Source organism: Coregonus lavaretus (assembly GCF_964263955.1).
Source record: "Coregonus lavaretus genome assembly, chromosome: 16".
Lineage (NCBI taxonomy): Eukaryota > Metazoa > Chordata > Actinopteri > Salmoniformes > Salmonidae > Coregonus > Coregonus lavaretus.
The window spans coordinates 238655-382833 of NC_140003.1; the positions used below are offsets into that span (position 1 = coordinate 238655).

The window sequence follows — 144179 nt, forward strand, 5'->3', positions numbered from 1 at the left end:
CTAGTGTCAAAATGGACTGCAAAGTGTAAATAGGAGAATTTTGGTCAGTCTTGTCTAAAATGGAGTTTGGAACCTGAGTGTGTCACAATTAGTAATTTAAGGTTGGGTTTGGAATATAATAATGTAAACAATTCATGCCCTCTTTTGCCAAGCTCCACGTGCAAATAGCCCCTGCCCACTTCTCTTCCCTTTACTGAATGGGGCTCGGTTGTTTCATCACCCCTAACGTGTTCAAAGGATCACAGCCATTTGAGACTGAAAAGCCAGTATCTGGTGTAGCCACCAGCTGCATTAAGTACTGCAGTGTCACGAATGTCTGTGGAATGCGGTAGGCCAGAGTCAAGCGCAGGACACAGAATGAGATGAAGAAACACTTTACTGAGTAGTAAAGAAATACAAGCAAAAAAACTCCACAACCAGGGAGGAGCAAACCCGCTCACAAAATGACACTCGTACAAGCAAATAAACACGCACACCACACAGTGGACGTGAACAGGTTAAATAGGGAAGACAAACTAACATAATAGGGAACAGGTGTGCAACAACAGACAACAATCAAATTAACATAGAAACACATAACATAGAGCGGCAGCAGCTAGTACTGCGGTGACGACGAACGCCGAAGCCTGCCCGAGCCAGAAGGAAGGGCAGTCTCGGCAGAATACGTGACACGCAGTGCATCTCCACCTCATGGACTGCACCAGATTTGCCAGATCTTCCACCAAGGCACCTGCAAGTTCCCGGACATTTCTGGGGGGAATGGCACTAGCCCTCACCCTCCAAACCAACAGGTCCCAGATGTGCTCAATGGGATTGAGATCCGGGCTCTTCGCTGGCCATGGCAGAACACTGACATTCCTGTCTTGCAGGAAATCACGCACAGAACGAGCAGTATGGCTGGTGGCATTGTCATGCTGGAGGGTCATGTCAGGATGAGCCTGCAGGAAGGGTACCACATGAGGGACGAGGATGTCTTCCCTGTAACGCACAGCGTTGAGATTGGCTGCAGCTCAACACTCAGCTCAACGCTCAGCTCAAGCTCAGTCCGATGATGCTGTGACACACCGCCCCAGGCCATGACGGACCCTCCACCTCCAAACCGATCCCACTCCAGAGTACAGGCCTCGGTGTAATGCTCATTCCTTTGAAGATAAACGTGAATCCGACCATCACCGCTGGTGAGACAAAACCGCAACTCATCAGTGAAGAGCACTTTTTGCCAGTCCTGTCTGGTCCAGTGAAGGTGAGTTTGTGCCCATAGGCAACGTTGTTGCCGGTGATGTCTGGTGAGGACCTGCCTTACAACAGGCCTACAGGCCCTCAGTCCAGCCTCTCTCAGCCTATTGCGGACAGTCTGAGCACTGATGGAGGGATTGTGCATTCCTGGTGTAACTCAGGCAGTTGTTGTTGCCATCCTGTACCTGTCCCGCAGGTGTGATGTTCGGATGTACCGATCCTGTGCAGGTGTTGTTACACATGGTCTGCCACTGCAAGGACGATCAGCTGTCCATCCTGTCTCCCTGTAGCGCTGTCTTAGGTGTCTCACAGTACGGACATTGCAATTTATTGTCCTCATGCCTCCTTGCAGCATGCCTAAGGCACGTTCACGCAGATGAGCAGGGACCCTGGGCATCTTTCTTTTGGTGTTTTTCAGAGTCAGTAGAAAGGCCTCTTTAGTGTCCTAAGTTTTCATAACTGTGACCTTAATTGCCTACCATCTGTAAGATGTTAGTGTCTTAACGACCGTTCCACAGGTGCATGTTCATTAATTATTTATGGTTTATTGAACAAGCATGGGAAACAGTGTAGTTCTTTGGATTTTTACAAATTATCATTGAAAGACAGGGTCCTGAAAAAGGGACATTTCTTTTTTTGCTGAGTTTAGCTAACTCATGTCTGACTACAACAGTGTACTAACTAGTACCAACAAACCCAAATCAACCCAGGGCCATAGTAAACATGTCACAGTTGGTTACATAGTTGGTTACATAGGTTAATGGCATCACCGGCCTGTATCCAATCGTTGTCTCTCGAGCTATGTTAAAACAAATGGAGGGATGATGAAAATGAAACCTGTTTTTCTGTTAGACAAAGTGCACAGTTGGGTGCCAGACTGATCCCCTGGTCATGAACGGACGCTGGGACCTACCAGGAGCAAAGGTTGGTATCATAACATGTCCAGCAATGTGATTGCAATGATTTAGCGACCTCAAAAAAGAATTTCATTCACTGTTCACTTGATATTTTTACAGCTTGTCAGGCAAGACCGCATGACCCGAGTCATGCGCCACAAGTACCAGCTATGTAACCAACTGTGACATGTTCATTATGGCCCTGGGTTGGTTTGGGTTTGTTGCTGCTATTTAGTACACTGTTGTGACACCTCCTCCGTTGTTGCCAGTCTCCCTCAACTCCTATGAAAAGGACACGCCATCATGAGGCTTCTGATAGTGACCCGAGTTACTGCCCTGATGACACAGATGGCTTCATCAACAATGACAGATAATGTGTGTTGTGTGAAATGTGAAATCGTTTTATTCAAAGAAAATACCCGGCTTGATAAACAATTGGCTAATTCCCCAGCCAAGCAGATACAACCAGTAGAGTCATTTTGGTTGTGAAGTGCATTAGCAAAAAGTTTGGTCCTTTCTTTAGAACAAAATGCAATTTACCACTTGGCCCTCTGTTATATCACCCTGTCACAGGCCCTACTAGTCAACACCACCTCATAAGATTGCCTGCTGCAGTTGTTCGAGAGATGTCCAGTTTGCAGCCGAACATGCAGCATAGAGAAGATCAGCAAGGGGGCCCTCATCAGCATCATGCAGACATGCCCTTACTGTTGCCGTCCTTTGAATGGAACAGTCAGCCACACGTTGGCAAGTATCCTGCCAGCAATCTTCACCTGTCAGTGTCAAAAGCTTTCACAGGCTCATCATTTGTACAAATACAGAACCCAATTGTGAAACAAAATGTATCTAAATTGACATTATGTGTTGCTTATATTCTACTTATTAGATGCATATAATGTCCAGGGCATAACCTAGCCTAGTGGAACCAGCTTGATTGCTGTGTTCACCATTCTATTTCACTTCACATTTTATGATATCTGAAGTGAAATAGAAAGGTGAACACAGCGATCAGGCTGGTTCCACTAGGCTAGGTTAGAAGCAGTGCACTCCAACCTGCCCTCACCAAACTGGACAAAAGGAATACCTATGCTGTTCATTGACTGCAGCTCAGCATTCAACACCATAGTCCCCTCGAAGCTCATCACCAAGCTCAGGACCCTGGGACTGAACACCTCCCTCTGCAATTGGATCATGGACTTCCTGACGGGCCACCCCCAGGCGGTGAGGGGAGGCAACAACACATCCGCCAAGCTGGACCATCAACACAGGGGCCCCTCTGGGGGTGTGCTTAGTCCCATCCGTGGATGAAGAGGCGCTGTCCTCTTCACCCACGACTGCGTTCCTCTGTGTCCACATCACTAACATGGTCCATACACACCCACAGAGTTGTGATGAGGACAGTGCCTCTTCCCCCTCAGGAGACACCCCCACCAGGTGTCGCCCATCTTCCCCATTATCCCCTGTGCATTTATACCTGTGTTCTCTGTTCGTCTGTTGCCAGTTCGTCTTGTCTTGTCAGGTCTTACCAGCATGCTTTCCCGTCTTCCTGTTTTCTCAAGTTTCTGTTTCCTAGTTTCCCCTGGTTCTGACCATTCTGCCTGCCCTGACCCCGAGCCTGCCTGCCGTTCTGTACCTGCCTGACTCTGCCCTGGATTACGGACCTCTGCCGGGGGGGCGGATGGGATACCATACAGGAAAGTATGACGACTGACATGTTTGGCAAGGTAGCCCCAGCACCACCAGACAAAATGTTGATAGGTACAGTATCTGTATCGTCTGTGAATGACTATAAAGGATGAAAGACAAGTGTAATATTTGCACATTGTTATATTAGCAGAACACTGCTTCTACAATATTATGTGAAGGATGGTTTATTCTACATGGAACTGTTACACTTGAAAGTTATCAAAACACTTTGTTTAGAATATCTACATAAGTTCTGCAATTGTATTCTTCTAATTTTACTCTGTAGGCTACTCACTACGAGAAGAGGGCCATCCTCCTGCATCTCACATCTGCCTGTAGTTATTGAACTCAGCCTGCTGGACCCATGAGGCAAACTCTTTCATATCCAGGATGGAGTGCCGTACACTCCACCCCTCCTGCCACCGGACTGCAAATGTCCGTAACCTGTAATACATGACATAGATGGAAGGGACTTCATCACCCACTGGAGACTTGAAGACAGAACCTTACCCAGAGAGCTGTGCATGTCCGTGTGACAGCCAAATCCTCAGATTTGGTCAAATAGATCACAGAAATAGAAGTGCCATTCTACTTCTGTTTAGACAGCTGAAGTTACACACTATTGATTTTGATTTGTTAGGTAAAGTGTAGGTATTGTGTCTTTATACAGATGAAGTCAGACATTTACATACGCCTTAGCCAAATGCATTTAAACTCAGTTTTTCACAATTCCTGACATTTAATACTAGTAAAAATGATGTGTCTTAGGTCAGTTAGGATCACCACTTTATTTTAAGTAGAGAGAATGATTTATTTCAGCTTTTATTTCTTTCATCACATTCCAAGTGGGTCAGAAGTTTACCTACACTCAATTAGTATTTGGTAGCATTGCCTTTAAATTGTTTAACTTGGGTCAAACGTTTCAGGTAGCCTTCCACAAGCTTCCCACAATAAGTTGGGTGAATTTTGGTTGATTCCTCCTGACAGAGCTGGTGTAACTGAGTCAGGTTTGTAGGCCTCCTTGCTCGCAAACGCTTTTTCAGTTCTGCCCACTAATTTTCTATAGGATTGAGGTCAGGGTTTTGTGATGGCCACTCCAATACCTTGACTTTGTTGTCCTTAAGCCATTTTGCCACAACTTTGGAAATATGCTTGGGGTCATTGTCCATTTGGAAGACCCATTTGCGACCAAGCTTTAACTTCCTGACTGATGTCTTGAGATGTTGCTTCAATATATCTGCATAATTTTCCTTCCTCATGATGCCATCTAGTTTGTAAAGTGCACCAGTCCCTCCTGCAGCAAAGCACACCCACAGCATGATGCTGCCATCCCCGTGCTTCACGGTTGGGATGGTGTTCTTCGGCTTGCAAGCAACACCCTTTTTCCTCCAAACATAACTATGGTCATTATGGCCAAACAGTTCTATTTTTGTTTCATCAGACCAGAGGACATTTCTCCAAAAAGTACGATCTTTGTCCCGATGTGCAGTTGCAAACCCTAGTCTGGCTATTTTTGTTGGTTTTGGAGCAGTGGCTTCTTCCTTGCTGAGTGGCCTTTCAGGTTATGTCGATATAGGACTCGTTTTACTGTGGATATAGATACTTTTGTACCTGTTTCCTCCAGCATCTTCACAAGGTCCTTTGCTGTTGTTCTGGGATTGATTTGCACTTTTCGCTCCAAAGTACGTTCATCTCTAGGAGACAGAACGCGTCTCCTTCCTGAGCGGTATGATGGCTGCGTGGTCCCATGGTGTTTATACTTCTGTACTATTGTTTGTACAGATGAATGTGGTACCTTCAGGCATTTGGAAATTTCTCCCAAGGATGAACCAGACTTGTGGAGGTCTACAATTATTTTTCTGAGGTCTTGGCTGATTTCTTTTGATTTTCCCATGATGTCAAGCAAAGAGGCACTGAGTTTGAAGGTAGGCCTTGAAATACATCCACAGGTACACCTCCAATTGACTCAAATGATGTCAATTAGCCTATCAGAAGCTTCTAAAGCCATGACATCATTTTCTGGAATTTTCCAAGCTGTTTAAAGGCACAGTGAACTTAGTGTATGTAAGCTTCTGACCCACTGGAATTGTGATACGGTAAATTATACGTGAAATAATTTGTCTGTAAACAATTTTTGGTAAAATGACTTGTGTCATGCACAAAGTAGATGTCCTAACCGACTTGCCAAAACTATAGTTTGTTAAAAAGACATTTGTGGAGTGGTTGAAAAACGAGTTTTAATGACTGCAACCTAAGTGTATGTAAACTTCCGACTTCAACTGTATGCACATCAATATATGATATTTACAGCAGAAAATGTTTTGTCTTGGTAAAAGGAACATATCCATCAATTTTTATTTGGCCAATGTTTGTTTTATTGAACTGAATTAGCTGACCATTTTGACATGGCGAGTCAGTCAAAACTTTGTTCTCTCCATAGCAAAGCTTGCTAAGCTTACCTAGCTGTATTCACTACCGGACTTGTTTGTTGTGATTGAATGGCAAAGAAAAACCCACATCAAACCACACCCCCAAGACAACATTGATGAAAAACAAGGCCAAATCAGGATATGCAGCTGACCTTTTAAGGAGCAGTAAATCGGTGGCCAGTAATGGTTGCAATTGAGATCAGCTGTGCGGGTGATTATAGCACGCATTATTGGTTTAACAAGATATTACCTTGTTTATTGCAATAGGCCCATAATTGTATTACCAGTTTATAGAACAAAGACAATGCTCCTCTAACGTGTAGAATAAAGAGTCATGTCAGTTCTTTGCAAGACACTACTTCCACATTACATTAAGAAATAGTTTCATGACAGTGGCCCTGTTCGAACACTCCAAAAATGCATCCACTTGGCTTTTCCTTTCATAGTCACTGATCTGTATGTGATGTGGACCGGTAAAAGCAACCAATCCAGTCATCTTAGATCTGTGATTATATCAAGGATGGGAGGAAGGAAGGATGCATTGGAAAGGTATTCAAACAGGGCCATTCACACACCAGCACTCCTACTCCATGTTCCTGGCCTGGACCCTCTTCTCTCTGGACTTGATGTGGAACTGACAGACCTCGGTCCTGGAGAAGCTCAGCTCGTAGGCCAGAACAGTCCACTCAAACCCCAGCACCATGCAGATATCCTGGACAAACATCAGGTTTATCACAGCATCCTAGAAAAAACACCAGAGTTGTGTTTTTCAATAGGCTTGAAACGGACGGAAGCGGACCAAAATTGAGTGACCAAAATCTATTCTATTGTCCAATAAGAAACAGTTGTTTTTCGTTGCAAAAGGTTTTGCTATGGTGTGCCAGAAGACAAAAACTCATTATAGGCTACATTTGTAATTAGGTAGTGACCTGGAGGAAAAAAAACACATTTTCAACAATAATATTAAAGGGTTAAGGTTAGGGTTAGTGGAGTGGTTAACTAACATGCTAAGTAGTTGCAAAGTACCAAGTACAATTTGCTAAAATGCTCAAGTTGTCCGTGATAAGATTCGAACACCCTACCTTTGGGTTGCTAGACGTTTGCGTTGCATGCCCACCCATTCACCCTGACCAAGCACCCTCCACTCATTTTTGCCTCAAGTAACCTTCTGTCTTATGTAACCATTCCAAACATAATATACACTAATTTGAGTGTCCCGGATTTATGTTTACTATGTTACGTCTAGTCTATGAGACCCGGCTGCAGGAATACGGGCTTTCAAAAATGAGGGAAACATAAATGTAACAGACATGATGGAACACATTACATGTATTTAAATGTCTGGAGAAATGTGTAGGCCAATGGGTATTATTTTGGAAAGCTTTTATTTACATTGTATAATGCACTCATTCCTTTTCAATACCATGTGTTTTAGAAAAAGAGTCACAACTCCCCTACAGTGGCTTGCGAAAGTTTTCACCCACCTTTGCATTTTTCCTATTTTGTTGCCTTTCAACCTGGAATTAAAATAGATTTTTGGGGGGTTTGTATCATTTGATTTACACAACATGCCTACCATTTTGAAGATGCTAAATCTTTTTTCTTGTGAAACAAACAAGAAATAAGACAAAAAAAACAGAAAACCTGAGCGTGCATAACTATTCACCCCCCCCCCAAAGTCAATACTTTGTAGAACCACCTTTTGCAGCAATTACAAGTCTCTTGGGGTATGTCTCTATAAGCTTGGCACATCTAGCCACTGGGATTTTTGCCCATTCTTCAAGGCAAAACTGCTCCAGCTCCTTCAAATTGGATGGGTTCCGCTGGTGTACAGCAATCTTTAAGTCATACCACAGATTCCCAATTGGATTGAGGTCTGGGCTTTGACTAGGCCATTCCAAGACATTTAAATGTTTCCCCTTAAACCACTCAAGTATTGCTTTAGCAGTATGCTTAGGGTCATTGTGCTGCTGGAAGGTGAACCTCCGTCCCAGTCTCAAATCTCTGGAAGACTGAAACAGGTTTCCCTCAAGAATTTCCCTGTATTTAGCGCCCTCCATCATTCCTTCAATTCTGACCAGTTTCCCAGTCCCTGCAGATGAAAAACATCCCCACAGCATGATGCTGCCACCTCCATCCTTCACTGTGGGGATGGTGTTCTCGGGGTGATAGCGTTTTCCTTGATGGCCAAAAAGCTAGATTTTAGTCTCATCTGACCAGAGTACCTTCTTCCATATGTTTGCGGAGTCTCCCACATGCCTTTTGGCAAACACCAAACGTGTTTGCTTATTTTTTTCTTCAGGCAATGGCTTTTTTCTGGCCACTCTTCCGTAAAGCCCAGCTCTGTGGAGTGTATGGCTTAATGTGGTCCTATGGACAGATACTCCAATCTCCGCTGTGGAGCTTTGCAGCTCCTTCAGGGTTATCTTTGGTCTCTTTTTTGCCTCTCTGATTAATGCCCTCCTTTTCCTGGTCCGTGAATTTTGGTGGGCAGCCCTCTCTTGGCAGGTTTGTTGTGGTGCCATATTCTTTCAATTTTTTAATAGATTTAATGGTGCTCCGTGGGATGTTCAAAGTTTTGGATATTTTTTTATAACCCAACCCTTTGTCCCTGACCTGTTTGGAGAGCTCCTTGGTCTTCATGGTTCTGCTTGCTTGGTGGTGCCCCTTGCTTAGTGGTGTTGCAGACTCTGGGGCCTTTCAGAAGAGGTGTATATATATTGAGATCATGTGACAGATCATGTGACACTTAGATTGCACACAGGTGGACTTTATTTAACTAATTATGTGACTTTTGAAGGTAATTGGTTGCACCAGATCTTATTTAGGGGGTTCATAGCAAAGGGGGTGAATACATATGCACGCACCACTTTTCCGTTATTTATGTCTTAGAATTTTTTTTACAGGTTATTTACAGGTTGTAATGCAACAAAATAGGAAAAATGCCAAGGGGGATGAATACTTTTGCAAGGAACTGTATATGTGCAATTGTGTTTTACAGTACAATTGTTTCTCAGAATGAACATTCAAAATAGCAACTGTCCTGTAAACTGTAATGATAAGAAAGAGAAACAGAGCTACATTTGAGCTTTTATGATTGCAATATTTTCCGAAAGAATTCTGAGCATTTGTCTGAATCAACAACAGTACTCGTAAAAAGTGCCATTAGTTCTGAAAATAACAAATAAAGTTAATAAAATCAATTCCAAAACTTCTATAACAGGCACAAAATACTTTAAAACAATTGTTAAATTCATCTAAATCCATACTTAGACACTTGTTTCACAGTCCTCGATATTAAACAGGAAGGGACAGTTCGAAATGCCAACTCGAGGGGTCATAAAAAAAAGCACACCCTCCCCCTTCATAAAATTACCAAAATAATAATGATCACCACAAATAATAACTGTAGCAACCCTGTGTTTATAAATGTGGATATCGACTTTACCACTTCAGCATGGTTTTGTGGCACAGTTGATGCCAAGTAGGGCTACGGGCCAGAAGGTTGATGGTTCACCGACCACTATGGATGAGCTCACTCTTCCTGCCTGGCTCATTACACTACAATGAGAGCCAGCTGCAGACAATGATCAGCTAGGAGGAAAATAGATTTTCAACATTTTGATGCTATATTTATAATTATATAAAATATATGCAATACATTTTCTACCAACAGGTTTCTGTGCCATGCACCACACACATACGGGGACTCGTCGGAAGTCGGTACAGCCGATCTGCCAACTTCTGTCTGTAGCATCCGAACATTTTGGGCTACACACTAATATGGCCCCTCTGTGGAAAGGTGAGACTCTCACGAACACGTACATGTCAGTTGCTGTAGAACTCCCACAGGCCTCACAATATGGTCTGAAGGTACCCGGTACCAGTTGAACAAATTAATGGAAGTATATATGGAGACTGTTTAGTGCCAAATATAATGGGTTAAATAAATACATGTAAAATAAAAAAATGTTTACTGATTTTTTTATATATATTTTTTGATACTTCAACGGGTCTTAAAATTATAAATCAAATAGCAAAATGAGCCTTGCTATGGCCTTCTTAAAACAATTCCATATAGCTTATTAGAATGGGGCGGCAGATAGCTTAGTGGTTAAGAGCATTGTGCCAGTAACTGAAAGGTCATTGGTTCAAATCCCCGAGCTGACTAGGTGAAAAATCTGTCGATGTGCCCTTGAGCAAGGCACTTAACCCTAACTGCTCCTGTAAGTCGCTCTGGATGAGTGTCTGCTTAAATGTAGAATCCCTATTTTGTTAGCTATTTATCAGTCTTATTGCTTGGGTACAAAAGCTGTTCATGAACCTGTTGATGTCAGACTTGATGCACCGGTACCACTTGCCGTGCGGAAGCAGAGAGACTAGTCTATGGCTTGGGTGGTTGGAGTCTTTAACGATTTTCCGGGCCTTCCTTCCACACCGCCTGATATAGATGTCCTGGATGGCAGGGAGCTCGGCCCCAGTGACGGACTGTCCGCACCACCCTCTGTAGCGCCATGCGATCGAGGGCGGTGCTATTGCCATACTAGGCAGTGATGCAGCCTATCAAGATGCTCTCAATGGTACAACTGTAGAACTTTTTTAGGATTTGAGGGCCCATGCCAAACTTTTTCAACTTCCTGAGGGGGAAGAGGCGCTGTCGCGCCTTCTTCACGACTGTGCCTATGATTCCACCTTATTCCTATATTGTCATTTGGCTCGTTCGATGACTCTGCGGAGGTCATAGCGGGACTTCTTGTACTTATTCCTGTCCTCGGCCGTAGCCTCAGGGTTGTCTACGATAGCTCTGTGTGTGGTAGCTCTGTCCTTTAGTTTAGCTTCAACCTCAGTGTTAAGCCAGGGCTTTGATTTAGGAATCCTCACCGTGGGGACAACGTCGGCGGTGCATTTTCTAATGAAGCCGGTGACGGAGGTGGTTATCTCGTCAATGTTATCGGCGAAGTCTGGAAACATATTCCAATCAGCGCTAGCAAAGCAGTCCTGTAGCATAATCTCAACGAAGTGAGTCACGGGTACTTCCTGTTTGACATTCTGCTTGTAAACAGGAAGCAGGCGTACAAAGTCATGATTTGCTGAATGGCGGACGAGGGAGGGCCTTGTATGCTTGCTTGTGGGTAGAATAACAATGGTTTAGGACTTTATCGCCCCTAGTGGTGTTGGAGACGTGTTGATGGAAGTTGGGCATCACGTGTCTTAGTGATGCGGAATATAAAGAAGCAGCCTCTGGATGTAGTTTTTTTTGGGACCGACTCGCCAATGCAATCTACTTCTTTTTAAGTGCGCAGGGGCGTGTCTAGCGTGGTTTTCCTAACTTATTTTGCGCACGCCCAGTGCACAAACCACGCAGTGGTTTGAAATTTTTGAAAGCCAGCTAGTCAGGCAGCAGATAATGGAGAAGACTTTCCGCAGGAGAGGGATTTTTGAAATCGTTGAGAAACAAACAAACTTTACTCGGTGTGGTGGAGGTTCGGCACGGCCGTGCTATGAATGGGTCAGAGATGGTAGGATATAGTGATGGAGAGGAAAGGGAAGCAAGTATGGAACATAGTGGTACAAATAAAGGAGGGAGTAAGAAAGAGAAAAAGAAAGCGGGAGAGAAAGGGAGTAGGGGTATGAAGGGGAGCGAGAGTTCTATGGAGGTAGAGAGGAGGCAGAAAAGGAAGTTTGAGGAGAGCAACCTAGATTCCAACGATAGTGGAAGTTCGCAGAAAGTGCAGAGGAAGGGCAAGATAAGACACGAGAGGAACATGGAGGTGAGGAGGAGCATAAAGTGATTATGAAGTTTAGGGAGGAAGGGGGAGTTGGGGCGATGAGTTGATTGGGGAAGTTGTAATGCTAAAGTGTTAAGAGATGGGAGCTTGTTGGTGTTCTGTAAGGACATGGCGCAGGTGGAAAAAGCTATCGGAGTGAAGCAAATAGGGAAGTGTAAGGTGGTGTCGAGCAGCTGGTCTGACCAAGCAGGGAAGCAGTGGAGTAAAGGGGTGATAACAGGAGTGCCTGTGAGTGTTAGCACTAAAGAGATAAGGGAACATTTGAAAGGCGGCGTTCTAGTGAATGCACAAAGATTGCAAGCAACAAGGGGTGGAGATAGGGTAGATAGCACGTCTATTCTGTTAAATTTTAAGGTCCGGGTACTGCCAAATAAGGTAACAATAGGATATATGAGTTACTATGTGATGCCAGAGGTTTGGGCATGTGGCAACAGTCTGTACAGAGAAAAAGAGGTGTGCCAGGTGTGGAGGAGAGCATGAGTATGGGAAGTGTGGAGATGGTGTACAACCAAATTGTTGCAACTCTGGGCGTGCTCATAGTGTGGCATATAGTGGGTGTGAGGCTATGAAGAAGGCAGTGGAGGTGCAACAAGTGAGAGTGGAGAGAAGGGTGTCATATGCTGAGGCAGTGAGGGTGGTCCAGGAGAGAAGGTTGTAATATGCTGAGGCAGTGAGGGTGGTCCAGGTCCAGGGAGATACAGGTTCAAGGGAGAGAAGGGTAGGAGCATCTAGACCGGGGATTACGGGGCAGGTGGGCAGCGATATGGTATACATAGAAAAGAGAAAGCTGGTGACGTTCATAGCAGGAGCTATCAATAGCACTGCTAAAGTAGAGTCTAAAATGGAGAGGATTAAACTAATAGTGAAAGCTGCTGGGAGACATTTGAGTGACAGGGTTGACATGGGAAGAGGTTCGAGATGACCTCAATCAGCCAATGGTGGAGTCATGTATTACTGGATCTTAGTTATGGTGGTAGTACTACAATGGAATGCTCGAAGCCTGTTGGCTAATGGGCAGGAATTCAAGCAGTTCATTGTTGCTATGCTAGCTAAGCCGGATGTGATTTGTGTGCAGGAAACATGGCTCAAACCGAATGTGGAGTTTATTATACAGGGATATATAGTGGTTCGTAGGGACCGAGATATAAGGGAAGGGGTGGATGTGCCACCTTCATAAAGCAAGGAATTCCCTACAAGATGATAGGCAAAGGTATTGAACAGGAGTATGTGGTGTTGGAGGTGTGGCTGAGAGGAGGGGTGCTAGTGGTAGTGAATTACTATAATCCGTGTCAGATATTGGATGTGGAAGTGCTGGAGAGGCTGGAGGGCCAGGAAAGAAGTAAGGTAATGTGGTGTGGGGATTTTAATGCCTACAACATGCTTTTGGGGGTGGGGGGGAACGGATGGATGGAAATGGACAAGTGATGAAAATTTGATAGAAAAGAAAGATCTGGTGTGCCTGAATGATGGCCGAGGGACCAGGATTGATGTAGCCACAGGGAAAGAGTCTGCCTTGGACCTCACTCTGGTATCTAGTGCGATGGCAGGAATATGTGAGTGGGAGGTATGGAAGGAGTCGACAGTAGGGAGTGATCATTACCCCATTCTATGCACAGTAGGCCGAAGGGAGGAGGAGGTGTTAGTGGAGGGAGTAGGCAGGTGGGTGTTTGGAAGGGCAAAGTGGGATCAATTTCAGAAGCTGAGTGAGCAGGTGATGGCTCGGGTGGATATGAGAGGGGATGTAGATAGTATGAATAACTGGGTGAGAACAGCGTTAGTGAGGGCAGCTACTGAGGCTACACCTAAGAGTTCAGGGAGGAGGAGGAGGAGGAAAGCAGTTCCATGGTGGACGGAGGAATGTGGGGCAATGGTGAGGATTAGGAACAGGGCATTTAGAGTACTGAAAAGGACTCATAATGTCCAACATCTGATTCAATATAAGCAGGTCCAGGCCATGGTGAGGAGAACTATCCGTCAGGCAAAGAGGTCATGTTGGCATCGGTTCTGTGACACCATTGGAAGGGCGACACCTGTGGGAGAAGTGTGGAAGATGATTAAGAGGATGAGTGGGAACAGGAGGGAGTGGGATTATCCAGTGTTGACGAGTGGGGAGGATGTGGCAGTAACAGATGAGGAGAAAGCAGAGATGATGGCCAAAGCATTTGTCGAAGTGCATAGCTACGCAAATTTGTCAGAGGAGGGGCAGAGGGGGAGAGAGAGAACGAGAGAGGAGCATCCTGGAGTGCTGGAAAGGAGGGAGGATGTAAATGATGCGTTGAGTGCACCATTTACCAGGGCATAGGTGAAAAGAGCAATAGGTAAGGGAGGGTTAACTTCACCTGGGAAAGATGAGGTGTGCTATGTTATGTTGGCCCATCTTAGTGATGGACTGGATAAGGTATTGGTGTTGTACAACAGAGTGTGGGAGGAGGGGAAACTACCAGGCAGTTGGAAGGAGGCAGTAGTGGTACCAATCCGGAAGCCCGGGAAGGATCCAACGAAGCCAACAAGCTATCGGCCAATAGCTTTAACATCACATGTATGTAAGATTATGGAACATATGATCACGGAGAGGCTAACTTACTTCCTGGAGAAGAGAGGGCTAGTAACGCCACATCAGAGTGTGTTCAGGAAGGGTAGGGGAACTATGGATCCAGTGCTCTGCTTAGAAGCAGAGGTTAGGAAGGCTCAGGTGAACAAGGAGACTGTTGTAGCTGTCTTTTTTGATGTGGAGAAGGCGTATGATATGATGTGGAAGGAGGGGTTGTTAATCAAGCTAGATATAATGGGGGTAGGAGGAAGAATGTACAACTGGATAAAGGATTTCCTGTTTGGAAGGTCTATCCAGGTGAGGGTGGGGAAATCAGGCAGCTACTTCGTGGATAATGGTACATTACATTTACATTTACGTCATTTAGCAGACGCTCTTATCCAGAGCGACTTACAAATTGGTGCATTCACCCTATAGCCAGTGGGATAACCACTTGACACATTTTTTTATTTTTTTTTATTTTTTATTTTTTTTTACACCGCAGGGGAGCGTGATTAGTCCTCTGTTGTTCTCAATCATGATCAATGATGTTTACTCTCAGGTACAGCCGGATATAGGGAGGTCATTATTTGCAGATGATGGTGCCTTATGGAAGAGGGGAAGAAATGTGCCATACATAGTCAGGAAGGTGCAGGAAGCAATTGATGAAGTAGAGCGGTGGGCACTAATGTGGGGATTCAGGTTCTCTGTAGAGAAAACTCAAACAGTGTTCTTTACCAGGAGGAAGGTGGAAGATGAGGTATGCTTGAGGTTATATGGGAGAAACCTGGAGAGGGTGGGGGCCTTCAGGTTCCTTGGGGTATACTTTGATACTAGACTGACCTGGGCAGAACACAATGAGAGAGTGGTGGGAAAGTGTAAGAAGGTGCTAAATGTGATGCGCTGTCTGACGGGGAAGGAGTGGGGGGCTGGGCATTCCTCATTGATGACCATGTATGTTGCATTGATCCGATCTGTAATAGACTATGGAAGTATAGCATATGGTTCAGCAACCCGGACCTCATTGGAAAGGCTAGATGTCATACAGGGACAAGGACTCAGAATATGTAGTGGGGCATTTCGAACGTCCCCAGTGGCTGCATTTCAGGTGGAGATGGGGGATATGCCATTACAGATTAGGAGACAGCAGCTGGCAATGAATTATTGGGTCAACCTACAGGGACATGGGGTGTCTCATCCTGCGAAAGGGATTTTACAGGCATGCAGGGAACATGAGCGAAGACAGAACACGAGCTTTGGGTGGATGGGTAATACCCAGGCAAAGGAGATGGGGCTGTATGGAAGGGAGTTTAGTCCAATGGTAGTTATTCCTGTAAATCCACCATGGCTACTCCCACCTCCAGTAGTTGATCTAGAAGTGTTGGAGAGACTACAGAAAGATAAGGAGGCTGTTGATCCAGCTGATTTCTTTAAGAGACATCTGGAAACTGTGTATCAGGATTTTGTGGACATTTACACAGATGGTTCAAAAGATCCAAGGACAGGACGTACTGGGTCAGCATTTGTAGTGCAGGAATGTGGGGTGGAAGTCAGGAAACGTATTACAGATAATCTGGCTGTATATACGGCGGAGCTGATGGCCATACTATTGGCCTTGCAGTGGGTGGAGGAAGCTAAGCCAGACAGAGTAGTTATTTGCTCTGACTCATGCGCAGTGTAAATGAGTCTCCAGTCCTTTAGCTTACGTAGCAGACAAGACCTGCTTTATGAGGTGCTACAAATCCATGGCAGGATTAAACAGATGGGTATTCAGATAAGATTTACTTGAGTTCCAGCCCATGTGGGGGTGGAGGGGAACGAGGCAGTAGATGCACAGGCTAAACAAGCACTTAGTAGTGGGGATGTTGATGTTGAAATGTCAATGAGCAAGGCAGAGGCAAAAAGACTGATATATACAGTGATGGTGCAGAGATGGCAGGAGCAGTGGAATATAAATAATAAGGGAAGGCATTTATTTCAAGTACAGAGGAAAGTCGGGGAGGGGAGGACGGCAGGAAGGGACAGAAGAGAGGAGGCTATATTTACAAGATTAAGGGTGGGACACAGCCAGTTGAATAAGACACTAAGCGTGATAGGAAAGCATCCATCAGGAAAATTTGATTATTGTCAGGAAATAGAGATGGTGGAGCATGTATTGCTACAGTGTGGGCAGTATCAGAGGGAAAGAGAGAGGATGAGATTAAGTATGAAGGAGAAGGGGATACAGGAAATTAATTTAAAAGTATATTGAGTAGAACGTCATTAGATATAGTATCACATATTTTGTTGTCTTTTTTAAGAGAAACTGGGTTGGCAGATAGGATTTAGTTTATCCCTGTCTCTGGCCCACACTCCAGTACGGTAGGTGGCGGTAATGCACCATAATGTTGGATGCCAACCGCCGATAAACCCCACTGAAGAAGAAGAAGAAGAAGAAGAAGAAGAAGAAGGAGAAGGTTTTCTTGCTTTTTTTTAGCTTTGTACAGTTCATTAAGTTCCAGCTTGTTATTTTTCTTGTCCTGAGATGGAACGTATACAACAGTCACGATAACAGCTCAAAACTCGCTTGGGAGGGTTTTGACTATCAGGTATTCCAAGACGGGTGAACAGGGGTTTGCCTCTACACCAGTTGGTGTAGAGGCAAACCCCTCCCCCACTCGATTTCCCCGACTCTACTGTCTTGTTCACCCGGTGAATGGAGAATCCTTCATGTTGGATATCCATAGGTGGCATCTTGTCCGAGAGCCATGTTTCAGAAAAGCAAAGAATATTGCAGTTTCGAGAGTCCCGTTGGTAGCAAATCCGCGATCGGAGGTCATTCATCTTATTATCAAGTGGCCAGTAGAATGGAGGGAAGATGTGGCCGGTTTTCCCTTTGCCTTAATCTCATCAGGATTCCCCCCCTCTTGCTTCTGTAACGCCGGCATTTCCTCTTGGGTAGGCCGAAAATTGGCTCGGAATTACAGAGAGTCAAAGTTGAAGCCGGATTTGGGGTAAGGAGCTGCCAATCTGACGTTCAATAGTTCTTGTCGGTTGTAAAAAACAATAGCAGATACATTTGTGAAAATAAATCATCACAAAATAGCTAAATTGGGCCATTCAGTATGGCGCCCTTTTTAGAATTAACCCAACAACAGAAGGTAACAAGTGGTTCCCTAAAAGCTACCTGGGTTTAAACATCTCTTTTCAGAAAGTGAATAGCTGATCGAGACATAATAGTCAATTTTTGTCTCCCCGAGTATAGAAGGCCATGGCTCAGCCTCAGAATGTCATAGAGATGAAGCAAAGATATCCCCATATGCTTCAGAGTTGCATCTTTCACAGGTATTTTAAATCTTGTTTCTAGCTGAGCATTGTTACAGAACGCTTTATGTAACTAGGATCCTTTTTATTTATTTATTTTCAAAATATAAAGCTAACAATAGGTAGGCTATACCTTTTGCCCAGTTTTGTTTAACAAAGGGTATGGCATACCATCACCAGAGTCATAAAGATGGCTCTGACCGTCACATACCACCTCAATTCGAGCCCTGGTTTTAACCAAACCCTTCACAGACACAGAGATATTTAAGGAGTGCATGGTGACAGTAGGCCTATTGGAGGATTTGGCTACCGGCAAATCTATGGATAGCATAATTACATTTGCCTATCTCTTTTTTCTTTTCTTAAATAGGAAGAAATAGTCTCCAACAAAGCCCTCTTGTTGTTAATGAAGTCAGTTATTGAAATGAATTAGGCCTACTTTTTCCCAGTCTGCCCTGTACACAGATTGTGAGCGACCGGTATCCAAACATGCATGGCTTGAGAAATGCGGTCACCTGTCATGTGGTTTTATTCCTATAACTACTTAGTTTCAATATGAACAGTACTGCCACAGCAGCATTACATTTTATTAACACTTGATAACACTTGATTTAGCCTACATCATCATCAATATTCAGTTTGGTTGGCAGATATGCTCAGCAGAGAGAGGCAGAAAGACATAGAAAGGTAAATCACAATCAGTATAAGAAATCGAGCTAGCTAACTATCATCAACATAAATTATCAGCTGATAGCCCACCCTCTTTTCCCTATGTCAATGTCTTTAGGAGGCACTGTAGCTACACTACATTACCAAAAGTATGTGGACACCTGCTCGTCGAACATCTCATTTCAAAATCATGGGCATTAATATGGAGTTGGTCCCCCCTTTGCTACTACAGCCTCCACTCTTCCACTAGATGTTGGAACATTGCTTCCATTCAGCCACAAGAGCTTTAGTGAGGTCGGGCACTGGTGTTAGGCCTGGCTCGCAATCAGCGTTCCAATTCATCCCAAAGGTGTTCGATGGGGTTGAGGTCAGGGCTTTGTGCAGGCCAGTCAAGTTCTTCCACACAGATCTCGACAAACCATTTCTGTATGGGCCTCGCTTTGTGCACGGGGGCATTGTCATGCTGAACAGGAAAGGGCCTTCCCCAAACTGTTGCCACAAAGTTGGAAGCACAGAATCGTCTAGAATGTCATTGTATGAGTTGTTGGAAAGGTGGGATCCTATGACGGTGCCACGTTGAAAGTCACTGACCTCTTAGGTAAGGCCATTCTACTGCCAATGTTTGTCTATGGAGATTGCATGGCTGTGTGCTCGATTTTATACCTGTCAGCAACGGGTGTGGCTGAAATAGCCGAATCCACTCATTTGAAGGGATGTCCACATACTTTTGTATATATAGTGTAGCTTGCTTACAATTTGTGATGATGAGTGAATGTGTTTTTGCAGAAATCCATAGGCCTATGTTAAAAAAGTATAAAATTAGCTACAGAGACATTTGGGGTTATGAATTTTTATATATTAATGATGAAACTGCATTTCTTTCCCCAAGGGGATAGAGTTGCTCTTTGTTTCATTTTGAGCACCTGCCCCCTAAAAGGTCTATGCACGGCCCTGATGTGCAATGACGCACCTGGCCTTTCGACTGCCTATCTATGTTCTTGTGGATTGATATTTAAAATTGGTGCAGATTTAAATGATTGCTAGTTAACCTATTGCAGATCTGGACAAACCACTATTGTCACTATGGATAGAGGGTAGGTAGACTATATTGACCTGTGGTATAGTAAGCGTCCAGAAAGCATAGTGCATAAGGGAAGTATCAAAACACCTTGATAGGGGAGGCGCATGCAAGCAGATGAGGAAATGTACCTATATGGAAGAAGTAAAACCTGCAAAATGGGGAATGTAAAACAGGGAAAAAACGTACTACCCTCCCCTGTGCACAATAAAAAAAACACACAACCCTCCCCAAAGCGAAAACAGCCCTTCCCCAATACAACACAATGATTTCATAAAAGTTGTCCTGGGCCTTAGCGTCCAAAAATCGTTACGTATTGGATACAAGTGTCTAAATTTGGTAGAGATGCTCTTTGGGATGTGTAAATTTATATTAGAAGGGGTGTGTAAGGTTTTGTATTTATTTTCTTAGTCATCCGTGTGTTCTTGAACGTAGCCCTGTTTCTTTGTGTTCTTGAACGTAGCCCTGTCTTTCATTTTTGTTCATTGATTTCACCTGTGTTAGTTACTCATCTGGTCTCATCAGCTCCTTATTTAGTTCAGTTCATTCTGTTTGCGCCTTGTGAGGTATTGTTATTTTTGACTCTACTAAGCCTTTTCCTAGTGTAACAGTGTTGCTTCCGTCCCTCTCCTCGCCCCTACCTGGGCTTGAACCAGGGACCCTCTGCACACATCGACAACAGTCACCCTCGAAGCACCGTTACCCGTCACTCCACAAAAGCCGCAGCCCTTGCAGAGCAAGGGAATCAACTACTTCAAGGTCTCAGAGCGAGTGACGTCACCGATTTGAAATGCTACTAGCGCGCACCGCTAACTAGCTAGCCATTTCACACCGGTTACACTAGCTCGTTTGTGTGAACCAGTTATAGCCTTCAGTCCTAGTTTTTGATTCTCCTGCCTGTTTGCCTACCCGTGTATGACCATTGCCTGCCTGTGACCACGATTCCTGCCTTCTGTGAAGGCGAAATAAACACCTGCTGCGCTCTGCGCGTGAATCTACACCTTTTTCTCATTACAGGGTATTCAAAAATATATATTACGTATTTGTTAGTGGACCAATCTTCAATAATATACCATTATAATTCATTAGTAACCTGCCTAAAGTGGCAGAAATTACCTGGAAACACCAGAAATCAACCTGTAAACCACTCAGATTTTGGTGAACTACTACATTAATCACCTTAGAGATGTCTTTAAAGGGCAATGTTATTTCACATCTCAGTCATTTAGCAGACACTCTTTTCCAGAGTGACTTACAGTTAGTGAGTGCATACATTTTTTTTTCTACTTTTGCAATTATGCATTTAGGCTACCCGGGATTTTGCCCCAAATCCAATATTACTGTGAATCCAATATGGCAGCCATAATGATATGGCCGCCATTATGAAGCAGCAAGTTTCACCATGGTAAAACATGGCATGGAAATGCAAAAGTAGATCACACAAGATCTCACTTCTGGCCAAATACCTGTGATGGCCTTTGATTATTTTTTTTGTTGCTCTTGCAAAGTTTGTTCAAAAGGCTTATGAAGAGCAATGTTCGTGGTTATGTTTGGTGGACTGCACATAAAGATCACCCTATGGCACATAATAGGTAAACCTTTTGGCACCCCTTCTAAGATTTTCTCATATCACCTGAGGAATGTTTGTTCCAAATTTCTTGCTTGTATCCGCCCGTACTAAAAACCAATATAAGAATCCTGGCCTTGCTGACATTTTTGCTGGAGATGGATTCAATCACATGAATGAGAGTTTTGTGGCTCTATCTACTGTAACTTACACTGCCAATTCAGACCAGCAAATACCATTTGTCATCACCATATTGCCTTCTTGTAATAGTTTCTCCCACTTGTATCCTCTTGAACAGCTACATTAGATACTGCTGTTTCGATCTCTCCTCAGTCCCCAAGAATAGTCTCAGTTTTCTAGAACAATGATTCCAAGCACATTGACTTTTAAAGGTCATTTATGTGTACACTCTTAGAAAAAAGGCTTCCAAAAGGGTTCTTCGGCTGTCCCCATAGCAGAAACCTTTTTGGTTCCAGGTAGAACCCATTTGGGTTCCATGTAGAACCCTCTGTGGAAAGGGTTCTAAATGGAACCCAAGAAGGTTCTACCTGGAACAAAAAAGGGTTCTTCAAAGGGTTATTCTATGGGGACAGGTTCTAGATACAGTGGGGAAAAAAGTATTTAGTCAGCCACCAATTGTGCAAGTTCTCCCACTTAAAAAGATGAGAGAGGCCTGTAATTTTCATCATAGGTACACGTCAACTATGACAGACAAATTGAGAAAAAAAATCCAGAAAATCACATTGTAGGATTTTGTATGAATTTATTTGCAAATGATGGTGGAAAATAAGTATTTGGTCACCTACAAACAAGCAAGATTTCTGGCTCTCACAGACCTGTAACTTCTTCTTTAAGAGGCTCCTCTGTCCTCCACTCGTTACCTGTATTAATGGCACCTGTTTGAACTTGTTATCAGTATAAAAGACACCTGTCCACAACCTCAAACAGTCACACTCCAAACTCCACTATGGCCAAGACCAAAGAGCTGTCAAAGGACACCAGAAACAAAATTGTAGACCTGCACCAGGCTGGGAAGACTGAATCTGCAATAGGTAAGCAGCTTGGTTTGACGAAATCAACTGTGGGAGCAATTATTAGGAAATGGAAGACATACAAGACCACTAATAATCTCCCTCGATCTGGGGCTCCACGCAAGATCTCACCCCGTGGGGTCAAAATGATCACAAGAACGGTGAGCAAAAATCCCAGAACCACACGGGGGGACCTAGTGAATGACCTGCAGAGAGCTGGGACCAAAGTAACAAAGCCTACCATCAGTAACACACTACGCCGCCAGGGACTCAAATCCTGCAGTGCCAGACGTGTCCCCCTGCTTAAGCCAGTCCATGTCCAGGCCCGTCTGAAGTTTGCTAGAGTGCATTTGGATGATCCAGAAGAGGATTGGGAGAATGTCATATGGTCAGATGAAACCAAAATATAACTTTTTGGTAAAAACTCAACTCGTCGTGTTTGGAGGACAATGAATGCTGAGTTGCATCCAAAGAACACCATACCTACTGTGAAGCATGGGGGTGGAAACATCATGCTTTGGGGCTGTTTTTCTGTAAAGGGACCAGGACGACTGATCCGTGTATAGGAAAGAATGAATGGGGCCATGTATCGTGAGATTTTGAGTGAAAACCTCCTTCCATCAGCAAGGGCATTGAAGATGAAATGTGGCTGGGTCTTTCAGCATGACAATGATCCCAAACACACCGCCCGGGCAACAAAGGAATGGCTTCATAAGAAGCATTTCAAGGTCCTGGAGTGGCCTAGCCAGTCTCCAGATCTCAACCCCATAGAAAATCTTTGGAGGGAGTTGAAAGTCCGTGTTGCCAAGCGACAGCCCCAAAACATCACTGCTCTAGAGGAGATCTGCATGGAGGAATGGGCCAAAATACCAGCAACAGTGTGTGAAAACCTTGTGAAGACTTACAGAAAACGTTTGACCTGTGTCATTGCCAACAAAGGGTATATAACAAAGTATTGAGAAACTTTTGTTATTGACCAAATACTTATTTTCCACCATAATTTGCAAATAAATTCATAAAAAATCCTACAATGTGATTTTCTGGATTTTTTTTCCTCATTTTGTCTGTCATAGTTGACGTGTACCTATGATGAAAATTACAGGCCTCTCTCATCTTTTTAAGTGGGAGAACTTGCACAATTGGTGGCTGACTAAATACTTTTTTTCCCCCACTGTAGATAGGATTATTTTTTTACTAAGAGTGTACTGTGAATGCAATCAGTGCCTTCAGAAAGTATTCATATTTTATCCTCACCCCTCTACACACAATACCCCATAATGACAAAGTGAAAACATGTTTTTGGACATTTTTGCAAATGTATTGAAAATGAAATACAAAAATATCTCATTTACACCCCTGAGTCAACACTTTGTAGAAGCACCTTTGGCAGCGATTACAGCTGTGAGTCTTTCTGGGTAAGTCTTTAAGCGCTTTCCACACCTGGATTGTGCAACATTTGCACATTATTCTTTTCATAATTCTTCAAGCTTTGTCAAATTGGTTGTTGATCATTGTTAGACAACCATTTTCAGGTCTTGCCATAGATTTTCAGGTAGATTTAAGTCAAAACTGTAACTCGGCCACTCAGGAACATTCACTGTCTTCTTCGTAAGCAACTCCAGTGTAGAGTTGGCCTTGTGTTTTAGGTTATTTTCCTGCTGAAAGGTGAATTCATCTCCCAGTGTCTGATGGAAAGCAGACTGAAACAGGGTTTCCTCCAGGATTTTGCCTGTGCTTAGCTCCATTCCGTTTCTTTTTTATCCTGAAAAACTCCCCAGTCCTTAACGATTACAAGCATACCCATAACATGATGCAGCCACCAATATGCTTGAAAATATGGAGAGTGGTACTCAGTAATGTGTTGTATTGGATATGACACAAACATTACATTTTGTATTCAGGACAAAAAGTTAATTGCTTTGCCAAATTATTTGCAGTATTACTTTAGTGCCTTGTTGCATACAGGATGCAGGTTTTGGAATAGTTTTTATTCTGTACAGGCTTCCTTCTTTTCACTCTGTCAATTAGGTTAGTATTGTGGAGAAACTACAATGTTGTTGTTCCATCCTCAGTTTTCTCCTATCACAGCCATTAAACTCGGTAACTCTTTTAAAGTCACCATTGATTGGCCTCATGGTTAGGAAGGACGCCTGTATCTTTGTAGTGACTGGGTGTATTGATAGACCATCCAAAGCTTAATTAATAACTTCACCATACTCAAAGGGATATTTAATGTGTGCTTCTATTATTTTTTTAACTCATCTACTATAGGTGCCCTTCTTTGCAAGGCATTGGAAAACATCCCTGGTCTTTGTGGTTGAATCTGTGTTTGAAATTCACTGCTCGACTGAGGGACCTTACAGATAATTATATATGTGGGGTACAGAGATGAGGTTGTCATTCAAAACTCATGTTAAACACTATTATTGCACACAGTCCATGCAACTTATTATGTGACTTGTTAAACAATTTTTTTTACTCCCGAACTCATTTAGTCTTGCCATAACAAAGTGGTTGAATACTTATTGACTCAAGACATTTCAGCTTTTCATTTTTAATTAGTTAAAAAAACACACAAAAAAACATAATTACACTTTGACATTATGGGCCAGTGACCAAAAAATCTATTTTTAATCCATTTTAAATTCAGGCTGTAACACAACAAAATGTGGAGAAAGTCAAGGGGTGTGAATACTTTCTGAAGGCACTGTATCCCTTTAAGCTGCGACCCATATGGCCCATATTCCATGGCCTCAGGCCTTGGTTCAGAACATAGAGATCGTACAGTAACCCAATGATGATGAGGTGTTATACAACATCACGGGTTCAGTAGCAGCCATCCTTCCAGCTGCCATCTCTCAGGGCGCTTAGCGCAGCCAGGCTCTTTGGGGGGGTCAGTAGACTGCAAGAAAGTGAGAGGGGTTGAGAGAGAGAGAGTAATAGATAGAGAGATAGGGAGGGATATATATTTATATATATATATATAGAGAGAGAGATTCAGAGATACAGTCACTCAGGATGAAATGGGAGAGTTGAGACATAAAAATGACGTTTAGACCCATGAAAAGACAATCGTAACTATTGACATTAGCGTTTATGAGGTTATATTGCACTGCATATGAAGTTCTTATGTATGTACCCTTCCAATAAAGTGTAACAACAACATATTATAGAAATATTGCTTCTTATCATACTTTTATCTTTAACATTAGCCTCGATAAAGTACCCACATTCCTGAGGCTACAATAATCAACTACAGGTAATATTATATAATATCATAAATAACATACAGTAGATAATCTATAATCATATAATTTTTTATTGTACGATAATGTTAATTTGGCAAGTATAATAGACAGGCATGTATCCACCCTTAATCTGAATGACCCTATTTACCTGTGTGTCGACTGGGCGATCTTGCTGGGGCGGGGGGTGCCACCAGTCCCTATGAAGGAGGCGGGTCGTGGTAGAGCACTACGGGGGATGGAGGAGGGCTGGGGGACACCACTGGGGATGGTGCCTTTGAGGGGCTGGGGTGCACTGCTGGGGATGTTGTGAAGAATGACAGAGGTAGAGAGGGTGTTGGAGGAGGAGGAGGGACCCTGTTGGACCGTGGGGCTGACATAGGCTGTGGCCTTGACGGGGTGTCGGGGGGTCGTTTGGAAGTTTCCCACACTCTGGAACCGTTGGCTGAGATGGCCGGCGGAGGGAACTGAAGACGGGGGCAAAGGAAAGACGGGTTAGTCAGTCATCAAACTATTCTAACCCAAGAATGTGGGGTGCAATGAGCTTAAATTAAATAGACTTAAATAAACAGGTGATTCTGGCAAGCACAGTGTGCAGAATGTTCCTTCACTGTTAAGTCATTGTGTAAAGAATCAACATATATTATACATAACACGTATCAAAAATATAAAAACTCTATAAGAGAAGGTGGAAAACAATATATAAACATAAAGGGCAAAACAGTGTGCAGGATTCCTGTACTGATACAACTGACGGTAGACCAAGATGGGAGGGGTCTTACTGGAGGACTGAAGTCGGGCGAGCCCATTGGACGAGTCGAAGCTCTGGCTGTTCCGCATGGTTATTGGCAGGGAGGAGGGGCCAGACGATTGATTGACAGAAGACACCAGGCTTGGAACAACACTGGGATCGCAATGCATGCTGGGAGCTCGGATCAGGTTGGGCATGCTTCTCCGCAGCTTGTCTACGTAACGAGGGAAGTTAAAAATCCATTGCAATCAAACCGGGAAGACATGCATGAAACGTATTCCTCTTCCTTTAGGCCAATGGTGTTCAGTCCTGGTCCTGGAGATCAACAGTGTGTGCAGGCTTTTGTTGCAGCTCAGTACCAACACAATTCAACTACTCAAGGCCTGATGATCAGCTGATCAGTTGAATCAGATGTGTTAGCATTGGGCAGGAACAAAAGCCTGCACACCCTGTGGGTCTACCAGGATGGAACACCCCAGCTCTAGACTGACCTGTGCTGGACCTGTATCCATATGTGTCCACGATGAGGCTGGAGGGTCCGGAGAATTGCTGCTGGTACTGGGACAGCCCACTGGGGGAGTACTGAGGGGTGGAGGTGCTGCGTCTGCTGCACTCCCTGATACTGGAGATACTGGAGAAGGTGTGGGAGTGAGACAGGCTGCCCCACTGCATGGACCCGGTCCGGAGCAGCCGAGGCTGGGGCGGAGGGAGATGGTTGTAGCCCTCCTCATCCTCCTCTTCCTCCTCCAGGTCCATCTTGCTGCACCGGAGGGAGAAGCTGGAGCTGCGACGGCTGGCCGTGGCTGAAGTAGAGCTAGTGGCATACTCCTGACGCAGGCCTGGTGAAGGGAGACATACATGTATTCGTGGGTTGCATGTTTCATCACAATATTCTTTTGAATGTTAGTTTTGGACTGATGCCCGACTGAGCATTCTACTCGTCAATGAGCGTTGATGAAGATATCATAAAAAATGCATTATATAGGAGGCAAATAATAGGAGGCAAATAATTAGTAGGAAAACCTTTTGACAACATTTTGATGTCGCCAGATTGACTTTAGATGCAGTATAACGTTAGTTAGTTAGCTAAGATTGAGGGGAGGATACTAGGTTTTCGCTAGCTAACGTTAGCATCACTAGCTGTTTTTGACCAACTTTGCTAGCTAATGACAACATTGCTATCTGTCTTAAGTAAATTTGATGACATGATAATATTGGTAAAGTTGTTTCCTACTAAATATTTGACTACTTTAGCAATGTCATCGTATTTCCAGGCACTACAGTGTAATTTTTATTAAACGTCGTTAGCATCTGTCCAGAATGACAGGGCTTATCACGACTTTAGGGCACCACTATTGCTCCGCCGTTAGAGGGAGGTGCAGCCTATGATTAGGCATAAACACACCCAAAAACAACAGGATACACATGCACACACGGACGCACTGGCGCACGCAAGCACGCACGTACACACCCCATCTTGGCTGTCCATTGTGGATAGGGGGTAGTGGGAGGTTAGCGCTTTTGGTGCTGGTGCCACTTCATGTGGCTGTGGAGACCGATGCGGGAGCCATACACTCTGCTGCAGGTGGGACACGTACAGTATGCTGTGAGTCCAATGGCGTAATTACAGCTGCGCGTTGGTGTCTCTGGGTGAGTTTCTCGCTTCTCCTCTGTAAGTTGGTATCTTCGAGGTGCTGAACCCCTTTGGCACAGGAGGACTGTCAAATGGACCTGTTGAGTGCAAGAGTTTGTAGGCTTAAGGGGTTGATGTTGCAGCACTTCAGGATGTCCTTGCTGTGGTCTTTTAAGCGCTTTTTCTGACCATCAGCAGAGCGTTTGGCTGCACTTAGTTGGCCGTAGAGAACTCGGTGGAGGACGCGGTGCTCAGGCATGTGGATCACGTGGCAAAACAAATGGAAGAGTTGTTTAACCATGCTTGCCTCAAAGGTCGACTTGGTCGACTTGGTGTTGGCGAGGATATCATTGTGCGGTACTCTGTCCTTCCAGCTTAGCACTAAGATGCGTTGGAGGCCTCTGATGTGGAAGGCTTTCAAGATGTTTATGTGTCCCCTGTATGCGGACCAGGTCTCTGAACTGTAAAGCAGGGTGGAGACACAAACAGCATTGTATACTGCGACCTTGGTGTGGGTCTTGAGGTTACGATTATCGAAGACCCTGGCCCGGAGGCATCCAAAGGAAGCTGAGGATCTATAGACACGTGTGTGGATTTTGTTGTCTCAGTTGATCCGAGGGAGTTGTGTGACAGGGTTTTGATGGCACACGTACACGCACACAAGATAATGGTGTCTTAAAATAGTTTAGTATAGTAATAGAAGTTTGACCTTGGCCACTAAAACACAGCTTCATACATCAGTGTCATGCTGTTGAATGTAGGGAGAGGCCAACTTTCCAAATATAGTTTGACAATTATTTTCTTATCATGTTGGTTTAAATTTCACAGGCCTTGAGTTCAATAAACAGTGTGAGCAGATTTGTGACTCGTTTCGGGAAACAAGGCATATGTCACGCGTCACTAGGAGAGGCATTTGAACGTAAACATTTATTTTTATCAAAATGCATTTTTGGGCAGAAATGCATTTTGGAACATGTGAACTTTCATGTGCCTTAATAACAAACTTGTATGCCATCTGTAAATACGAATAAAATTGTTAAATTATGAGCCTAGTTGGTTTAGCAATGGAAAAAGAAAGGAACCTTCCCACTAGCCACGATTCGCTGAGATAATGGATGGGCCAGACATGCCGAGAGATGAGTTCGGATTGGTCTACCATGTAACACGCTTCTGTCTATAACATGAACTGGTCAGTATGTGTAGTTAATCCTTTCTAACGCTGCTTTTTTTAAAGATATCACAAAGAACTGCAAAAGTGTTGCTAATACTCTCCACTTTCTGGAGGAGCGAGTTTTGAAATCAGTGGAATGCCCAGTGGAAGCATTGATAGCTAAGGTGCTTGATTGCAAATATGCGGAGGATTACATCTTAAACTAAGGGCAACCATGACATCCGTGACAGAGAGGGAGAAGTGTTCATCAATGTATACGGGTAAGAGAGTCTAGCTAGCTACATTTTCTGATATTATACGTTTTTAATTTAGTCAGAAAGTCATTTTCATTGCAAGTTAAAGCGTACTGTAAGCTAGCTAGCTAACATTAGCTGGCTGGCTGGCTCTCTAGCTAATGTTATGTGTATGATCTGTGTAGTAATATTATTTGTAACTCCGATCCATTTGCATTGCTAGTTATAGCCTAATGTTAGCTAGCTAGTTAACATTGAACCTAGTTGGTTAGCTTTAGCTACCTGTAGATTCATGCAGGATAGTAACAGGTAGCTTAGTGGTTAAGAGCGTTGTGCCAGTAACCGAAAGGTCGCTGGTTCTAATCCCTGAGCCGACTAGGTGAAAAATCTGTCGATGTGCCCTTGAGCAAGGCACTTAACCCTGATTGCTCCTGTAAATCGCTCTGTATAAGAGCGTCTGCTAAATGACTAAAATTTTAATGTAACATTATGAGTTGGGATTATGGTTAATTGTTTATCTAGCTACATGTCTAAACAAAATACTTCACTATGCAAGTAACCATTTCACTGTGCCGTTTACACATTCTGTATCCTGTGACGAATAAACTTTGATTTTATTTGATATAGTGTGTTTACCATACACTGTAATGTGAAGAACAACATGACCTGCACCAAAGTCAAATTAGGATAACGTTAGACCAACGAGACAGTGTCCAAATTCTAAAATTCTCTGGTAGAATGCCCTGATTTTTTCTCGTCACACTCACAACCTTAAGCTATTTTCTGTAATTGGCTCACCATTAACTTGTAAAAAATGATCTTGTTGTGAGTTATTTTCCTGTAATAATGATTACAAATTAGATAAAGGTAAGACGTTGTCAGCTACAGTGCATTCGGAAAGTAGTCAGACCCCTTGACTTTTTCCACAATTTGTTACGTTACAGCGTTATTCTAAAGTTGATTTAAAAAATAATAATCTCATCAATCTACACATAATACCCCATAATGACAAAGTGAAAACAGGTTTTTAGAAATGTTTGCAAATGTATTTAAAATAAAAAACAGAAATACCTTATTTACATAAGTATTCAGACCGTTTCCTATGAGACTCGAAATTGAGCTCAGGTGCATCCTGTTTCCATTGATCATCCTTGAGATGTTTCTACAACTTGATTGGAGTCTACCTGTGGTAAATTCAATTGATTGGACATGATTTGGAAAGGCACACACCTGTCTAGATAAGGTCCCACAGTTGACAGTGCATGTCAGAGCCAAAACCAAGCCATGAGGTCGAAGGAATTGCTGTAGAGCTCCGAGACTGGATTGTGTCGAGGCACAGATCTGGGGATGGATACCAAAAAATGTCTGCAGCATTGAAGGTCCCCAAGAACACAGTGGCCTCCATCATTCTTAAATGGAAGAAGTTTGGAAGCACCAAGACACTTCCTAGAGCTGGCCACCCGGCCAAACTGAGGAATCGGGGGAGAAGGGCCTTGTTCAGGGAGGTGACCAAGAACCTGATAGTCACTCTGAAAGAGCTCCAGAGTTCCTCTGTGGAGATGGGAGTACCTTCCAGAAGGACAACCATCTCTGCAGCACTCCACCAATCAGGCCTTTATGGTAGAGTGGCCAGACGGAAGCCACTCCTCAGTAAAAGGCACATGACAGCCCACTTGGAGTTTATCAAAAGGCACCTAAAGGACTCTCAGACTATGAGAAACAAGATTCTTTGGTCTGATGAAACCAAGATTGAATGCCAAGCGTCACGTCTGGAGGAAACCTGACACCATCCCTACGGTGAAGCATGATGGTGGCAGCATCATGCTGTGGGGATGTTTTTCAACGGCAGGGACTGGGAGACTAGTCAGGATCGACAGAAAGATGAACGGAGTAAAGTACAGAGAGATCCTTGATGAAAACCTGCACCAGAGCGCTCAGGACCTCAGACTGAGGCGAAGGTTTACCTTCCAACAGGACAACAACCCTAAGCACACAGCCAAGACAACGCAGGAGTGGCTTTGGGACAAGTCTCTGAATGTCCTTGAGTGGCCCAGCCAGGGCCCGGACTTGAATGCGATCGAACATCTCTGGAGAGACCTGAAAATAGCTGTGCAGTGACGCTCCCCAATCCAACCTGACAGAGCTTGACAGGATCTGCAGAGAAAAATGGGAGAAACTCCCCAGATACAGGTGTGCCAAGCTTGTAGCGTCATACCCAAGAAGACTCGAGGCTGTAATCGCTGCCAAAGGTGCTTCAACAGAGTACTGAGTAAAGGGTCTGAATACTTATGTAAATGTGATATCAGTTTTTTATTTTTAATACATTTGCAAAACTTTATAGAAACCTGTTTTTTCTTTGTCATTATGGGGTACTGTGTGTAGATTGATGAGGGGGGAAAAAACTATTAAATACATTTTAGAATAATGTAACGTAACAAAATGTGGAAAAGTCGAGGGGTCTGAATACTTTCCGAATGCACTGTTTATGATATGGTCATTATTGGAACTGGCTAGCCAGCTAACTTAACGTTAGCTAGCTAACAAGCTAGAAACTAACCAAAACATTGTTTAGAAAGTTGCTTTTAGTTGCATGGTTTGCATGGGTTTATTGTTGTTAAAATACACCAGTTATGCTATTTTGGACCACCAGGCTGCTGTCATGCAGCCTGTCGTTTTTGTGTTTATACTTTTTCATAACGACAACGACAAATTTGATGTCGGACGACAATAGAATGTTCATGATGTCACTGCGACAACTGTATACAAACATACACTACCATACTCACTCTGTTTAGCACATGGCCTCATGTGAATCCTTAAAGAGATGGGTGGGGCTAAGGCTTAAGAGGGTGTGAACAATGCTGAATGGGTGTAGACAAAGAAGAGCTCTCCAATAGGTGTACCAAAACATTCAAGGGCCATTTCTTCAAATGTGGGGTTACAAGTTTATCAACTTTCAAAGCAGAATTACTTTCCCATTGTTCCTCAACTGTAGTGTATGATATACTTTTTTCTACTTTTATCCAATGTAAAAAACATAATTTCAAATGTTGCTACATAAGACCGAATCGAGCCGGTCGGTCACATTTATGCTTCATGGTTGAACAAAATATATTGTTAGCATTACAGCTACATATGTTCCTTCCACATCATCTAGCGTGTTCATAAGGTGTATCCAATACAAAGTGTTATTGAGTTTATTGTTCATTTCTACATGTACAATTTCCAACTGATGAAGATATTTATCATAACAAAAACAGTAGAGCGTACTCTACTCACTCTCCTCCTGCAGTCGAGCCATGACCTGTACGTCCGTCATGTCCTGTAGTTTATAGCCCATAGATATAGTGCCATCCTCCAGCTCTGAGGTGCCCACCTCACTGTCCATGGAAGACTGGGGGCTGACCGCAGCATGCTGCCGACTCACACCTGCAACTACAGAGGACACAGTAATGTATGCTAATGTACGTTAATGAATAATAATAATTTTACATTTACATTTAAGTCATTTAGCAGACGCTCTTATCCAGAGCGACTTACAGTTAGTGAGTGCATACATTTTTCATACTGGCCCCCCGTGGGAAACGAACCCACAACCCTGGCGTTGCAAGCGCCATGCTCTACCAACTGAGCTACACGGGAAAACATTTTTATTTTCTATTTTCATTCAAATGAGATTCTCAAAGACGCTTTAAAAAACAAACAATCAAAACCGATATAGGGTTCTGGAAGTTGGACGATGGTCTTCCACAGCTTCAGATAATAATGAGACGGTAATGTATGGTACAGTAATGTGTTGTTAAAGCTAATCTATGAATTCACTGCAGCTCCGTTACTGTTTCTGTAGTGTACTGAACACAATAGTTCAGTGGAAGTAAAATATGAGGTAAATACAAATGTTTTGGGAATAGTGTGATATATTTCAGTTGATGATATTGCTGTGGAGTGAGCATGCTGCAGTACTGTTGGTGAATGAACATATTTCAGTGTGAGTTATTACTTGCAAGGACAACATGATCACTCATGGAATTATGGGTCTTCACGTCTTTTAACTCAGCAATAGTACATCATGCTTCATAACAGTGATGAGTCTTACTGTGGTAAGCCGAGTTAAGGCTGCAGGAGCCCCTCCCTGGGAGAGTCTGTTGCTGGCGCAGAGGGTGGCTGGATGCAGAGAATGGAGCTGGAAAAAAGAAAGAGAGGAAATGGGTTCAAAATAGAGAGGGAGAGCCATAGAAAGCCTTCACACTATCCCAAATCAACCCCTAGCCCATACTCCTTAGGCACTTGTACAGATTTGAAAGAAATATATAATTGAAATAATGCAAAAAAAAAGTCTACCTAGCGAGCATCAAAGGTCAAGATGGAACTATTACCATTTTGCTGTCAGCAATCTAACCCTTTCAAAAATACGGTGCCTTCAGAAAGTATTCTCACCCCTTGACTTTTTCCACATTTTGTTGTGTTACAGCCTGAATTCAACATGTATTAAATTGAAATTTTGTGTAACTGATCTACACACAATATCCCATAATGTCAAAGTGTTTACAAATTAATAAAAAATGAAAAGCTGAAATGGTTTGAGTCAATAAGTATTCAACCCCTTTGTTATGGCAAGTCTAAATAATTTCAGCAGTAAAAATGTGCTTAACAAGTCACATAATAAGTTGCATGGACACACTGTGCAATAACAGTGTTTAACATGATTTTTAAATGACTACCCCCATCTCTGTACCCCACACATACAATTATCTGTAAGGTCCCTCAGTTGAGCAGTGAATTTAAAGCACAGATTCAACCACAAAGACCATGGAGGATTTCCAATGGTTCACAAAGGGCACGTACTGGTAGATGGGTAAAACAAAACAAAAACTGACATTGAATATCCCATTGAGCATGGAGCAGTTATTAATTACACTTTGAGTTGTGTATCAATACACCCAGTCACTACAAAGATACAGGCACCCTTCCTAACTCAGTTGCCAGAGAAGAAGGAAACCGCTCAGGGATTTCACCATGAGGCCAATGGTGATTTAAAACAGTTACAGAGTTTAATGACTGTGATAGGAGATAACTGAGGATGGATCAACAACATTGTAGTTACTCCACAATACTAACATAAATGACAGAGTGAAAAGAAGGAAGCCTGTACAGAATAAAAATAATACTGCAAAAAAAAATGGTATTGAATGTTCCTGAGTGGCCTAGTTACAGTTTTGACTTAAATCGGCTTGAAAATCAATGGCAAGACTTGAAAGAGGCTGTCTAGCAATGATCAACAACCAACTTGACAGATATGAATAATTGTTTTAATATTAATGGGCAAATATTGTACAATCCAGGTGTGCAAGGCTCTTACGACTTACCCAGAAAGACTCACAGCTGTAATCGCTGCCAAAGGTAATTCTAACTTGTATTGACTCACAGGGTTGAATACTTAACTAATCAAGCTATATTAGTGTTTAATTTTCCATTAATAAAAAATAAATGTTAGAATTTTTCTTCCACTTCCAAAATGACAATTACATCCACTTTTATCCCATTCTGTAACACAACAAAATGTGGAAAAAGTCAAGTGGTGTGAATACTTTCTGAAGTTACTGTACATGAAGTGCCTAAGGGTAGGGGCAAGGGGTCGAATTGGAATTGGCACCTAGAGTGACTGATATCCTAGAATAGACCATCAACACTCTATAACGATAAAACCTCCATTGTGGATTCCAAATCAGCACAACTAAAACCAATTGCATGCGATGTACATCATATTCCTGTACCCTTTTATATTGATTTATATATGGAGGCGTCTTGAGCCAATGAACGTTCATAAGACTGGCTGCCTGGCTGGTGCCACAGATAGACACCATCAAGGCTCTAGATAAAATATTCTGACGCAGCCTACTACGTTGAGATAAAGTAAGATACATTCTGGATTCCTATTGGGAGATGAAGATATTTACAGTCTTGTTTTGCTTGAGCTCGTCCATCTTTTTTTACGAACCCATAAGCTCCTCATTACACTCTTGTGTTCTCATTCTGTGAGCCTAGATGCATTTCTTCAAGCCAGGGATCATAATTTATAAGTCATAAATGTAATGTGCTTGAAATTATGTTATGATAATTTCCAGACTTGTAAGATGAAATATGTATGATTAATCAAATCATACAAATCCAATTGTATTGGTAAGATTTAGCAGATGTTATTGCGGGTGTAGCGAAATGCTTGTGTTCCTAGCTCAAACAGTGCAGTAGTATCTAACAATTCACAAAAATGCACTCAAATCTAAAAGTAAAAGAATGGAATTAAGAAATATATAAATATTAGGCCGAGCAATGTCGGAGTGGCATTGACTAAAATACAGTAGAATAGAATATAGTACATACATATGAAATGAGTAAAGGAGTATGTAAACATTATTAAAGTGACTAGTGTTCCATTCTTAACGTGACCAGTAATTCCATGTCTATGAACATACGGCAGCAGCCTCTAAGGTACAGGGTTGAGTAACCGGGTGGTAGTGATGGCTATTTAACAGTCGGATGGCCTTGAGATAGAAGCTGTTTTTCAGTCTCTCGGTCCCAGCTTTGATGCACCTGTACTGACCTCGCCTTCTGGATGGTAGCGGGGTGAACAGGCCGTGGCTCGGGTGGTTGATGTCCTTGATGATCTTGTTGGCCTTCCTGTGACATCAGGTGCTGTAGGTGGCCTGGAGGACAGGCAGCGTGCCCCCGGTGATGCATTGGGCAGACCGCACCACCCTCTGGAGAGCCCTGCGGTTGTGGGCGGTGCAGTTGCCGTACCAGGCGGTGATACAGCCCGACAGGATGCTCTCAATTGTGCATCTGTAAAAGTTTGTGAGGGTCTTAGGGGCCAAGCCAAATTTCTTCAGCCTCCTGAGGTTGAAGAGGCGCCGTTTCGCCTTCTTCACCACACTGTCTGTGTGGGTGGACCATTTCAGATTGTCAGTGATGTGTACGCTGAGGAACTTGAAGCTTTTCACCTTCTCCACTGCGGTCCCATCGATGTGGATAGGGGCGTGCTCCTTCTGCTGTTTCCTGAAGTCCACGATCAGCTCCTTCATTATTTTCCTGGCACCACTCCTCCAGGGCCCTCACCTCCTCCCTGTAGGATGTCTCATCATTGTTGGTAATCAGGCCTACCACTGTTGTCGTCTGCAAACTTGATGATTGAGTTGGAGGTGTGAATGGCCACGCAGTCATGGGTGAACAGGGAGTACAGGAGGGGGCTGAGCACACACCCTTGTGGGGCCCCTGTGTTGAGGATCAGCGAAGTGGAGGTGTTGTTTCCTACCTTCACCACCTGGGGGCGGCCCATCAGGAAGTCCAGGACCCAGTTGCACAGGGCGGGGTTCAGACCCAGGGCCCTGAGCTTACTGATGAGCTTGGAGGGTACTATGGTGTTGAATGCTGAGCTATAGTCAATGAACAGCATTGTTACATAGGTATTCCTCTTGTCCAGATGGGATAAGGTAGTGTGCAGTGCAATGGCGATTGAATCGTCTGTGGATCTATTGGGGCATTATGCAAATTTGTGGGACTAGGTTGTCAGGTAAGGTAGAGGTGATATGATCCTTAACTAGCGTCTCAAACACTTCATGATGACAGAAGTGAGTGCTACGGGGCGATAGTCATTTATTTCAGTTACGTTTGCTTTCTTGGGTACAGGAACAATGGGGGACATCTTGAAGCAAGTGGGGACAGCAGACTGGGATAGGGAGAGATTTAATATGTCCGTAAACACTCCAGCCAGCTGGTCTGCGCATGCTCTGAGGATGCGGCTAGGGATGCCAGCTAGGCCTTGCGATGGTTAACACGCTTAAATGTCTTACTCATGTCGGCCACAGAGAACGAGAGCCCACAGTCCTTGGGAGCGGGCCGCGTCAATGGCACTGTGTTATCCTCAAAGCGGACGAAGGTGTTTAGCTTGTCCAGGAGCAAAACGTTTGTGTCCGCGACGTGGCTGGTTTTCCCTTTGTAATCCGTGATTGTCTGTAGACCCTGCCACATATGTCTCATGTCTGAGCTGTTGAATTGCGACTCCACTTTGTCTCTGTACTGACGTTTTGCCTGTTTGATTGCCTTACGGAGGGAATAACTACACTGTTTATATTCAACCATATTCCCAGTCACCTTGCCATGGTTAAATGCGGTGGTTCGCGCTTTCAGTTTTGCGCGAATGCTGCCATCTATCCGCGGTTTCTGGTTTGGGTAGGTTTTAATAATCACAGTGGGAACAACATTCCCTATACACTTCCTGATGAACTCAGTCACTGTGACCGTATAAACGTCAATGTTATTCTCAGAGGCTACCCAGAATACATCCCAGTCCACGTGATCAAAACAATCTTGAAGCATGGATTCTGATTGGTTAGACCAGCGTTGAATAGACCTTAGCACAGGTCATTCCTGTTTGAGTTTCTGCCTATAGGAAGGGAGGAGCAAAATGGAGTCGTGATCTGATTTGCCGAAGGGGGGGGGGGCGGGGGAGGGCCTTGTAGGCATCCCAGAATGGGCAGTAGCAGTGGTCGAGCGTTTTAGCAGCGCAAGTTTTACAGTCAATGTGTTGATAGAACTTCGGTAGCGTTTTCCTCCAATTTGCTTTGTTAAAATCCCCAGCTACAATAAATGCGGCCTTAGGATATGTGGTTTCCAGTTTGCACAAAGTCCAGTGTAGTTCCTTGAGGACCGTCATGGTATCGGCTTGAGGGGGAATATACACGGCTGAGACTATAACCGAAGCTAGTTCTCTTGGGAGGTAATACAGTCGGCATTTGATTGTGAGGTATTCTAGGTCGGGTGAACAAAAGGAATTTAGTTTCTGTACGTTATCACAATCACACCATGAGTAGTTAATCATTAAACATACGCCACCGCCTTTCTTCTTCCCGGAGAGTTCTTTATTACTGAGAACCCAGCTGGCTGTATGAAAGGGAACAGTATATCAGGAGAGAGCCATGATTCCGTGAAACAGAGTATGTTACAGTCCCTGATGTCTCTCTGGAAGGAGATCCCCGCCCTGAGCTCGTCTTATTTATTGTCCAGAGACTGAACATTAGCGAGTAATATACTCGGAAGTGGTGGATGGTGAGCACGCCTCCTGAGTCGGACTAGAAGTCCACTCCGAATACCTCTTCTCTACCGGCGGCGTCTTGGTTCAGCCTCCAATTCCAATTCGGGAAAGTCATATTCCTGGTGAGTTCCCGCTGCTCTGATATCCAAAAGTTCTCACTGTTAGTCAGCACCTCTACACTAAGTAATTTTCTCTGGGTGTGTGCCAGCTTATGCTTTTTATAGCAGGGTGTTTGAGTAGGCTTAACTAGCTAGCTGCATTTGCTAGCTAAGTAAGTGAAACTGAGAGTGAAAAAATTTTTGAAATCTCTTTATCTCTCTCTCTCTTGCTTCTCCTTCATTTTGGAAGAAATTAATTTGTTCAAAACTGTTCAACTATTGTCTTTCTCTTTGAGTTAACTACTCACCACATTGTATGCACTGCAGTGCTAGCTAGCTGTAGCTTTCAGTACTAGATTCATTATCTGATCCTTTGATTGGGTGGACAACATGTCAGTTCACGCTGCAAGAGCTCTGATAGGTTGGTGGACGTCCTCAGGAACCATGAGCCTCCTAAGTTTTGTATTGAAGTCAATGTACCCAGAGGAGGACGGAAGCTAGCTGTCCTCCGGCTACACCATGGTTCTGCCCTACAGAGTGCTGTTGAGGCTACTGTAGACCTTCATTGCAAATAAAGTGTGTTTAAATCAATTATTTGGTAACATGTGAATATATTTAGTATAGTTGTATCTAAAAAGGATAACTTTTAAAAAGTTGTACACATTTTTTATTTTTACTGAGGAGGATGGTCCTCCCCTTCCTTCTCTGAGGAGCCTCCACTGACATAAGATCACCAAAGATCAAAATTAGGGTTTTCTGAGGTGATTTTCTCTCTACAACTTTCACTCTAAAATGTGAAGTTAGCTGACTTGCTCTCAATGCAGTTCTATAAAGCTGGAGGATAAAATGTCTTCCTTTAGTCTCTAATGCTTAGTACTGCATTATCTTACCTAAAATACAAGCCTGGCATTTTCAAACGCGCAAGAAATGCTAAAATAAACACAATTTGCTCTTGTCTAATTATGATAAAGTGTTAGTTGTCTCATGTTACTTTGTACAGAAAATTCATCTCAGAAATCGGATACACTGCATGATGGCTGGTTTTAAGGTCATTGGAAGCCATAAACAAGTTGGTGAGTGAGTGAGTGAATAATGCACGAGCGAGTGACTTACTGTAAGGTGTGAGTAAGGGAATAAGAACTATATGAGATAAATAAAATACACGTTTATGGACAAATGATCAATCAATAAAATGTTCACCACTCTGTCTATGCTGGTTGGATAGTGGCGAGAAAAGTGTGTCAGTTCCAGTTGTAGGCTTTTATAGTGCTGGCCATGCAGTGCAGGATATGTTACCTGTGGACTCTGTGGTTAGTGCAGCAGGTTTAGTGTAAGGCAGGATGGGGAAGCTGAGGGGAGATATCCCCTCTGTGATGGAGCTGTAAGGACGGACAGAGGAGACCAGACCCGAGCTGCTGATGCTTCTCCTCCACTTGGCTGGGGAGAAGAGCATGAGGAAGGGGAGGTTAGATTGAAATACTCAGACTGACAAATAAGCACACACACACACAGATATACTCTGAGCACATTTTCAATTGACTCACAACAAACAAATTCACAAAGTCACTTGTTCACTGCACCAAATCACCCTTTTCAAGTATTCTGCAAAATGCAATATTCACAATACTTTTGACATGTTTTAATTTGATAGTGTCTAGTTTTTTATGGCCTAGTTTGATAACTACTGAACACTGTAAAATTATAGATTTTTACATCATAAATGTATCAATTGACATCAATTTATGTTGGACGGTCAAATCATACAGTGAGGGAAAAAAGTATTTGATCCCCTGCTAATTTTGTACGCTTGCCCACTGACAAAGAAATGATCAGTCTATAATTTTAATGGTAGGTTTATTTGAACAGTGAAAGACAGAATAACAACAACAAAATCCAGAAAAACGCATGTAAACATTTTTATACATTGATTTGCATTTTAATGAGGGAAATAAGTATTTGACCCCCTCTCAATCAGAAAGATTTCTGGCTCCCAGGTGTCTTTTATACAGGTAACGAGCTGAGATTAGGAGCACACTCTTAAAGGGAGTGCTCCTAATCTCAGTTTGTTACCTGTATAAAAGACACCTGTCCACAGAAGCAATTAATCAATCAGATTCCAAACTCTCCACCATGGCCAAGACCAAAGAGCTCTCCAAGGATGTCAGGGACAAGATTGTAGACCTACATAAGGCTGGAATGGGCTACAAGACCATCGCCAAGCAGCTTGGTGAGAAGGTGACAACAGTTGGTGTGATTATTCGCAAATCAAATCAAATCAAATTTTATTGGCCACATGCGCCGAATACAACAGGTGCAGACATTACAGTGAAATGCTTACTTACAGCCCTTAACCAACAGTGGATTTATTTTTAATAAAAAAGTAAAATAAAACAACAAAAAAAGTGTTGAGAAAAAAAGAGCAGAAGTAAAATAAAATAACAGTAGGGAGGCTATATATACAGGGGGGTACCGGTGCAGAGTCAATGTGCGGGGGCACCGGCTAGTTGAGGTAGTTGAAGTAATATGTACATGTGGGTAGAGTTAAAGTGACTATGCATAAATAATTAACAGAGTAGCAGCAGCGTAAAAAGATGGGGTGGGGGGGCAGTGCAAATAGTCCGGGTAGCCATGATTAGCTGTTCAGGAGTTTTATGGCTTGGGGGTAGAAGCTGTTGAGAAGTCTTTTGGACCTAGACTTGGCACTCCGGTACCGCTTGCAGTGCGGTAGCAGAGAGAACAGTCTATGACTAGGGTGGCTGGAGTCGTTGACAATTTTGAGGGCCTTCCTCTGACACCACCTGGTATAGAGGTCCTGGATGGCAGGAAGCTTGGCCCCAGTGATGTACTGGGCCGTACGCACTACCCTCTGTAGTGCCTTGTGGTCGGAGGCCAAGCAGTTGCCATACCAGGCGGTGATGCAACCAGTCAGGATGCTCTCGATGGTGCAGCTGTAGAATTTTTTGAGGATCTGAGGACCCATGCCGAATCTCCTGAGGGGGAATAGGCTTTGTCGTGCCCTCTTCACGACTGTCTTGGTGTGTTTGGACCATGATAGTTCGTTGGTGATGTGGACACCAAGGAACTTGAAGCTCTCAACCTGTTCCACTTTGACAGCTCTTTGGTCTTGGCCATAGTGGAGTTTGGAGTGTGACTGTTTGAGGTTGTGGACAGGTGTCTTTTATACTGATAACATATTCAAACAGGTGCCATTAATACAGGTAACGAGTGGAGGACAGAGGAGCCTCTTAAAGAAGAAGTTACAGGTCTGTGAGAGCCAGAAATCTTGCTTGTTTGTAGGTGACCAAATACTTATTTTCCACCATAATTTGCAAATAAATTCATTAAAAATCCTACAATGTGATTTTCTGGATTTTTTCTCTCAATTTGTCTGTCATAGTTGACGTGTACCTATGATGAAAATTACAGGCCTCTCTCATCTTTTTAAGTGGGAGAACTTGCACAATTGGTGGCTGACTAAATACTTTTTTTCCCCACTGTATATATATATATATATATATATATATATATATATATATATATATATATATATATATATATATATACAGTGGGGAAAAAAAGTATTTAGTCAGCCACCAATTGTGCAAGTTCTCCCACTTAAAAAGATGAGAGAGGCCTGTAATTTTCATCATAGGTACACGTCAACTATGACAGACAAATTGAGAAAAAAAATTCCAGAAAATCCCATTGTAGGATTTTTAATGAATTTATTTGCAAATTATGGTGGAAAATAAGTATTTGGTCACCTACAAACAAGCAAGATTTCTGGCTCTCACAGACCTGTAACTTCTTCTTTAAGAGGCTCCTCTGTCCTCCACTCGTTACCTGTATTAATGGCACCTGTTTGAACTTGTTATCAGTATATAAGACACCTGTCCACAACCTCAAACAGTCACACTCCAAACTCCACAATGGCCAAGACCAAAGAGCTGTCAAAGGACACCAAAAACAAAATTGTAGACCTGCACCAGGCTGGGAAGACTGAATCTGCAATAGGTAAGCAGCTTGGTTTGAAGAAATCAACTGTGGGAGCAATTATTAGGAAATGGAAGACATACAAGACCACTGATAATCTATCTCGATCTGGGGCTCCACGCAAGATCTCACCCCGTGGGGTCAAAATGATCACAAGAACGGTGAGCAAAAATCCCAGAACCACACGGGGGGACCTAGTGAATGACCTGCAGAGAGCTGGGACCAAAGTAACAAAGCCTACCATCAGTAACACACTACGCCGCCAGGGACTCAAATCCTGCAGTGCGAGACGTGTCCCCCTGCTTAAGCCAGTACATGTCCAGGCCCGTCTGAAGTGCATTTGGATGATCCAGAAGAGGATTGGGAGAATGTCATACGGTCAGATGAAACCAAAATATAACTTTTAGGTAAAAACTCAACTCGTCATGTTTGGAGGACAAAGAATGCTGAGTTGCATCCAAAGAACACCATACCTACTGTGAAGCATGGGGTTGGAAACATCATGCTTTGGGGCTGTTTTTCTGCAAAGGGACCAGGACGACTAATCCGTGTAAAGGAAAGAATGAATGGGGCCATGTATCGTGAGATTTTGAGTGAAATCCTCCTTCCATCAGCAAGGGCATTGAAGATGAAACGTGGCTGGGTCTTTCAGCATGACAATGATCCCAAACACACCGCCCGGGCAACGAAGGAGTGGCTTCGTAAGAAGCATTTCAAGGTCCTGGAGTGGCCTAGCCAGTCTCCAGATCTCAACCCCATAGAAAATCTTTGGAGGGAGTTGAAAGTCTGTGTTGCCCAGCGACAGCCCCAAAACATCACTGCTCTAGAGGAGATCTGCATGGAGGAATGGGCCAAAATACCAGCAACAGTGTGTGAAAACCTTGTGAAGACTTACAGAAAACGTTTGACCTGTGTCATTGCCAACAAAGGGTATAAAACAAAGTTTTGAGAAACTTTTGTTATTGACCAAATACTTATTTTCCACCATCATATGCCAATAAATTCATAAAAAATCCTACAATGTGATTTTCTGGATTTTTTTTTCTCATTTTGTCTGTCATAGTTGACGTGTATCTATGATGAAAATTACAGGCCTCTCTCATCTTTTTAAGTGGGAGAACTTGCACAATTGGTGGCTGACTAAATACTTTTTTTCCCCACTGTATATATATATATGGAAGAAACACAAAATAACTGTCAATCTCCCTCGGCCTGGGGCTCCATGCAAGATCTCACCTCGTGGAGTTGCAATCATCATGAGAACGGTGAGGAATCAGCCCAGAACTACACGGGAGGATCTTTTTAATGATCTCAAGGCAGCTGGGAACGTAGTCACCAAGAAAACAATTGGTAACACACTACGCCGTGAAGGACTGAAATCCTGCAGCGCCCGCAAGGTCCCCCTGTTCAATAAAGCACATATACAGGCCCATCTGAAGTTTGCCAATGAACGTCTGAATGATTCAGAGGAGAACTGGGTGAAAGTGTTGTGGTCAGATGAGACCAAAATCGAGCTCTTTGGCATCAACTCAACTCGCCGTGTTTGGAGGAGGAATGCTGCCTATGACCCCAAGAACACCATCCCCACCGTCAAACATGGAGGTGGAAACATTATGCTTTGGGGGTGTTTTTCTGCTAAGGGGACAGGACAACTTCACCGCATCAAAGGGACGATGGACGGGGCCATGTACCGTCAAATCTTGGGTGAGAACCTCCTTCCCTCAGCCAGGACATTGAAAATGGGTCGTGGATGGGTATTCCAGCATGACAATGACCCAAAACACACGGCCAAGGCAACAAAGGAGTGGCTCAAGAAGAAGGACATTAAGGTCCTGGAGTGGCCTAGCCAGTCTCCAGAACTTAATCCCATAGAAAATCTGTGGAGGGAGCTGAAGGTTCGAGTTGCCAAATGTCAGCCTCGAAACCTTAGTGACTTGGAGAAGATCTGCAAAGAGGAGTGGGACAAAATCCCTCCTGAGATGTGTGCAAACCTGGTGGCCAACTACAAGAAACGTCTGACCTCTGTGATTGCCAACAAGGGTTTTGCCACCAAGTACTAAGTCATGTTTTGCAGAGGGGTCAAATACTTATTTCCCTAATTAAAATGCAAATCAATTTATTACTTTTTTGACATGCGTTTTTCTTGATTTTTATTGTTGGTTGTCTGTCTCTCACTGTTCAAATAAACCTACCATTAAAATGATAGACGGATCATGTCATTGGGCAAACGTACAAAATCAGCAGGGGAACTCTAAGACTGACATATTTAATAAAACAATAAAAATAATCTAGTTATAGCCAAATACTGTATGGAAAATGATATTTGCCATCTAATATTCCACTTCACTTTCAAAAACAATATATAGCATTTTTTACTATTGGATTAAATGTTATTTAAGTAAACGGTCAGCTTATCATTATCTGATGTATTGGTGGCTAAACAAAATGTTGTCATGGTACTGTATTTTACAGAAAAGTGTTGTTCAAATCAAAGATGATGAACATAAATGCAAGACAGGGGTCATTAAAAGTGTTATTGGTTTTGTGTTTTGTACAAAGAGATTTGAAAATATAACACAATACATCTGAATATTGTGCCAAAGATATTGAAAAACACTGTAATATTTCAGATTGTAAAAACTATTGTGTAAAACCTTTGCAGCTTCAGCTTGTTGGTTCATGGATATTTAGGGGGAATAATTAGGGATTAAACCATGTAAAATCCACTCCCAAAAAATGAAATGTGCTCCCTTCAACATCCCTAGTGTACTGGCTGGAACACACAGTGCATAGTGATTACCAGATATGAACATGTGTGGAGGCTGTGTGTGCATTTACAGCAAACTGAGTTTATTCCCAGCTGCGTTTGAAATGACACCATATTCCCTATATAGCACACAGAATGAAGTACACTGTATAGGGAATAGGGTGCCATTTCCTACGCAACCCCAGTTATTGGTAGGCAGCAAGGCACATGACAGAGAGAGAGATCAGTGCTTTAGTATTTAGCGTACTTCACACACAATTAGCCTTACCACTGCTGGGTAAAATTAGCAATTAGCATTTGTCTTCCTGGGGTCCAAACCAGATTAAGGCAATTACATCACAATTTTTTTTATAAAACAGTACATCACACAACATATTTTTACACCACGACCCTACAACTACATATCTACAATTCAAAATGTATTATACCACAATACAACAATGTTCCAACATTACAATGTACGTGTGTGTACAGTGCGTGTCATGACTTCCTCCGAAGCTGCCTCCCCTCCTTGTCCGGGCAGGCTTCGGCGTTCGTCGTCACAGGCCTACTAGCCACTGCCGCTCCATATCTCATCATTCCATTTGTCTTGTCTTGTCAATTACACACACCTGGTTCATATCCCCTCATTAGTACATGTATAAGTGTTCCCTCTGCCCCCCTTGTCCTTTTGGGAGATTGTTTATTGTGAGTTGAGTGTAGCTCGGTTGAGCTACCTGTACCTTGTATTTCCGGGGATATTGTTTCCCCGTGTGCCTGTATTTTGTTGACGCTATCCAGCGGAACTGTGTCCTACGGAATAAACTCTGTATTCGGTGATTTACCCTCCTGCGCCTGACTCCTTCAAATCACATTCTCACAGTGCGTGGTGTGTTAGTGTGTGTTGCGAATGTGTGTGTGTGTCTCTTCACGATCCGCGTTGTTCCATAAGGTGTCGATTTATTCGTTTTTTAAATCTGATTTAACTGCTCGCTTGAGTTAATTGATGTGGAATAGAGTTCCATGTAGTCATGGCTCGATGTAGTACTGTGCGTTTCCCAGAGTCTGTTCTGAACTTGGGGACTGTGAAGAGACCCCTGGTGGCATATCTTGTGGGGTATGCATGGGTGTCTGAGCTGTGTGCTAGTTGTCTGAACAGACAGCTCCTTGCTTTCAACATGTTAATACCTTTCACAAAGACAAGTAGTGATGCAATCAATCTCTCCTCTACTTTGAGCCAGGAGAGATTGACATGCATGTTATTGATGTTAGGTGTTCGTGTACACTTAAGGGCCAGCCGTGGTGCTCTGTTCTGGGCCACCTGTAATTTGCCTATGTCACTCTTTGTGGCACCATATGACTAGGCAGTAGTCCAGGTGAGATAAAACTAGGGCCTGTAAGACTTGTTTTGTTGATAGCGATGTCAATAAAGCAGAGTAACACTTTATTATGGACAGACCTCTCTGCCATTTTAGCTACCGTTGCATCAATATGTTTTGACCATGACAGTTTACAATCCAGGGTTACACCAAGCAGTTTAGTCTCCTCAACTTGCTCAATTTCCACATTATTAATTAAAATATGTATTTGAGGTTTACTGTTTAGTGAATGATTTGTCCCAAATACAATGTTTTTAGTTATTTAAATATTTAGGAAAAGTGTATTACTTGCCACCCATTGTAAAACTGACTGCAGCTCATTGTTAAGTGATGCAGTGATTTCACTTGCTGTGGTAGCTGACGTGTATAATGTTGAGTCATCATACATGGACAAAAAGGCTTTACTCAGTGCCAGTGGCAGGTCATTAGTGAAAATATAAAAAAGTAAGGGGCCTAGACAGCTGACCTGGGGTATGCCCTACCTGGTCTATGTTGGGGAGGCTTCAATTAAAGAACACCCTCTGTGTTCAGTTAGACAGGTTACTCTCAATCCATAATATAGCAGAGGATATAAAGCCATTCCATAGGTTTTTTTCAGCAGCAGACTATCGACAATGTCAAAAGTTGAACTTAAGTCTAACAACTCACAGCTACCTAGATAAACAACAGTTAACTGAGACCAGAGGAACAAAGCTGTATTCATGACATAGGGAGGGAGAGCCAACCTTTCCTGAATCCATCCTTTGAAAGCAGAGAGAAGGACTCTGAACATATACACACACCCCTTTGGAGACAAACTTCATCCATTATTCAACTGCAGAGGTGACTAGACAGGGCCACACCAAATAACTGATACTGAATTTATTGATCCCAACCAATCTTCAGAATAACAAGATTAAACTACACACACTGATATGTAGCAAAGCACACATGCACATATCAAATCAAATTTTATTGGCCACATGCGCCGAATACAACAGGTGTAGACATTACAGGGAAATGCTTACTTGCAGCCCTTAACCAACAATGCATTTATTTTGTAATAAAAAAAAGTCAAATAAAACAACAACAAAAAAGTGTTGAGAAAAAAAGAGCAGAAGTAAAGTAAAATAACAGTAGGGAGGCTATATATACAGGAGGGTACCGGTGCAGAGTCAATGTGTTGAGGATCAATGTGGCAGATGTGTTGTTACCTACCCTTACCACCTGGGAGCGGCCCGTCAGGAAGTCCAGGATCCAGTTGCAGAGGGAGGTGTTTAGTCCCAGGATCCTTAGCTTAGTGATGAGCTTTGAGGGCACTATGGTGTAGAATGCTGAGCTGTAGTCAATGAATAGCATTCTCACGTAGGTGTTCCTCTTGTCCAGGTGGGAAAGGGCAGTGTGGAGTGCAATAGAGATTGCATCATCTGTGGATCTGTTGGGGCGGTATGCAAATTGGAGTGGGTCTAGGGTTTCTGGGGTAATGGTGTTGATGTGAGCCATGACCAGCCTTTCAAAGCACTTCATGGCTACAGACGTTAATGCTACGGGTCGGTAGTCATTTAGGCAGGTTATCTTAGTGTCCTTGGGCACGGGGACTATGGTGGTCTGCTTGAAACATGTTGGTATTACAGACTCAGTCAGGGACATGTTGAAAATGTCAGTGAAGACACTTGCCAGTTGGTCAACACATGCTCGGAGTCCACGTCCTGGTAATCAGTCTGGCCCTGCAGCCTTGTGAATGTTGACCTGCTTAAAAGTCTTACTCACATTGGCTACGGAGAGCGTGATCACATAGTCATCCGGAACTGCTGGTGCTCTCATGCATGCTTCAGTGTTGCTTGCCTCGAAGCGAGCATAGAAGTGGTTTAGCTCGTCTGGAAGTCTTGTGTCACTGGGCAGCTCGCGGCTGTGCTTCCCTTTGTAATCTGTAATAGTTTTCAAGCCCTGCCACATCCGACGAGCGTCAGAGCTGGTGTAGTACGATTCAATCTTAGTCCTGTACTGACTCTTTGCCTGTTTGATGGTTCATCGGAGGGCATAGCGGGATTTCTTATAAGCTTCCGGGTTAGAGTCCCGCTCCTTGAAAGCAGCACCTCTACCCTTTAGCTCAGTGCGGATGTTGCCTGTAATCCATGGCTTCTGGTTGGGGTATGTACTTACGGTCACTGTGGGGACAACGTCATCGATGCACTTATTGATGAAGCCAGTGACTGATGTGGTGTACTCCTCAATGCTATCTGAAGAATCTCGGAACATGTTCCAGTCTGTGCTAGCAAAACAGTCCTGTAGCTTAGCATCTGCGTCATCTGACCACTTTTTTATTAACCGAGTCACTAGTGCTTTCTGCTTTAGTTTTTGCTTATAAGCAGGAATCAGGAGGATAGAGTTATGGTTAGATTTGCCAAATGGAGGGCGAGGGAGAGCTTTATATGCGTCTCTGTGTGTGGAGTAAAGGTGGTCTAGAGTTTTTTTTCCTCTGTTTGCACATTTAACATGCTGGTAGAAATTATGTAGAACAAGGGCACACACGTGCACAAGATGCACACATGTGCATACGAAAACACACATGCACACACGCACCATAAGTGTTTATGCTGTCTGATGCAGTACTAGTGAACCAATTTCTTTCAGTAGCAGGTTAATTACAGTATTTTTTAATCGCTTTGGTGCTATTTTCACAATAATGTGGTGAATTTTCAAAACTTAGTAAAAAACTCCAAACTGGTAACACTTGTAATGCAGCAAGTCTTATATTCTAAACATTTTATTGTCCATTAATTTTGTTTGGAGACATCTTTCACCACACAACAATTGATCCAAAATATAAGTTTACTCAGTGCCAGTGGCAGGTAATTAGTGAAAATATAAAAAAGTAAGGGGCCTAGACAGCTGACCTGGGGTATGCCCTACCTAGACTATGTTGGGGAGGCTTCCATTAAAGAACACCCTCTGTGTTCAGTTAGACAGGTTACTCTCAATCCATAATATAGCAGAGGATATAAAGCCATTCCATAGGTTTATTTCAGCAGCAGACTATCGACAATGTCAAAAGTTGAATTTAAGTCTAACAACTCACAGCTACCTAGATAAACAACAGTTAATTGAGACCAGAGGAACAAAGCTGTATTCATGACATAGGAAGGGAGAGCCTACCTTTCCTGAATCCATCCTTTGAAAGCAGAGAGAAGGACTCTGAACATATATACACACCCCTTTGGAGACACACTTCATCCATTATTCAACTGCAGAGGTGACTAGACAGGGCCACACCAAATAACTGATACTGAATTTATTGATCCCAACCAATCTTCAGAATAACAAGATTAAACTACACACACTGATATGTAGCAAGGCACACATGCACATATCAAATCAAATTTTATTGGCCACATGCGCCGAATACAACAGGTGTAGACATTACAGGGAAATGCTTACTTACAGCCCTTAACCAACAATGCATTTATTTTGTAATAAAAAAAAGTCAAATAAAACAACAACAAAAAAGTGTTGAGAAAAAAAGAGCAGAAGTAAAATAAAATAACAGTAGGGAGGCTATATACAGTGGGGGGAAAAAAGTATTTAGTCAGCCACCAATTGTGCAAGTTCTCCCACTTAAAAAGATGAGAGAGGCCTGTAATTTTCATCATAGGTACACATCAACTATGACAGACCAAATTAGAAAAATGTGTTGTACAGTTGTACTGTAATCAAATGAAACAAATGAAATGAATGAAAGAAACATAACGTTTAATAGGCCCTAGTTTGCATCAAGCCTGTCTTGAGCATATAATAATAAATAATAAGCATCTGGCCATAGGTTCTCATCGACACAGTAAATGTCCTCATTGTTCATGCACCTGGGGAAAAACCTTTTGGCAGGCCGAATCCAAAACTGACATAGGTCTTCATGTCATTGCGTGCCTCATCCATGGCCAGAGGGAGGATGGTACGCTCAACGGGATGGCAATCACACCTTCCACTTGTATTGTAATCATGTATTGTATTTAACAGTACTATATTGTACTTATGTCTTGTAGTGGTCCTGTGTGGTTCAGTTACACAGGACCACTACAATACATAAAGGCTCAGACACACCGGGCCCTCCTGTAGCTCAGTTGGTAGAGCATGGTGCTTGCAACGCCAGGGTTGTGGGTTCGATTCCAACGGGGGGCCAGTATGAAAAATGTATGCACTCACTAACTGTAAGCTGCTCTGGATAAGAGCGTCTGCTAAATGACTAAAAATGTAAATGTTAAAATGATTGTCAAACGTTTGCCTGCCGACAGTACTTAGCACCTCTGTACAGAATGTAGGCAGTCAATCTCTTTTGTGTTCACACAGCAAAGACCTTGAAGTCGGCCTTGATGTGTGTTGCTTTATGGTCTAAATAGCCAATGTTAGCTAGATAGCTAGCTGCGCTAATGTTGCTATTGTTGTAGAAAGCCCTTGATGACACTAGCCAGATGGCCGCAGCTACATTGCCTTCAGAAAGTATTCACACCACTTGACTTTTTCCACATTTTGTTGTGCTACAAAGTGGGATTAAAATGGATTTAACTGTCTTTTTTTGGTCAACAATCTACACAAAATACTCTGTAATGTCAAAGTGGAAGAAAAATTATATTTCTAACAAATAAAAAAAAATGCATGAAAAATGACCCGCTAATATATCTTTATTGGATAAGTATTCAACCCTGAGTCAATACATGTTAGAATCACCTTTGGCAACGATTGCAGATGTGAGTATTTCTGGGTATGTCTCTAAGAGCTTTCCACACCTGGATTGTGCAAAATTTGCCCATTTATTCTTTTTAAAAATGTTCAAGCGCTGTCAAATTGGTTGTTGATCATTGCTAGACAACCATTTTAAGGTCATGCTATAGATTTTCAAGTAGATTTAAGTCAGAACTGTAACTCGGACACTCAAAGTTAATTGCTTTGCCACATTTTTTGCAGTATTATTTTTGTTGCAAACAGGATGCATGTTTAGGAATAGTTTTATTCTGTACCGGCTTCCTTCTTTTGACTCTGTCAATTAGGTTAGCATTGTGGAGTGACTACAATGTTGTTGATCCATCCTCAGTTTTCTCCCATCATAGCCATTAAACTCTGTAATACTTTTAAAGTCACCATTGGCCTCATGGTGAAATCCTTGAGCGGTTTCCTTCCTCTCCGGCAACTGAGTTAGGAAGGATGCCTGTATCTTTGTAGTGACTGGGTGTATTGATACACCATCCAAAGTGAAATTAATAATTTCACCATGCTCAAAGGGATATTCAATGTCTGCTTTTTATTTTTACCCATCTACCAGTAGGTGCCCTTCTTTGCGAGGCATTGGAAAACCTCCCTGGTCTTTGTGGTTGAATCTGTGTTTGAAAATCATTGCTCGACTAAGGGACCTTACAGATAATTGTATGTGTGGGGTACAGAGATAAGGTAGTCATTCAAAAATCATGTTAAACACTTATTATGTGACTTATTATGTGACTTGTTAAGCAAATGTTTACTCCTGAACTTATTTAGGCTTTCCATAACAAAGGGGTTGAATACTTAATGACTCAAGACATTTCAGCTTTTCATTTGTAATTCATTTGTAAAAACAATGTAAAAACATAATTCCACTTTGACATTATGGGGTATTGTGTATAGGCCAGTGACACAAAATCTCAATTTAATCCATTTGATATTCCGTCTGTAACACAACACTGTAGACAACTAGGCACTGTAGACATCTAGCTAGCAAAATGACAAAGAAACTATTTAATTAACTTTCCATTATCTAATACATTTCTAGCTAGCTGGCTAACATTAGCTAAATGGTTAGCACGCTGTTGTGCTAGCTAGGTAAAGTAAAGACACTGAATTGACTCTCGGCAGCCAGCTGCAGGCAGCTGCTTCATGGAAACGAATCCATCGTGATTTAACTATAATGTTTATTATATCATAATTATTATTATTATATATATATATATTTTTTTTTTTTGGGGGGGGGGGGTAGATCAGCTTTAATATTGCAGATAGATTGTGTCTTCCATCAATGTAATTGTCTGCATCATTTCCAATCCCCCATATATTTTTTGAAATAAATATATAAAATATTTATTTTTTACAATATATTTCCCTTTATTATTTTCTCCTAACCCTACCACCTCTCCCCTAATTGGAGTAAACTAACGGACAACAACACTTATGCTTCTACTTCCTGTGTCCGTAAATACTATACAGTATATTTAACAATAGTTATCTTTTGTCTTCAAGAGATCGAGAGTTGCACCCCTCCTCAAAAAACCTATACTCGATCCCTCCGATGTCAACAACTACAGACCAGTATCCCTTCTTTCTTTTCTCTCCAAAACTCTTGAGCGTGCCGTCTCTAGCCAACTCTCCTGCTATCTCTCTCAGAATTACCTTTTTGATCCAAACCAGTCAGGTTTCAAGACTGGTCATTCAACTGAGACTGCTCTTCTCTGTGTCACGGAGGCTCTCCGCACTGCTAAAGCTAACTCTCTCTCCTCTGCTCTTATCCTTCTAGACCTATCCGCTGTCTTTGATACTGTGAACCATCAGATCCTCCTCTCCACCCTCTCCGAGTTGGGCATCTCCGGCGCTGCTCACTCTTGGATTGCGTCCTACCTGACAGGTCGCTCCTACCAGGTGGCGTGGCGAGAATCTGTCTCCGCACCACGTGCTCTCACCACTGGTGTCCCCCAGGGCTCAGTTCTAGGCCCTCTCCTATTCTCTCTATACACCAAGTCACTTGGCTCTGTCATATCCTCACATGGTCTCTCCTATCATTGCTACGCAGACGACACACAATTAATTTTCTCCTTTCCCCCTTCTGATAACCAGGTGGCGAATCACATCTCTGCATGTCTGGTAGACATATCAGTGTGGATGTCGGATCACCACCTCAAGCTGAACCTCGGCAAGACGGAGCTGCTCTTCCTCCCGGGGAAGGACTGCCCGCTCCAAGATCTCGCCCTCACGGTTGACAACTCCATTGTGTCCTCCTCCCAGAGTGCAAAGAGCCTTGGCGTGACCCTGGACAACACCCTGTCATTCTCCGCTAACATCAAAGCGGTGACCCGATCCTGCAGGTTCATGCTGTACAACATTTGCAGAGTAGGACCCTACCTTACACAGAAAGCGGCACAGGTCCTAATCCAGGCACTTGTCATCTCCCGTCTGGATTACTGCAACTTGCTGTTTGCTGGGCTCCCTGCCTGTGCCATTAAACCCCTACAACTTATCCAGAACGCCGCAGCCCGTCTGGTGTTCGACGTTCCCAAGTTCTCTCATGTCACCCCGCTCCTCCGCACACTCCCCTGGCTTCCAGTTGAGGCTCGCATCTACTACAAGACCATGGTGCTTGCCTACGGAGCTGTGAGGGGAACGGCACCTCCTTACCTTCAGGCTCTGATCAGACCCTACACCCAAACGAGGGCATTACATTCATCCACCTCTGGCCTGCTAGCTCCCCTACTTCTACAGAAGCACAGTTCCCACTCAGCCCAGTCAAAGCTATTTGCTGCTCTGGCACCCCAATGGTGGAACAAGCTCCCCCCCGACGCCAGGACAGTGGAGTCACTGACCACCTCCTGGAGACACTTGAAACCCTACCTCTTTAAAGAATACCTGGAATAGTATAAAGTAATCCTTCTACCCCCCCCCCCCCCCCCCCCCCCCCCCACACACACAAAAAAAAGTGGTTGTCCCACTTGCGATCATATGTTGAATGCACCAATTTGTAAGTCGCTCTGGATAAGAGTGTTTGCTAAATGATGTAAATGTTTGTTTTTAGTCCCATCCTTCAGCTGCACTCAACCCCTCCCATCTATCTCTAAACACCATCCAAATTTGATTTCTATTTGCCATATATTTTTCAACTGTGCTGTGATGTTTCACAAAAGTTCTGAACCTTTCTATTCTCATAGGTTTTACAAATTGTAAATTAAAGATAAACACTTTTGCTAAGAGTATTATTATATTATTGATTGATTGACTATGACTTTTTAAATCACCCAGCAGTGCTATTTGCAGAGTTTGCTCCAGGTAAATGTTGCAATTCTTCAGCCATTCCTGAACCTGCGACCAAAAACAAGCTACATATGGACAGTACCAAAACAAATTATCTAATAAATCTGTCTCTTCACAGCAAAATCTGCAGAGCTGGGATGGTTGTATCCCCCATATATATATCATTCTATTGGTTGCAAGAATAATAATTTAAACGTAAAAACTCTAAGTTTTGTTTTGTGTATCAGTTCATAGACCATGTGATATGGATTCGGTACATCGAAAATCTCTTCCCAACTATTTTGCAATCTATATGACACACCTGTCATTTTTTTGGTCCTCAAATGAAACTGGTATACTTTTTTATTGATCACAATCTTCTTTAACCAATTTTGTTCTTTAATGCAGGACCGACAGACAAGTTCCTTACTTTCTCCCCCTTCCACTTGCCTCTTCCATTTTTGTGGTAATGCTACAATTAGTTGGTTGTAATTTTGAGTAGAGCAGATGTTTCCATATATCTTTGATAGCTACATGTGTGACATAACTCCACCAGTCCTATTTATGATATCATTTACAAAGATTATACCTTTTTTTTTTTTTACTACACGCTATTGTATTTTTTAGTGATCCAATACGTAATATTTATCATAATTTGGTTGTAATCCAGAGAGGTTAGAACAATTATCTAGATCATCTATGAGGCTGAGGGATCAAAATTGTGGATTTAAAAGAAAACATGAATCATCAGCGTGCAATGACACCTTTGTTTTTAAGCACTGGATTTCTAGCCCCCCTGATATTATTGTTGATTTTAATAGCTAACATTTCAATGGCCATAATAAATAGATATGCCGATAGTGGACAACCTTGTTTTACTCCTCTTGACAGTTTAATACTTTCTGAGAAGTAGCCATTATTTACTATTTTACACCTAGGGTTACTATACATAACATTAACCCATTGTATAAGAGATTCTCAAAATTGAAATATACCAGCATTTATAAATAAATTCCAGTCGTACTTTATCAAAAGGTTTTTCAAAGTCGGCTATGAATACCAGGCCTGGTTTCCCAGATTTTTCATAGTGTTCTATTGTTTCCAGTACTTGTCCAATGTATTTACGTCCATGTAAAAAACCTGTCTGATTAGGATTAATAATATCCAACAATACCTTTTTAATTCTATGCGCTATGCATTTTGCTTGAATTTTTGCATCACAACAATGAAGTGTAAGGGGTTTCCAATTTATTTAATGGACTGGATTTTTATATTTACCACTTTGGTCCTGTTTCAGTAATAATTAAATCAGACCTTCTTGTTGAGTATCTGATAATCTACCATTTTTATAGGAGTGGTTAAAACATGCTAATAATGGTCCTCTGAGTACATCAAAAAAGGTTTGGTTAACCTCAACTAGTATGCCTTCCAGCCCTAGAGTTTCCCCAGACTTAAAGGCTTTAATTGCATCAAGAAGTTCCTTCTCTGTAATTTGGCCTTCACATGAGTCTTTCTGTACAGCAGTTCATTTTACATTATTAATAGGACAAAAATCCTTACAATTAACTTTGGTTAGTGGAGATGGAGACAGAAAAGAAAACATATGCTTAAAGTACTTTGTTTCCTCTTTCAAAATATAATTTGGTAAATTCTTTTTGGTAGCATTTCTATGTTAACGATAAAAAAATAATTTGATGCATTTTTCCCCATATTCCATCCAGTTCGCTTAATTTTTTATAATATATTACATTTGATATTTCTTGAATAGGTTCCTCCATTCCTTTTAGTTTTTCCTCTAACGTAATCTCTGCCTCTATGGTACAGTTTTTACTGTGCTGTTAGTCCCTCTATTTCCTTTGTTAATATGAATTATTTTGACCAAAATTGCTTTTGTTTTAAAGATGAGTATTGAATTGCATGGTCTCTAAAGGCACATTTAAAAGTGTCCCATACAATAGGGGGATCTGCTGTACCTATATTTTGTTAAAGGTCAGTTATAAATTATTCTGTCCTAGTTAAAAAAAAGTTGTCATCCAATAGGCTTTGATTACATTTCTGTAATTCTGTAAGAGTAATGTATATGCCAATTATTTGATGGTCCGACCACATTCTATCCCCTATCAACACCTTAACTTTTGGTGCCAGTGAGAATGGCATAAGAAAGTAGTTAAGACGACTAGCTTGATTGAGCCTCCGCCATGTACAGTGCCTTCGGAAGGTATTCAGACCCCTTGACTTTTTCCACATTTTGTTAGGTTACAGCCTTATTCAAAAATTGATCCATTTTATTCCCCTCATCAATCTACACACAAAACCCCATAATGACAAAGTAAAAACAGTTTATTTGAAATGTACCCTTTACTCAGTACTTTGTTGAAGCACCTTTGGCAGCAATTACAGCCTTGAGTCTTCTTGGGTATGACGCTAAAAGCTTCGCACAACTGTATTTGGGGAGCTTCTCCCATTCTTCTCTGCAGATCCTCTCAAGCTCTGTCAGGTTGGATGGGGAGCGTCGTTGCAAAGCTATTTTCAAGTCTCTCCAGAGATGTTAGGTCGGGTTCAAGTCCGGGCTCTGGCTGGGCCACTCAACAACATTCAGAGACTTGTCCCGAAGCCACTCCTGCATTGTCTTGGCTGTGTGCTTAGGGTTGTTGAACTGTTGGAAGGTGAACCGTCGCCCCAGTCTGAGGTCCTGAGAGCTCTGGTGCAGGTTTTCATCAAGGATCTCTCTGTACTTTGCTCCATTAATCTTTCCCTCGATCCTGTCATGTGCCTTTTACTGAGGAGTGGCTTCCGTCTGGCCATAAAGCCCTGATTGTTGGAGTGCTGCAGAGATGTTTGTCCTTCTGGAAGGTTCTCCCATCTCCACAGAGGAACTCTGGAGCTCTGTCAGAGAGACCATTGGGTTCTTGGTCACCTCCCTGACCAAGGCCCTTCTCCCCCGATTGCTCAATTTGGCAGGCCGGCCAGCTCTAGGAAGAGTCTTGGTGGTTCCAAACTTTTTCCATTTGAGAATGATGGAGGCCACTGTGTTCTTGGGAATCTTCAATGCTGCAGAAATGTTTTGGTACCCTTCCCCAGATCTGTGCCTTGACACAATCCTGTCTACGAGCTCTACGGACAATTCCTTTGACCTAATGGCTTGGTTTTTGCTCTGACATGCACTGTCAACTGTGGGACCATATGTAGACAGCTGTGTGCCTTTCCAAATCATGTCCAATCAATTGAATTTGCCACAGGTGGACTCCAATCAAGATGTAGAAACATCTCAAGGATATAATCAATGGAAACAGGATGCACCTGAGCTCAATTTCGAGTGTCATTGCAAAGGGTCTGAATACTTATGTAAATAAGGTATTTTGTTTTTTATTTGTAATAAATTGGCAAAAAAATCTAAAAAACTTTTCGCTTTGTCATTATGGAGTATTGTGTGTAGACTGATGAGGACAATTGTTTATTTAATCAATTTTAGAATAAGGCTGTAACGTAACAAAATGTGGAAAAAGTCAAAGGGTCTGAATACTTTCCGAATGCATTAACCAATGTCAAGTCCTAGCTGATGGCGCTCAGATACACCCCCCTACCCTGAAACACATACACGCTGATCCCCCGTTGTGACCATTTTCCTAAGCATCTCTGTGCAGTCAGACCTTTTGATTATTTTGTGCTAGCTACAGTGACCAGGTAACTAGGCTTGGAGGAAGCATTTAGTGTAAGTCGCTCTGGATAAGAGCGTCTGCTAAATGACGTAAATGTAATGTAAATGTAGTGTTTTGTGCATTGTCTGTGCACTTAGCTAGCTAGCATGATCCTATACATTGCATATTCTTATTCTTCATTGGGGTTTAACGGCAGTTGGCATCCATTGTTTATGGTGCATTACCCCCACCAACTGGACAGGGTAAAAAAATATGTAAACTCCAAAAAAGGGGTGGAGGGGGACCTTAATTCACACAAACAGAAACCTAACAAAAACGAACTTTCACTTCTTACTTCATTCAAAATTCCATAACTCCATTTTCAGGCTCTGGGGCCTGAGAGGGTGGCATTGCTCGTGACAGCACTCCTCCGCCCAAAACATTTTTCAATCCCAGGAACCGTTCTGCCTGAGACCCAATGATAGCAATCTTACTGGACTTATTCTCCACTCCAGCAGTGCCATTAATCACCATCGCCATAAAAGCCACAAAGTCCACTTTCTTAACATGTACTGTAACATATCTGGATCCTGCTGATGAGAGGCCAACTCTGCAGCCTGCAGTGAAGGCCTATCCAACACGCTGGAGTCTTCAGAAGGACCATTTGTTCCCTCAACCGCCTCTCCATATGAAATGCTCTGGACAGCCCTGACTCTGGCAACCTCATCTTCTTTTGCCATCTTCGGGCATTTCAAAGATGTAGCTTCATGGTTCCCACCACAATTGCAACACTTGACATGTTCTTCATCCATATAACATTCAACATGATCTTCTTTTCCACAACTTCCACATCTCGGCTTCTCTCTTCTACAGACACTTGAGGCATGTCCAAAAGCACCTGATTACACATGATGATTCACAAAAATATTAAACTAGACTCTTGGAATTATCTTGTTTGAACGACATAGTAAAAAAAATGAATAATATATATATAATTTTTTACTAAGTTGTTCAAACAAGATACTAAGTAAATTAAATGAGATACTAAGTTGTTTGAACGACTTAATTGTTCTTTTGTCTAATTAGGCCTCTTTTGTTATGCAGCTTGTCAGACTGTGTAATGGTTGCTGCAGCCATTCATTCACTGATTCCATCCGTTGATATGATTATTTACTGACAGTTCATCTATAGCCTAAAGCAGGGCTGCTTTTGAATGCCATAGCATGCAAGTGGGCGAGTGTGGAGCAAGGAGCAGAGCGTAATTCGAGCGGATAAAATAACATTGTCGGCCTTCTCTCCCGCTCCAATTTCTGGGCATGCTCTGCCTAGCACTTTTAGTTTCCTTTATCACTATTATTTTAATTAGGCCTGTTCGGTTGTAATTATTTAGCCTACTTCACTCACAGAAGCCTAAATCTAGTTTATATTCTACTTTTTCTTGGAATTGAAACACCATAATATGAATCAATTTAATTAAGCTAAAATATCAGAAATAAATTGTAAATAATAAAGGCCTGATCTTTTCATGAATAAAAGGGAATAAACAAAATAAATCTCAAACTGCAGCGGTCAAATTATTTGCGCACAGCAAGCACCAACAAGCTTCATGTGATATTCAAATGAAATATTATTATAATAAAAACAGAAAAATACACAAGCTTCATTACATAAAGGAATACTAGTGGGAATGTAGCCACAATATAAACAAGTATTCAGACCCCTTGACTTTTTCCACATTTTGTTACATTACAGCCTTATTCTAAAATGGATTAAATACATTTTTAAAATGTCATCAATCTACACACAATACCCCATAACGATAAAGGAAAAACAGGTTTTTATAAATTTTTGGAAGAAGTTTGGAACCACCAAAACTCTTCTTAGAGCTGGCCGCCTGGCCAAACTGAGTAAAATGCTGAAATGCCTTCACTCAATAAGTATTCAACTCCTTTGTTATGGCAAGCCTAAATAAGTTCAGCAGTAAACATTTGCTTAACAAGTCACACACTATATGTTGCATGGACTCACTCTGTATGCAATAATAGTGTTTAACATGATTTTAGAATGATTACCTCATCTCTGTACCCCACAAATACAATTATCTGTAAGGTCCCTCAGTCGAGCAGTGAATTTCAAACACAGATTCAATTACAAAGACCAGGGAGGTTTTCCAACGCCTTGCAAAGAAGAGCACCTATTGGTAGATGGGTAAAAATACAAAAAAGCAGACATTGAATATCCCTTTGAGCATGGTGGAGTTATTAATTACACTTTGGATGGTGTATCAATACACCAAGTCACTACAAAGATACAGAAGTCCTTCTTAACTCAGTTGGCAGAGAGGAAGGAAACCACTCAGGGATTTCACCATGCCAATGGTGACTTTAAAACAGTTACAGTTTAATGGCTGTGATAGGAAAAACACTGAGGATGGATCAACAACTCCACAACACTAACCTAATTGACAGAGTGAAAAGAAGGAAGCTTGTACAGAATAAAAATATTCAAAAACATGCAAACTGTGAAAAATGTAGCAAAGCAATTCACTTTTATACAAAGTGTTATGTTTTGGGCAAATCCAATCACACATTACATTACTGAGTACCACTCTCCACATTTTCAAGCATAGTTGTGGCTGCATCATGTTATGGGTATACTTGTAATAATTAAGGACTGGGGAGTTTTTCAGGATAAAAAAAAAAACGGAATGGAGCTAAGCACAGGCAAAATCCTAGAGGAAAACATGGTTCAGTCTGCTTTCCACCGGACACTGGGAGATTAATTCAACTTTCAGCAGGACAATAACCTAAAACACAAGGCCTTAGAGAGTTACCCAGAAAGACTCACAGCTGAAATCACTGCCAAAGGTGCTTCTACAAAGTATTGACTCAGGGGTGTAAAAACATATGTAAATCAGATACTTCTGTATTTCATTTTCAATACATTTGCAAAAATGTCAAAAAACATGTTTTCATGTTGTCATTATGGGGTATTGTATATAGATGGGTGAGAAAAATATATATTTAATCCATTTTGAATTCAGGCTGAAACTGAAAATGTGGAATAAATCAAGGGGTATGAATCATTTCTGAAGGCACTGTAAGTCTCTGACTTTTTTGTGATATCCCTGTCATATTTTTTATATGTATGTAGCTACTGTATGTATATGTGTCTTATTAACTGTGAAATAAAATCTATCTATCCTCTCTTTCTCGAAGTAATCACAGATCAAACAGCCCTGTGGCACATGCAGATGAGTGAGACAGGTGTACAGGTAGGTAAAAAGCAGTCAGACAGATAAAAGGCAGTCTCAGGTACGCTACCTTGCTCCAGTCTGTGGCACAGAGACCTCTTGGCCACCTCCACCTCAGGGCCTGGGTGGTCCAGCACCAGCCTGCTCCACTGTAGTGGACTGAGGACACACTCACCCCGTAGCCTGGCCTTAGGACACACATACAGCCTGGAACAGAAGACGATCAATTAATCATGTGTGTTGTCGTAATGAACAAAGTAGAGAAGACAGCCCAGGACATAGTGTGAGAGGAGATGTCGATGGCCTATTCTCCATGAGGAGCGATGGGCCGAAGTAAGTAAGTGTTGTCCTAATTCTCTCCAAGGCTGAGCCATAGGCCTACATCACAGTAAACATTGCTGACAGGGAAATTGAGAAAAGCATGACGTGTTGTTCATGAGAACTCAACTCAAATGCCCGATGCAATTATTACAACAACCACAACACTGTTCTGTAACTGTGTATGCGTTCAACGCAGGAAGTGTTTGTGTGTTCATATCCACTTCGACTTGGTAAGAGATTTTTTCTGATGTCTTTTCTGCATACAGTGAGGGAAAAAAGTATTTGATCCCCTGCTGATTTTGTACGTTTGCCCACTGACAAAGAAATTATCAATCTATAATTTTAATGGTAGGTTTATTTGAACAGTGAGAGACAGAATAACAACAGAAAAATCCAGAAAAACGCATGTCAAAAATGTTATAAATTGATTAGCATTTTAATGAGGGAAATAAGTATTTGACACCTCTGCAAAACATGACTTAGTACTTGGTGGCAAAACCCTTATAATAATAATAATAATAATAATAATAATAATAATAATATGCCATTTAGCAGACCCTTTTATCCAAAGCGACTTACTGTCATGTGTGCATTCATTTTCACGTATGGGTGGTCCCGGGGATCGAACCCACTACCCTGGCGTTACAAGCGCCATGCTCTACCAATTGAGCTACAGAGGACCACCATTGTTGGCAATCACAGAGGTCAGACGTTTCTTGTAGTTGGCCACCAGGTTTGCACACATCTCAGGAGGGATTTTGTCCCACTCCTCTTTGCAGATCTTCTTCAAGTCATTAAGGTTTCAAGGCTGACGTTTGGCAACTCCAACCTTCAGCTCCCTCCACAGAATTTCTATGGGATTTAGGTCTGGAGACTGGCTAGGCCACTCCAGGACCTTAATGTGCTTCTTCTTGAGCCACTCCTTTGTTGCCTTGGCCGTGTGTTTTGGGTCATTGTCATGCTGGAATACCCATCCACGACCCATTTTCAATGTCCTGGCTGAGGGAAGGAGGTTCTCACCCAAGATTTGACGGTACATGGCCCCGTCCATCGTCCCTTTGATGTGGTGAAGTTGTCCTGTCCCCTTAGCAGAAAAAGACCCCCAAAGCATAATGTTTCCACCTCCATGTTTGAAGGTGGGGATGGTGTTCTTGGAGTCATAGGCAGCATTCCTCCTCCTCCAAACATGGCGAGTTGAGTTGATGCCAAAGAGCTCGATTTTGGGCTCATCTGACCACAACACTTTCACCCAGTTCTCCTCTGAATCATTCAGATGTTCATTGGCAAACTTCAGACGGCCCTGTATATGTGCTTTCTTGAGCAGGGGGACCTTGCGGGCGCTGCAGGATTTCAGTCCTTCACGCCGTAGTGTGTTACCAATTGTTTTCTTGGTGACTATGGTCCCAGCTGCCTTGAGATCATTGACAAGATCCTCCCGTGTAGTTCTGGGCTGATTCCTCACCATTCACATGATCATTGCAACTCCACGAGGTGAGATCTTGCCTGGAGCCCCATGCCGAGGGAGATTGACAGTTCTTTTGTGTTTCTTCCATTTGCGAATAATCGCACCAACTGTTGTCACCTTCTCACCAAGCTGCTTGGCGATGGTCTTGTAGCCCATTCCAGCCTTGTGTAGATCTACAATCTTGTCCCTGACATCCTTGGAGAGCTCTTTGGTCTTGGCCATGGTGGAGAGTTTGGAATCTGATTGATTGATTGCTTCTGTGGACAGGTGTCTTTGATACAGGTAACAAGCTGAGATTACGAGCACTCCCTTTAAGAGTGTGCTCCTAATCTCAGCTCGTTACCTGTATAAAAGACACCTGGGAGCCAGAAATCTTTCTGATTGAGAGGGGGTCAAATACTTATTTCCCTCATTAAAATGCAAATCAATTTATAAATTTTTGACATGCGTTTTTCTGGATTTTGTTGTTGTTATTCTGTCTCTCACTGTTCAAATAAACCTACCATTAAAATTATAGAATGATAATTTCTTTGTCAGTTGGCAAATGTACAAAATCAGCAGGGGATCAAATACTTTTTCCCTCACTGTAGATACATACAGTGAGGGAAAAAAGTATTTGATCCCCTGCTGATTTTGTACGTTTGCCCACTCTCATGAGGACTGCCACAGGAAAGGAAGACCCAGAGTTACCTCTGCTGCAGAGGATAAATTCATTAGAGTTAACTGCACCTCAGATTACAGCCCAAATATTTGCTTCACAAAGTTCAAGTAACAGACACATCTCAACATCAACTGTTCAGAGGAGACTGCGTGAATCAGACCTTCATGGCCTAATTGCTGCAAGCAAAGAAACCACTACTAAAGGACACCAATAAGAAGAAGAGACTTGCTTGGGCCAAGAAACACAAGCAATGGACATTAGACCGGTGGAAATCTGTCCTTTGGTCTGATGAGTCCAAATTTGAGATTTTTGGTTCCAATCGCTGTGTCTTTGTGAGACGCGTGTGGGTGAATGGATGACCTCCACATGTGTGGTTGCCACCATGAAGCATGGAGGAGGAGGTGCGATTGTGTGGGGGTGCTTTGTTCGTGACACTGTCTGTGATTTATTTAGAATTCAAGGCACACTTAACCAGCATGGCTACCACAGCATTCTGCAGCGATATACCATCCCATCTGGTTTGCGCTTGACTTTTATTTGTTTTTCAAAAGGACAATGACCCAAAACACACCTCCAGGCTGTGTAAGGGCTATTTGATTAAGAAGGAGAGTGATGGAGTGCTGCATCAGATGACCTGGCCTCCACAATCACCCGACCTTAACCAAATTAAAATGGTTTGGGATGAGTTGGACCGCAGACTGAAGGAAAAGCAGCCAACAAGTGCTCAGCATACAGTGGGGGAAAAAAGTATTTAGTCAGCCACCAATTGTGCAAGATCTCCCACTTAAAAAGATGAGAGAGGCCTGTAATTTTCATCATAGGTACACGTCAACTATGACAGACAAATTGAGAAAAGAAAATCCAGAAAATCACATTGTAGGATTTTTAATGAATTTATTTGCAAATTATGGTGGAAAATAAGTATTTGGTCACCTACAAACAAGCAAGATTTCTGGCTCTCACAGACCTGTAACTTCTTCTTTAAGAGGCTCCTCTGTCCTCCACTCGTTACCTGTATTAATGGCACCTATTTGAACTTGTTATCAGTATAAAAGACACCTGTCCACAACCTCAAACAGTCACACTCCAAACTCCACTATGGCCAAGACCAAAGAGCTGTCAAAGGACACCAGAAACAAAATTGTAGACCTGCACCATGCTGGGAAGACTGAATCTGCAATAGGTAAGCAGCTTGGTTTGAAGAAATCAACTGTGGGAGCAATTATTAGGAAATGGAAGACATACAAGACCACTGATAATCTCCCTCGATCTGGGGCTCCACGCAAGATCTCACCCCGTGGGGTCAAAATGATCACAAGAACGGTGAGCAAAAATCCCAGAACCACACGGGGGGACCTAGTGAATGACCTGCAGAGAGCTGGGACCAAAGTAACAAAGCCTACCATCAGTAACACACTACGCCGCCAGGGACTCAAATCCTGCAGTGCTAGACGTGTCCCCCTGCTTAAGCCAGTACATGTCCAGGCCCGTCTGAAGTTTGCTAGAGTGCATCCAGAAGAGGATTGGGAGAATGTGATATGGTCAGATGAAACCAAAATATAACTTTTTGGTAAAAACTCAACTCGTCGTGTTTGGAGGACAAAGAATGCTGAGTTGCATCCAAAGAACACCATACCTACTGTGAAGCATGGGAATGAAAACATCATACTTTGGGGCTGTTTTTCTGCAAAGGGACCAGGACGACTGATCCGTGTAAAGGAAAGAATGAATGGGGCCATGTATCGTGAGATTTTGAGTGAAAACCTCCTTCCATCAGCAAGGGCATTGAAGATGAAACGTGGCTGGGTCTTTCAGCATGACAATGATCCCAAACACACCGCCCGGGCAACGAAGGAGTGGCTTCGTAAGAAGCATTTCAAGGTCCTGGAGTCTCCAGATCTCAACCCCATAGAAAATCTTTGGAGGGAGTTGAAAGTCCGTGTTGCCCAGCGATAGCCCCAAAACATCACTGCTCTAGAGGAGATCTGCATGGAGGAATGGGCCAAAATACCAGCAACAGTGTGTGAAAACCTTGTGAAGACTTACAGAAAACGTTTGACCTGTGTCATTGCCAACAAAGGGTATATAACAAAGTATTGAGAAACTTTTGTTATTGACCAAATACTTATTTTCCACCATAATTTGCAAATAAATTCATTAAAAATCCTGCAATGTGATTTTCTGGATTTTTTTTCCTCATTTTGTCTGTCATAGTTGACGTGTACCTATGATGAAAATTACAGGCCTCTCTCATCTTTTTAAGTGGGAGAACTTGCACAATTGGTGGCTGACTAAATACTTTTTTTCCCCACTGTATGTGGGAACTCCTTCAAGACTGTTGGAAAAGCATTCCAGGTGACTACCTCATGAAGCTGGTTGAGAGAATGCCAAGAGCGTGCAAAGCTGTCATCAAGGCAAAGGGTGGCTATTTGAAGAATCTCAAATATAAAATATATTTTGATTTCTTTAACACTTTTTTGGTTTCTACATGATTCCATATGTGTTATTTCATAGTTTTGATGTCTTCACTATTATTCTACAATGTAGAAAATAGTAAAAATAAAGAAAAACCCTTGAATGAGTAGGTGTTCTAAAACCTTTGACCGGTAGTGTACATCCATACACATATACATTCATACATATACATATACATATACACTACCGGTCCCCTAACCCTACCACCTCTCCCCTAATTGGAGTAAACTAATGGACACTTAGGCTTCCACTTCCAGCTTCTACATAATGTACTATATACATTTTACAGACACAATGTATTTTACAATAGTTATCTTTTGTTTGTTTTTAATCACATTCTTCAGCTATCCTCAACCTCCCATCTATCTCTGAAGAACATCCATTTTGATTTCTGTTTGCCATATATTTTTTACTGTGCTGTTTAACAAAAGTTCTGAACCTTTATACATTTTACGGAGACAGTATATTTTACATTAGTTATCTTGTTGTTTTTAGTCCCATCCTTCAGCTTCACTCAACCCTTCCCATCTATCTCTTAACACCATCTAGTTTTGATTTCTATTTGCTATATATTTTTCAACTGTGCTGTGATGTTTCACAAAAGTTCTAAACCTTTCTATTCTCATAGTTTCAGATTGTAAATTAAAGATACACATTTTTCCTTAAAGTATTATTATATTATTGATCGTTTGACTATGATGTTTCAAATCACCCAGCAGTGCTATTTACAGAGTTTGCTCCAGGTACAGTGAGGGGAAAAAAGTATTTGATCCCCTGCTGATTTTGTACGTTTGCCCACTGACAAAGAAATTATCAGTCTATAATTTTAATGGTAAATTTATCTGAACAGTGAGAGAGAGAACAACAACAAAAAAATCCAGAAAGACGCATGTCAAAAATGTTAGAAATTGATTTGCATTTTAATGAGGGAAATAAGAATTTGACCCCCTCTCAATCAGAAAGATTTCTGGCTCCCAGGTGTCTTTTATACAGGTAATGAGCTGAGATTAGGAGCACACTCTTAAAGGGAGTGCTCCTAATCTCAGTTTGTTACCTGTATAAAAGACACCTGTCCACAGAAGCAATCAATCAATCAGATTCCAAACTCTCCACCATGGCCAAGACCAAAGAGCTCTCCAAGGATGTCAAGGACAAGATTGTAGACCTACACAAGGCTGGAATGGGCTACAAAACCATCGCCAAGAAGCTTGGTGAGAAGGTGACAACAGTTGGTGCGATTATTCGCAAATGGAAGAAACACAAAATAACTGTCAATCTCCCTCGGCCTGGGGCTCCATGCAAGATCTCACCTCGTGGAGTTGCAATGATCATGAAAATGGTGAGGAATCAGCCCAGAACTACACGGGAGGATCTTGTCAATGATCTCAAGGCAGCTGGGACCATAGTCACCAAGAAAACAATTGATAATACACTACGCCGTGAAGAACTAAAATCCTGCAGTGCCCGCAAGGTCCCCCTGCTCAAGAAAGCACATATACAGGCCCGTCTGAAGTTTGCAAATGAACATCTGAATGATTCAGAGGAGAACTGGGTGAAAGTGTTGTGGTCAGATGAGACCAAAATCAAGCTCTTTGGCATCAACTCAACTCTCAGTGTTTGGAGGAGGAATGCTGCCTATAACCCCAAGAACACCATCCCCACCATCAAACATGGAGGTGGAAACATTATGCTTTGGGGGTGTTTTTCTGCTAAAGGGACAGGACAACTTCACCGCATCAAAGGGACGATGGACGGCGCCATGTACCGTCAAATCTTGGGTGAGGACCTCCTTCCCTCAGCCAGGACATTGAAAATGGGTCGTGGATGGGTATTCCAGCATGACAATGACCCAAAACACATGGCCAAGGCAACAAAGGAGTGGCTCAAGAAGAAGCACATTAAGGTCCTGGAGTGGGCTAGCCAGTCTCCAGACCTTAATCCCATAGAAAATCTGTGGAGGGAGCTGAAGGTTCGAGTTGCCAAACGTCAGCCTCGAAACCTTAATGACTTGGAGAAGATCTGCAAAGAGGAGTGGGACAAAATCCCTCCTGAGATGGGTGCAAACCTGGTGGCCAACTACAAGAAACGTCTGACCTCTGTGATTGCCAACAAGGGTTTTGCCACCAAGTACTAAGTGATGTTTTGCAGAGGGGTCAAATACGTATTTCCCTCATTAAAATGCAAATCAATTTATAACATTTTTGACATGCGTTTTTCTGTATTTTTCTGTTGATATTCTGTCTCTCACTGTTCAAATAAACCTACCATTAAATGAATAGACTGATCATGTCTTTGTCAGTGGGCAAACGTACAAAATCAGCAGGGGATCAAATACTTTTTTCCCTCACTGTAAATGTTTAAACTCTTCAGCCATTCATGGACCTGCGACCAAAAATAATCTACATATGGACAGTACCAAAACAAATTATCTAATGATTCTGTCTCTTCGCAGCAAAATCTGCAGAGCTGGGATGGTTGTATCTCCCATTTTTGCGGTAATGCTGCAAAAAAGTAGTTGGTTGTAATTTTGGGTAGAGCAGACATTTCTATATATTTTTGTTAGTTACATGTGTGACATAACTCCACCAGTCCTATTTATGATATAATTTACAAAAATTATACTTTTATTTTTTTATCCAAAAATAATGTTTTTTTTATTATCAATTATTATATTTGAGTTTAACCTTAATTTGTGGTATTATTTGTTCTGTCTTTTCTGGTGGATTAAACAGAAATTGCAACCAACTTTCTATGGCTTGTTTAAAAAATAGCTATATTTTGGAGATTCTTTCATTTTCAAATAACCGAAAGTGAGAGGTTGTAATCTGAATAAAGGGGAAAAGGTCATTCTTGAACATGCGGTGAGACATTCTTACTAATCTGCTAGAGAACCAGTTTGGATTTAACCCTCCCGTTGTCCTAGGGTCAAAATGACCTGCCACTGTGTTGAACCAACTTTATTTAATTTTTATATTTTTGGGATCATTTGTGAGAAGGAGGCAGTGAGACTTTAAAGAAAGTATCACTGCCTCCTTCTCACAAATGGTCCAAAAAATATAAAAATTAAATAAAGTTGGTTCAACACAGTGGCGGGTCATTTTGACCCTAGGACAACGGGAGGGTTAAGTATAACTGTTGTATGACTGAAGTCTTTAGTGAGAGGTCTAATGCTTTAATATTTAATCATTTCTGCCCTCCAAATTCATATTCATTATATAAATAGGCCAGTTTAATTTTGTCTGGCTTGCCATTCCAAATAAAATAGAATATGTTTTGCTCATATAATAAAAATAAAAACTGGTCGCTAGGTGTAGGCAAGGCCATAAGCAAATAGGTCAAATGGGTTTTTCCTTATTTAACTTATTCTGTACCTCTATGGTAGAGTTTTTATTGCTATCTATCTGTACTGGTAGTCCTTCCAATTCCTTTGTTAATATGGACTCTTTGACCTAAATTGCTTTTGTTTTAGAGATAAGTATTGAATTGCATGGCCTCTAAAGGCACATTTAAGTGTCCCATACAATAACATAGGTACAGCAGATTCCCTTCATGTCGGGAAAAGTCTGTTCTAAATTATTCTGTCCTAGTTAAAAACAAATTATCATCCAATAAGCTTTGATTACATTTCCAATATCCTCGCCCATGTGGAAATTCTGTAAGAGTAATGTATATGCAAATTATTTGATGGTTTCGACTGCATTCTGTCCCCTATCAACACTTTTTAAACTTTTGGTGCCAGCAAGAATGACATAAGAAAGTAGTCAAGACGACTAGCTTGATTGAGTATTTCTCACTAGGTCAGGATATTTAAGCCTCCATTTATCCACTAGTTCCAATATATCCATGATATTCGTGATAGTTCGTAGTGTGATTTCCTTTACGGTCCATTGAGGTATTATAATCTCCCGTCATAACAATAGAGTCTTGTATTGCTTGTAGGTTTGATAAATGATTATATATATTTTGAAAGAAGTGTGGATCATTATTTGGACTGTATAGATTAATGAGCCAAATCTGTTTATGGTCCAATAACATATTTAAAATAATCCATCTACCTTGCGGATCTGTTTGGAATATTTGCACATTCGGATCAAAATGATTGTTAATTAATATCATCACTCCTTTTGTGTTTCTTTGATATAGGCTATTGAATATAAAATGCCTCATGACCTTAGTTAAATGAGACAGGACATTTTCCAATTTAATGCAGTTATATATTTGTCCTGGCTTTTGTGTGATACAAATGCGCTTAATAGCTCCTCAATACTAAAACCTACACTTTGAGCTGTGAATCATATATATATATATTCTAATATTTTATTGACGTTTAGGCAGCCAGACACAGATTACTCAAATGAGGCAAGATGAACGAGCATGTTACTGTAACAGTCGGTCAGCTCCACTGAGTGGCCATTGAGTGAAACGTATAGGCTAATCATTGGATTGCTGAAAAGCTCTGGTGATGACACATACTTTACTATAGGATGCTACGAAATTAGTACTGGGATGGTAAGTCATTGTAGTAGTCAGTTAGTAGAGGGTGGCAGGTAGCCTAGCTGTTAGAGAGGCGGACCAGCAACTGGAGGGTTGTCAGGTTGAATCCCAGTTTGGATGGGAAAATCTGGTGTAGAGTGAGCTGGCTACAGAGGGTTGATGGCATCATACTAGATACCTTTAAGCAATGCACTTAATCCTCTACAATTGCTCCAGGGGTACTGTGCCTGACCCATTGCTTCCAGCCCCTCGGCAGGGCTGTTTCTAGCATTTTGGGTGCCCTAAGCCAGATTTTGTTGCAAGCAAGCAAAACATTTTAGTGGCACCCTTCTTGACTGCGGAGAGAAACATTTGCAGCTTTAAAGCTCATTTCCTGCAGTTCTACACATTTTGCCATGGGACGGAGAGAAAATGTTTCCATTTTAAAGCTCATTTCCTGCAATTCTTCCCTAGTGGCCCCATATGTCGCTTTTGCCAAGAAACGGCACTGCCCCTGGTGTGTGTGTGTGTGCGTGCTTATTTGTCTTTTTAGTATTTCAATCTAACCTCCCCTTCCTCATGCTCTTCTCCCCAGCCAAGTGGAGGAGAAGCATCAGCAGCTCTTTCATTCTCTGTAAGTTAATGGACAATAAAGTCTTAACTTTAGTAAGCTAACCTAACGTAGGCAGAGTCTACGTTTCTGGAAGGACAGATGTAGAATACAATATGCAAGGGTTTTAAAGTTTGAAATAACTTTTTAAGCTGTTTTCCATTAACATCGTCTAAAATCATGTTTTGGGCAAAATCCACAATGCAACTAGTTCGGCATATGAAGGGAGACAGTTTGTCTAACACAAATCTGAAACACATTTTTAAACAGTTTTCCCTGAACAGTGCAAAAAAATCATGTTTTAGGTTCAGCACTGGAATGACTTGATATTTAATACATTATGTAATATTTTTCAAGCTTGAAATAACGTTAAGCTTTTTTACATGAACATGGTCTAAAATCATGTTTTAGGCTAAATCCACCATGCAACTAGTTTAGCATATTATTATATGAAAGGAGACACCGTTTCTGAATAACAAACGTGAAACATATTTTTTATCCATTTTGCATGAACAGGGTCTAAAATATTTTTTTTGTATTCAGCACTGGAAGGACAGATGTTGAATACAATATGCAAGGGTTTTAAAGTTTGAAATAACTTTTTTCAGGGGAATACTGTATCCCAGAAAACCAGAAACATCCGCTTTCTACCAACTCTGCCAAGAGTGTAATAAGCTACTGTAGCACACTCATACCCATTTCACACTGCCGAGCCAAGTTGTACTGTGCTGGCCTGGTTACAAACCATAGTTGCTGGAACCATAGGACAATGTGGAATCAAAATATCCAAGACACACAGTATGGTTCAGGTTGGCCCTACAGCATGAATCTGGCACTAGAAGTAAACTGAATGGTACACTTTCCGTAAAAGACCATACATCTTGGTCAAAGGCTTCCGGTTTAGCATGTGAATGGAGACGAAGCTCGTGGATCAGGCTCTTACGCATTAGTTAATTTTGTGAAATTTGTACTTTGCATTCCACCCACTTACATATCAGATTTGATTGATGAGTTTGTAAGTTACCTTTTTGATTCAAATGTCGCACGACCTGAGGAGCACAAGAACTGTAACTAACGTTTCAACCGCGATGGCAAACGTGAATGGTAATGGCGCCGACTCCAGTCCAACCATTACAGAGTCTCATGCGGTCACACTCCCCACAGATCTTCAGAACCACCGTACGGTTCTGGTCTTGGAAATTACAGCTACCATTGCCACTCAGCTCAAAACTGCCATCGATGCTGCTCTGGCCCCCTTCTCCGCCATCCTGGATGGTGTCCGAGCCACTGCGGATTAACAAGGCCGCCGACTTAATGGCTTTGAACATGACCTGTGTGAACACAGTGACCGCATAGTAGCCCTTGAGAAAACGGTCGCCCATCTGAGCTCCAAAAACCAAAGGCTGATTGACAAGACCAATGACCTGGAATCCCGTTCTCGCTGTTGCAATCTTCAGGTTGCTGGTATACCAGAGAAATTGGAAGGAGGGGACTCAGTTAAGTTCATGTCAGACTTCTTTGCGGAGGAGCTGGGTCCGGCCATCGTTCTATCACACCCGAAGCTGGATAGAGCCCACCGCATTGGCCCCTCCGCAGCGGGCAGAGATGACAACTCCGAGCCAAGAGTGTTTATCGTCCGTTTTCACTACTACCATGACAAGGAGCGCATCCTCCAGAGGCAGGGCAGAGACCAGCTACACTTCAGCGGACACAAGGTGTTCATCTTTCCTGACCTCAGCTTGAGTGGAGGGGAGGGGAGGGGAATGACCTTTTTTGGTCCTTTTTTAATTATTTAATTTATTTTAATTTGCTTTTTTCATCCATTTTCTCTGTTATCTTTGCAAATGCTTTTTTCACACCTTTTTCCTTTCAATATTTTAGATGGCTAACAACGCTAATAATAGTAATATTGGAATACGTAGGCCTAATCCTATAAAGTTTTTGTCTTGGAATACTAAAACAATTAATAATGCTGTCAAGAGGTCTAGGGTCTTCTCCCATTTGAAAAAGCTAAAAGCAGATGTGGTATTTTTACAAGAGACCCATTTACGCATTAAAGATCACTCAACGCTCCAAAACTCCAGGTTCAGTCAGGTCTTCCATTCAGACTTTAACTCCAAAGCCAGAGGGGTTGCAATTTTGGTTAATAAAATAATACATTTCTCTACTACTACTGTTATTTCAGACAGTAATGGGAGATATTTAATCATAACTGGCACCATTTGGCACACACCTGTAGTATTGGTCAATGTATATGCTCCCAATTTTGATGATGTTGAATTTGCCAATGGGCTGCTGGGGAAAATCCCTTCTCTGAACACCCATCTTTTGATATTTGGCGGGATATTTGGATCTGAATTGTGTTATTAGCCTGGCTTTAGACTGCTCCAACCCCAGAACTATGCCTCCTTCTGCTACAGTGGGGGAAAAAAGTATTTAGTCAGCCACCAATTGTGCAAGTTCTCCCACTTAAAAAGATGAGAGAGGCCTGTAATTTTCATCATAGGTACACGTCAACAATGACAGACAAATTTAGGGAAAAAATTCCAGAAAATCACATTGTAGGATTTTTTATGAATTTATTTGCAAATTATGGTGGAAAATAAGTATTTGGTCACCTACAAACAAGCAAGATTTCTGGCTCTCACAGACCTGTAACTTCTTCTTTAAGAGGCTCCTCTGTCCTCCACTCGTTACCTGTATTAATGGCACCTGTTTGAACTTGTTATCAGTATAAAAGACACCTGTCCACAACCTCAAACAGTCACACTCCAAACTCCACTATGGCCAAGACCAAAGAGCTGTCAAAGGACACCAGAAACAAAATTGTAGACCTGCACCAGGCTGGGAAGACTGAATCTGCAATAGGTAAGCAGCTTGGTTTGAAGAAATCAACTGTGGGAGCAATTATTAGGAAATGGAAGACATACAAGACCACTGATAATCTCCCTCGATCTGGGGCTCCATACAAGATCTCACCCCGTGGGGTCAAAATGATCACAAGAACGGTGAGCAAAAATCCCAGAAACACACGGGGGGACCTAGTGAATGACCTGCAGAGAGCTGGGACCAAAGTAACAAAGCCTACCATCAGTAACACACTGCGCCGCCAGGGACTCAAATCATGCAGTGCCAGACGTGTCCCCCTGCTTAAGCCAGTACATGTCCAGGCCCGTCTGAAGTTTGCTAGAGTGAATTTGGATGATCCAGAAGATTGGGAGAATGTGATATGGTCAGATGACTTTTTGGTAAAAACTCAACTCGTCGTGTTTGGAGGACAAAGAATGCTGAGTTGCATCCAAAGAACACCATACCTACTGTGAAGCATGGGGGTGGAAACATCATGCTTTGGGGCTGTTTTTCTGCAAAGGGACCAGGACGACTGATCCGTGTAAAGGAAAGAATGAATGGGGCCATGTATCGTGAGATTTTGAGTGAAAACCTCCTTCCATCAGCAAGGGCATTGAAGATGAAACGTGGCTGGGTCTTTCAGCATGACAATGATCCCAAACACACCGCCCGGGCAACGAAGGAGTGGCTTCGTAAGAAGCATTTCAAGGTCCTGGAGTCTCCAGATCTCAACCCCATAGAAAATCTTTGGAGGGAGTTGAAAGTCTGTGTTGCCCAGCGACAGCCCCAAAACATCACTGCTCTAGAGGAGATCTGCATGGAGGAATGGGCCAAAATACCAGCAACAGTGTGTGAAAACCTTGTGAAGACTTACAGAAAACGTTTGACCTGTGTCATTGCCAACAAAGGGTATATAACAAAGTATTGAGAAACTTTTGTTATTGACCAAATACTTATTTTCCACCATAATTTGCTAATAAATTCATTAAAAATCCTACAATGTGATTATTTGGATTTTTTTCCCTCATTTTGTCTGTCATAGTTGACGTGTACCTATGATGAAAATTACAGGCCTCTCTCATCTTTTTAAGTGGGAGAACTTGCACAATTGGTGGCTGACTAAATACTTTTTTCCCCCACTGTATGTCAAATCCTTCTCAGGTTTTATGGTTCAGAATGGGTGTACAGATCCCTGGAGATTTCAGAATTCCCAGGCAAGAGAGTTTTCTTTCTTTTCACATGTACACCATTATTTTTCTCGTATTGACTATTTCTTTATTGATCATAAGTTACTTCTAAATGTCACCTCTTCTGAATATTTACGCATTGTAATTTCTGACCATGAACTTCTAGCCCTCGACATAGTCCTATCAGGACAAATTGGTACTCCTCTCTGGAGATTCAATTCTCTTCTCCTGTCTGATGCAGACTTCTGTAACGTTATTTCCACTTCTATTGATAATTTTCTTTTTTCTAATCAGACAAGCTCAACCTCTCATTCTCTCGTATAGGAATCACTTAAGGCCTATCTTAGAGGATAAATTATTTATTATTCTTCTCATTTAAACAAAACTCAGAAAGCTAAACTAGAAGAACTCTCTAAAGCCATCCTTGACTTAGACCATCAATATGCCTTGACGCCATCTCCAGAGCTATATGAGCAACGCTTGAACTTACAATCTGAATTCAATCTCATGTCCACTACAGATGCAGAACGGTTACTATTGCATTCACATGGTACCTACTATGAACATGGCGACAGGGCAAGTCATCTGCTCGCACACCAATTAAAACGCAGCACTGCTACCCATCTGATTCCCCAAATTAAAGATTCCTCTCATAGCTTGATTTCTGACCCTACGGCGATCAATGACACCTTCAAATCTTTCTATTCCTCCCTGTATACATCTGAATTTCCATCAGATACTGCCAATATGACTTTATTTTTGGGTGAACTGGAGACTCCCACAGTTGAGGCTGAAACTGCAGATGACCTTGATTCTCCTCTCAGCCTTGAAGAAGTTATTCAGTCTATCAAGTCAATGCAGAGCAGCAAAGCTCCAGGGCCTGATGGGTTTCCAACTGAGTTCTTTAAGAAATTCCATACCAAGTTAGCCCCTTTACTTTTATCTATGTATAATGAGTTACTTTAACATGGCTCGCTGCCACCTACCCTAACACAGGCTTCAATAGCGCTTCTCCTTAAGAAGGGGAAAGACCCCACTTCCTGTTCTACATTTAGGCCCCTAAGTCTCCTTAATGTGGATGTAAAGGTGCTGGCGAAGGTGATAGCGAGGCGACTGGAAGTAGCCTTATCAGGACTCATATCACAGGAACAAACCGGCTTTATAAAGGACAGATATTAATTTTTTATATTCATACGCTGTTTAACATGATTTATTCTAAACAATTCTCCAACTCCCCTGAGGTGGTAATCTCCCTAGAAGCAGAGAAGGCTGTTCTTAAAAAAATTGGATTTGGGGACAAATTTATGGATCCGTCTCTTGTATACATCTCCCCAGGCCAGTGTCTGTACCAATGACACCCGTTCTGATTATTTTGCCCTGGAATGTGGGACACGGCAAGGCTGCCCACTGTCCCCTTTATTATTTGCCTTCGCCATTGACCCCCTTTCAGTAGCTTTACGGGCATCCTCCACTTTCCAAGGTGTAACACGGGAAGGAGTTGAAGATAGGTTATCATTATATGCAGATGATTTGTTACTCTATGTAAATAACCCTGTAACCTGTTAACCTTCTATCCTTTCTATTCTGGAGAACTTTGGCTCCTTCTCCGGTTACAATCTGAATCTCCAGAAAAGTGAGTGCTTCCCAATCAATCCAGCAGCGCTACAGCTCTAGCAAACAGACTTGCCTTTTCATCTTAGCCGCTCTGGTTTCAAATACCTTGGAGTGAACGTAACTCGTTCATTACATGCTCTTTTTTCTGCAAACTTTGCTCCCCTCCTTATGCAAATGAAAACGGATTTTCAGAGCTGGGGTAGCTTACCACTATCACTTACAGGAAGGATTAATGCTGTAAAAAAGAACAGTTTACCCAAATTCCTTTATCTATTTCAATCTATCCCATTGTTTTTACCAAAGTGTTTTTTTTAAGTCAATCAATCAGGCTGTTACCACATTTATCTGGGGAGTCAGTAGATCTTTACTTCAGAGATGCAAGTTTAGTGGAGGGCTTGCACTACCCAACTTTTTATACTATTACTGGGCAGCCAACTTTCAGAAATTGCCATTCTGGTTACATGCTCCAGATACCCCATAGTGCCACCTAGAGGCACATTCTTGTATTTCTGCTTCTCTTCCTGCTTTACTCTGCTCTTCTCTCCCAGCATGCCCCTCTTGCTATACCGGCAATCCTGTAGTGCTTTCCACACTTAAGATTTGGTACCAGTTTCGAGGGCATTTTAAATTCTCCTCTGCATCTACTATGGGTCCTATTGATAAGAATAACTTATTCCCCACTTCCCTAATAGATAATGCTTTCTCTTACTGGACAAGGAAAGGTATTAAGACCTTCCATCCTGGCATCTAAATAGTCTTTGCCTCCATCTCACTTTTTCCGTTACCTTCAAATTAGGCATTGTGTCTCCTCCCAATGTTCTGGCTTCCCTGCACCACCCCCTTGCCAACCCTGGAATGGCATATTGACTCTATTACCTCAACAGAAAGCAGTCATTTCTCAGATCTATCTGTGTATTATGTCATTGGACAAACACTCCACCAACAAAACTAAATCTGCTTGGGAACAGGAAATTGGTGTTGAATTTACACAGGAGTGGTGGGATGAAAAAATAATAATAAAATAAAATAAAATAAAACATGTATGCACTCACTAAATGTAAGTCGCTCTGGATAAGAGCGTCTGCTAAATTACTAAAATGTAAATGTAATGAGGTGATTGATAGAGTACGCTCCACCACATCTTGTGTTCGTCTTGGTCTCATACAATTTAAGGTTTTACAGAGAGTGCATTTTTCGAAATCCAGATTATCTTAAATATATCCAAATGTGAATGATGAGTGTGATAGATGACATGTCTCAACATGTGACCCTAGTTCATTCAATGCTCTAAACTACAAAATTACTGGGATTCTATTTTTAAAATTGTATCTGAGGTGCTTGAAATTAACCTGCAGCCATGTCCCTTGATAGCTGTTTTTGGTATTCCTGAAGACTTGTTCTCCTTGGACCCCAAACATGCCGATATTGTTGCTTTTACATCCTTATTTGCTCGACGTAGAATTCATCTCCAGTGGAAGTCTGCTCAGCCCCCCTCTACTTCTCAATGGCTCAACGATGTAATGTTCTTCCTAAAGCTTGAGAAAATTAAGTATTCTCTAAGGGGTTCCAATGATACATTTGTTAGAAAATGGCAACCATTTATTTCATACTTCAATGGCTTGTACAGGCTCCCCTCTGATGAGATGCTTTAAGGTTTCCCAGAGGTATTCCGGGTAGTCTTTACATAATAGGTACAGTCATCAATATATTGCTATCCAGTCCAAGCAAGTTTGTCTAAGGTTTACTGATCATTTATTTACTTATTTCTGTTTTTGTTGCTCCACTTTTTGTATCTTGAATCTGTATTGAGTTGTTTAGTTTTTTCCTGTATTTTTGTTTGTTTGTTCTGATATCTCTGTAGAATTGTTGTTTTCTAGAACCGAACTGAGGTAGGGTGTGGGGTGGGTTGGGTATATGGGGTGATTGGGGTGGGTGGTTGGGTTGGGGTGAGTGGTTGGGAGGGAGGGAATCGAGGTGGGTGGACTAAGATAGGGCGGAGAGGTAGGAAAGGGACTGGGGGGGTTGGGTGAATGTGTTGTGTGGAGGGAGGGAGGGTGGTTGGGATATGGTAAAATATTTGTACTTACATTGATGTACATTTTGTCAAACTTTAATAAAAATATATACCAAAAATATATATATACAGTGGGGAGAACAAGTATTTGATACACTTCCGATTTTGCAGGTTTTCCTACTTACAAAGCATGTAGAGGTCTGTAATTTTTATCATAGGATTTTTAAGTAATTAATTAGCATTTTATTGCATGACATAAGTATTTGATACATCAGAAAAGCAGAACTTAATATTTGGTACAGAAACCTTTGTCTGCAATTACAGAGATCATGCGTTTCCTGTAGGTCTTGACCAGGTTTGCACACACTGCAGCAGGGATTTTGGCCCACTCCTCCATACAGACCTTCTCCAGATCCTTCAGGTTTCGGGGCTGTCGCTGGGCAATACGGACTTTCAGCTCCCTCCAAAGATGTTCTATTGGGTTCAGGTCTGGAGACTGGCTAGGCCACTCCAGGACCTGGAGATGCTTCTTACGGAGCCACCCCTTAGTTGCCCTGGCTGTGTGTTTCGGGTCGTTGTCATGCTGGAAGACCCAGCCACGACCCATCTTCAATGCTCTTACTGAGGGAAGGAGGTTGTTGGCCAAGATCTCGCGATACATGGCCCCATACATCCTCCCCTCAATACGGTGCAGTCGTCCTGTCCCCTTTGCAGAAAAGCATCCCCAAAGAATGATGTTTCCACCTCCATGCTTCACGGTTGGGATGGTGTTCTTGGGGTTGTACTCATCCTTCTTCTTCCTCCAAACACGGCGAGTGGAGTTTAGACCAAAAAGCTATATTATTGTCTCATCAGACCACATGACCTTCTCCCATTCCTCCTCTGGATCATCCAGATGGTCATTGGCAAACTTCAGACGGGCCTGGACATGCGCTGGCTTGAGCAGGGGGACCTTGCGTGCGCTGCAGGATTTTAATCCATGACGGCGTAGTGTGTTACTAATGGTTTTCTTTGAGACTGTGGTCCCAGCTCTCTTCAGGTCATTGACCAGGTCCTGCCGTGTAGTTCTGGGCTGATCCCTCACCTTCCTCATGATTATTGATGCCCCACGAGGTGAGATCTTGCATGGAGCCCCAGACCGAGGCTGATTGACCATCATCTTGAACTTCTTCCATTTTCTAATAATTGCACCAACAGTTGTTGCCTTCTCACCAAGCTGCTTGCCTATTGTCCTGTAGCCCATCCCAGCCTTGTGCAGGTCTACAATTTTATCCCTGATGTCCTTACACAGCTCTCTGGTCTTGGCCATTGTGGAGAGGTTGGAGTCTGTTTGATTGAGTGTGTGGACAGGTGTCTTTTATACAGGTAAGGAGTTCAAACAGGTGCAGTTAATACAGGTAATGAGTGGAGAACAGGAGGGCTTCTTAAAGAAAAACTAACAGGTCTGTGAGAGCCAGAATTCTTACTGGTTGGTAGGTGATCAAATACTTATGTCATGCAATAAAATGCAAATTAATTACTTAAAAATCATACAATGTGATTTTCTGGATTTTTGTTTTAGATTCCGTCTGTCACAGTTGAAGTGTACCTATGATAAAAATTACAGACCTCTACATGCTTTGTAAGTAGGAAAACCTACAAAATCGGCAGTGTATCAAATACTTGTTCTCCCCACTGTATATATATTTCCAATGTAGGGCAGAGTGGGAGAGAAGAAGAATACAAAAAGGGGATGACAGTTCTTGCTAGTTCTTTGACATAACTAGACAGAACTGGGTCACGATCATAAAAGACTCGAACTGGTGGGATCTGTTCAATGGACTGAAGGAATATCAATACAGCCGAGGCGAGTGTGGGATACGATAAACTTTGAGCTGCGTGAAAGTGTGCTACATTTTCCACCTCAGCAGATGCATAGCGCTAGAAATGGGTTAACCAGTCAGCATGTCAGTGGCTGTGTCCCAAATTGACATATACAATGGGAATAGGGTGCCATTTGAGAGACGCCGCACACAGCATGTCAGTGTATATAAGCAGCTTCAGTCAGCAGATAGCCTGCCTCGCTATAGTTCAGCCTGGAGCTAAAAGGATACACAAAGCCTGGGTAGCCAACTACACGGTAAATCAAGGATAGTTGAAATCACATTTTTTAGATTCAATTGACTCTACTGGGAGTTATCTTAACCCTCAAGAGAGTGATATGCTCCCTGGAGTTAGTGTTGATAACTGGAGTTCATTGGAACGGAGTACTTTTAACTCCATTAAGAGTAACCAGAGACAGACAGTGAATCACAAACAACCCCTCGTCCCTACCAAACTCGCTCAGAGGGCCCTCCGTTGTCACATGTTGCTGACGAAACTCCGAGGGTGACTTCCAGACAGTCGCGGGGGGTTCAATAAACCCATCAACTTCGGGACACACTTGTGACTTGAATGAGGCAATTCATATTGCACTTTTAAATAATAAAATTAAATTCAAATGAACAAATCCCCACTGTCGTTTTACAAGATATAAACCTCAGTAACAGGTAAACATTTAATTTGGGAGGTATCAAGTCTCGAAATCAGACATTAAAAAAACGCACATGGCACATAATTAGGCATTATTATGACATCAACCAATTAGTAGACAATTAGTAGTGATTTTAACCAATTATGAGTAGGCATTGCCTACCAATTGTCTACTAATTGGTTGATGATGTCATTGGAAACACTTATCTTCCTCTATCTTTTTACTACAAAACATAGAAATGCGCCATTTTCACATATGTTGCTGTTGGGGTGGTGCTGGAGATGATGAATATGAAGTAGAACATTTTTTAAATGTCCCTTTAATTCAAAAGGGAGTTCAATTTAAGCAACATTCTTGAGAGTTTGATATTTACTCCATTTAGTGTAATTTTAACTCCAAAAATATAAACCACTCCATTCACTGCAATGCAATACACTGTATAACTTTACTACCCGTCTCATATAAACTGGGGTGGGAAATTCTCAGTCGCGTCACTACTATCCAAATATGGTTAGTTTTGGAGGGGGACTGTGTCGCACGGCCTGCTGCTGGCTTTTCACTCCACCCCTTCCATAGCCCCCAATGCAATACACTGAAAAGACTGTACATGGGATACATGTTGGCTTGTACAGAGATAACTTTTCTACCTGTCTCAGCTAAAGTGGGATGGAAAATACTCAGTAGGTCTCTACTAACGAAATACATTGAGTATACCAAACATTAGCAGCCCCCCCCCCCCCCCCCCCCCAACAGAACAGCCTCAATTCATCGGGGCATGGACTCTACAAGGTTGACGAAAGCGTTCCACAGGGATGTGACCCATGTTGACTCCAATGCTTCCCACAGTTGTGTCAAGTTGGCTGGATGTCCTTTTGTTGGTGGACCATTCTTGATATACACAGGAAACTGTTGAGCGTGAAAAACCCAACAGCGTTGCAGTTCTTGACATACTACCATAGCCCGCTCAAAGGCACTTAAATGTTTTTGTCTTGCCCATTCACCCTCTGAATAGGTGAGGGGGGGTGGGGGCTGAGTCATACATATCCAGCAGCACTTCGTTCTCCACCCCCTCCATAGCCCCCAATGTAATACACTTAACATGGGATACATATTGGCCCATAGAGAGAAAAGTTGTGTACCTGTCTCAGTTATGGAGTGGTGAACAAAGTGTTGCTGGACATGTACAACACAGTCCCCCTCCAAAGCGACATATATTTGGTTATTAGATACCCTACTGAGTTATTTCCATCACACTTTAGCTGAGACAGGTACAAAAAGTTCTCTCTACATGCCAATATCAAATCTAATTTTATTGGACACATACACATATTTAGCAAACGTTATTGCGGGAGTAGCGAATTGCTTGTTCCCATGTACAGTCTACTACAGTATATTGCATTGGGGGCTATGGAGGGGACAGAGTGAAAAGCCAGCAGCAGTCTGTGTGACACAGTCCCCATCAAAAACTAACCATGTTTGGTTAGTAGAGACCCTACTGAGTATTTCCCATCCCACTTTAGCTGAGACAGGTAGAAAAGTTCTCTACAGCACAATATTCTCAACATACCAGTGTCAACATAGTATTTTTTATTATTGGTCAAAAAAATAAAAATATCTCTACTTATTGCCTTTACTTGTTGGCACAATAAAAGTGGCGACTGATTAAAATTATATATCTTTTGAATGAGTTGCAATGTTTTGAAATGCGGGCTTTTATTTAAAAGATTTCCTCATTACCATACTAACCTGACTTCATAATTTGTGCTGCTGGCAGAATACTAGTTAAATCAAATATGCATAAAAATGGCACAGACATGGTAGGAATGGGGTCAATAAAATAGAACAGCATCAATACCAGCTATGATCAGACTCTCCAACCGGGAGTATGGTATCCAGGTCTAGAATATCGACCTCGTCCAGAACCGTGGCAGGTCCGTTATCGACATCCTCCACATCAGCATCAAATACCGAGCTTTGTTGAAAATTGGAGAACGGTTCCTCGGACGAGGTGTATGGTCCAAGAGCACATGGATGCGATAGTGCTGGATTTGAATAATTCGCAGAGAAAACCGGACTAGAGGCAGAACACGCTGTACTCCCGTGCAGACAGGCCGACGAGGTTGGAAATATATGTGGCCCATTATTGCAGTTGTTTACTGAATTAGCTCTTGTCCTGAGCTGTTCGTTTTGTTTCTCCAATTTTCGGACCAGCTCCTGAAGCTTTATCACTTCGAGCTCCGCGTTTTGAATTTTATTGTTGCCATTGACGTCCGCCATCATTTGGGGGTTCAACACTTCCGCTTCCATTGGTTAAAATACGCATTTAGAAAGAAAAATAAACACACACAACGGTCGGTAACAAGTCCTGTTCAGTGTGTGATGATCGGTCGGGTCGTTCTTTGTAGTAGACAATTGAGACGTGCCTCGTAGTGATGCTGCGTGCAGATCCAGACCAATGATGAATTTATGCCGCGTTCAAGATGACTGGGAACTTCGAAATCTCTGACCTCCGAATTCAGTGTGTTCAAGATAACTGGGAACTCGGGAAAAACACGAGCTCTGACTGGGAAAATCGTTTTGAACGGTCATCCGAATTTGGGCATCATCCTAGACTCCTATTGCTCAGACTTTACGAACTGAAGATCACTGACGTCACGATTTGACCTCGTTTTTTTTCCGAGTTCCCAGTTGCCTTGAAAGCACCAATAATGCCTGGATTGCTGATTTCAGAGGGCCAATAAGAGTCTTTGAAGCCACCGGCCGCCATATTGGTACTCCTCAGAAGGAGCGGTGGAATGAATGGAATTCTACAGTATTTTAATAAAATATATCAAGGACAAAATTACATTTATTTAACTATTTATTTGTTGTAGTGGGGACAGTAACATTAGTACTCTCTAAAAAAATATATACTTTAAAGCTGGAATCAGTAATGGTGAAACTGCCACGTCCGTTTGCGATATTACAACGTCAAAGAAATGACTTCTAACAATGAACAATGTTTTTTTCCCTCTCGAATCATTGCACATCATTGCACGCGCGATAGAACAATTACCCCACCGAAAACATTCTTTAAAAAAGTATACTTGGTCATAGACTTTATATGGGCAAATAAAACTCATAGAATAAAAAGGAAGATTTTAACATTTCCTAATTCTGAGGGTGGTTTTAATCTTCCAGACTTGGAATTGTATTAACTCGCCACCCAGGGCTTTTACATATAGTTAGTTAAATGCACTAAAGCATTTCGCTACACCTGCAATAACATCTGCTAAACATGTGTATACCACCAATAAAAAAGTATTTTATTTTTGATTTGATAAAGAGAACAACGGGTACATATTGAAGATGCGCATGCTCATCCCCAGAATCTTTTCACATGTCTATTTTCAAAGGGTAAAGCTAAGAACATTAACAACTTCGTAGTTAAGTACTCTATAACAAAATGGAAGAAAATTAAATGTATTCTACAGAACCAATATCACTCCCTAAAAACACAACCCTATGGAACAATCCTTGGATAGCTTTTCAGAATTCACAGATAAATTGGTCCAAATGGAAAACTAAAGGCATATAAACCGTAAATGACTTGGTAATAGTTGAAAATATCTACATTTATTTCCATGACAGAATTAAAAAGCAATTTTGGACTGACTAATGTAGATATTTTCAAATACATGCAACTTAAAAGTTTCATGTCAAGACATTTTGATTTGAATTATTTTGGACATCAGAGCAATCTTAAGGGAATCCTATTTGAGTCAGAACAGGATAGTCATATGATAGGTAAGATATAAAAAATCTTGCAGAAAGCCGATCTAACTGACAATCTCTTAGAAAAATGTTTAAACTATTGGAACCAAGATTGAAAAAGAACTGATATTGTCACAAGATGGAGGGAATTTTGGAACATAACTAACAAAATTACAGGTAATTAAAATGTTTGCTTAATCCAGTATTAACTCATGTGTACAATTTATTACACGATACAAAATTCACAAATTTCACAGCACAATGGCAGTCATGTTTTAAGTGTAAAACTAACAATGACTCAATAATCCATGCCTTCTGGGAATCCTATGAAGTCCAGAATTGATGGGCAGAGTTGGCTGTCAGAAGAATTACAATGTAAATGTACTTTTAAATCGTTTGTCTGCATATTTCAAGACATGGCATATGAGGGTGCATTGAGATACCCAATGGGTTGGATGATACCATCGTTAACACAATTTTTTTTTTTTTTTTGCAGTTTGAGGCCATTTGGCGGAGAGTGAGGCGGGCGCTGGAGATGGGGGTGTGAGCAGGTGTGTCTGGGCAGGGCTGAAGTTGTCGTTTGTTTGTGTATGTTATATATTGTAAAAAAATAAAATAAAATGTGATGTGGGATGCGACGACTAAAGAGGAATTTTGTCCAAGTGTGGTGATACTGATGATTTGTCGGCACAGATGGTTTGTTTACATAGCAGGTTAGGATAATTAACATGGCAGGTTAGGTGAATTAATGTGGCAAGTTAGGAAAACTATCGCAACAGGTTAGGTGAATTAACGTATCAGGTTAGGAGAATGAGGTTAAGGTTAGGAAAAGTGTTAGGCTTTGAAACAATGCTACAGTTGTCAACAACTGTTGTCCCCGACGCGACCACTAGATGGCGCTGTATGCCTACTCCATCTAGCAAGAACAGGAGAAATGTAAACAAACCATCTGTGGCGACAAATCATCCGTATCATAACACTGGTGCGCAGATTATTTTGGCACTGATCATTTGGAAGAATCACGATTTCACAGGTGTTCTCATTTTTTGCATTTCAGGGGGGGGGGGGGGTGCATCCGGCCCATGCTTTGGTGTGCGTTCAGTTTGCTTCAAAGTTTGGTATGTTGTGTCACTTTGTACTGAATTACACTTTTCCTAAAACGGTGTGCACCATTCTTCAACAGGCTTTGAGGTACGTTTTATCTCGTTTGGTGGGTGTGGTCAATATGGGTGTGTGACACAGGCTGATGGCACCTTAATTGGGGAGGATGGGCTCAAAGTTAATGGCTGGAATGGAATATATGGAACAGTATCAAACACATCAAACACATTGTTTCCATGTGCTTGATACCATTCCATTCACTCTATTCCAGACATTACTATGAGCCATCCTCCCTTCACCAGCCTCCTGTGCCACTGTGTGACCATCTAAAATCGCAAAACTCATGCAGCACACTGGGCCACCATAATCACACATTTTTCAACTGGTTGTTCAGTACAGTACCATTCCGTTGAATTCAAAGTTGCACACCGTTCTGTCGTACTGAATGCAACCCTGGCTGAGAGTTTCCGTTTAGGGGGGTGGAGACTTCACCCCCCAGAACCTAATCAAGCATCTGACGCAATTCTGAAAGATTTTAGTTCTGGGTTTCTGAGATTAGGTTTGAATCAAACAGAGAGAATCAAACAGAGAAGCAAACTGTTGGTTTGTGCCGCAATAGACTACTGATTTCCATATGCTTACAAATACTTTTGATTCACATTTAATTTATTTGTCACACACACAATGCATAGCCTACAAATACTTGAAAGAAAACACCAAACTGTTTTGTGTAACTTCTGTCCAAATTGTAATAAATAATTATTTATATTTTTGTATTACACACACAACCAGCCCCCAGCCCTAATTCTTACACCATATGGGTATCTTACAGTAGGCCTACTTTGGTAGCCTGAATGCTTGTGAGAAATAGGTTGATTATGTAAAATAAATTGCTGGCTGAGACAGGTCAGAAAAATATTTGTTGGCCTATATGCATTTTACTGTGGATGTTTGAGATATTGTGATTCAGAGTCAATGTATTATAGGCTAGTCAAGTAAAAACAACATAGAAAAAACAACAACAATGCAAATGTGTTTTTTCTGTTAATTGCTTACAAATGTTCACATATCCCATATAGTATATTAATTTATGAAAACATGAATTGTCAGTGTAGTTTTTATGTTGAAGATTAACATCCACCCCCATTTTAGAAGAAAGGTATGAAATCTGAAACATGCTCTTTTTCAACCTCTATATGTTTCCCTATTTATATAAGGAGGACCCATGCCACCAAAATGTAATTCATAAACTTAAATCTGTTTAAACAGTTATAGAATAAAGACCCCATCTTCATCCGAATTAACTTTGGATATTCAGCAATGCCAGTTACCTCACAGTGACCCAAATTAGGTTTGGAGATTTTTATGCCCCCAAATTTAAAGAAACCAATTGAAACCGAGTAAGTCCTGACTCACCATTTGTGAAACATTGATACAATGTTCAGTAAAAAAACAGTATGAGATCTAGTTCTGAGTGTGTTTCTAAATGTGTTTACCTCTGGTGACTTCAAAGCAGCGCTCACAGTGGAACTCTGTAAACCCACATACTGTCCCCTGCCTTGAGATGGCCCCAGGGACTGCTACACACCTCACACTGGGGATGCAGAGACACACAATGTCAGATACTCTCATTAGACGAAGAAGAAGATCAAGATGCAATCTTAATGAGGAGATGGTTGGATGTAATCCAATCAATTATTGGATCTAGTAGTGCAAATGTAACCTATTTATATCACAATATTGCAGATCGGATAAGAAGACAGAAGCCTCTGTACGCACGCTCAGACACGGACACTAAAATATTTATTAGATTACGGTGTTAATATTTCAATATTTAAATAGTGTTTACCTTGAAGCAGGTAGTGTGGCAGATCTTCATATCCTCCAGCACCATCTTGGGGTCGTAGCTCATGGTCTTACGGCAGTAGGAGCCCAGGTCTCTCTCCAACACAGTCCTTGAGGGACTGAAAGGGACTTATCATCATCACATGGCTGTGTGAGAGAGCATGCATGGACCTCATGTAGGGCCAGACAGAATCTGCTAGGGGAGTTATTTTATCAAAACCATCACAGGCCTTGTTATTTGTGGCTAAATAACTATGTTATATCTTCTAACTACGTTATAGGTTTGTTACAACTATGTTATATAAAAATAATAACATTAAAATAAATGTTTTTGTTTGTACATGTGATATCTTAATCATGTGCACAGTCTTGTGATGAAAACATATAAATAGCACAGTTTGAGAGCATGATGATCATGACGGGATGAGATGACGGGATTTGTGAAAGCAACTAAGGACAATCTAAATTGCTATTTTGTATACCACTTGAATGAAGAAGAACATTTCAAATTTTGTCAACTCCCTAAAACAACTCCGTTACATTTTTGTCAGAGTGCTGAAAGATCTGATTAATCATTTACTGGGGATTTTCAAATGAATCATTTTCTATATTTTACAAATGAACTTTAATTTTTAGAAGAAAAAATATGTCTGATTTCAGTCAACTGTCAGTGGCTTGTCAACTCCGCCACCTTAAGTTAAATGTTTTTGTCAATATTCTGAAAAAGTATTTTAATCACTATTTATGCTTAAAGTATTTCCTGTGCTAGATCTAAGCGATAATGTTTGCTTTATAAATGTTGTTTTATGTTCTGAAACGAAATTAGCACTAGAGCATTATTTAGCGCTATTTGAAAAATCGAATGTTAGAATTGAACAATCAAGGTCTTTAAACACTTTTTGGACAATAAATATAAAAATGAAATGCCTTTTATGGTGTCTTGACGGAGTTGACATAAATCCAGTTAGTTGCATTTTATGAAAAAATTAAAGTATAAGGAGTCTGTTCCTTTCCATGGTGTGATAAAGAGACGGTGATATCGTGGACGTAGGTCGGGGGGCCTCGTAAGGATCCGACGGCGACCGACTATACTGGTCTTCCATCAAACCTATTAGCCAATCTTCAATCATTGGAAAATAAATTAGATTTACATTTACATTTTACATTTTAGTCATTTAGCAGACGCTCTTATCCAGAGCGACTTACAGGAGCAATTAGGGTTCAGTGCCTTGCTCAAGGGCACATTTACGTCATTTAGCAGACGCTCTTATCCAGAGCGACTCACCAATTGGTGCGTTCACCCTATAGCCAGTGGGATAATCACTTTACAAATTTTTTTTTGGGGGGGGGGGGGGGGGTAGAAGGATTACTTTATCCTATCCCAGGTATTCCTTAAAGAGGTGGGGTTTCAAATGTCTCCGGAAGGTGGTGAGTGACTCCGCTGTCCTGGCGTCGTGAGGGAGCTTGTTCCACCATTGGGGTGCCAGAGCAGCGAACAGTTTTGACTGGGCTGAGCGGGAACTATGCTTCCGCAGAGGAAGGGGAGCCAGCAGGCCAGAGGTGGATGAACGCAATGCCCTCGTTTGGGTGTAGGGACTGATCAGAGCCCGAAGGTACAGAGGGGCCGTTCCCCTCACTGCTCCATAGGCAAGCACCATGGTCTTGTAGCGGATGCGAGCTTCAACTGGAAGCCAGTGGAGTGTGCGGAGGAGGGGGGTGACGTGAGAGAACTTGGGAAGGTTGAACACCAGACGGGCTGCGGCATTCTGGATGAGTTGTAGGGGTTTAATGGCACAGGCAGGGAGGCCAGCCAACAGCGAGTTGCAGTAGTCCAGACGGGAGATGACAAGTGCCTGGATTAGGACCTGTGCCGCTTCATGTGTAAGGCAGGGTCGTACTCTCCGAATGTTGTAGAGCATGAACCTGCAGGAGCGGGTCACCGCCTTGATGTTGGCGGAGAACGACAGGGTGTTGTCCAGGGTCACGCCTAGGCTCTTCGCACTCTGGGAGGAGGACACAGCGGAGTTGTCAACCGTGATGGCGAGATCATGGAACGGGCAGTCCTTCCCCGGGAGGAAGAGCAGCTCCGTCTTGCCAGGGTTCAGCTTGAGGTGGTGATCCGTCATCCATACTGATATGTCTGCCAGACATGCAGAGATGCGATTCGCCACCTGGTTATCAGAAGGGGGAAAGGAGATGACCAAACGTTACGCTTATCCTACCAATGGGACATTAAAAACTGTAATATCTTATGTTTCACCGAGTCGTGGCTGAACGACGACATGGACAACATACAGCTAGCGGGCTATACGCTACATCGGCAGGATAGAACGGCTGACACCGGTAAGACAAGGGGTGGTGGTCTGTGTATATTTGTAAACATCAGCTGGTGCACAAAATCAAATACTAAGGAAGTCTCAAGATTTTGCTCGCCTGAGGTAGAGTATCTTATGATAAGCTGTAGACCACACTATTTACCAAGAGAGTTTTCATCTATATTTTTCATAGCTGTCTATTTACCACCACAAACCAAAGCTGGCATTAAGATTGCACTCAATGAGCTGTATAAGGCCATAACTAAACAGGAAAATGCTCATCCAGAGGCAGCGCTCCTAGTGGCCGGGGACTTTAATGCAGGGAAACTTAAATCCGTTCTACCTAATTTCTACCAGCATGTTAAATGTGCAACCAGAGGAAAAAAAACTCTAGACCACCTTTACTCCACACACAGAGACGCATACAAAGCTCTCCCTTGCCCTCCATTTGGCAAATCTGACCATAACTCTATTGTCCTGATTCCTGCTTATAAGCAAAAACTAAAGCAGGAAGCACCAGTGACTCGGTTAATAAAAAAGTGGTCAGATGACGCAGATGCTAAGCTACAGGACTGTTTTGCTAGCACAGACTGGAACATGTTCCGGGATTCTTCAGATAGCATTGAGGAGTACACCACATCAGTCTACTGGCTTCATCAATAAGTGCATCGATGACGTCGTCCCCACAGTGACCGTACCTACATACCCCAACCAGAAGCCATGGATTACAGGCAACATCCGCACTGAGCTAAAGGGTAGAGCTTACCCGGACGCTTATAAGAAATCCCGCTATGCCCTCTGACGAACCATCAAATAGGCAAAGAGTCAATACAGGACTAAGATTTAATCGTACTACACCGGCTCTGATGCTCGTCGGATGTGGCAGGGCTTGACAACTATTACAGACTGCAAAGGGAAGCACAGCCGCGAGCTGCCCAGTGACACAAGCCTACCAGACGAGCTAAACCACTTCTATGCTCGCTTCGAGGCAAGCAACACCGAAGCATGCATGAGAGCACCAGCTGATCCGGACGACTATGTGATCACGCTCTCCATAGCCGATGTGAGTAATACTTTTAAGCAGGTCAACATTCACAAGGCCGCTGGCCAGACGGATTACCAGGACCTGTACTCCGAGCACGTGCTGACCAACTGGCAAGTGTCTTCACGGACATTTTCAACATGTCCCTGACTGAGTCAGTAATACCAACATGTTTCAAGCAGACCACCATAGTCACCGTGCCCAACGACAGTAAGATAACCTGCCTAAATGACTACCGACCAGTAGCACTGACGTCTGTACCCATGAAGTACTTTGAAAGGCTGGTCATGGCTCACATCAACACCATTATCCCAGAAACCCTAGACCACATATGTCAGAGTCAAGGCCCGCGGGCCACATCCGGCCCGCGAGAAGGTTTTTTACGGCCCCTGGGATGATCTTGATTTATTATTAGAACCGGCCCGCAGACCGCAGCAAGCCGGCAGCCCGCAGATCTTTTACACGCACCAATACTACATTTCCCACAATGCAACGGTGACGCACCGAGCAGTAGGCTGCTTCATTTCAATATTTATTGGCACAGCAGTCGTCAGCATCACAGTAAAATTAACTTTCAGATACCCATCAAAAATGGCAAAACGGAAGGTGGACACTGAGAACCGGGGGTTTCAAACAAGGTGGGAGTCGGAGTATATGTTCACGGAGGTAGCTGGAAAACCTGTGTGTCTTCTGTGTGGAGAAAGTGTGGCGGTACTGAAAGAGTATAATCTGAGACGACATTATGAAACGAAACACGCGGACAAAAACAAGAATATGGACATGGAACAAAGGCTACAAAAGGCAGAGGAATTAAAACGAGGCCTCAAATCTCGACAGGCTCTGTTCAAAAAAGCCAAATCACAAGGCCAGGCTGCTGTCAAGGCCAGTTTTATTTTGGCAGAAGAGATCGCTAAATCAGCCCGGCCATTTACGGAGGGGGATTTCATCAAAAACTGCATGATTAAAGTTTGTGACGAAGTTTGCCCAGAAAAAAGGCAACTCTTTTTAAATGTGAGTCTGAGCAGAAACACCATTGCCGAGAGAGTAGACCAGTTGTCCATCAATCTAAAAGAGCAGCTTGTGAAAAAGGGAAAAGATTTCATTGCATATTCCTTGGCTGTGGATGAGAGCACCGACATTTCTGACATTGCCCAGTTGTCAATTTTCATCCGCGGAGTGGACTCCAGCCTAAGCGTGACAGAGGAGTTTTTGGCTTTACGTCCTATGCATGGCACAACTACGGGGCATGATTTGTATGAAGAGGTGTCAAGATGTGTAAATGAGATGGAGCTGCCTTGGGAAAAACTCGTGGGTTTGACAACCGACGGAGCACCTGCGATGTGTGGACACAGGAGCGGACTGGTGGCGAAGATACGGGAAAAGATGCAAGAGGAAAACGCGACAGGTGAGCTGACAGCTTATCATTGTATCATACACCAGGAAGCGTTGTGCGGTAAAGCCTTGAAAATGGAGCATGTAATGAGCATCATCACGCGCACAGTTAACTTTATCAGAGCCAAAGGTTTGAATCACCGCCAGTTCAAGGCATTTCTGACGGAGTTAGAAACGGAGCATGGTGATTTGCCTTATCACACAGAGGTGCGATGGCTAAGCCAGGGAAAGGTGCTTCAAAGATGTTTCGAGCTTCGTGAGGAGATTTGTCTGTTCTTGGACAGCAAAGGGAAAGACACAACACAACTCCGAGACGAAATGTTTCTGTGTGAAATGGCTTTTCTGTGTGACATTACGAGTCATCTGAATGCAATGAACTTGCAGCTGCAGGGTCGGGATCATGTCATCTCTGATATGTACAGTACAGTGAAGGCATTTAAAACCAAACTGACTCTGTGGGAGACGCAGATGCGGAAAGAAAATTTGAGCCACTTTCCCAGCTGCCAGACCATGAAAGAGAAGCTCTCTACCAGTGCGTTCCCGAGCGCACAGTTGGCTGATAAAATAGGTATGCTTGCCGCTGACTTTCGACGCCGATTTGCTGACTTTGAAGCACAAAAAAGCAGGTTGGAACTGCTCGGTAACCCATTTGCTGTTGACGTGGAAAGCTCACCACCAAACCTCCAAATGGAGTTGATTGACCTCCAATGCAATGATGCACTGAGGGCAAAATATGCGGCAGTGGGTGCTGCGGAGTTCGCCCGTTTCCTCCCCGACACAATGCCCCAGCTGCGCATCCAGGCTGCTCAAACGTTGTCTATGTTTGGCAGCACATACCTGTGTGAACAACTGTTTTCTTTGATGAACCTGAACAAAACATCACACAGAAGTCGACTTACTGCTGAACACCTCCACTCAATTCTGAGGATTTCCTCAGCTCAGAGCCTTACCCCGAACATTGATGAACTTGTGGAAAAGATGGGACACCACCAAGTATCACCCTCAACCTCAAACAAGTGAACATTACTGTGCAATCACATATTTAGAGTTTTTACTCAGTTCAAGTTTAAAAGTTAAAGTTTAATATTTGTTTTCACTGCATGTTACTTCTCCTTAAACAAAGTGTTGTTTTTGATTAATAGATTTTTGCACTTTATTTTATTGTATTTCAATCCAATTATATTTTAAAAATATTTCAGTTGAGTGGATGATAGAAAATTGCTATTATTGTTTTTTTCTTTGAAGTAAATTTAGCCCACTTTTGCTAAAATAGAAAATATAGGCTACTGATGGTGCCTTGAATACCGGTTTCTTTCATTTAATGTTCATGTTATGGGGATTTTTATATAAAGGAAATTTGTCTTTTGTGTCTGTTGAAAATTAAAGATTACTGACAGAGCCATAAGAAAATATTGCTTTATTTATCTGATCATATTGGAATATATTTGTTAGGTTTTCAGTAGGTTCAATTAGGTTCACTAGACTATATGCGTCATTTAAAAATTTTTCAATGAACATTCGAACAGTCCGGCCCTCGGCTTGTAGCTAAATTTTTTATTTGGCCCTCCGTCCATTTGACTTTGACACCCCTGCCCTAGACCCACTCCAATTTGCATACCGCCCCAACAGATCCACAGATGATGCAATCTCTATTGCACTCCACACTGTCCTTTCCCACTTGGACAAGAGGAACACCTACAGTGGGGGAAAAAAGTATTTAGTCAGCCACCAATTGTGCAAGTTCTCCCACTTAAAAAGATGAGAGAGGCCTGTAATTTTCATCATAGGTACACGTCAACTATGACAGAAAAAATGAGAAAAGAATTCCAGAAAATCACATTGTAGGATTTTTAATGAATTTATTTGCAAATTATGGTGGAAAATAAGTATTTGGTCAATAACAAAAATGTCTCAATACTTTGTTATATACCCTTTGTTGGCAATGACACAGGTCAAACGTTTTCTGTAAGTCTTCACAAGGTTTTCACACACTGTTGCTGGTATTTTGGCCCATTCCTCCATGCAGATCTCCTCTAGAGCAGTGATATTTTGGGACTGTCGCTGGGCAACACGGACTTTCAACTCCCTCCAAAGATTTTCTATGGGGTTGAGATCTGGAGACTGGCTAGGCCACTCCAGGACCTTGAAATGCTTCTTACGAAGCCACTCCTTCGTTGCCCGGGCGGTGTGTTTGGGATCATTGTCATGCTGAAAGACCCAGCCATGTTTCATCTTCAATGCCCTTGCTGATGGAAGGAGGTTTTCACTCAAAATCTCACGATACATGGCCCCATTCATTCTTTCCTTTACACGGATCAGTCGTCCTGGTCCCTTTGCAGAAAAACAGCCCCAAAGCATGATGTTTCCACCCCCATGCTTCACAGTAGGTATGGTGTTCATTGGATGCAACTCAACATTCTTTGTCCTCCAAACACGACGAGTTGAGTTTTTACCAAAAAGTTCTATTTTGGTTTCATCTGACCATATGACATTCTCCCAATCCTCTTCTGGATCATCCAAATGCACTCTAGCAAACTTCAGACGGGCCTGGACATGTACTGGCTTAAGCAGGGGGACACGTCTGGCACTGCAGGATTTGAGTCCCTGGCGGCGTAGTGTGTTACTGATGGTAGGCTTTGTTACTTTGGTCCCAGCTCTCTGCAGGTCATTCACTAGGTCCCCCCGTGTGGTTCTGGGATTTTTGCTCACCGTTCTTGTGATCATTTTGACCCCACGGGGTGAGATCTTGCGTGGAGACCCAGATCGAGGGAGATTATCAGTGGTCTTGTATGTCTTCCATTTCCTAATAATTGCTCCCACAGTTGATTTCTTCAAACCTATTGCAGATTCAGTCTTCCCACACTGGTGCAGGTCTACAATTTTGTTTCTGGTGTCCTTTGACAGCTCTTTGGTCTTGGCCATAGTGGAGTTTGGAGTGTGACTGTATGAGGTTGTGGACAGGTGTCTTTTATACTGATGACAAGTTCAAACAGGTGCCATTAATACAGGTAACGAGTGGAGGAAAGAGGAGTCTCTTAAAGAAGAAGTTACAGGTCTGTGAGAGCCAGAAATCTTGCTTGCTTGTAGGTGACCAAATACTTATTTTCCACCATAATTTGCAAATAAATTCATTAAAAATCCTACAATGTGATTTTCTGGAATTTTTTTCTCAATTTGTCTGTCATAGTTGTCGTGTACCTATGATGAAAATTACAGGCCTCTCTCATCTTTTTAAGTGGGAGAACTTGCACAATTGGTGGCAGACTAAATACTTTTTTTCCCCACTGTATGTGAGAATGCTATTAATTGACTACAGCTCAGCGTTCAACACCATAGTGACCTCAAAGCTCATCACTAAGCTAAGGATCCTGGGACTAAACACCTCCCTCTGCAACTGGATCCTGGACTTCCTGACGGGCCGCCCCCAGATGGTAAGGGTAGGTAACAACACATCTGCCACGCTGATCCTCAACACGGGGGCACCTCAGGGGTGCGTGCTCAGTCCCCTCCTGTACTCCCTGTTCACCCATGACTGCATGGCCAGGCACAACTCCAACACCATCATTACGTTTGCCGATGACACAACAGTGGTAAGCCTGATCACCGACAACGATGAGACAGCCTATAGGGAGGAGGTCAGAGACCTGGCCGTGTGGTGCCAGGATAACAACCTCTCCCTCAACGTGACCAAGACAAAGGAGATGATTGTGGACTACAGGGAAAAAAAAGAGGACTGAGCACGCCCCCATTCTCATCGACGGGGCTGTAGTGGAACAGGTGGAGAGCTTCAAGTTCCTTGGTGTCCACATCACCAACGAACTATCATGGTCCAAACACACCAAGACAGTCGTGAAGAGGGCACGACAAAGCCTATTCCCCCTCAGGAGATTTGGCCTGGGTCCTCAGATCCTCAAAAAGTTATACAGCTGCACCATCGAGAGCATCCTGACTGGTTGCATAACCGCCTGGTGTGGCAACTGCTCGGCCTCCGACCGCAAAGCACTACAGAGGGTAGTGCGTACGGCCCAGTACATCACTGGGGCCAAGCTTCCTGCCATCCAGGACCTCTATACCAGGCGGTGTCAGAGGAAGGCCCTCAAAATTGTCAAAGACTCCAGCCACCCTAGTCATAGACAGTTCTTTCTGCTACCGCACGGCAAGCTGTACCGGAGCGCCAAGTCTAGGTCCAAAAGGCTTCTCAACAGCTTCTACCCCCAAGCCATAAGACTCCTGAACAGCTAATCATGGCTACCTGGACTATTTGCACCCCCACCCCATCTTTTTACGCTGCTGCTACTCTGTTAATTATTTATGCATAGTCACTCTAACCACATGTACATATTATCTCAACTACCTCAACTAGCCGGTGCCCCCGCACATTGACTCTGCACCGATACCCTCCTGTATATAGCCTCTCTACTGTTCTTTGATTTTACTTACTTTTTTCTCAACACTTTTTTGTTGTTGTTGTTTTATTTTACTTTTTTATTAAGAAATAAATGCATTGTTGGTTAAGGGCTGTAAGTAAGCATTTCACTGTAAAGTCTACACCTGTTGTATTCGGCGCATGTGGCAAATACAATTTGATTTGATTTGATTTGAAAATGGGTGATCATTACACAGGTGCACCTTGTGCTGGGGACAATAAAAGGCCACTCTAAAATGTGCAGTTTTGTGACACAACACAATGCCACAGATGTCTCAAGTTTTGAGGGAGCGATTGGCATGCTGACTGCAGGAATGTCCAGCAGAGCTGTTGCCAGAGAATGCCATAACATCGTTTTAGAGAATTTCGTAGTACGTCCAACCGGCCTCAGAACCGCAGACCACGTGTAACCACGCCAGCCCATGACCTTAACATCCGGCTTCTTCACCTGCGGGATCATTTGAGACCAGCCACCCAGAGAACTGTGGGTTTTCTGCACAAGCTAGAATTTCTGCACAAGCTATCAGAAATAGTCTCAGGGAAGCTCATCTGCGTGCTCATTGTCCTCACCAGGGTCTTGACCTGACTGCAGATCGGCGTCGTAACCTACTTCAGTGGGCAAACGCTCACCTTTGATGGCCACTGGCACGCTGGAGAAGTGTGCTGTTCACGGATTAATCCCGGTTTCAGCTGTACCGGGCAGATGGCGTCGTGTGGGCGAGCGGTTTGCTGATGTCAATGTTGTGAACACAGTGCCCCGTGGTGGCGGTGGGATTATGGTATGGGCAGGCATAAGCTACAGTGGGGAGAACAAGTATTTGATACACTGCCAATTTTGCAGGTTTTCCTACTTACAAAGCAGGTAGAGGTCTGTAATTTTTATCATAGAACACTTCAACTTTGAGAGACGGAATCTAAAACAAAAATCCAGAAAATCACATTGTATGATTTTTAAGTAATTCATTTGCATTTTATTGCATGACATAAGTATTTGATACATCAGAAAAGCAGAACTTAATATTTGGTACAGAAACCTTTGTTTGCAATTACAGAGATCATACGTTTCCTGTAGGTCTTGACCAGGTTTGCACCCACTGCAGCAGGGATTTTGGCCCACTCCTCCATACAGACCTTCTCCAGATCCTTCAGGTTTCGGGGCTGTCGCTGGGCAATACGGACTTTCAGCTCCCTCGAAATATTTTCTATTGGGTTCAGGTCTGGAGACTGGCTAGGCCACTCCAGGACCTTGAGATGCTTCTTACGGAGCCACTCCTTAGTTGCTCTGGCTGTGTGTTTCGGGTCATTGTTATGCTGGAAGACCCAGCCACGACCCATCTTCAATGCTCTTACTGAGGGAAGGAGGTTGTTGTCCAAGATCTCGCGATACATGGCCCCATCCATCCTCCCCTCAATACGGTACAGTCGTCCTGTCCCCTTTGCAGAAAAGCATCCCCAAAGAATGATGTTTCCACCTCCATGCTTCACGGTTAGGATGGTGTTCTTGGGGTTGTACTCATCCTTCTTCTTCCTCCAAACACGGCGAGTGGAGTTTATACCAAAAAGCTCTATTTTTGTCTCATCAGACCACATGCCCTTCTCCCATTCCTCCTCTGGATCATCCAGATGGTCATTGGCAAACTTCAGACGGGCCTGGACATGCGCTGGCTTGAGCAGGGGGACCTTGCGTGCGCTGCAGGATTTTAATCCATGACGGTGTAGTGTGTTACTAATGGTTTTCTTTGAGACTGTGGTCCCAGCTCTCTTCAGGTCATTGACCAGGTCCTGCCGTGTAGTTCTGGGCTGATCCCTCACCTTCCTCATGATCATTGATGCCCCACGAGGTGAGATCTTGCATGGTCCCCAGACCGAGGTTGATTGACCGTCATCTTGAACTTCTTCCATTTTCTAATAATTGTGCCAACAGTTGTTGCCTTCTCAACAAGCTGCTTGCCTATTGTCCTGTAGCCCATCCCAGCCTTGTGCAGGTCTACAATTTTATCCCTGATGTCCTTACACAGCTCTCTGGTCTTGGCCATTGTGGAGAGGTTGGAGTCTGTTTGATTGAGTGTGTGGACAGGTGTCTTTTATACAGGTAACGAGTTCAAACAGGTGCAGTTAATACAGGTAATGAGTGGAGAACAGGAGGGCTTCTTAAAGAAAAACTAACAGGTTTGTGAGAGCCGGAATTCTTACTGGTTGGTAGGTGATCAAATACTTATGTCATGCAATAAAATGCAAATTAATTACTTAAAAATCATTCAATGTGATTTTCTGGAATTTTTTTTTAGATTCCGTCTCTCACAGTTGAAGTGTACCTATGATAAAAATTACAGACCTCTACATGCTTTGTAAGTAGGAAAACCTGCAAAATCGGCAGTGTATCAAATACTTGTTCTCCCCACTGTATGGACAACAAACACAATTGCATTTTATCGATGGCAGTTTGAACGCAACGAGATACCTGACGAGATTCTGAGGCCGATTGTCGTGCCTTTCATCCACCGCCATCACCTCCTTTTTCAGCATGATAATGCATGGCCCCTTATCGCAAGGATCTGTACAAAATTCCTGCAAGCTGAACATGTCCTAGTTATTCCATAGCCTGCATACTCACAAGATATGTCACCCATTTAGCATGTTTGGGATGCTCTTGATCAACGTGTACCACAGTGTTTTCCAGTTCCCGCCAATATCCAGCAACTTCGCACAGGAGTAGGAGTGGGACAAAATTCTATAGGCCACAATCACCAGCCTGATCAGCGAAGGAGATGTGTCGCACTGCATGAGGCAAATGGTGGTCACACCAGATACTGACTGGTTTTCTGATCCACACCCCTACCTTTTTTTAAAGGTATCTGTGACCAACAGATGCGTATCTGTATTCCCAGTCATGTTAAATCCATAGATTAGGGCCTAATTTATTTATTTAAATTGACTGATTTACTTTATTGATCTGTAACTCATTAAAATAATTGACATTGTTGCATGTTGCGTTTATATTTTTACTCAGTGAATGTTTAGTAATACTACAGATAGATACAATCCCAGGCATGATGCCATTAATAATTTCCCAACCAATATATACAATTCATCAGATGAATTTAAACGCCATTATATACCTGTTGTCTGGCTTGCTGTAGTCCTCAATGTGTGTGGAAACAGGGTGGGATTGTGGGTTATTTCCAAAGTCAGGTGAGGATTTATGTACTGTGTAACCCGTCTCTGATAGGTTATGTTCGAGATGACTGCATTGCAGTCTGCAAATGCAGACTTACTGATTTCCAGTACATAATCACTTTTCATCCTAAATAACTACTCATTATTATTTGTAGATCAGTCAGTCTGTCACCATTTACCCACATCACAAATTTGATGCTCTCAAACATGGCCATATATTCGGCGGGGGCCGTTGTACATCATTCTACAGCCATTACCTTGGCTTGGAACTGATGGAGTAGGATGAGGACTTGGTAGATGGAACGTTGTCACTGCTACAGTAGGAGCTGCAGCTGTTTGGAACGAGAGAGAGAACATGATAGGTTTAAGGAAGATGGCTGTGTTATTGTCAAATCTGACCGAAATGACAACAGAAATGTTATAATTTGATGTCCACTATCGTTATGTTGCATGAAGGACAGTAACTGTTGATCATATGCAGTAAGTTGTAAATAAAAGATTGTTGAAGAAGAATATATCATCATTAACGATAGACTACTGTTTTTTGTGTAGAGGTTATTATGTTTACTTGGTGATGGTCCTAGTTGTAGAGGTCGGAGGTCACAGTTTTATCATCTCTTAAAGGAGAGAATGATTGGATCATTATCACACACAGATAATGAACCAATACTGATATTGAGAAGTATTTTGCTCAAAGGTTCCCAATCAATTTTATTAGATCAATCAAACTTACCCTTTGGGGCTGTCCAAAGTTACAACTTCTTTCTTGGTGACGGTTGTAGTGCTGTAAGTATAAACAATGGAAAGTTTGTATAGAAAGTTTGAAATGATCAACGAATATTAGATGATGAAAGTATGATCAGTATGCAGAAATTGTATATATTGTGGACCACTTGAGTGTTCGGATGAGGAACTGTGCTGGATTCTGAAATGCTGAATACTAGAATAATCATATCATCATTCAATCAATATTGAATAATATAGATTTTTCTAACTAGTACTTAATTAAATGTATATTACATTTATAATTCCATAATTCCATACTGTAATTATATTTCACAGGTACTGTAGGAGTGTATTTGATGTGACCTTTCAAGTTAAATAGAGAGTGCAGTATCTGGAATAGCATGAACTCCTCCCTAAGGGAGACCTTACCTGTCAGGGGAAGAGTAGCGAGACTTCATGGATGCTGGCAGGAGAGTATCAAAGAGGTCATCCTCGGCCCTGTGAAGATTACACTTATACTGTAGTTATCTGTATTACATTATTATATTATGTTTAATGTTAACGCTGTTATAACAATGTCAACACCGAAGTCATTATCGTTAGCTAAATGGAGTTTTTCACCAATCATATGTTTGACAGAAGGGAGAATATGAAAATAATGGACCAATCCAAGGCCTTCGTATGGAGGTCAGTATGCTTACTTTGAGGAAGTCCTCCTTGGGGTAGTGGTGGGAGTTTTGCTGCCATCTCTGAATGAAAAGAAAAAAACCTGTTTTTAGGGAAATACAGTATATCATTACTGTTTTGCAAAAGTCGTTCCCATTGTGTGTTTGTGTTTAGTGCATATCTCTGATCAAACTAGCCCAGAAGGGCTGTCCTTTCTAGTGGTTTTCACTGTCACAGTCTCTGTTTTGGAGACACTTCTCATGCTTGAGGAACATAAAAAGAAATGGATCAACATATTGATCATTATTCATCAATATTCCTACACTAGTTCATTGCTGCATCCAGAAGGCGAGGTCAGTACAGGTGCATCAAAGCTGGGACCGAGAGACTGAAAAACAGCTTCTATCTCAAGGCCATTAGACTTATAAATAGCCATCACTAGCTGGCCTCCACCCAGTACCCTGCCCTGAATTTAGTCACTGTCACTAGACGGCTACCACCCGGTTACTCATCCCTGCACCTTAGAGGATGCTGCCCTATGTACATAGACATGGAACACTGGCCACTTTAATAATGGAACACTGGTCACTTTAATAATGTTTACATACTGTTTAACCCATTTCATATGTATATAATGTATTCTAGTCAAGTCCATCCTATTCAACTATTGCTGTACATATATAGTGCATTCGAAAAGTATTCAGACCCATTGACTTTTTCCAAAATAATTTACGTTACAGCCTTTTTCTAAAATGGATATGAATAGTTTTTTCCCCTCAACAATCTACACACAATACCCCATAATGACAAAGCAAAAACAGGTTTAGACATTTTTGCAAATGTATTAAAAATAAAAAACTGGGGCCTCCCGAGTGGTGCAGCAGTCTAAGGCACTGCATTGCAGTGCTAGAGGTGTCACTACAGACCCGAGTTAGTTCCCGAGCTGTGTCACAACTGGCCGTGATTGGGAGTCCCATAGGGCAGCGCACAATTGGCCCAGCGTCGTCCGGGTTAGGAGAGGGTTTGGCCGGGGGATCTTTACTTGGCTCATCGCGCTCAAGCGACTCCTTCTGGCGGGCCAGGCGCCTGCAGGCTGACCTCGGTCGTCAGTTGAACGGTGTTTCCTCCAACACATTGGTGCGGCTGGCTTCCGGGTGACTCGAGCTTCGCCTCCCGAGCCCATTGGGGAGTTGCAGCAATGAGACAAGATCGAAATTGGGGAGAAAAAGGGGGTAAAATACAACAACAACAAAGAAAACTGAAATATTACATTTACATAAGTATTCAGACCCTTTACTCAGTATTTTGTTGAAACACCTTTGGTAGCGATTACAGCCTTGAGTCTTCTTGGGTATGACGCTACAAGCTTGGCACACCTGTATTTGGAGAGTTTCTCCCATTCTTCTCTGCAGATCCTCTTGTGGTCCTCTGTAGCTCAGCTGGTAGAGCATGGCGCTTGTAACGCCAAGGTAGTGGGTTCGATCCCCGGGACCACCCATACACAAAAATGTATGCACGCATGACTGTAAGTCGCTTTGGATAAAAGTGTCTGCTAAATGGCATATTATTATTATTATATTATTAAGCTCTGTCAGGTTGGATGGGGAGCGTCACTGCACATCTATTTTCAGGTCGGATTCAAGTCTGGGCTCTGGCTCGTCCACTCAAGGACATTCAGAGACTTGGCCCTAAGCCACTTCTGCGTTGTCTTGGCTGTGTGCTTAGGGTCGTTGTCCTGTTGGAAGGTGAACCTTTGACCCAGTCTGTGGTCCTGAGCGCTCTGGAGCAGGTTTTCATCAAGGATCTCGTTGTACTTTTCTCCGTTCATCTTTCCCTCGATCCTGACTAGTCTCCCAGTCCCTGCCACTGAAAAACATCCCCACAGCATGATGCTGCCACCACCATGCTTCAGGTTTCCTCCAGATGTCACGCTTGGCATTCAGGCCAAAGAGTTCAATCTTGGTTTCATGGTCTGAGAGTCTTTAGGTGCCTTTTGGCAAACTCCAAACGGGCTTTTACTGAGGAGTGGCTTCTGTCTGGCCACTCTACCATAAAGGCCTGATTGGTGGAGTGCTGCAGAGACGGTTGTCCTTCTGGAAGGTTCTCCCATTGAGCTGTTCTTGCCATAATATGGACTTGGTCTTTTACCAAATAGGGCTATCTTCTGTATGCCAACCCTACCTTCTGATTGGCTCAAATGCATTAAGAAGAAAGTAATTCCACAAATTAACTTTTAACAAGGCACACCTGTTAATTGAAATGCATTCCAGGTGACTACCTCATGAAGCTGGTTGAGAGAATGTGCAAAGCTGTCATCAAGGCAAAGGGTGGCTATTTGAAGAATCTCAAATATAAACTATATTTTGATTTGTTTAACATGATGATGATGATTCCATATGTGTTATTTTATAGTTTTGATGTCTTCACTATTATAAAATAGTAAAAATAAAGAAAAACCCTGGAATGAGTAGGTGTGTCCAAACTTTTTACGGGTATATTTATCTATTTTTAGTCCAGACTCCGACATTGCTTGTCTTAATATTTCTATATTTCTTAATTCCATTCTTTTACTTTTAGATTTGTATGTATTTTTGTGTATTGTTAGACATCACTGCACTGTTGGAGCTAGGAACACAAGCATTTCGCTACACCCGCAATAACATCTAATAAACATGTGTATGCGACCAATAAAATGTGATTTGATGTGTATGTGGACATGTCCCAATCAAGCAGTATGTGGACATTTTTTAATCACCTTGTAAAATCTAAAAAATAATGTGAATGTTTTATCTATTGATAAGAACATTGTTAAACAAAGATCATACCAGTCCGGGATCAAGTACTCAGTTTTGACAGATGTTTGTATCAGAGTATTGAAGAGCTGATCCTCAGTCCTGCCCAGATAACAGAAACTCATTCATTATTAACCAGATATTGTATGGATTGTATTGATTATATTGTTTTTAGATTATATAGAAATACAGTATAGCATATTTTACAGTATCTTACACATCCTATGTTATTGTGTCACTATGAGCCTTGTCAAGCCTGATCATACTTTTTTGGGCTGGTCACTTTGACTTCTGTTGTCTTGCTCACTTTTGGCTTTGAAGGTGGTGTCCTATGTAAAAAGATGTTACCGTTACCACTACTATTACTAGTTACATTACTGTTACTGTTACATTGTTACTGTTATTGTTACATCTCTGCAAGAGGTCACTTTTACAACCATATACTACAGCTACAGTCAGGTCAATTATTATTGGCACCCTTGATAAAGATGAGCAAAAAATACTGTATAAAATAAATAATACAATGTATGCTCAAATTTATTTTGAAATTATATTATTTTATACTAAAAAGATAGGTGTCAAGATTACTGGCACCCCTGTTTTCAATACTCTAGCACACACCCCTTGAAACACTGAGCCTTTAAAAAAAAAAAAATATGAGATTGGAGAACACTTTGGGAGGGATCTTAGACCATTCCTCCATACAGAATATTTCCAGATCCTTGATATCCTTCGTCTGCTCTTATGGACTGCCCTCTTCAATTCAAACCACAGGTTTTCGATGGGATTGAAGTCCGGAGACTGAGATGGCTATTGCAAAATATTGTTTTTGTGGTCAATTAACTTTGTGGATTTTGATTAGTACTTGGCTGCAAGTGGATCTTTCTGGAAGATCCACTTGCAGCCAAGTGACAGCCTCCTGGCAGAGGCAACCAGGTTTTTGTCTAAAATGTCCTGGTAATGTTCATGATGCCGTTGATCTTAACAAGGACCCCAGGACCAGTGGATAGCCAGAGCCGCCGGAGAACATGTGGCAAGACAGCATTTGCCCCAGTACTTTTCAACACCACTTTCAAAGCAGCAGCACCGAACGCTTTTACCAGATATAAGTTAGTTCACGTCATAGAAAAACGTTAAGACAGCTAGCTGAGCCAGTTGCATTCTGCTGTTAATGTTGATTGCTGATGTGCTAAGGCATGCAGGACATTATGTTAATCTTTTTCATGTTTGCCAGTTTGCCATGTTTAACTAGCTAGCTACCAAAAATAGCCACTGTGGTGTGGATGCTAATCGATTAGCAAACTAATCAAACCCCATGTTACATTATATGGACACACCTACTAAGTTGGCTAGCTAGCTAGTCACAATGAAATTATAGCTAAATAGCTAGCTAGCAATTGGATTATAGATTTCAAGCTCGTTTTTTTGCATTTTCAACTAGTTGGCTAGCTAGATGAATACCATTTACATCTAGCCAGCTGGTAATTATGAAGCTAAATGTTTGCTAAATCTAGCTAGTTATCGTGTGTCTGCATTGCCATTGTTGGGCTGGAAGTATGTTAAGTGCGTACTGGGCATTTTAGTTCAGCTGTAGCAGTCAACAGGCAACAACAAGCTATAGGACATTAATTAATTCATGTTTTAATTAATTTTTCTGGAATTTGTCTTTCAGCACAAACCTGCTCTCCGCCACCAGTACAAGGAGATGATCGAGGGTAAACAAGCAAAACTTCTGGTATTTTGTTTTGTACTTTGAGCTTATAGCTTGAACTTGGGGGTCAATAAATGTTATTTCTGGTATGCAAGGTTTTAATGTCTAGTCTATTTTTGTCTGCTTTCCTCCTGTAGCATCTGAACAGTTTATAATTTTGGCTGTGGTTTGCAAATGGTGTGTTAGATGAACTTTACTCTGCTTTGCTGAAACATCTGGAAAGCATTACTATAGGGGCCCCCTGAAACAGCAGACACTTGGATATGTGGAGGCCAGGGATTGGTCTATCCAAAACACCCATCTTATGTTACTGTCACACCCTGGTTCTGGGACTCATTATGTTGAGCCAGGGTGTGTGCAGTCTATGTGGTTTTGTTCTATGTTGGGTGTCAAAGTGTTGTATTTCTAGGTTTGGTCAATGACTCCCAATCGGAGGTAACGAGTGTCAGCTGTCGGCTCGTTATCTCTGATTGGGAGCCATATTTATTTCTGTATGTTTTCCTGTGGGGTTTGTGGGTTATTGTTCCGTGTTTCAGTCGTTGTACTGTGGACTTCACGAGTCGTCTTTTGTTTTGTATTTCGGTGCTTTTTTCAATTAAAGTCATGTTCGTTCAACGCGCTGCGCTTTGGTCTCCTTCACTCCTAGACGATCGTGACAGAATAACCCACCAAAGAAAGACCAAGCAGCGCGTCCAGGAGCAACAGGATCCACCTACACAGGATTTATATCCACCCATAAAGGATTCATGGACATGGGAGGAGATTCTGGCTGGAAAGGGTCCTTGGGCACAACCGGAGGAATATCACCGCCCTCGTGAGGAGCTGGAGGCAGCTCAAGCCGAGAGGAGGTGGTATGAGGAGGCAGCACGGAGTCGTGGCTGGAAGCCCGTGGGTACTACCCAAAAATTTCTTGGGGGGGGGCTAAAAGGGAGTATGGCAAAGTCAGGGAGGAGACCTGCGCCTACTCCCTGGACTGACCGTGGAGAGCGAGAGTACGGGCAGACACCGTGTTACGCAGTTGAGCGCATGGTGTCTCCTGTACGCAGGCATAGCCCGGTTCGGTACAGTCCAGCTCCACGTATTGGCCGGGCCAGATTGAGTGTTGAGCCGGATGTCATGAAGCCGGTCCCACGCAGCAGGTCACCAGTGCGTCTCCTCGGGCCGGCGTACATGGCACCAGCCTTACGCATGGTGTTCCCGGTTCGCCCACATAGGCCGGTGCGGGTTATTCCACCTCCCCGTACTGGTCGGGCGACGGGGAGCATCAACCCAGGTAAGGTTGGGCAGGCTCAGTGCTCAAGGGAGCCAGTACGCCTGCACGGGCCGGTATTTCCGGCGCCACCTCCTCGCTCCAGCCCAGTACCACCAGTACCTACACCACGCACCAGGTTTCCTGTGCGTCTTCAGAGCCCTGTGTCTCCTCCACGCACTGGCTCGATGGTGCGTGTCTCCAGCCCTTTACCACCAGTGCATACACCACGCACCAAGCCTCCTGTGTGTCCCCAGAGTCCTGTGCGTCCTGTTGTTGCTTCCCGCACTAGCCCTGAGATGCGTGTCCTCAGCCCGGTACCTCCTGTTCCGGCACCACGCACCAGGCCTACGATGCGCCTCAGACGGCCAGAGTCGGCCGTCTGCCCAACGGGGCCTGAACTGTCCGTCTGCCCAACGCCGTCTGAACGGCCCGTCTGCCCAACGGCGCCTGAACTGTCCGTCTGCCCAACGCCGTCTGAACTGCCCGTCTGCCCAACGGCGCCTGAACTGCCCGTCTGCCCAACGGCGCCTGAACTGTCCGTCTGCCCAACGCCGTCTGAACTGCCCGTCTGTACTGAGCCTGCAAAGCCGCCCGTCTGCCATGAGCCTTCAGAGCCGTCCGCCAGACCGGAGCCGCTAGAGCTCTCCGCCAGACAGGATCAGCCAGAGCCTTCCGCCAGACCGGATCAGCCAGAGCCTTCCGCCAGACAGGATCAGCCAGAGCCTTCCGCCAGACAGGATCAGCCAGAGCCTTCCGCCAGACAGGATCAGCCAGAGCCTTCCGCCAGACCGGATCAGCCAGAGCCTTCCGCCAGACCGGATCAGCCAGAGCCTTCCGCCAGACCGGATCAGCCAGATCCGTCGGCCAGCCATGAGCAGCCAGATCCGTCAGCCAGCCATGAGCGGCCGGATCCGTCGGCCAGCCATGAGCGGCCAGGTCCGTCAGCCAGCCATGAGCAGCCAGATCCTTCAGCCAGCCATGAGCCGTTCAGCCAGGATCCGCCAGAGCCGTCCAGCCAGGATCCGCCAGAGCCAACCAGCCAGGATCCGCCATTGAGTCAGGTGCTGCCTCTTAGTCCGGTGCTGCCCCTTAAACCGGTGGGGGTCATTTGGAGGAACCTACGTAAGCGGGTAGTGACTATGGTGGGGTGGTGGTCTAGGCCGGAGCCAGAACCGCCACCGAGGAGGTATGCCCGCCCAGCCCTCCCCTGTTTGGGGGTTTTGAGGCGCGGTCGCAGTCCGCGCCTTTAGGGGGGGGTACTGTCACACCCTGGTTCTGGGACTCATTATGTTGAGCCAGGGTGTGTGCAGTCTATGTGGTTTTGTTCTATGTTGGGTGTCAAAGTGTTGTATTTCTAGGTTTGGTCAATGACTCCCAATCGGAGGTAACGAGTGTCAGCTGTCGGCTCGTTATCTCTGATTGGGAGCCATATTTATTTCTGTATGTTTTCCTGTGGGGTTTGTGGGTTATTGTTCCGTGTTTCAGTCGTTGTACTGTGGACTTCACGAGTCGTCTTTTGTTTTGTATTTCGGTGCTTTTTTCAATTAAAGTCATGTTCGTTCAACGCGCTGCGCTTTGGTCTCCTTCACTCCTAGACGATCGTGACAGTTACATAGGATATATACCAGGTTTTGAACAAAGGACGGGGAGAATAATCATATTTGAGATTGGGTTAGTTGTTCTCCAGATTCTGCAGAAATCTGTAAATTGATGCTGAAATCCTTGATGTAATAAAAGTTATAATCAAGTACAGTGTCAGCGGATTCCTTGTCAACACAGCATATCAGCATCGTTGTCTCGACACCACAGAAATTGGCGACGAGGATTTTGGGACGAGTTGCGTCTGTTCAGCGTTGCATCATGGGCTCCGAGCTGACTCCCGCTACAGAGGCCGGCAGCTAAGGTGAGCTTTCTCACAACTTTGGGTGCTGGTCAGTTCGTGTGGCTGTGTGTGCGTTGGGGGATGCACCGTTAAGAACTTGTGTGTGCGCCTTGCTGTTATTTGCTGTGGGATGAGAATCCGTTCTAAAGTTCTAAATAAGTTCTAAATTTGGAAACAACGCAAACAGGGGGGAGTGAGAATATAATACAGGATAAAAGGAAAAAAAGGAATTGATAACACTGGGCCCAGGGATATTTGGCTTGAATAAAATTAAAGGGAAAAGGAATAAAATAACGGAATAGAATGGAAAAGGAACTAAGGAAAAATGTATACTGTTAGGACGTCGCTGATCTACGGAAGCCCTCAAATGAGGCGATCATTAGATGGGCCACAAATCCTGGAGAGTCACTAGGTGGATTTTCGGGTCAGTCCAAGGGACTGGAGATTGTAGAATACAAATTCAATTGTATTTTACCTTACGAGGTATATAGTTGACGAGGTATGTGTCCGAAGTAGCCTCTCATTGAATATCTGCAACTCAAGGTAGCAAAAATTTAGGAAGGACTATAAAGGAAATAGGAGCGACGGAAGCATGCTTTTAAGGACCGTATGAATAGATGCATTCTTGTTGATTATGTGTGTGTGAGAGAAAGAGAGTGTCACGGTTTCGGCCGAGGCTGCTCCTCCTCCTTGTTCGGGCAGGCTTCGGCGTTCGCCGTCCCCGGAGTATTAGCTGCCACCGCTCTATGTTTCTGTGTTTGATTGCTTTTGTCTGTCTGTCACACCTGTGTCTGTTTGAGTGTTGATTATGTGTCTTATAAGTTCCTTGTTTTGCTCTATGGTAATTGTGTGTTGTTATTTTTCCGTTGCCTCTTGATTATGATACGTGTTTGTTTTTCCGTATCATTTTTCTATGTTGAGTGTTTTACGCGTGTGCGTAATTTTACCTCGCCTCTTCGTGTTATTCGAGGTCGGGGTTTATACATTTGCTTTTGAGACTATTAAAAGTCTTGTTGGACTAAACCTCTGCTTCCTGCGCTTGACTCCTCCACCACATCCACGACGGTTTTATGACAGAACAACACACCATTATGGAATCAGCAGGATCAGCGACGGCACCCGAATCCCTGCTGGACCGGATCAATTTCCAGGACGCCATGATCCAGCAACTCGGGACCGTCATGGACGAGGTGTCCAACGCCCTGCGCCGATTGGTGAACTCTGAGGTGGCCAAGGACCCTTACAACTTACATTTACATTACATTTTAGTCATTTAGCAGACGCTCTTATCCAGAGCGACTTACAGGAGCAATTAGGGTTAAGTGCCTTGCTCAAGGGCACATTTACGTCATTTAGCAGACGCTCTTATCCAGAGCGACTCACCAATTGGTGCGTTCACCCTATAGCCAGTGGGATAATCACTTTACAATTTTTTTTTTGGGGGGGGGGGGGGTAGAAGGATTACTTTATCCTATCCCAGGTATTCCTTAAAGAGGTGGGGTTTCAAATGTCTCCGGAAGGTGGTGAGTGACTCCGCTGTCCTGGCGTCGTGAGGGAGCTTGTTCCACCATTGGGGTGCCAGAGCAGCGAACAGTTTTGACTGGGCTGAGCGGGAACTATGCTTCCGCAGAGGAAGGGGAGCCAGCAGGCCAGAGGTGGATGAACGCAATGCCCTCGTTTGGGTGTAGGGACTGATCAGAGCCCGAAGGTACAGAGGTGCCGTTCCCCTCACTGCTCCATAGGCAAGCACCATGGTCTTGTAGCGGATGCGAGCTTCAACTGGAAGCCAGTGGAGTGTGCGGAGGAGGGGGGTGACGTGAGAGAACTTGGGAAGGTTGAACACCAGACGGGCTGCGGCATTCTGGATGAGTTGTAGGGGTTTAATGGCACAGGCAGGGAGGCCAGCCAACAGCGAGTTGCAGTAGTCCAGACGGGAGATGACAAGTGCCTGGATTAGGACCTGTGCCGCTTCCTGTGTAAGGCAGGGTCGTACTCTCCGAATGTTGTAGAGCATGAACCTGCAGGAGCGGGTCACCGCCTTGATGTTGGCGGAGAACGACAGGGTGTTGTCCAGGGTCACGCCTAGGCTCTTCGCACTCTGGGAGGAGGACACAGCGGAGTTGTCAACCGTGATGGCGAGATCATGGAACGGGCAGTCCTTCCCCGGGAGGAAGAGCAGCTCCGTCTTGCCAGGGTTCAGCTTGAGGTGGTGATCCGTCATCCATACTGATATGTCTGCCAGACATGCAGAGATGCGATTCGCCACCTGGTTATCAGAAGGGGGAAAGGAGAAGATTAGTTGTGTATCGTCAGCGTAGCAATGATAGGAGAGGCCATGTGAGGATATGACAGAGCCAAGTGACTTGGTGTATAGGGAGAAAAGGAGAGGGCCTAGAACTGAGCCCTGGGGGACACCAGTGGTGAGATCACGTGGTGCGGAGACAGCTTCTCGCCACGCCACTTGGTAGGAGCGACCGGTCAGGTAGGACGCAATCCAGGAGTGAGCCGCGCCGGAGATGCCCAGCTCGGAGAGGGTGGAGAGGAGGATCTGATGGTTCACAGTATCAAAGGCAGCAGACAGGTCTAGAAGGACAAGAGCAGAGGAGAGAGAGTTAGCTTTAGCAGTGCGGAGAGCCTCCGTGACACAGAGAAGAGCAGTCTCAGTTGAATGACCAGTCCTGAAACCTGACTGGTTTGGATCAAGAAGGTCATTCTGAGAGAGATAGCAAGAGAGTTGGCTAAAGACGGCACGCTCAATAGTTTTGGAAAGAAAAGAAAGAAGGGATACTGGTCTGTAGTTGTTGACATCAGTGGGATCGAGTGTTGGTTTTTTGAGAAGGGGAGCAACTCTCGCTCTCTTGAAGACGGAAGGGACATGGCCAGCGGTCAAGGATGAGTTGATCAGCGAGGTGAGGTAGGGGAGAAGGTCACCGGAGATGGTCTGGAGAAGAGAGGAGGGGATGGGGTCAAGCGGGCAGGTTGTTGGGCGGCCTGCAGTCACAAGTCGCAGGATTTTATCTGGAGAGAGAGGGGAGAAAGAAGTCAAAGCATAGGGTAGGGCAGTGTGAGTAGGACCAGCAGTGTCATTAGACTTAACAAACGAGGATCGGATGTCGTCAACCTTCTTTTCAAAGTGGTTGACGAAGTCATCCACAGAGAGAGAGGAGGGGGGGGCGGGGGGGGGAGGATTCAGGAGGGAGGAAAATGTGGCAAAGAGCTTCCTAGGGTTAGAGGCAGATGCTTGGAATTTAGAGTGGTAGAAAGTGGCCTTAGCAGCAGAAACAGATGAAGAAAATGTAGAGAGGAGGGAGTGAAAAGATGCCAGGTCGGCAGGGAGTTTATTTTTCTTCCATTTCCGCTCCGCTGCCCGGAGCTCTGTTCTGTGAGCTCGCAATGAGTCATCAAGCCACGGAGCTGGAGGGGAGGACCGAGCCGGCCGGGAGGATAGGGGACACAGAGAGTCAAAGGATGCAGAAAGGGAGGAGAGGAGGGTTGAGCAGGCAGAATCAGGAGATTGGAGGGAGAAGGATTGAGCAGAGGGAAGAGATGATAGGATGGAAGAGGAGAGAGTAGTGGGAGAGAGAGAGCGAAGGTTGCGGCGGCGCATTACCATCTGTGTAGGGGCAGAGTGAGTAGTGTGGGAGGAGAGCGAGAGAGAAAAGGAAACAAAGTAGTGGTCGGAGACATGGAGGGGAGTTGCAGTGAGATTAGTAGAAGAGCAGCATCTAGTAAAGATGAGGTCAAGCGTATTGCCTGCCTTGTGAGTATGGGGGGACGGTGAGAGGGTGAGGTCAAAAGAGGAGAGAAGTGGAAAGAAGGAGGCAGAGAGAAATGAGTCAAATGTGGACATAGGGAGGTTGAAATCCCCCAAAACTGTGAGGGGTGAGCCATCCTCAGGAAAGGAACTTATCAAGGCGTCCAGCTCATTGATGAACTCTCCAAGGGAACCTGGAGGGCGATAGATGACAAGGATATTAAGCTTAAATGGGCTAGTGACTGTGACAGCATGGAATTCAAATGAGGAGATAGACAGATGGGTTAGGGGAAAAATTGAGAATGTCCACTTGGGAGAGATGAGGATTCCTGTGCCACCACCCCTCTGACCAGATGCTCTCGGGGTATGCGAGAACACATGGTCAGACGAGGAGAGAGCAGTAGGAGTAGCAGTGTTTTCAGTGGTAATCCATGTTTCCGTCAGCGCCAGGAAGTCGAGGGACTGGAGATTAGCATAGGCTGGGATGAAGTCAGCTTTGTTGGCAGCAGAACGGCAGTTCCAGAGGCTGCCTGAGACCTGGAACTCCAGGTGTGGGGTGCGTGCAGGGACCACCAGGTTAGAGAGGCAGCAGCCACGCGGTGTGGGGCGTTTGTGTAGCCTGTGCAGAGAGGAGAGAACAGGGATAGGCAGAGGCATAGTTGACAGGCTGTAGCAAATGGCTACAATAATGCAGAGGAGATCGGAATGAAATGAAAACATCTGGGAGAGTAGAGAGCAGGGCCACCCTCACCAAAAACTTCTACCTCAGAAACTATAATTGTTTCACTGAACCACCCGAACAAAAACTCTACCAACTTCCACCTTTAGAAATCAGAATTGTTGTGAACCACAGCGGTTCAATGTTTAAAGGAATAGACTCAACCCTCTTTATTCAGCTAGCTAACTATGACACCATAGCTAACTAGCATGCTAGCATCCAAAAACACACAGTTTAGCACCAACACTTGCATCCAAGAACACACAGTTTAGCACCAACACTTGGTCACAACAAACCACCAATAGTGTGTTAACACACTAAGCAGATAATTCGTGTCCGTGTCTGTTGGCTAGCAAGCAATGGCCACTGTGTTGACCTTGTTTGAAGAACGGCTAGCTAGCTAGCTTCGTGCTACCCCCGGCACCGCCGAACAACAATGCCAACCCACAGTAACTAACCACAACAGCCCACGATGCCTAGCTATGACGCCATAGCTAACTAGCATGCTAGCATCCAATAACACACAGTTTAGCACCAATACTTGGTTACAACAAACCACCAAGAGTGTGTTAACACACTAAACAGATAATTCATGTCCGTGTCTAGTTTCTTTCGTAACGCAGCAAAAATTAAACGTTGGTTAGCTAGCACATTAACATTGGAAACAACTCTCCACCGTTGCACTAAACAGATAATTACCAATAAACGTTACCAGTAGCTACCCGCTAGCTAGCTAGCATACCAAGAGTGTGTTAACACACAAAACAGATAATTCATGTCCGTGTCAAGTTCCTTTCATAACGCAGCAAAACAAATTAAACGTTGGCTAGCTAGCACATTAGCTAGCACATTAACATTGGAAACCACTCTCCACCATTGCACTAAACAGATAATAACCAATAAACGTTACAAGTAGCTACCCGCTAGCTAGCTAGCCTCGTGCTTCGCCGGGCTCCGCCGTAACAATACTTAAACAATATGTAAACAATACTTACCTACAATAATTGCCAACGGAAACCTACAATAACTACCTAAATAAACTAAACTAAACTAACTACTAACTACCTACGATCTAAATACATGGTTTAAGCTTTACTCAACACCATATGAGAAGCCAAGCTTACCTCCTGCTAGAGAAAAACACAACCTCTCGGGATCAGGTTCTTCGCATCACCAACGGCCAGTCCTCCTCTCTCAGTACCGGAACCCAGTGGCATTCGGCTCTCACTCCCGAGGGCATATGACGGTTCTGCAGCCGGGTGTCAGGGATTCCTCCTGCAGGTAGAACTGTACCTTGCCACTATACACCCGGCGCCCTCGGATACGAGAGCGTCTCCGCCCTCATCTCCTGTCTCTCCGGCAAGGCGTTGGAATGGGCCAACGCCGAATGGAGGGGAATAGACGCCGCTACCATCACCTACGCGGAGTTCTCCCGCCGCTTCAGGGCTGTCTTCGATCATCCCCCTGAGGGGAAAGCGGCAGGAGAGCGTCTATTTCACCTCCGACAGGGGAAGAGGAGCGCACAGGAGTTCGCACTGGAGTTCCGGACACTAGCGGCGGATGCAGGGTGGAATGAGAGGGCCCTCATCGACCAGTACCGATGTAGTCTACGAGAGGACGTTCGTAGGGAGCTGGCCTGCAGGGACACCAACCTGTCGTTTGACCAGTTGGTGGACATTTCCATCCGTCTGGATACCCTGCTGGCTACCCGCGGACGTCCCGAGTGGGGGTCGTCCAGTCCACCCTCTAGCACCCCCGAGCCGATTCCCATGGAGCTGGGGGGTGCTGGCGCTAGAGAGAGGAGGAGAGGGAACCCGAGGGGGGCCATCCACTGCACCACCTGCGGTCGTGGAGGACACACTGCGGCCAGGTGCTGGGGAGGGTCTCCTGGGAGAGGTGACAACAGGCCACGCACTGGGGAGTCATTTCAGGTGAGTAGGCGCCCCACTCACCCAGAGCTCTCTGTTGGTCACATGAGTATTCCTGTGAGGTTTCCACAGGTGGCACCTCATTCCCAGCATAAGGCGCTAGTAGATTCAGGCGCAGCTGGGAACTTTATTGATCGAGCATTTTGTGCTAGGTTAGGAATTCCCCTTCGGCCGGTAGAAGTTCCATTCCCTGTCCACGCATTAGACAGCCGGCCGTTGGGGTCGGGTCTGATCAGGGATGTCACAGCACCACTGACTATGACGACGCAGGGGGGTCATGAGGAAATCATTCAGTTCTATCTGATTGACTCTCCTGCGTACCCAGTGGTGTTGGGCCTTCCCTGGTTAAGTACCCATGATCCTACCATAGCGTGGCAACAGAGGGCTCTTATGGAGTGGTCTGCCCAGTGTGTAGGGAGATGTCTAGGTGTTTCCATAGGGGCGACCTCGGTAGAGAGTCCGAACCAAGGGCCCGCACTGCGCATTCCCCCCGAGTATGAGGATTTAGCACTCGTGTTTAGCAAATCGAGGGCAGCACGGCTACCTCCTCATAGACAGGGGGACTGTGCGATAAATCTCCAGACCGGAGCGGCTCTTCCCCGGAGTCATGTGTATCCCCTGTCTCAAGAGGAGACTGCGGCTATGGAGACCTACATAGCCGAGTCCTTGGCACAGGGATACATACGGTTCTCTACTTCCCCAGTCTCCTCGAGTTTCTTCTTTGTGAAGAAGAAGGACGGGGGATTGCGCCCGTGTATTGATTATCGTAGTCTCAATCAGATCACAGTTAAATACAGCTACCCACTTCCACTGATTGCGACGATGACGGAGTCATTACGCGGAGCGCGGTTCTTCACAAAGTTGGATCTCAGGAGCGCGTACAATCTGGTGCGCATTAGGGAGGGGGATGAATGGAAGACAGCATTTAGCACCACCTCGGGTCATTACGAGTATCTCGTCATGCCATACGGTTTAATGAATGCTCCTTCAGTCTTCCAATCCTTTGTTGACGAGATTTTCCGGGACATGCATGGGCAGGGAGTAGTAGTGTACATAGACGACATCCTAGTGTACTCTGCTACTCGAGCCGAGCATGTAGCCCAGGTACGCCGAGTGTTGAGACGACTGTTGGAGCATGACTTGTATGTCAAGGCAGAGAAATGCCTGTTCTTCCAGGAGTCCGTCTCCTTTTTGGGTTATCGGTTGTCCGCGTCTGGTGTGGAGATAGAGGTAGACCGGGTATCGGCCGTGCGTAATTGGCAAACTCCAACCACTGTAAAAGAGGTGCAACAGTTCTTGGGTTTTGCTAATTACTACCGGAGGTTTATTCGGGGTTTTGGACAGGTTGCAGCTCCCATTACGTCCCTGCTAAAGGGGGGTCCGGTTCGCTTGCAGTGGTCGGCTGAGGCGGACAGGGCATTTGTCAAACTTAAGAACCTGTTCACCTCGGCTCCTGTGCTGGCGCATCCGGATCCCTCTTTACCATTCCAGGTTGAGGTAGACGCGTCCGAGACTGGTATTGGGGCAGTTCTATCACAACGGTCCGGCACGCCACCTAAACTCCGCCCCTGTGCGTTCTACTCCAAGAAGCTCAGTGCGGCGGAGAGTAACTATGATGTCGAGGACAGGGAGCTGTTAGCCGTAGTCCAGGCCCTAAAGGTGTGGAGGCATTGGCTTGAGGGGGCTCAACACCCTTTCCTCATTCTGACGGATCACCGTAACCTGGAGTACATCCGGGCAGCTAGGAGATTGAACCCTCGTCAGGCTAGGTGGAACATGTTCCTAACCCGGTTCGTTTTTAAGATCACATACATCCCTGGGTCCCAGAATGGTAAGGCAGACGCCCTGTCCCGGCGATATGACACAGAGGAGAGGTCCAACGAGCCTACTTCCATACTGCCGGAGTCTTGTTTGGTGGCTCCGGTGGTGTGGGAGGTCGATTTAGAAATCGAGCGGGCACTGCGTACCGACCCTACTCCCCCCGAGTGTCCTGTGGGGCGGACGTACGTTCCGCTCGAGATTTGTGATAGACTTATTTATTGGGCTCATACATCACCCTCCTCTGGACATCCTGGTATTGGCCGGACATTGCACTGTCTTAGCATGAAATACTGGTGGCCAACGTTAGCCAGGGATGTGAGGGTTTATGTCTCCTCCTGCTCGGTGTGTGCCCAGTGTAAGGCGCCTAGACATTTGCCCAGGGGTAAGCTACATCCCCTGCCCGTTCCGCAACGACCATGGTCACACCTATCGGTGGATTTCGTAACCGACCTTCCCCCCTCCCAGGGGAATACCACCATTTTGGTCGTTGTGGATCGGTTTTCCAAGGCCTGTCGTCTCCTTCCCATGCCGGGTCTCCCTACTGCCCTACAAACCGCTGAGGCCCTATTCACCCATGTTTTCCGGCACTATGGGGTCCCCGAGGATATTGTGTCTGACCGAGGTCCCCAGTTCACTTCCAGAGTTTGGGGAGCGTTCATGGAACGGTTGGGGGTCTCGGTAAGCCTTACCTCAGGGTACCACCCAGAGAGTAATGGGCAGGTGGAACGTGTCAACCAGGATGTGGGTAGGTTTTTGAGGTACTATTGCCGGGACCGGCCGGAGGAGTGGTCGAGGTTCATCCCCTGGGCAGAGATGGCCCAGAACTCTCTCCGCCACTCCTCCACCAACTTAACACCTTTCCAGTGTGTTTTAGGTTATCAGCCGGTCCTGGCACCGTGGCACGAGAGCCAGATCGAGGCCCCTGCGGTGGACGAGTGGATTCGGCGCTCGGAGGAGACGTGGGACGCTGCCCATGTCCATCTGCAGCGTCCCATACGTCAACAAAAGGCGAGCGCCGATCGCCACCGCAGCGAGGGGCCGGTGTACACACCGGGAGATCGAGTCTGGCTCTCGACTCGAAACCTGCCCCTCCGCCTGCCCTGCCGGAAGCTGGGTCGGCGGTTTGTGGGGCCCTTCAAAGTCCTGAGAAGATTGAACGAGGTGTGTTACAGGTTACAACTGCCAATTGAGTATAAAAATATTAACCCCTCGTTCCATGTGTCTCTTCTCAGGCCGGTGGTAGCTGGCCCACTCCAAGAAGATGAGATAGGAGAGACCCCTCCGCCCCCTTTGGACATCGAGGGGGCCCCGGCGTACAGGGTCCGGACCATCCTGGACTCGAGGCGCCGGAGGAGTGGTCTCCAGTATCTCGTGGAGTGGGAGGGGTACGGTCCGGAGGAACGGTGCTGGGTGCCCAGGGGGGACATACTTGATCCATCCCTCCTGACTGAGTTTCACCATGGGCATCCCACGCGCCCGGGTCCGCGTCCTCCTGGCCGTCCCCGCGGCTGGGCCGCGCGTCAAGGGGGGGGTACTGTCACGGTTTCGGCCGAGGCTGCTCCTCCTCCTTGTTCGGGCAGGCTTCGGCGTTCGCCGTCCCCGGAGTATTAGCTGCCACCGCTCTATGTTTCTGTGTTTGATTGCTTTTGTCTGTCTGTCACACCTGTGTCTGTTTGAGTGTTGATTATGTGTCTTATAAGTTCCTTGTTTTGCTCTATGGTAATTGTGTGTTGTTATTTTTCCGTTGCCTCTTGATTATGATACGTGTTTGTTTTTCCGTATCATTTTTCTATGTTGAGTGTTTTACGCGTGTGCGTAATTTTACCTCGCCTCTTCGTGTTATTCGAGGTCGGGGTTTATACATTTGCTTTTGAGACTATTAAAAGTCTTGTTGGACTAAACCTCTGCTTCCTGCGCTTGACTCCTCCACCACATCCACGACGGTTTTATGACAGAGAGTGTGTGTTTGTGGAAATAAAGAGGTCTCTGCTGTGTTTCAGCTGTGTGTCGACTCATGCTATGATAAGATTTATGTTAGAGATATATACATATATGTTTTGGTTGAGAACAGGGGTTTTAGTTTTTGTAAGGAAATATGTTAATTACAGTTAAAACATTATGAGTCTCCATTTGAGAGAACGTTTTCAAAATTGTTAAAATCTATGAGCCCCCGGGAGGACGTTATGATTGTATAGAGAGGATTTGTAATGGATAAGAAAATAACTATAAATCTGCAGATTTGTCAGTGTAGCTGTAGGTGGGTGTGGTGGTGGAATCAGGCGCAGGACGCACAAAGTAAGTCCAAAAGACTTTAGTTGTTTGCAAACAAAACACAGCACGAAAACAAATGCCCAGAGGCGAGAAACTCTGCACGCAGGCGAAATAAAGCGGGCGCACAAAATACGCGCGACAAAATACTCCAATACACAGAAATGGAGAGCAGCTCAACCGAGCAAACTGTATAATCAATAGCTAAACGCACGACAGTGAAAAACAATCACACACAACACTAGACAAACACAACGAGAACTTATAGGACACTAATTACACTAAACGATAACAGGTGTACAACAATCAGACAAAAGCAAACGAACATAGAAACATGCAACGGTGGCAGCTAGTATTCCGGAGACGATGAACGCCGAAGCCTGCCCGAGCAAGGAAGAGAGGCAGCCTCGGCCGAAACCGTGACAGTACCCCCCCCTTGACGCGCGGCTCCAGACGTGCGCCGACTCCGGCCTCGGGGACGACCAGGAGGACGCGGAGCAGGGTGCGTCGGGTGCCCACGATGGAATTCCGTCAGGAGAGACGGGTCCAAAATGTCTCTCCTCAGCACCCAGCACCGTTCCTCCGGGCCGTACCCCTCCCACTCCACTAGATATTGGAGACCCCCCATCCGACGTCTCGAATCCAAGATGGACCGCACGGAGTACGCCGGTGCCCCCTCGATGTCCAATGGGGGCGGAGGAGTCTCCCTGATTTCACTTTCTTGGAGTGGGCCAGCTACCACCGGCCTGAGAAGAGACACATGGAACGAGGGGTTAATACTCTTATACTCAACAGGTAGTTGTAATTTGTAACACACCTCGTTCAACCTTCTCAGGACTTTAAATGGCCCTACAAACCGCCGACCCAGTTTCCGACAGGGCAGGCGGAGGGGCAGGTTTCTGGTAGAGAGTCAGACTCGATCACCAGGTGCGTACACCGGTCCCTCACTGCGGTGGAGATCGGCGCTCGCCTTATGACGTCGGAGGGCCCGCTGCAGGTGGACGTGTGCAGCGTTCCATGTCTCCTCCGAGCGCCGCGCCCACTCATCCACCGCAGGAGCCTCGATCTGGCTCTGCTGCCAAGGTGCCAGCACCGGCTGGTAACCTAACACACATTGAAAAGGGGTTAGGTTAGTGGAGGAATGGCGTAGGGAATTCTGGGCCATCTCGGCCCAGGGAACGTACCTTGCCCACTCCTCCGGCCGGTCCTGGCAGTATGTTCTAAGAAACCTACCCACATCCTGGTTCACGCGTTCCACCTGCCCATTACTCTCCGGGTGGTAACCCGAGGTGAGGCTCACCGAGACCCCCAACCGCTCCATAAAAGCTCTCCAGACTCTGGAGGTAAATTGGGGACCTCGATCAGACACAATATCCTCGGGTACCCCGTAGTGCCGGAACACATGGGTGAATAGTGCTTTGGCGGTTTGCAGGGCAGTAGGAAGGCCCGGCATAGGGAGCAAACGACAGGCCTTAGAAAACCGGTCCACAACGTGGTCGTTGTGGACCGGTTTTCTAAGGCCTGTCGTTTGCTCCTATGGTGGTATTCCCCTGTGAAGGAGGAAGGTCAGTGAGGAAATCCACCGAGAGGTGAGACCATGGTCGTTGTGGAACGGGCAGGGGTAGTAACTTACCCCTAGGCAGATGTCTAGGCGCCTTACACTGGGCGCACACCGAGCAGGAGGAAACATAAACCCTCACATCCCTCGCCAACGTGGGCCACCAGTACTTGGTACTAAGACAGTGCACTGTCCGGCCGATACCAGGGTGTCCAGAGGAGGGTGACGTGTGAGCCCAATAGATCAATCGATCCCGAACCTCGAGCGGAACGTACTTCCGACCCTCCGGGCATTGAGGTGGACTAGGGTCGGTGCGTAACGCCCGCTCGAGTTCAGCATCGACCTCCCCCACTACCGGTGCCACCAGACAAGACTCCGGCAGTATGGGAGTGGGCTCCACGGACCTCTCCTCCGTGTCATACCGCCGAGACAGTGCGTCTGCCTTACCGTTCTGTGACCCAGGGATGTACGTGATCTTAAATGTGAACCGGGTCAAAAACATATTCCACCTCGCCTGGCGAGGGTTCAGCCTCCTCGCTGCCCGGATATACTCCAGGTTACGGTGGTCCGTCAAAATGAGGAAAGGGTGTTGAGCCCCCTCAAGCCAGTGCCTCCACACCTTTAGGGCCTGTACCACGGCTAACAGCTCCCTGTCCCCCACGTCATAGTTTCGCTCCGCCGGACTGAGCTTCTTGGAATAAAAAGCACAGGGGCGGAGTTTAGGTGGCGCGCCGGACCGTTGCGACAGCACGGCTCCTATACCGGCCTCTGACGCGTCCACCTCTACCTGAAATGGCAAAGAGGGATCCGGATGCGCCAGCACCGGAGCCGAGGTAAACAGGTCCTTCAGCCTCCCAAACGCCCTGTCCGCCTCGGCTGACCACTGCAGACGCACCGGACCCCCCTTCAAAAGAGACGTTATGGGAGCTGCCACCTGTCCAAAACCCCGGATAAACCTCTGGTAATAATTCGCAAACCCCAAAAACTGCTGCACCTCCTTCACAGTAGTTGGCGTTTGCCAATTACGCACGGCTGACACCCGGTCTACCTCCATCTTCACCCCTGACGCAGACAACTGATAACCCAAAAAGGAGACAGACTCCTGGAAGAACAGACACTTCTCTGCCTTGACATACAGGTCGTGCTCCAACAGTCTCCGCAACACTCGGCGCACCAGGGCCACATGCTCGACTCGGGTAGGCGAGTACACGAGAATGTCATCGATGTACACGACCACCCCCTGCCCCTGCATGTCCCTGAAGATCTCATCCACGAATGATTGGAAAACTGAAGGAGCGTTCATCAACCCGTATGGCATGACAAGATACTCGTAATGGCCCGAGGTGGTACTAAAGGCTGTCTTCCATTCATCGCCCCCCCTAATGCGCACCAAGTTGTACGCGCTCCTGAGATCTAATTTAGTGAAGAAACGCGCCCCGTGCAATGACTCCGTCATGGTCGCAATCAGCGGGAGTGGATAACTGTACTTCACCGTGATCTGATTGAGACCACGGTAATCAATGCACGGGCGTAATCCTCCATCCTTTTTCTTCACAAAAAAGAAACTCGAGGACGCAGGGGAAGTGGAGGGCCGTATGTATCCTTGTCTCAGAGATTCGTCTATGTACGTCTCCATAGCTCTCTTCTCCTCCTGAGACAGAGGATACACATGGCTCCGTGGGAGCGCAGCTCCTGCCTGGAGGTCTATCGCACAATCTCCCTGCCTATGGGGGGGCAACCGCGTCGCCCTCGACTTACTGAACACAATAGCCAAATCCCCATACTCAGGGGGAACGTGCAATGCGGGCACCTGGTTTGGACTCTCCACCGAGGTAGCCCCTACGGAAACGCCTAAACATCGACCCACACACTGGGCAGACTACTCCATCAGAGCCCTCTCCTGCCACGAAATAGATGGGTTATGGGTACTCAACCAGGGCATGCCCAGCACCACCGGATACGCAGGCGAGTCGATCAGAAATAGCTGGATCATCTCCTGATGACCCCCCTGCGCACACATCCTAAGTGGCGCAGTGACCTCCTTGATCAAGCCCGCACCCAACGGACGGCTATCTAGGGCATGAACGGGGAAGGGAACGTCAACAGGGAGAAGGGGAATCCCTAAGGCTAAACAAAACTTCTTATCAACAAAATTCCCAGCCGCGCCTGAATCTACCAGCGCCTTATGCTGGGAATGAGGTGCTACCTGTGGAAAACGCACAGATATACAGAAATGTGCAACAGAGAGCTCTGGGTGAGTGGGGCGCCTACTCACCTGGAAGGACTCCCCAGTGCGGGACCTGTCGTCCTCTCCCCGAGGAGGCCATCCCCAGCACCTAGCCGCGGTGTGTCCTCCCCGAACCACAGTTGGTGCAGGAGATGGACCCCCTCGTAAGCCGACCCCTCCTCTCTCTAGCGCCAGCGCCCCCGAGCTCCATGGGGCACGGCTCGGAGGCGCTGGAGGGTGAAATGGACGGACCCCCCTCGGGACGTCCGCGGGTAGCTAGCAGGGTATCCAGCCTGATGGACATGTCGACCAACTGGTCGAACGAGAGGCTGGTGTCCCTACAGGCCAGCTCCCTACGGACGTCCTCGCGTAGACTACATCGGTAGTGATCGATGAGAGCCCGCTCATTCCACCCTGCATCCGCCGCTAGGGTACGGAACTCCAAGGCGAACTCCTGGGCACTCCTCTTCCCCTGCCTGAGGCAGACCAGACGCTCCCCCACCGCTTTCCCCTCCGGGGGATGGTCAAACACCGCCCTGAAGCGGCGGGAGAACTCGTCGTATTGATGGTGTTAGCGTCGATTCTCCTCCACTCTGCATTGGCCCATTCCAACGCCTTCCCGGAAAGGCAGGAGATCAGGGCGGACACGCTCTCGTGTCCCGAGGGCGCCGGGTGCACGGTGGTCAGGTAAAGCTCCACCTGGAGAAGGAATCCCTGACACCCGGCCGCGGTCCCATCGTAGGCCCTCGGGAGCGAGAGTCGAACTCCTCTGGGTTCCGGAGCGGGAATGGGCTGAGTTGCCGATGGTGCGGGCAGGGAGGATGGCGGTGGAGGAGTCCCTCGGGTCTCCCAGCCTCGGATGGTGGTGATCACCTCCTGCAGTGCGGACCCCATCCGCAGGATCTGGTCATTCTGTTCGCGGACCCTGTCCTCCAACGTCGCCTGTGCTGCTGCGGCTCCTGCTGATTCCATCGAGTATGGTGTGTGATTCTGTCAGTGTAGCTGTAGGTGGGTGTGGTGGTGGAATCAGGCGCAGGACGCACAAAGTAAGTCCAAAATACTTTAGTTGTTTGCAAACAAAACACAGCACGAAAACAAATGCCCAGAGGCGAGAAACTCCGCACGCAGGCGAAATAAAGCGGGCGCACAAAATACGCGCGACAAAATACTCCAATACACAGAAATGGAGAGCAGCTCAACCGAGCAAACTGTATAATCAATAGCTAAACGCACGACAGTGAAAAACAATCACACACAACACTAGACAAACACAACGAGAACTTATAGGACACTAATTACACTAAACGATAACAGGTGTACAACAATCAGACAAAAGCAAACGAACATAGAAACATGCAACGGTGGCAGCTAGTATTCCGGAGACGACGAACGCCGAAGCCTGCCCGAGCAAGGAAGAGAGGCAGCCTCGGCCGAAACCGTGACAAGATTAGAGTAGAATAAGTGAAGATAGTAAAGTTAAGAAACTTCGAAGTAGGATTTGTGTTCTATGTTTTGTGTTAGTTTGTGTGTTTTGTTCAGTGTTACTGTTTGTCTGTGTTGGAAAGAATGGAGGGACAGCTGGTCTGTCTGCTGTTTGACTTAGAGAAAAGTTACTTGCGGGAGAGCTCCTCTCACCTTGAAATCGCACTAGTAAATGAGCTGCGCATGTGTGGGATTTTATGAGTTTAGAGTTGCGCGGAGCGAATGTGCCACTCCCCTGCCTGCACTGAGCTGCTGGGAGACGCAGACTTATAGCTGAAAAAAAGAAAGGGGGAGACTTTGGGTACACACAAATAAAATATTCTGTTTGTTAAGTGGCTGTTGCTTAACTATGAAACTATTTGATTGAGATCCATTGAATTTATAAATTAGAGCTATGTTGACGGATTAAGAAAAAAAAAATATGTTATTGCGCTATTTATAATATTCATGAGTTAAGCTGTTTGCTTATTTCTTAGCGCGAATATGAACATAGGTATGCATAAAAGACTGAATTATTGTCTGTTTCTTTTGTTCTCCTGTGATGTGAGAGACGAGAGGGAGGAGACAGAGAGAGAGGAAGTGCTGGCCAGTGCGTCACGCAACAGCGTGTGCTACCCCGGATCCAGTCCAATTAAGGCCAGTACTGTTCTATCCACAAACTTACTTTCCCTTACAGGATATAATAGACACATTGTGTATGCATAGAATATTTCATGTTGTGACCATTTGACAGGGACTTGGCAACAGACTGATCAATTGATGTAATTAAGAATTGCACATTAGGGTTTTTTGTTCATGAGTTGTTTTGATTAGAGTTGTGTTGGAAATCCAGCACTGAGATTATTCTGTAAAATTAAAGTCATTGGGTGCTTATTAAGCAATTGGTTTGTGGGTGCTGTAGTGTTGCTTGATTACAGGTCTTTCTTTTTGATTGCTCTGAAGTTGACTAGTTTCCTTTACTTTTCTTTATCGGATGTGGTAAGATTGCCACTAATCAATAATTTGGTAGAATTTCTTTTTTTTTAATAAGTTGGAGGGAATGATAAGCTACATAGCTTAAAGTATTTTATGATTTAAAAATAATTTAGTTTAAAATAATAATTCACAATAAAGGAATATAAAAGAGTTGTTAGAATGTGGAAAAAGGACATAAAAACTATGAAAGTAATTACTCCTGTTGATGTGGTACAAAATTGTAATCCTCTAGTTAATGGTATTGCAAGGTTATCTGGAAAATGGAACAAACGTTGGCCTGACATTGAACAACCATGGCCAGTGGAAGGGACTCTTAACCCAGAAGTAATTAAGATCATGCAAGTGCTTGTGTCGACGTATAAGGCAGATCAAAAGAAGGGGAAAAGCGTAAAGAAAAGAGACAAAGAGAGCTGGGTGTTCTTAAGTTGTTTGAAAATGAGGGACAAAAACTGATAAAAGATACAAAAGATAAAAGAGATGAAGGTATAGAGAAATGGCAAAAGAGGCGAAGGTAACAGAAAAACGAATGGCAGAAGTCAATACACCTTTCTCACATACGGATTCAGCAAAGAGGCCCCCACCTTACGAGGAAGAAGTAGAGTTTAAGGACGTCTATCTTCAGCTTCCAATGATCATTCAGGAGGGTGATTATTGCATCAGAGATGAAGATGAACGAATAATAGAGAGAGGACAAGCAGCAACGATGTCACGCTCGTCGGGAACAGAGGAGGACCAAGGCGCAGCGTTGCAGGCAAACATACTCTTTATTAGAGACACGATCAAAAACAACCAAACGAAAACGTGACAGTTCACGGTCTAACACAACAGACTAGAAACAAGATCCCACAAACTCTGTGGGGAAATAGGCTGCTAAAGTATGGTTCTCAATCAGAGACAACAAGCAACAGCTGAATCACGTTGCCTCTGATTGAGAACCACACTGGCCAACATAGAACAACAATACTAGAAAGTGAAACCTAGAACAAAACACATAGACTTTACACACCCTGGCTCAACATATTAGAGTCCCCAGAGCCAGGGCGTGACAGTACCCCCCCCTAAAGACGCGGACTCCGACCGCGCCCACCAAATACCACAGGGGAGGGACCGGGTGGGCACTCCGCTTAGGCGGCGGATCCGGCTCCGGGCCTGATCCCCGCTCCCTCTCCAACCCCCCAAAGTACCCCTGGTCCGGTCTGGCCCCGCTGGCCGGAGCTGGACTGCACACTGGTGGAGCGGATTGCTCTAGCTCCGGCGTGAAGCATCTGACCGGTGCCGGACCAGCCCCCGGTGGAACAGGCACGGGCCGTGCCGGACTGACGACGCACACCACTGGCTTGGTGTGGGGAGCAGGAGCGGGCCGAGCCGGGCTGACGAAACGCACCACTGGCTTGGTGCGGGGAGCAGGGGCGGGCCGGACCGGGCTGACGAAGCGCACCACTGACTTGGTGCGGGGAGCAGGAACGGGCCGTGCCGGGCTGACGAAGCGCACCACTGACTTGGTGCGGGAAGCAGGAACGGGCCGAGCCGGGCAGACGAAGCGCACCACTGACTTGGTGCGGGGAGCAGGAACGGGCCGAGCTGGGCTGACGAAGCGCACCACTGACTTGGCGCGGGGAGCAGGAACGGGCCGTGCCGGACTGACGAAACGCACCACTGACTTGGTGCGGGGAGCAGGAATGGGCCGGACTGGGCTGGCGACGCGCACCACAGGCTTGGTGCGGGGAGCAGGAACAGGCCGGGCCGAGCTGGCGACGCGCACCGTAGACTTGGTGCGAGTGGCAGGAACAGGCCGGACCGTACTGGGAACACACACCACTGGCCCTACGTGGGGATCAGGAACAGGCCGGACCGGACTGGCAACACACCCCAGTACCTCTCGCCGTGCCTTTACACCTTCCATCCCCTCTTCGACCAGTGGCCCCCGTAACCTGGCGGCCTCCTCTGCCAACCCGCTGGACCGCTCTGTCGCGGTCTCCTGCTGCCCCGTCGTCCACGGCATTAGCCCCCCCCTAAAAATTTTATAGGCTTCACTCCTACCCGTGGACCAGGTCTCCATGCTTTTCGCCAGCCTCTCGCCCTTCTGCTTCCACGTCAAGTCCCTCTCCTCCTCACATGGCTTGACCCAGTCGAGGAGGCGAAGGAGATCCGCTAGAGATCTCCCTGGCGATGGCTCCTGGACTTGCTGCTTGGTCCAGTCTTGGTGGGATCTTCTGTCACGCTCGTCGGGAACAGAGGAGGACCAAGGCGCAGCATTGCAGGCAAACATACTCTTTATTAGAGACACGATCAAAAACAACCAAACGAAAACGTGACAGTTCACGGTCTAACACAACAGACTAGAAACAAGATCCCACAAACTCTGTGGGGAAATAGGCTGCTAAAGTATGGTTCTCAATCAGAGACAACAAGCAACAGCTGAATCACGTTGCCTCTGATTGAGAACCACACTGGCCAACATAGAACAACAATACTAGAAAGTGAAACCTAGAACAAAACACATAGACTTTACACACCCTGGCTCAACATATTAGAGTCCCCAGAGCCAGGGCGTGACAAACGACCATAAAGATGAATCCGAACTCCAAAAGTAAGAAGAAAACGACATGTCTGGAAACTAAGGGTAGAGTGAGGTTCAGGAGGATGGAATTTGAAGATGGTGATGATGATCAGAGTGATTCAGAAGAGATCATGGGTGGATATGACCCTGTGATCAGACAGAGGTTGGCTAGAGCGGAAAGAAGGGGTGATGGAAGTTGGAAGAAGAAGGATACAAGAGATCCGAGCTCTGATGAAAGTGAAGATGGAGACAGCGATGAAGATTTGGAGATTAAAGGTGCTTCATGTTCAAGAGGATTTTATCCTACAATGACTAGCACAGAAGAAATAGAAAGAGATATGGATCGATGCATATCATGCTTGGATAAGGTGAATAATTTAGAAGAAGTAAGAGAATTGGAAGAACAACTCAAGAAGTTGAAGATACAGAAGAAAAAACTGCTGAAAAAGAATCCAAAAAATTGGAGAGGAAATACACTTTGCGGACAAGAAAAGGGAGCACAAGTAAGAAGATGATGCCAGTGATAATTCGAGGACAGAACCTGGAGTATAAGCCTTTACAGAATACTGATATGTCAGATATACTTGAGAAGCTGCCTACTCTTCAAGATGGAGCATATCCTTGGATTTCTAAGTTGGAAGAAATTACGGTGGGAACACAGTCTGCCATAGGAGACATTAAGATACTTTTGGCTAATCTCCTTGGGATTCCAGGTATGGAAGACATTTTTCAGAGAGCTGGACTTAATCGATATGTGGGGACTGCGGTGAATGATCCTGAGTTGTTAGCTGCAAGTAGAAATCGGCTGTGGAGAGCACTGAAAGATACGTTTCCAACAAATGTGCATCCTGACAACATTCTGATGGACCCACTAGGACAACAAGAAAATCCGAGAGCCTATGTGTCAAGAGTTCATCAAGTGTGGAGAAAAATTACCGGAAATGATCCAGATGTGAGTCAAATAGAGCAGTCAATTTTGCGAGCTAAACTGCAGATGGGGCTGCCCTCACCAGTAAGGAGCAAACTGGCAGAGGTGGTTGTACTTGGAAGCATGACAAAAGGTGTCTATACAGATCATATAGCCCATCAAGTGGATCTATACAGGAAAAAGGAACACAACCAGAAAGAACAGGACCAAGAAACTCTCAGAAAACTCAATCAAATACAACTGGTGGAGAATAAGAAGAAGGAGATGAAACAGGCTTTGGTTATGCAGAATCAGTGTTCACCAAATTAACAATCACTGCCACAGCTTCAACCGAACCAGGTCCAACCGCAATTGTACCAGCCACCACTAGTGGGACCAGTTGTTTCATATCCACAGCCAGTTTACGGACATACATAGAATTGGAGAGGAAGAGGACAAAAAGGCTTAGGAAGAGGAAGAGGAGGAAGATTTAATCCATACTTCCAGCAATCTTCAGAAGTATGTTATAATTGTGGACAGGTTGGTCACTTTGCCCGTGAGTGTAATGGGCCAGGAGGAAACACCAGAGGGAATTTCAGAGGAAGATACAGGGGCCAGTCAAGATCATTTGGAGGACCGGTGAACCCTTATAGGGGCCAGGAGCCAGGATTCTAGAGGTGCCCAGAAGATCCGAAAGGGGGGTGTCAGCTGGTAGCATCAGGACCGGATAAAGATCCAACAATTGAGGTGAAAGTAAACAACCGACCATTGGAAGTGATGGCGGTTAGCGGAGCTGCTTTCAACTGTGTTCGGCCTGAAGATGCTACACATCTCACTATGTCCAATCAACTGATTCGGACAAACAGATTTGAGGGAGTGAAACAGTTGATTCCTCTTACAGAACCAATTGAGCTCTGCTATAAAAATCAGAAAACTACAATACCCATACTGGTGTAGGAACATACACCTATTGCATTGTTGGGAAGAGATGCATTGTGTAGATTGAATTTTACAATAAAATGTACACCAGACGGCTGTCTGGTAGAAGTGCCAAAAGAAAAGGTTTACCAATTGTTGATGACGACAGAGATTGACTCTTCTTCAGTATTTTGGATTGGAAATCTCAGTGCAGATTTTTTGAAGCCGGCTAAGATATGGGAGAAATTCATTGTGGCAAACATGCCAGGTGCGAGGCTTCCGGAATATCCATTTCATTGTACGCTGAAGTATTTCAAGAATGCTGCCCAATCGAACTCAGAGGAATGGTTGAGTCATCAACCAAAGAAAGTTCAACTCAGCTCATGTTGCATAATTTTAGGACCACCAGGAGCAGCTATGAAGATAAACACAGACGATTATCTGGATAAAGAATTTGAGATTGAGAAGAGTGTGCCACATGTGACCTTGTTGGTTTCTGAAGACTATGAGCAGAAGCATATAGGAGAAATGATGACAGAAGCAGAGAAAGCTGTTTTGTACCGTTGAAATTGAATTTGGCGATTTGGAGGAGTGAAGATCAGCGATTTCTCAAAATTATGATTTCGGCTCAAGGACAAGGACAGCCACAAGCTGTACGGATGACACATGAATCTATTTGCAGTGTGAAGATGGATTCAGACTCTATGAAAGAGGAGATGTTGCAACAAGTTCCTGAAGGTTTGTGGTCTCAACACAGTGCCGATATTGGACTTGTGAAATCAGCCCAACCGGTGAAAGTTGAACTTCGACCAGGAGCCAGACCTGCTTGGAAGAATCAGTATCCATTGAAAGATGAAGAAATCCAAGGGATCGAACCACAAATTGAAGGACTTTCGAAAGCAGGTGTTTTGAAGACAATAAAAAATCCTCAGAGTAACTCACCTTTGTTGCCTTTGAAGAAACCCGATGAGACTTATCGTATGGTTCATGATTTGAGAGCAGTGGATGAAGTAGGGACCTTTGAGAGCTATGACTAAAGATACTGGGAGTGGTCAACTCCATAGCAATCTTTCCTGGACACATGAAGGCCTTGTGGCATTTGAAACGATCAAACAGAGGCTACAGGAGGCACCTGCACTCACACTACCAGACTACTCTAAGATTGTTTTTCTTGCTATTTCTTGCTATATGTGTCTACTTCTACTGGAGGTAAATATGCATGTGCAGTTCTTTGTCAGCCGACAGGTACAGGGACGAATCCTCAACCTATTTCCTACTACTCTACTGCCTATTCAGAAGTAGAACTAGGGCTACCACTGTGCTACAGAGCAATGGTGGGAGTATATTTAATGTCTGACAAGGCATCATCTGTTACGATGGGTTACCCAGTAACAATTCTTACCCATCATAGTCTCAGAAATCTTCTGAACTATGGAAAATATACATTGACTATGCCTAGGCTCTTAGAGCAGGAAGATGTCACCCTAGTGAGGTGTGATACGGTGAATCCAGCCGAGAATTTGCCAACTTCAGAGGATGGTGACCCACATGATTGTGTTCAAGAAGCAGAAAAATACTAGAGGCTTAGATCAGATTTGCAAGCCTTTCCATTACGTGAGGCAGACCTGGAGTATTGGACTGATGGGTCTTGTTATCGTGTGGGAGATAAATTGTGTGCTGGCTATGCAGTAGTTAAAGCCCAAGGAACTGGATATGTTGATGAAAAGGCTGAAGTAATACCACAGCCTGCGTCCGCACAACTTGCTGAACTTGTGGGGCTAACAGAAGCGTGTTTGTTAGCAGTATGGAAAGGTCGAGGGTTTAAGAAAACGGATGGTTCTCCGATACACTATCATGCACAAATAATGAAACTGTTGCATGCTATGATGAAGCCTAAAGAGATAGCGATAGCTAAGTGTGCAGCTCATAAAACAGATGTGTCAAAAGTCACACAAGGGAACAAAGTTGCTGATGAAGCTGCAAAAGCCGTCACAGGAGCGGACAAATTGGGCAAGGTTTTTCTGGTCACTCATGGAGTGGACTTGGAAGACAAAATTACGCTTAAGGATGTGATTTTGATGCAGGAAGCTGCTTCTACGATTGACAAACAGTTATGGCTAGACCGAGGTGCCGTCAAAGATGCTACGGGTCTTTGGAGAAACCATGAGGGGTTGATAGTAGCGCCTCTAGACCTATTAGGTCTGATGATTCAGGAAGCACATGGGTTAGCTAATGTTGCAAGGGGGGAGGTTAGGAGAAAGATCACAAAGGAGTATGGTTTTTGGGCACCATATTTGCTTGAACAGGTTGACTATGTCATAGGCAGGTGCACAATCTGTCTGAAAAATAATGTTCGCAGGGGTGTGACTGTTCTTCCTGGTCGCATTTCTACACCGATAGGTCCTATGCGTGAGTTGGTTATCGACTTTGTTGATATGATAAAACCAATTGAAGGGAAAATATATATGCTGGTGGTTGTAGATAGATTTTCACGATGGCCGGAGGCATGTCCGACTAAGCGAAAAGACGCTCAGTCAGTTGCCAAGTTCTTGTGTAAAGAAGTCATAAGCAGGTGGGGACTTCCTGATCGAATATCCTCAGATAATGGGAAAGAATTTGTGGATAAATCAGTGAAATTGATGTTGCAAAAATTGGGAATTAAGCAACGTCTTGGAGCAGTTTATCACCCACAAAGTCAAGGGATTTGTGAAAAAATGAATGGTGTTTTGAAAAATCGCATTGTCAAAAATTGCCAGCATACGGGTCTAAACTGGATAGCGGCGCTTCCTTTAGCATTAATGGTGTGTCGCTCAAGTGAGTTGCGTGATCTACGTATGACACCCCATGAACTGGTCACAGGAAGAAGGATGCCTACGCCTTGTTTGCGAACAAGCGGAAAGGGTCCAAGTTTGGCACTTTTGGAAGATGAAATGAGAGCGTATGTTACATATATGGCCAATTTTCATAAAAAGTTGTCCACATATGTTTCTGACAGGCAAAGAAAAGAAGAGGTGCAGGAGAAGCTCGATGAGCAAAAAAGGAGTACAGTGCAACCTGGGGACAAGGTGTTCGTGAAGGTATTTAGAAGGAAGTGGTATAACGAACGTCGTGAGGGACCATTTGAAGTTGTTCGTAGTACTGGAACGGCTGTCCAGGTTAAAGGGTCTCCAACGTGGTATCATTTGTCACATTGTGTTAAAGCGCCTAGAGAAGAGGTGCCATGCGCAGAGAGACAGGATGTTGAAGGCTCAAGAGAGCAGGATGAAGATAGGGAAGAACAGGCAGAAGGAGAGATGCATTACAATATCCAGGGTCAAAACCCAGAAGGAGAGATTGTCCATGCTGTGGACAACGTTGATGATCATGTGTACACTTCTGATGTTGCCAGAGATGACTCTGCAATGGATGGACAGGAAAGGAGATTTGGGGACATTGATTTTCAATGCGTCCCAGAAACAACAGGGCATATTTCAGTGGAATGTGAAACCGCAGATATCACCAAGGGCAAGTCTGTTACAGGAGAAGCTGGTGATTCGGTTAGACAAAGTAGCCCCAGACCAGTTAGGAAAAAAGTCAGACCAAAACGTTACGAAAACTAGGGTTGAAGTAACTCTAGGAAATTTTGAATATCTGATTGTGAGATAATTTTCACATTTCTTTGCATATTATTGTGATATTTAGTATTTTCTTATGAATCAAAGGGGGAAATGGAATGTGATTCATTTTATATATCATTTTATATATCATTTTTATATTATTTTTGATATTGATGTTTTAATCTTCATGTGTTGCTTTGCAAAAGATACTGGTTGGTGTTTTCTTTTCTTCCAGAAGCATATGGGGAATGTGTAGAGTGGGATTCAAATACTCAAACATGGACAATATGAATAATAATAATAATAATAATATGCCATTTAGCAGACGCTTTTATCCAAAGCGACTTACAGTCATGCGTGCATACATTTTTGTGAATGGACTGGAGAAAGTTGAACAAGGAAGGTGTGGAAATGTTCAGATTCCATCAGATTCCATCATCGACGTTGCATTGAAAGTCGACACTGCTGAGGAGCTACAGTGTAATGGACTACATTCCAGTGTCATATTCTTTCTGTATTCGTTTTTTGAAGAATTATGTTTTTTGTGGTTGGGTACATGTGGGGACCTCAGATGTTTTTGTTTTTTTCGTGGATGCTTAGGGATATTGGGTCTAGGCAGGGACAGAGTGAATCCACAGGAGGGTCCGATGGGTCGATCAGCCTGAATGTGTAGGGTTTTTTTATGGTATTTTGTTTTCTGAGGCTTTCATGTGTATTCGATTGCATCATAGCTTAAAATGCATTGATAAAGATTTATAAATTGATCTGGAGTACTTAGGTGGTCGCCTGGGGCAGAGGGGCTGTGAGAGAATTTTACTGTATTGATGGATATTTGGAAAGAAAGCTGCCAGACAGGTTTTTTGCTCTTACACTCCATAACAATTTGTTTACACTACATAAACTTGGTTTTATTGCTAAAGTTACACAAGGTGTGTCATAGTCCTATTCTTTTTGTTTTCGAGACTTAATTAGTCTCGAAGGGGGGAAATATGTAGTATCTGAAAAGTTTATAATTTTGGCTGAGGTTTGCAAATGGTGTGTTAGATGAACTTTACTCTGCTTTGCTCACTTTAACTCTACCCACATGTACATATCACTTTAACTCTACCCACATGTACATATTACCTCAACTACCTCAACTAGCCGGTGCCCCCGCACATTGACTCTGCATCGGTACCCCCCTGTATATATAGCCTCCCTACTGTTACTTTATTTTACTTTACTTTTTTACTTTTTTTTCTCAACACGTTTTTTGTTGTTGTTTTATTTTTACTTTTTTTGTTAAAAATAAATGCACTGTTGGTTAAGGGCTGTAAGTAAGCATTTCACTGTAATGTCTGCACCTGTTGTATTCGGCGCATGTGACCAATAAAATTTGATTTGATTTGATTTGCTGAAACATCTGGAAAGCATTACTATAGGGGCCCCCTGAAACAGAGGACACTTGGATATGTGGAGGCCAGGGATTGGTCTATCCAAAACACCCATCTTATGTTACATAGGATATATACCAGGTTTTTAACAAAGGACGGGGAGAATAATCATATTTGAGATTGGGTTAGTTGTTCTCCATATTCTGCAGAAATCTGTAAATTGATGCTGAAATCCTTGATGTAATAAAAGTTATAATCAAGTACAGTGTCAGCGGATTCCTTGTCAACACAGCATATCAGCATCGTTGTCTCGACACCACACTCCTTTGCAGCTTTAATTTTCTGGTGTTGTTGTGGCCAAGGAGCTTTCACAGATGGAACCAGGTTTCAGCTGCTGTGCAATGTTGATGTCCTTCCTCACAGAGATGTGAAAGCATCCCCCGGACTGGACCCAACCCGGAAAACATATATTTTTGAGAAGATCAGGGCTTTTGCAATTAAAATGCCATGGACATTACATGTCCTGCTCCAAAGGGCAGGACAGAAATATGCTCTCAGGCTAGGTTCCTTTGTTCATATCATAGCATGACCTTAACCAAAGTTACTCAAAGGATCTTATGATATAGGCCTAGGTATAGATATTGTTTTTAACAAAGCCTTTATGTGTTTGTGTGTTTTAAGTATTTCCTAATTTTAGGCTACTACCTTTAGCACTTGAAGTTAATCAAGTATTTTATTGTTGAAATATTTCCTTTGTTTTTTAAGCACTACCTCCCTGCTTTAGCACATGGCCACAGTCGCATGTGTTCCAATGTGAATTCTTTAAGAGATGGGTGGGTCTACGGCTTTAGAGGATGTGAACAATGCTAAATGGCTGTAAACAAAGAGCAGCATTGTAGCTGTTCACTGTGAATGGCTATCTTTATTATACAACAATAGGCAATTGAATACTGTAAATGGTTTGCCTAATGGGGTAACTTGGTGACATTATGTTCAGAGAATCAATTTTGGCGATTTGGTGAAAGTATTCCTTTTATAAATATGTTTCTCAAGGATTAATGTAGAGCAAGTGTGAAAATCACAGCAAAATGTTTGAATGCCTTTTTCTCCATGGGATTATAAATGTATCAACTTTTAAAGCAGCATTACTTCCTCATGTTTCCTCCAACTACAGTGTATGATTAGCCATTTTGAAGGTCTGAGTCTGTACTTTTAGCCAATGTAAAAAATACAATTTCAAATTTTGGAACATAAGATTGAAAAGAGATGGTGGGTCAAATGTTTCAATTTAGAGCCCTGGAGATGTGCCTTTTGTTAAGTTAAATGAGGAGAAAGGGAAACTGGAATAGGACTTAAAATAATTAATTATTACAGAATAACTAATCAGATGATGAGATAATAGGTTTTATGACACATAAAAATGTTGTTACAAAGTGTACTGTGTATAGTATTAAATGTAACCCTGCCTTACAGAATGAATAATTGCAGAAGAGCACTGTAATCAGATGAACAAATGATAGGTTTTATGACATAAAATGTAAATACTTTTCTACATTTAAAACTGTCTGCCTTGAAATTCATACAGTTGAAGTCGGAAGTTTACATACAACTTAGCCAAATTCATTTAAACTCAGTTTTTCACAATTCCTGACATTTAATCCTAGGAAAAATTCACTGTCTTAGGTCAGTTAGGATCACACCTTTATTTTAAGAATGTGAAATGTCAGAATAATTGTAGAGAGAATTATTTATTTCAGCTAATATTTCTTTCATCACATTCTTAGTAGGTCAGAAGTTTACATACACTCAATTAGTATTTGGTAGCATTGCCTTTAAATTGTTTAACTTGGGTCAAATGTTTCGGGTAGTCTTCTACAAGCTTCCCACAATAAGTTGGGTGAATTTTGGCCCATTCTTCATGACAGAGCTGTTGTAACTGAGTCAGGTTTGTAGGCCTCCTTGCTCGCACACACTTTTTCAGTTCTGCCCACAAATGTTCTATAGGATTGAGGTCAGGGCTATCTGATGGACACTCCAGTACCTTGACTTTGTTGTCCTTAAGCCATTTTGCCACAACTTTGGAAGTATGGTTGGGGTCATTGTCCATTTGGAAGACCCATTTGCGACCAAGCTTTAACTTCCTGACTGATGTCTTGAAATGTTGCTTCAATATATCCACATAATTTTCCTTCCTCATGATGCCATCTATTTTGTGAAGTGCACCAGTCCCTTCTGCAGCAAAGCACCCCCACAGCATGATGCTGCCACCCCCGTGCTTCACGGTTGGGATGGTGCTCTTCCGCTTACAAGCCTTCCCCTTTTTCCTCCAAACATAACGATGGTAATTATGACCAGAGGACATTTCTCCAAAAAGTACGATCTTTGTCCCCATGTGCAGTTGCAAACCGTAGTCTGGCTTTTTTATGGCGGTTTTGGAGCAGTGGCTTCTTCCTTGCTGAGCGGCCTTTCAGGTTATGTCGATATAGGACTCGTTTTACTGTGGTATAGATACTTTTGTACCTGTTTCCTCCAGCATCTTCACAAGGTCCTTTGCTGTTGTTCTGGGATTTATTTGTACTTTTCGCACCAAAGTACGTTCATCTCTAGGAGACAGAACGCGTCTCCTTCCTGAGCGGTATGACGGCTGCGTGGTCCCATGTTGTTTCTACTTGCGTACTATTGTTTGTACAGATGAACGTGGTACCTCCAGGTGTTTGGAAATTGCTCCCAAGGATGAACCAGACTTGTGGAGGGCTACACATTTTTTTTCTGAGGTCTTGGCTGATTTATTTTGATTTTCACATGATGTCAAGCAAAGAGGCACTGAGTTTGAAGATAGGCCTTGAAATACATCCACAAATACACCTCCAACTCTCAAATGATGTCAATTAGCCTATCAGAAGCTTCTAAAGCCATGACATCATTTTCTGGAATTTTCCAAGGTGTATAAAAGGAACAGTCAACTTAGTGTATGTAAACTTCTGACCCACTGGAATTGTGATGCAGTGAATTATAAATGAAATAATCTGTCTGTAAACAATTGTTGGAAAAATTACTTTTGTCATGCACAAAGTAGATGTGCTAACCGACTTGCCAAAACTATAGTTTGTTAACAAGAAATGTGTGGAGTGGTTGAAAAACAAGTTTTAATGACTCCAACCTAAGTGTATGTAAACTTCAGACTTCAACTGTATTGAAAGACATTGTAACCATTCTTTGCATAACACTCACCCCTGCTATAGTAGTTCACTAAAATACAGAGTATGTTGTCCATTGAAGTTGTTGTCTCTGGCTCTTTTGATATCAGATTCAGAATGAGTAATAACAAAGTTTGTGGTAGTTTGAAAGGATTTGATCCACCTTAGACCAGGAGTGTTTCCAATTCACATGACCCGACAAGAAAAGAAAAACAGCCCTAAAGTCATAGCACAGATGAGAAGGGTAAGCTGTCTATAATAATGATATTTTGTCATAGCCTACAAATAGGACCCAGAGTTTTACCTGACCAGGCCATGAAATCAGAAAAAACTCCAGGCCCCAGAAAGGACAAGTACAAATTTTGTTTCACCACTTTTTAACCTCTGGTGCCACCTCTGAAAATAGCCCCATAACATCAAAGATCCACCACAATATTTTACCGTAGGTTCTGTATATGCTTCTGTTTTTCCAACGTGAAACCCAAAAATGGGGTGTGTGGCCAAAGAGCTTTCTTTTCATGTCATCTGACCATAGCAGTTTGATAAACGGCATTGGCACTTGGATTGGAACCGGCGCTATGCTCAAATGCCATGAAAATAGAGCTCTTTGGCAGCGCAATAGAGCTCTTTGGCAACGGTGAGGAATGGTCTAAGATCCCTCCGAACGTGTTCTCCAATCTCATAAAACATTTTTAGAAAATGGCTTAGTGTCGTTATCCTCGCAGGGGGAGGGTGCAAGAGTATTGAAAACAGTGGTGTGATTTAATTTGCATTACTTGTTAAACAGAATATATCTCTGAGCAATTGTATTAGTATAAAATAATATAATTTCCCAAAAATGTTTTGCATACAATATAGCTCAGTATTTATTTATCATTTATTTTATACAGTCTTTTTTGCTCACTCTTTATCAAGGGTGCCAATAATTATGGACCTGACTGTATGTTACAGTTTATTTCACATCCTATGTTATTGTGTCACTATGAGCCTTGCCAAGCCTGATCTTACGCTTTGGGGCTGGTCACTTTGACTTCTGTTGTCTCGCTCACTTTTGGCTTTGAAGGTGGCGTCCTATTTAAAAAGATCTTAAGTTAATGTTACCATTGCGGTCACATTACTGTTACATTGTTACTGTTACTGTTGCATTGTTACTGTTACTGTTACATTTATTTAACCTTTATTTTGACAGGGAGTCAATGCTAAGACAAAGGACTATTTTCCAGATGAGCCCTGTATAGCACAACAATACACATCAAAATACAATAAACACATTCAACTACACATTCATATACACATAAAAATACACGTTATTATACACAAAAATACACAAAATCTAAACACAATCATAAAAAACAGACACATTCTTCAGTAAAAAGGTCTCCTAACAACCGTCTGAAATGCCCTAGAGCGGGGTTCTTCAATTCCGGTCCTGGAGGGCCGAGACACCTCTGTTTTTCATCCTCTCCTTCTAATCAGAGGCTAATTCTGACCTGGGACACCAGGTGAGTGCAATTAACTACCAGGTAGAAATAAAAAACAGAAGTATTTCGGCCCTCCAGGACCGGAATTGAAGAACCCTGCCCTAGAGGCACCAATTCCTCCAATTTAAAAGTCCATTGTAAGGTGCAAAAAAACTAAAAGCAGATCTACCCAACTCAATGGAGATCGAATGGATCTCCAGAGTTAGCCATCCTTGATCCCGGGTCCAGTAGCCGGTACATCTATAGGTTAACAATGAGGTAAGGTATGTCGGAAGTTTATGCAAGAGGGCTTTACAACCACTTTTACAACCATTTACTACGGCTATGTTACAGTATGTTTGCAAATTCTAGATTATTATGTCACTATGAGCCGTGGCAAGCCTAATGTTACGCTTTAGGGGTAGTCACTTTGACTTCTGTGGTCTCGCTCACTTTTGTCTTTGATGGTGGTGTCCTCTGAAAATAGATGTTACCGTTACCGTGACAGTTTCGTGACAGTTACTGTTACTGTTTACGATTACTGTTATTTTTTAATGTAATCGTTACTTTATCGTTACCGTTACTGTTATTGTTACAGTTACCGTTACTCTGTTACAGAACAGTTCATCTCTTGTAGACATATGCACGTAACATAAATGGTAGTAGCATCTGTCAACAGCCTGTGTGATGTGATGACTAACAAGGAACTTTGTTCCGGTACGCAGATTTTTTGGACAAATCACGATTTCGCAGGTGCTCAGTCTTTTACGTTTCAGAAGAGGGGTAGAGACAGGGCCGGTTCCAGGCATAAGCGACATAAACGGTCACTTAGCCCCCCCCTCCCCCAAAAATATACATATTCTATTGAGAGTAAAAATAGTACAATAAACCAGGTGCAATTTCTAAATGTGGTTGTGCATTAGCAGTCAGTCACAGACAGTCACTCAATTAGCCATGTCAGCTAACAATTTTTAGGTTGGTAGTTAGTCTAGCCAGCTATCTAAACTTGTAGTAATCATGGCCAAACACTGACCAGGCACGCAGGGCACGTGCCCAGCGGCCCTGACCTCCAGGGGGCCCCCATTGATTTGGTTAGTCATTCTCACTCAGACACAGTATCATATTAACATGGCATAAGTCATTACAAAATGTGAAGAATTGCAGGAAATGTGCTTTAAAACTCAAAAAAAATCTCTCCACCCAATGGCAAAATAGGGAGAAGTCTGTCCATAATAAAGCTCTGCTTTGCCTTTTTATTACAGCTAACAACAAGGCAGGTCCTATTTTATAATTTATAACTGACTTTTTCCGACATAACATAGGTACAGCAAATCCCCTTATTGTATGGGACACCTTTAAATGTGCCTTTAGAGGCCATGCAATTCAGTACTCATCTCGAAAACAAAAGCAATTTAGGTCAAAAGAGTTTATACTAACAAAGGAAATAGAAAGTCTAACTGAACAGATAGATGGCAATAAAAACTGTAACACAGAGGCTCAGAATAAATGAGAGGAAAAACTAAAAGAAATGGAGAAACTTATTCAAGAAAGATCAAGTGTAATATATTATATCAAATAAATCAAACTGGATGGAATATGGGGGAAAATGCACCAAATTATTTTTTAATCTTCAAAATAGGAATGCTTCCAAAAAATAATTTAATGAAACTGGTTACAATTGACGGAGTAATCCATGATTCACCAAATTATATTTTGAAGGAGGAAACAAAGTACTTTAAGCATATGTTTTTGTTTCAGTCGCCTCCATCTCCTCTAACTGAAGCTAATTGTAGAGATGTTTTTTCTATTGATAATGTAAAATTAACAGCCATACAGAAAGACTCATGTGGAGGTGAAATTACAGAGGAGGAACTTCTGGATGCAATTAAACTTTAACTCAGAGAAAACTCCAGTGTTGGATGGCATACCAGTCGAGGTATACCAAACCTTTTTTGATATACTAAGAAGACCGTTATTAGCATGTTTTAACCACTCCTATGTAAATGGTAGATTATCTGACACTCTAGAAGAAGGTCTGATCTCATTATTACTGAAACGGGATACAAGTGGAAAATATAAAGATCCAGTCCATTCAAAAAATTGGAGGCCCCTTACACTTCAGTGTTGTGATGCAAAGATTCTAGCAAAATGCATAGAATTAAAAAGGTATTGTTGGATATTATTCATTCTAATCAGACATGGAAGATACATTGGAGATAATATAAGGCAAGTATTGGAAACAATAGAACACTATGGAAAATCTGGGAAACCAGGCCTGCTATTCATAGCAGACTTTGAAAAGGCATTTGATAAAGTACGACTGGGGTTTATATATAAATGCCTGGAGCATTTCAATTTTGGAAAATCTCTTATAAAATTGGTCAAAATCATGTATAGTAACCCTAGGTGTAAAATAGTAAATAATGGCTATTTCTCAGAAAGTTGTAAACTGTCAAGAGGAGTGAAACAAGGTTGCCCACTATCGACATATATATTTATTGTGGCCATCGAGATGTTAGCTATTAAAATCTGATCCAACAATAATATCAGGGGATTAGAAATCCAGGGCTTAAAAACAAAGGTGTCATTGAACGCTGAGGATTCATGTTTTCTTTTAAATCCACAACTAGAATCCCTCCACAGCCTCATAGAGGATCTAGATACATTTTCTAACCTCTCTGGATTACAACCAAATTATGACAAATGTACTATATTACGTATTGGATCACTAAAAAATTAAAATGTTACATTACCATGTAGTTTACCAATAAAATGGTCTGATGGTGATGTGGATATAATCGGAATACATATTCCAAAGGAAATAAATGATCTCACTACAATAAAATTTTAATCCGAACTGGTTCTCTAGCAAATTAGTAAGATTGTCTCACCCAATGTTCAAGAATAGCCTTTTTCCCTTTATTCAGATTACAACCACTCACTTTAAGTTATTTGAAAAGGAGATCATCTCCCAAATATCACTATTTCTAAAACAAGCCATAGAAAGTTGGTTGCAATTTCAATGTAATCCTCCAGAAATGACAGAACAAATAATGCAACAAATATTGTGGTTAAACTCAAATATACTAACTGACAAAAAACCTTTATTTTGACAAAATGTTTTAAAAAAAGGTATATTCTTTGTAAATGATATCATCGGTAGGACTGGTGGAGTTATGCCTCACATGCAGCTAACAAAAACATATGGAAATGTCTGCTCTACCCAAAATTACAACCAAATAATTGCAGCCTTACCGCAAAAATGGAAGAGGAAAGTGGAAGGGGGAGAAAGTAAGGAACTTGTCTGTCGGCCTTGCATTAAAGAACATAATTGGTTAAGGAAAACTGTGATAAATAAAAAAGTATATCAGTTTCATTTAAGGACCAAAGGATTGTCAGCCGTCCCATATAGATTGCAAAATATTTGGGAAGAGATTTTTGAAGTACCGTTCCCATGGCATAGTGTTAATGAACTGATACGCAAAACGACACCGGATTCAAAACTTTGAATCTTTCAATTGAAATTATTATATAAAATTGTTGCTACCAATATAATGTTATTTATATGGGGGATACAATCTTCCCAGCTCTGCAGATTTTGCTGCGAAGAGACAGAATCATTAGATCATTTGTTTTGGTACTGTCCATTTGTAGCTTGTTTTTGGACACAGGTCCAGGAATGGATAAATGATTGCAATATTTAGCTATTGAGCTAACCTTACATATAGCATTACT

General features: G+C 43.6%; 1 protein-coding gene across 1 annotated transcript; it reads right to left on the minus strand.

The window, feature by feature from the left end:
* Positions 1-25040: 25040 nt before the first annotated feature.
* Positions 25041-83929, minus strand: slain1a (SLAIN motif family, member 1a; the record flags this gene model as incomplete). The annotated part of the gene is made up of 9 exons (XM_084179051.1): positions 25041-25116; positions 25611-25926; positions 26242-26424; positions 26702-27049; positions 32527-32682; positions 33344-33430; positions 39730-39870; positions 61511-61647; positions 83478-83929. The coding sequence occupies 9 exons, from the start codon at positions 83927-83929 to the stop codon at positions 25041-25043; spliced, it is 1896 nt and encodes a 631-aa protein (XP_084035177.1).
* Between the last annotated feature and the right edge of the window lie 60250 nt (positions 83930-144179).